Consider the following 112,343-nt stretch of genomic DNA (forward strand, 5'->3'; position numbering starts at 1 on the left):
CTTGTTTTATATTCGAAGTTATTCATCAATTTATCGTGATAGACAGTGGTAGCGCAGAAATAATTCTTCGATTTGAAAAGGGAATTCGTCGTAAACTGGTTGATAAATTTCAGGTTCAGGCCTTATTCGTGTCAATAGCTAGTCTTAATAAAGTAATGAAAAAAATCATGCAGTATTTTTTGAAAATATGTGATTGTATAGGTAATTCAATTTATTCAATCGAATCCTTGGAATTGATCGAATCGTACCTGAGATAAGTGCTTTGCAGTTTGAGATTCTTCGCCAGTTATTATAAAATGATTCAGATTGTCTAGTGCTAATAAAGTTATAAATATTTAAGTACTCTGTTTCTCTTCGAGTTACGAGATATTGAGAAACAAAGTCTGCATAATTCCAAAAGAAAAAAATTATATTTACTTTATTAGTATGTAAGTATTAGTGACGTATTCATATTTTTTCTAGAGTTTTATTTATGTTTTTGGTTGATTGGTCAAAAAAGCAGGTTTCAGCTTGCTGCTTTTGACTACCTACTGCTGCACATAATTCAAATTCATACAATAAAATAACTTCAGACAAACGTAATGACAAATGTATATAAACTACAGAATACAAGAATATAATAAAGCCCACAAATTACAATTTATGGCATGGAAAAAAAACCCCCTAAAAAGTGAATATTTCCGGCCCAGGGTCACATTAAAATCGCCACCGAAAATATTTATTGACATCACTTGAGCGACACAAAACATACAAATAGGATCAGGTCAACTTACAATGTGGCCACAATCGTGCTCGCACTGACAATGGAATTAATAAAGGTTTAGGGGAAGGAACGATACAGGCAAAACTCGCCCTTAGTCCTAACCGACCGTAGGTTACAAATCGGATTTAAGGGAATTAAGGGAGTTTGTGTATTATCTGACGTGTGATCTTCAGTGCGTTGTTATGCTGCCAACTGCGGATGTTCCGTTTTATTACGAATTGTTGTGAAGGACCCTTTTATGGAATCATTAGTTCGGTACTTGACAATACGGTTTTTACGTCTGCAATCATTTTTCATTATATTATAATTTAACTGGTATAACACTAACTCAGTCAAAACTGTAGAAGACCACCAACATAAACCAGATCAGTTTTCCGCGTCCTCTATTGTCCCTTTTGTAAATCAGTACAAAGGTATTGAAGGACTTAAAAATAGTCAGGTTGAAAAAATTCATCCCGCGTGTAAGGCAGGTTCACGTTACCCATCTTCTTTTATTACCAGTAATGTCTTACGTTACTCGCGCTTTTGTAAATTTGATTAAAGGAATTTTTCACTCTACGTACGCGCAAAACAAACCCGTTTTGATTCAAAGGGTGATTCACCTCGCAAAAAATTTATTTGGATAATCAAACCTAATTTCCGGTTCATTTGACTTTTTCAAAACGCGCGCGCCCAATGATGTAGCACTAATAACTGACTGGTTGTGCCGTGTTTAAACCTATAAAATTTTAAATTAGCATTTCAGGATTTAATGATTTGAATAAAGTAAATATACGACAGTTTAGTATTCATAGTGCCCTTTACAGTGTTTAATTAAGATAAATTGCGAACAACCTTATACAAATCATAGGGGCGATCAAAGAGGCTGTAACAGTTGAAAATGAATGCATATTAAGTCAGTTACATATTTTACTAAAAAAGTATTCAAAAATCATACGTTGTTCACGTGAAAAATTTTGAACAGAGCCACTTTAACTTAACATTCATGTCACATTGGACTTTCTGTTATTTTAGTATAATTAACTTAATTTTTCAATAAAACTACAAAACTGGCTGTTTTTTTAGTACAGAAAAGTAGCTTCCAGACAAGACTTGCAATCAGTTAAAGCCGATAATATCGATTACAAAGGAGTAATATAGGCCTAGACCCTAAACTTAGCGCAAGGATGATCAAGGTAAATTAATAGTCAAGCAATTAAGATTTATGTTCTTAGTCGTATCGTAATCATAAACTTATAATTTCTGTTCACAACAAGCAACCTAGACTACTTTGTTTACTGTAACTAAGTTCGGTTATTTTTTTCACTAATCAGACGTTAATCTGACAGTTATCATGTCACTGCTCTAATTGTACAAAATATAGTGTCACGTGACAATTGTCAAATTTAAGTCTGCCTGGTCTAACGAGGAATAACTACCGCCCTCTGCACAAGAAAGCCAAGAAGGTGCATGCCAAAAATTCCAATATGGCCGAAATAGTGGTTGACAGTTTGCATTTGTTTGTATTGTGGAAATTGAGTTTTTCCATTTAATTTTTAAGGTTTAAACTCAAGACTTGGGATTACTTGCCAAAGTAATTTTTGTTTGCTATTATATATTGTTGTTTATATGTTTATTGTTCTAGTGAAAGTGTAGTTTGTGTTCATTTTATTGTGTTATCACTATTGTTATTGTTCCTTCATTGTTCTATAATTTGTTGTTGGTTTTTTAACTTAAATTCTATTGCCTCTACAATATGCCGTCCACTTGTTGTTTGCCAAATTGTAAAAGCAATTTGGTGAAAGGCCTAAAAGTGTCAGTCTTTTACTTTCCAAAAGACCCTGCTCGAACCCAACAGTGGTTGAAAGCTTTGAACTGGAATGTTTACTCCAACACAATACTCAGTGGTAAGTACAGTATGCTTTCTCATTCAGTAAACTTATTGCCTCTTACATACGTATGTGAGTTACATTTTGAGGCCGCCTGCATTTTGAGTGCAACAAAGGTTTACTCTGAAGAAACAGGACAGCTTTTAGAAGTTCCATTGGCACATTTACATTTTAAAAGAAAGGTCTTGGTAATAGTATAAAACCCATTTACCAGTTTTGTTTACCTAGCTTCAAGGATTTCCAAATTTTCTTTGATTGAGCAGTTTTCACATTAGTTTGTTGTACTTTCCAAGACAAAGGGTTCTAACCAATCTTGCTTTGGCTGGACTTTATTGGGTATAAAAAGCCATATCTATACATATCTGGATCAGGAATGAAGCGTTCTTTGATTGTTCACTCACAACTTCTAATCAACTACACGAAAAAAAAACATATTTTCTACTGCATGGTTTGTGTACAAAACGAAAACCGCTAACGCCGCCATTAAAAATGACATTCTAGGCTTTCTTGTATAGAGGGCGGTGGGAATAACCGAACAACTTGCTGACGCAGTTTGATTGACTCATTATTACTGAACGGCGCTTGGTTCACACGTTTCAGTGTTCAGAATATTCTCAAATGCTGAATCAGTTGGTCCCCACATCATAGAAATCAAACTGAAACAAATCACGATGGTGTTCTCACACTTTAGTTTGTATTCATAATCGTAATGATCAACCAACATGGACACAAGTAGAACTAGTTTTGAAATTATGGATATACTGATCATTTTTAATAAAAATATGTACCTTTAGTATCACTGAATCAGTCAAATTGTGTCAGCAAAACAGGTGAGAATCCGTCAGTGTTGTTTAATTTGGCTGAATGTGTGATAACTTCTGTGTTGTTATGAACAAAAATTAATGATTTATGTTTTTAGCAGAAGAAGCTAGTTTTGATTCTTGAACTATGAGCTAAAGAAGGGTTGTGGTTGGTCATAATATTGTGTTGCCAATTTTCCAATAATACAAGTATTACCAAATGTGTAAAAATTTTAATTAGATGGTACTTTACATGTATGAATAATGTGAAACATTCTGAGCTTGCATTAAAGGATAAACATTCCAACAAGAAATTGCTGTGTAAACATAGGAACACCAAGACGTCGAGCTGAAAGAACACTTAATCTCATAATTTTCTCAGGGATCGGGACAAAAACCGATCGAAAGAAACTGAATGGACCGTTACCGGCAATTAAATTGGTCGAACACAATTTCTTAATGAACTTATACATATGAAAATTCGCATCTGTGTCCATACATGAATGCAGATTCCGCATTATGCCAAGTTAGCAGCGACAATTAAACGCTTTATTAAAGAGTTTTACACTATCGACTATGTTTTATAACATCCCCGGTTGAGACAAAAAAGGTATCAAGCGCGCAACGAGCTAAACGCCTGTTTTGCTTAAGTCAAAGCCAGTTCGTTAGTTGTATTAAATGTATTAATAATTCATATGACCGGATATTAAAATTTTTATGTCTGGAGATGGATGAAACTGGTAAAAAGCGCGTTCAACCTATCTCATTACTGTGAATAAAAACGACTTGCCACGCTTGCCGCCCGTAAATAGGTTTTAGAATGGCATCGATCCACTTGAAAAACTCATGTCGCTTTTTCTGAGTGAAATACGATAAGCAGATGCCCATTCCTAAAAAAAAACTGACAGGGACTAATCAACAATGTAATTCCAAAGATATTGATGGCTGCTCGCAAACCCAGTTCTACCATCCTACAGTCTATAGGCTTTAAGAGTTTAATAATAATTACCAAGCACGTGTCGGTCAATGTGATATTAAAACCTCACCGAGGATAATTGAATTCTCCTGGTAATGTATTCTGAACGTTACCGTCGCTATCTTCATACGTTTTTGTCATATCACATCATTTGAAATAGTTTTCAATGTGTGTGTGGTAGCAGAGCACCACCTGCGCAACCGTCTTATCAGAATGCAACTTTCAACCTAATGGTCATGCGGGCACGTGTCTCAACCCTATTTTTATTTATTACAGTTTTATGCGGTTTACCGGTAATTGTCAAGTCAGAGTTTTTGTTTTTATTTGTGTATATAGCTTTTAAACGTTATTAATGATTTTTATTCAAAAACTCAAATTCAAAAATCACATGACAAATGACTATAGTGAGTACCAAAGCAAATTAATCAACCGCGAGAAGACCCTTTAAAGCTACTTACATGATTTATTTAAAACTCATTAACTTATTTTTTGACAAAAATTGAATCAATAGACCTTTTGCACCAAATTTATTTTTTGTTGCAACTTTTCATAACACTAGCGTTTAGAAACGTGCCGATAGCAAATAAAAAAATATTATTTAGTATTAAAACAGGACTAAAAGTTATCTTCTAGGTAAAAATTACGTCACGAGGCACGTCCCGTCGGCTAAAAATCCTATATAGCAAAGTTGCGACCGGTCCGATTTAAATACTATTAATTCACTAGCAATTTTTTGCATGAATCGTGTAAAAAGGTTAACTCAATAATTCATTAGCAGTAAAATCGTTCAAAACTGCTGATGTTGGTTTTTATCAATTCAAGACGAGACAAAGATCTCCGTTTTTAAAAATGTATATTTTCTAAGTAAATCATAAATTAAGTCGCCTTACTGATTCCAGATATTTAAGGGTGTCCGAGTATTTTTGAATACAAATCTCAAAAATTGTCAGAGGCTTCTACAAGTGTCCTAAACCGTAGAAAAATTGTTTATTCTAGCCAGAGCCTTTTAACACTATCAAAAATTATCTAAAAAATTATCACAGGTCTTTCCAACAGTTCTAAACCAAAAAAAATTGTTTAAAATGGGCTTAGAAGCCTCTAAGCACTATTGAAAATGTCCTAAAAATTTTTAAAGGACTCTAAAAGTGTCCCAAATCTTAGAAAATCGTTTATAATGGCCAAAAGAAACGCCCGTCTAAATACGAACGAAAACCTTCTTTTACACCCATGAAGATCTTAAAAAGCTCGGTGAAAAAACTATGAGCAACTTACTATATGAAACATTTTCTTTATTTAATGGCACTTAGTGGGACTTGTACGCTGACACCATTTAGTATTGACCAACCTATTTTTCAACAATAATTGAGAAACAAGCAAATTCCATTTATATTCGTTAAATCCTGCAACGTGCTACATACAACAAGAAATACTATAAATGTAGCAATTTATTACATTTTCAAGATTCAAAATTTGATTCACAATCATATAATCTTTCTATCAGATTTTTTAATGATGCAAAATAATAACTTCTTCGATATGAAGTAAAAAGAAATCAGGTGAGACCCCCCATTACTTCTTTCGCATTTTTTAAGAAACATTGTTCAGTGCATATTTTTTAATGTCTTTTTAATGACATTTGAAGCAGTTATTCATTTAATCACACGTTATTTCAATGAGGACTTTTTTCAAGGCCGATCAACCTTAAAAAAATCATTACATTAAATTATACGTTGAAAGTTTTCCATCTTAGTCGACTGTTGATATCTCAGCCGAGACTGCAACTACAGGGTGGGCTGTTTTGGTAACATGTACTGGATTCTCGGTAATTCTACATTAATTTACTGACTATTAATAATAAATTTAAGTTACATCTATGGTGTTTCTTGAAATAAAAATTGCTGGCACTTAACCAGCACAAATTACAGAGGAGCTGTTCAATAGTCGTGACTTATGGTGCAAGCTAACTACCGATTCAAAGGCATAATAAGAAAAAAATCGCTTGTAAATGATCAGTTGGTGTAAATTGGAATCGGCTGCTAAACGCTCGGTATGATCAGGATATAATTCATAACTTAATTAGATATAGAGATTAATCATTTGATATATGATGGTAATAGTGACCACTTGTAAATTCGGTCATGTAGAAGAGATGTAAAACCATTCTTATCAGTTAAAAATAAAACATGTAACACACGTGTGGGTTTTGAATGTGATATGAAATTATAGTGCGGAATCAAATAGGTACGCAGTAATACATTACCTGACGGGGGCAGATGTTCTATTCTAACCGGAGGGGCAGCTGAAGACTGTCATGTGCCTTCTCTACGGTGTAAATGCACGGCGTGTGCCGTTTTTCTTTTTACTATTTTTGCCATTTACTACTTCTTTCTAGGACTAGTTTTGCAAATTTATTTTTTTTCGCATTTCGAATGCGAATGTGCCAAGGCTAACTTGCTAAACGAGAAAGGTGCATCTCGACCGGTGGCTCATTCGTTTGTTCACAATCTGCAATGTGATAATTTTTAGTGTGTCAGTTTTTAACGATGAAATAGTATCTATTATTTCGCCTGTTAACAAATAACAGTACTAGAAAGAAAGAAGTAGTAAAAAAACCAACCAAAACCCGTTATCTGCGATCAGCATTCATATGGGGCAACACGTTAGACGATGTCGAAACAATACGAATCGAAAGTATAAATAAAGAAAAAAAACCACATGTGTGAAGCTCGCACATGAAAAGGGCCCCGGACCACCTTTAAGAACAGTTCCAAGCTGTGAAATATTATCACTTTATTATTCCCGCGATCTAATCGGTGTCAAATCAAAGACGTCTCGATAGGGCGCTGAGGGCTCCAAAGGGGTTTTGGAAGGGCCGAGACCTCTCGCCGTGTTTTTTAACGGTAGCAACTTATCGTGATTTTTTTATCCCCGTTTCTAATTTGTATATTAACAAGAATGGACCAGAAAGAACAATCAAAACCAAATACACACACCCGTATCGATAGAAATGTAGGCAAAAATAGGATAGGAAAGATAAGGGAAATCTGCTGCAATTAGTCGAAGCGCAAGAAACGCAATAATCCGAGCTTATCTTTCGAGTCTGTCTTAAACGGCTCTTAACCAGCAATGGCGGACGCCTTATCTCTAGCTGTTAATACTGCCAATTGATGAAGTTAATTATCGGATAAACTGGCCTGGTGTTAGGTAGCTTTTTGTTTGGTTAGGTGACTATTAGCTTTAATGGGGATTGTCGTTTTTCTCCATCAGGAACGATATTTTGTAACGTTCCGGGTAAACATGCAGTTAAAAAAATCCACGCCTAATTGCAATTTGTACACAAATGAAGTGGCAATTACATGGAAAAAGTAAGGAGATATGCCCGAGTGTGATTCAACTATAGTACGCATTTCCGGGTTACGAGTTTTTTTGTCATATACTCAAGTAGTTTTGCTTACAGTATCTTTCAATTGTAGGTGCATTTAGTACAACACTTATTAACAAAGCTAAAAAAGCGCCTGTTTTGAAATTCAGTTAAGTTGCACCATTGATTTTGCACGACGGCTATAAATATTCATCATACGTTGTACGGTACAAAGAGTGAAATGTGAAACGATTTCTAAAATTGGAGATAAGGACTTTTTTTATTTATACGGGCGCTAATTAATGTATTTTCCAATCGTTATCGATTTAGAGGGGTGACGGACGATTTTCAGTTTATTAACCTACTAAAAGCTGTTAGAATCTCTGGTAAAATCCTATTGAAGAGGCCTCGATGAATTTCCAGGATTTGTTCAACTAACATGCACTTATAAACCCAGAAAAACAGGCCTCTTATTTGTCAGTCAATTTGGAAGTTAAAGCGTGACTAGATTTTCAAAATTTTGTTTTATAAACTAGGCTTAAGTTTAAAAGATTCCCTTTTTCCCCACTTCTTCATTGTGTCCAAGATTGTCAGTTAACAGCTTGAGCTTGACATTTTTCGTAGTTCGTTTATGTTTATGTCAAATATGGCCGACTTGTTGAATATTTTGTGTGATGCACTGAATTTAGATTTGTATTTTTTAGTGGGTTTTGGAGACTACTACCAAAAATTACTGTTTGTTAGTCCAGAAAAGCCGTTTTCCATGTTTGACGAGACTTGGAATCAGATAACATTTGAATGTAAAGAGCGGGTGATAAAGGCCAAACGGCCAAGTTACCCCCAGAACTCAGAGCAAAATTAATCAAGGTAAATTAATTAAATTAATAGTCAAACAATAAATAAGAAAATGTTATGGTGTTGAATTTTTAAACAACTGAAAAATAACCAGCTAAAGATTGAAAATATTGTGGTTGGCCATAATGCCAAATTTGAGTTTAATAGGTAAGCAATATATTTCCCTTAAATTAAAAAAATAGCATCACAGCTAATTGGTGGTTTTTATGTTTTTGTATGCCCCATAAAACGACTTGTGTAAAATATTTCAAATAAATAGTGCATTCACATACAAATTCACCATTAAGGTGTCCAGTTTACGATCTTTAAAGTTTGCCAGTAAATTTCAACATAATATGGCACTTATGGCAGGTTGATATAGGAAAAAATAGTAGGAAATTTGAAGCCTCTTGCTAGGAGATTGCGTAAAAGGTTCTAAGTGACTGACTTTACCATTATTAACCTTACATTCTTGCGGGTTTTACGATCTTTTCGAAAATGCGGAATGCACACTTAGAGCAGAGGTCGATTGCAGAATTAGTCACACAACACAAAATTCCAGTTTATGGTACTAAATCAAACACGGATTCGTATATTTCCTTGATCAGTAAACGAAAAGGGGAACGACAAAGATGCGCCCAATCAACAAACATGAGAATCAAACCAGATGCGAATGCGAGGGAGCATCAACTTCAACCTTTGATTGCTTTATTTTGTTCGTTGCCTTTTCCTCAAGTTTTAAGTTCACAAAATATCCTTTGATCCCACTCTCTTTCTCTGTTTGCACACTTCTTGTGTACATACCTATCTTGAAGTAGAACTGTATTTTATTAAAGGAGTTTTAGAAATAATTTGGTAAAAAAAAATTAAATGTGTATGTGTGTGTTATAGTCAGAAGGCAGTCAATAGGGTGTTTTTGTTTTTTTTTTTTGTTGGGTGCTTGACAGAGTAAAAGGGCTGTCTGGTCTCCCGTGTAGGATCGGGTATCCCTTTATTATATCTCTTTGATAACCGCACGTTCATCATTTAATACCCACCTTTTCATTCAGTTTCTTTATTGCGGTTTAGATGTCTCATTTTAGATAATAATCAGGGAGTATTTTTGCTCTAATAATAATAATTGCAATCAGCAATCCTAACATTCTAAAATTCTGGTCATTAATAGCTATTTATGATACGAGTGTTAAAAGTGCATTTTTAAGGCACGCTGTGAATGAGGGTTGAATTTTTAATGTTTTTGTAGAAAAAATCAGTTAAATTGCTTGTGTGGCAAAAATTATTATTTAAAATCAGTAAAAAGTAGAATCAAAAATCAAAACAAATCGATTGTCACTTTTTTTCAGTAACATAATGGATAAACAAAAACTACTCCGACTGATTTAACCTCTTTTAATTAGCTTTTACTCGGTTTCAATCATGCAACAATCAACTGGACGGACGCTACTTAATTATTATGGGTCGGTTAAGAAAAACAGAAAAAGAAATTAATTCACTTCGGTTAATTACTGGCCTACTTATAACGAGAAATGACCGATTTATCTAAACGGGACGACAGCCTGTGCTTCTAAGCCCAGATTGCTGAACTTAACCTGATCGTGATAAGTCTTTGAAAATTAATCCTCAATCACCGTCTTGTTGAAGGACGCAATAAGGAGTTTGATATCTTTACGACAATGAGTAATGTTGCCATATTTGTTTAAAGATTCATGTATAAGAAAAGCGATTAAAAATACATAGCCTTCCCACTTTTCCCTCGATTCAGTGAGGAGTTATACACGTAAACTTCAAGCAGTAAATTAATTGTTTGACATTCAATGCCTAGTGATTTTTAAACGCGATCCGAAGAACATTTAATTAGATCGAACGTTGGCATATTGATATAATGAATGTTCTCATTAACATCGAACACCGGTTATTAATTTCCGAGCAAATAAAAACTGTAAACACCATCAGAAGGTTTGTGTGTGTAGTCTCTAGAAATTATTTATTATTAATTAGTTCATTATTTTCTGTAAATCGTCGTAATTGTAGTTGCATCGAAAAAGTTGCAGTATGCGGTAACTTGTTGCCTTAGAGAAAGAGAGTAATTTGCAGATGTCTGTAAACCTGATCTAATTATTTGAGATTTATGTATGTATGTGTGAAAACCGGGTTTAAGCTAGGCTTTAGTAGCATCTAATATTTATTAACCAACTCTTTTATTGTTGGTCATTTTATAGAATTTGCTGATGCTGATCCAGGTGGCAGATGATGCACTCGCCGTGGGTTATTTACCTGCTGCACACTTCTTTGACGGTCGCGAGCGAAGGAGAAGCACGAGCTCAAGGAATAGCCACGGGTTTGATGTCACGATACACATATACCTGCATGAATGCTAATAGGATATGTGTAAGTATACATATGCCTTTATTATCTTCTACGTGCTTTCTCCCATCACCAGACCTAAAGTGAAATTATAAAATCAAAAAAGGCATCAAGGTCGAACAGCCTGCTGAAGGCAACTTAAATTCCGGCAGCAAAATTTTTTAAATGCTTTTTAATGCGTATTAATTATGAAAGGAATACTCTGACCGATACTTTGTATTATAAGCAATAAGATTAACATTCCAATTATTATCCTTGCATACTGACATACTGTGAATACTTTAGAATGTGAATCCATGTATTAAACTTACTGAATTGGCACCAGAAACAGCCCCTCTCAGTAATAAAGAGCCCCTTGGGTGTGTAACAAACCACTTAGCGGCTGTGACTTGCATTTTTGCCAATTGTGGGAAATTTAAATATTTTGTCCATTAATGTTCGTCATTAGTTTGGGCTTATTTAAAAGTCATCATTCATATACGTAGTCATAGAGCACGCCTCAATTTTTTTCTGTAATTTCTCTCTCTTCTCTTTATGCTCTGACATAATAAACCGCACCGATAAGATAATAATTCCAGTCTAGTAAAGAGATCACATGCATGCTTAGAGAGAGGATCTTTGTGTATTAGTGGACGAAGCGAGGCGCACTGATAAGCGAAAGGGCTCCATCAGATAGGACCGCGCCCTCAAAGTAGTGTTGGGCTGGATCATCGGCACTAATTAACTGATACTCGCCGGATGCTTTGTCGATGGCAAACAGCGTGGGTTAATTCTAAAATGCTGTCCAACTTGGGGGGAGCACCAAGTGCTTGCTATTTTCCGTTTCGGAATTTCATTATTATGTCAATATGGCCGTTCCATGCGTATTAGTGACTAACTGTCAAAATTTGTGTAAATCTCACCACTGTTCGTAGTTTGTGATTGATCAAGAAAAGCAGCTTCCTTGCGTAAATGTAAACTTGTCAAAAATGCTTTTGGTTAAAAAAAGAAACTTAATACTACATATTGAAGGTAACTTAGGATAACGTTGTCATTATTAGTACCTTCTTCTTCTGGTGCCGTCTCCGTTTCGAAGGTTGGCAATCATCAGGACGATTCTTATTTTTGAGACCGCAGAGTTACGTCTTCTCCCCACAGATCTCTTTCCTTCGATTTTTCCTTGCATAATAAGTTGCAATATTCGATACTTTTCCCCCCTCATGACATGTCCCATATATTGCAATTTTCTGGCCTTAATTGTCGTAATAACTTCTCTCTCCTTATTCATACGTCTCATCACTTCCACGTTGGTTATTCTGTCTACCCATGAAATCCTCAGTATTCTTCGGTATACCCACATCTCAAACGATTCCAGTCTCCTCATTTCGGTTACCTCCAGGCTTCCATCCCATAATACAGTACGGACAGCACATAGCATCTCATTAGTCGTATTTTCAGTTCCAGGTTTAGATCCCGACAGCAGAAAAGCCTTTTCATTTTTATAAATGTGCTTCTGGCCTGTTCGATTTCGATCGAAGTATTTCTTGTGAGCTGTCGTTTTCATTAATGGTCGTGTCTAGGTATTTGTATTCTCTTACTCTCTCAATAGGTTGATTGTTTACGTATATCCTACGAATGTCCTGAGTTGTTTTTGTCATCAACATATATTTTGTTTTGTTTATGTTCAGTGATAGTCCATATTCTTCGCTTACCGTGACCATTCTATTAATTAGCGTCTGCAGATCTTCGTATGTTCCAGCCAGAATAACTGTATCGTCAGCATACCTCAGATTATTTATTGTCATGCCGTTGATCTTAATGCCTATGTTCTGATCATCAAGTGCCCTATTTATTATGTCCTCCGAGTACAGATTAAAGAGGATTGGTGATAGTATACACCTCTCTGTATTTCTATTTCTTCTGATGTCATGTCTTCTATTCGTACTACTGCTTTTTGGCCATAGTATAAGTTTGATATTATCCTTATGTCTCTGAGGTCTATTCTTCTCTTTATTAATGTTTCTATGAGCAAGTCATGCCTCACTTTATCGAAAGCTTTATTGTAGTCTATAAAGCATGTATATATGTCTTGATTTATATCTAGGCATCTTTGTGACAGGACATTGAGTGAAACTAGCGCTTCCCTTGTTCCTAGGCCTTTACGGAATCAAAATTGTGTATCGCCGATGTCTATGTCTATTTTCCTGAATACTCTACCATGGACTACCTTCAGCAGGACTTTCAATATGTGAGCCATCAAGCTAATGGTACGGTAGTCAGAGCACTGTTTGGCATTTTTCTTTTTTGGAAGAGTTATAAAAGTTGATAGAAACCAGTCATTTGGTATTATTCCTGTTCTATATATGGTATTGATTAATTCTACCAAAATATGAATCCGGTCTTCCTCTATCAGCTTAAGAATCTCCACTGGCAGCTTTTCCGTTCTTCAGCATCTCCAGTGCATATGTCTCTTCATCCTTAATTATGTCCGGGCCTAAATCCCCTTCTATAATATCAAGATTGGTTTGTCGTCTTTCATCTTCGAATAGTTGTGTAATGTAGTCTTTCCATATTTCTAGTTTTTGTACTGTTTCTAAACAACTGTGCGTAAATAGGGTCATTACGTAACGGAAACCTATGCGTTAGTTATTAGCTATTTACACTGAGGTCGTAGGTAAAATATTAATACTATTATGTGCAACATGTATCAAGAAAAATTGAGATAAAATTTAAATCATTATGCAGATCCCATTTAGTGATTTGCCATACAATGCCTGATTAAATTTATTTAGGTGTAATAGTATTCCGCATCCACACATAAGCGTAGCATCAGGGGGGTTAGTTCAATTTATTAGTATTTTTAGTTCCGTTGGTTATGTCAATGGCGCAGAAATAAATCATCGTGTCTCCAGTCAGACTGATTCAAGATATCTTCAATTCCGTTATGTTGTAATAAATGCACTATCAATTCATTTACGGTTTTTTTTTATTAGAGCAATAAACCCACCGGATGGGGCACGAAAACGGTTTTAAATGTTAAGTTGAGTATTGCTGCCGCCACTGGACGGCCCCGCGCGTATTAAAAAAAATCCTTGACCATCGTCGGACGCCCGTTCTTAAGGATGGTCAAGTGCCGGGACCGAAAGAGCCATATTAATAATGTATCAAGATTGTTATCGACGATTTCGCTTACGATCTGCACGCGAAATTACTTATTCGCCGCAATACCGCCAAAGATTCCTCGACCTCTGGCCTCATTGCTCGATGTCCGGAAGATAAGTCCGGCCATTATTAAATTACCCATAAAGTGCGTGCAAGGTTCTCGATGATGGAGAGTTAACGCTGACACGTCACAGATAGATAGATGGATGAATAGTGAATGAATGAATTATTCTGCAAAAACGTGCACTCCGCAACAACAGAGTAACAAACTGTTCACCATAATGTTGTGCAAGCAAGCTCTATGGAGCAAAGGTGATGAAAATTTTTCATTTTTGGGATAAACAATATCAAAATTTTAATAGAAACCCAATTGGTGTATATACCAGAACACATGACTTTTTTAGAGCACAAAAAAGGACTTGGAAAAATTTAAATCTATTTAAAAATTGTATAACTCTGTATCTAGAGGCAAACTAAAAAGTCATCAATCAGAAATTATGCTCTAGCGGCATAACGTTATGTAAATTTAAACCTGACTGTCAACACGTTCCCGAATGTTTAAAAGTGACTTGACGCTAATGAAAACGTTTGTCTAAGTACTTCCTCAGTCGGTGTAAAGAGCACGCGATTTAAATTTTATTAAGACGGTACCCAAGGTAGAACGGTACCAAAGTCGGGCGCCACTATAGTACCCGACTTTATGATCGTTCCTATGGTTACGTATTTTACAACGGCTCGTGAACTTTAATTGGAGCTAATACACTATAGAAACACATCCAGGAATGTTTTTTTCGAGCTTTCACCTGGCGCCTTCCTATTATCATACCATTATATTCGCTATTCAACAAGTCAAGAGTTATGATTTTCATCTTGGAGCTGGTCATTGACTAATTATAAGCCGTAATTACCTCGCTTCGTAAACGTAACGATTTTCAACCGCACTAACTCGGTTCTTTTCAAGTTTAGTTACCAGAAGGGCGGTTTCACGCCCCAAATTTATTGACACACAAAAAAGAACGTACGCCTTCAAAATTAATGACAAATAAATCATCCTTTAGTCACAACGTTGCCAAATCAGAACGGTCTAATGCGCGTAATTCTTTTCGAGTGGAGCCCCTCTTATTATGTCACAATGTAACAGACACCCTCCGTATGTCTAAAGTAAAAAAATACCAGTGTCATTTACATAAAACACAAACAGGACAGGCCTCAACCTTTTCACTTTTGATCATCATTCAAAGAGCAGAAAACTCAGTTTAATTCAAAGCTCTGCACTAACAGGGAAGGAAAATATTACTTCCGGTACTTGCTAACATCGAGAAAAGAGAATACTTGACTTGAATCACAAAATCACAACGCCACCCCTGTACTACCCCCTTATTAGCGTTTTTTATATATCTATTAGGAAGCCAGGGAGGAACAATTGAACTTCGAGAGGAGCGTGTGAACGTCGCGTATACCGAGTGGCCCGTGAAAAATGATATATTTATAACGGGCGACAATTAAAATATGGAAATGGCCACTCGATGCCACCATAATCGCCAACGGAGATCTCAGGCAGTGATTGTAAAGTTGATTGGGGCTCATTCAGAGATATGTAACTTTTATTGTTTAGGGGGTGGCGCGGGGGTCGTACCGTGTGACTTTTTAAACTTTTGAAACGATCATCCATTAAACGGTTGTCATGTTGTTTAATAACCAGAAGTAACTTAATTGCTAGACTTTTTGATATTATGCTGCAAATGATTCTGCTTATGTAGTTTTTTTTATATATTCTGCCATTTGTACTCTCTAACACATAGACTACAGATGTCACCAGATGTTGCACAAAACTATCATTTCTGGCATCCAGTTGACTCTACTGGAATGAAGATTTTGTTCTTTGGTTATATGAGCCGTAATACGGTGAAACCGGTCAGAAGATTAGGATTGATAAACCAAAAACAAAACCTCACCATTTTTTTTTATTCTGCTTATGTTTAAACACTTTTCCCATAATTTGAATTTTCTCTTCAAATTAGTTGATAATACAGTTTCAGATAATTCAGAACACATTTTTCACTAGATACCATTATTGCGGAAAAGGGTACATTTGATGAACACCAGAGTCTAAAGCAGGATGACCCATTAATATACTTAAAAATTATTAAAATTTGTATTTGTCCGCATGACTTTATTTCTGAGCTACAGAGTGTTGAAATTTCAGAAACAAAAATGCTAAAGTAAACGTCATGCAAAAAAAGAGCAAACATATTTCATTTCCCAGTATTACAATCTTATAGGCTATAAAGTTAGGTTCAAAATACTCTAGTTAACTAATTGGCATTATCAAAAACAGGAAACTATAAAGATTTACTTTATATATACCTATAGACTTTTAAATCAATTGATATAACATAATGAGAACTGTAATCGTACAAACTTGACTAAAAAATACGACATTCCTGAGTACATTTTTCTGTTTAGATATGTTGCAAAAATACTCGTTAAAAAGAAAACCGACGAAAAAAGTTAACGAGGTGTTATCGACTAAATCTGCAGTGGAAAAATAATAAAATTTACATTTTGCTGTTAACAGGTTAATAACTTTTTAGCGTGTACTTACATCAGCGCTGCTGTAGGTAATCTGATGGAATGTGTGGGTGTAAATGACAATCTAATTAGTAGCATTTTCGTGCGTTGAAAACACAATTAGCATAAAAAATAGAGCTGTCAAAGGAGTATCGTCAAAAAAATTAGTAGAGAAATAAAAGCACTACAGGTGGTGGATTTGCATAATGGTCCAGACCTGGCAAAACCGCTTCGGTTCTATTCAGTGGCCGATTTTTACGATCCCGTAAATGTCATGACATACAGGATAGTGATAAAAGTTTGTCACCAGACCATCAAAACAGTTTGAGAATGACGGTAGGAAGAAAAAGCGGTTTTGAATTGTTATATTCAACTTGTCAGTCGTTAAATTAGGTGCTAAAACTTTATGAGCTTTTCGAGTCGTGTTTTTTGTTCTCATAACCGAGTCCTTTTATTCTATTGGAAATCTGTAACAAAGACATTAGAGAGTGTGAGAGAATTATTATAGGACTTTTATAATTTATGTCACTGCTAGGGAATAATGCAAATCACGTGTGATATCTCTTTTCCTCAATTTAATAAACCAGTGTAATAAACTATCCTTCATTATTAACAACATATTCCGAGTGTGGCAAGGTCGCTATTAATAATTCACCACGTCGTGAAGACGATAATCAAAACCGAGTAGCAATTTTTAACACTGACACATCCACCTATAGACGCATTACACGCGTAAAAAATGGTAAGTAATTGCCGAGAATTATCGGTATTACGCCTAAGAATGTCCAGTAGTTTATCTTGTTTTATTTACACTGATGTTGAATCAAATTTATACCTTTTGGCTCTCATCATTTCCACACCCCTACATGGGACTAAATGCCGAAGAAAAAACGTTAAATTGTCGTTGGTAAACACCTGGAGGCCTATTGCTGAAAATCTGAGTTGCTTGGAGAGAATGATAATAATTTATAAAATAATGTATACCTTTGAAAAAAATAATTTGAATCTATTTTCATACTAACACATAAAACAAAATTTCATCGGAAATCAATCATTAGGAAATGCTTGCCAAAAATATTGAATTCTGCATACAATTCAAGACACAAACAATTACTATAAATTCAAGAATATAAACCCTCTTACATAATGTCCCCGTCATAATCACGAAGCCAAATCTGTTGACTATAATGTTTCAATGAATCTTACGATTTTTCATCGCGACCTTAAGTACCAAACACAAGTGAGCGTGTTAATATTAAATGAATAACCATGCATCGCCATTACTTTTCCGGATAAGCAGTAATGCCTCAAAATTCCGCTTGTGGCGTTTTCTTTGACCAGCACCGATCGTTGTAATTCAAGACTTTACAAATAAATGATGTTAATTATAGACAAATTCCAGCTTTAGAGCCAAATCTGTATTTTTATAGCCCCTCCACCCTGAAAACTAAATCCATTAGGCCGAAACAATACGGTGGTTGTCTATAACCACCCGCAGGGTTTAGTGTTCGGGGGATGAACTTTGAATGACCACTCGTGCGAAAGATATTCTTTATTACATTATTGTTTGCCTCTAAATTTGGTTTCATATTATCTGATGGATTAGCGGGGGGCTGGGAAGGTAAATTGTCCATTTTAAAGGAAGGGGATTTTAAAGCCACAATTTAAATACAAAAAGTTGATGATTTCCATATAAGTAAACTTGTTTCGGTATTGAGATAAACACAGAGACCAAACGATTCGCGTTTAACTAAATCAGGTGATTTGCTCACCAACATAATATACATTTGGACCTAGATATACGCGACCTGACAATTCCGTAGGCCGCAAGAATGCAGTCAGATTATATCAAAATATATTTATTTACTGGATAAGTCGTAATTACAATACGGTTGTACTACCACAATTACTAAGGTGGCCGATCAGATAATTATATCTTGGACGATTTTCTCTCGTAACTCTTCGCTGAATTAACATAAGTAAAATCGAATCGCTTTTGTGTCCATAAGGTGGAATTATTAATGGAACAACATGCCCGGAAGATTTTTACGACTAAGGTCAATGTACATTTTATTTAAATAAAAGTCAATAGATAAATTATTTCTGTTAAATCTGGCCAATTTTGTATGTTAGGTACTAATACTCCGCTCAAAACAAGCCAAACATGATAGCTTCAACATACACAAAAAGATCAAAGAACTCGCCGGCACCAATAAACAAAAGCAACTCAATATATTATATAACAACAACGGAAAAATAGTCACAGAAACAGTACAAAAACTAGAAATATGGAAAGACTACATTACACAACTATTCGAAGATGAAAGACGACAAACCAATCTTGATAATATAGAAGGGGATTTAGGCCCGGACATAATTAAGGATGAAGTGACATATGCACTGGAGATGCTGAAGAACGGAAAAGCTGCAGGTCCGGACCAACTGCCAGTGGAGATTCTTAAGCTGATAGAGGAAGACCGGATTCATATTTTGGTAGAATCAATCAATACCATATATAGAACAGGAATAATACCAAATGACTGGTTGCTATCAACTTTTATAACTCTTCCAAAAAAGAAAAATGCCAAGCAGTGCTCTGACTACCGTACCATTAGCTTGATGGCTCACATATTGAAAGTCCTGCTGAAGGTAGTCCATGGTAGAGTATTCAGGAAAATAGACATAGACATCGGCGATACACAATTTGGATTCCGTAAAGGCCTAGGAACAAGGGAAGCGCTAGTTTCACTCAATGTCCTGTCACAAAGATGCCTAGATATAAATCAAGACATATATACATGCTTTATAGACTACAATAAAGCTTTCGATAAAGTGAGGCATGACTTGCTCATAGAAACATTAATAAAGAGAAGAATAGACCTCAGAGACATAAGAATAATATCAAACATACTATAGTCAAAAAGCAGTAGTACGAATAGAAGACATGACATCAGAAGAAATAGAAATACAGAGAGGTGTTCGTCAATGGTGTATACTATCACCAATCCTCTTTAATCTGTACTCGGAGGACATAATAAATAGGGCACTTGATGATCAGAACATAGGCATTAAGATCAACGGCATGACAATAAATAATCTGAGGTATGCTGACGATACAGTTATTCTGGCTGGAACATACGAAGATCTGCAGACGCTAATTAATAGAATGATCACGGTAAGCAAAGAATATGGACTATCACTGAACATAAACAAAACAAAATATATGTTGATGACAAAAACAACTCAGGACATTCGTAGGATTTACGTAAACAATCAACCTATTGAGAGAGTAAGAGAATACAAATACCTAGGCACGACCATTAATGAAAACAACGACAGCTCACAAGAAATACGAATCAGAATAGAACAGGCCAGAAGCACATTTATAAAAATTAAAAGGCTTTTCTGCTGTCGGGATCTAAACCTGGAACTGAAAATACGACTAATGAGATGTGCTGTCCGTACTGTATTATGGGATGGAAGCCTGGACGCTGAAGGTAACCGAAATGAGGAAACTGGAAGCGTTTGAGATGTGGGTATACCGAAGAATACTGAGGATTTCATGGGTAGACAGAATAACCAACGTGGAAGTGATGAGACGTATGAATAAGGAGAGAGAAGTTATTACGACAATTAAGGCCAGAAAATTGCAATATATGGGACATGTCATGAGGGGGGAAAAGTATCGAATATTGCAACTTATTATGCAAGGAAAAACCGAAGGAAAGAGATCTGTGGGGAGAAGACGTAATTCATGGCTGAAGAACCTTAGATAATGGTTTGGTTGCAATAACAACGAACTATTTAGAGCTGCGGTCTCAAAAATAAGAAACGCCCTGATGATTGCCAACCTTCGAAACGGAGACGGCACCTGAAGATGAAGAACTTTTTTAAAATCGAAAGTGTAAAATGTTCAATTTCCATGTGCTGAGAGGGGCATGTTAATGGCCCGATAATAATTCGGTCGAATAATTCTCGACCTAATGGCTTTTACTTTACAACAATGTATACATAATTAAATTAAATTGAAGGAAAAAAGGTCTCTAAGAACTGCGGATTGAAATCGAATCTATAAAATTGCAATAACAATTATCATTAACCTTGTGAGCAGAAAAATGGCATAGTATTCGCCAGAAAAATTTGTTTCTTATGATAATATCAGTGCTCGAAACCAAGGTGGCACTTGAACCACCACCGGCCGAGGCAGGATACTGAAAAAATGCTTTAAGTAACTCAATCATGTATTCTCACAGGAAATATGTTGTCCGTGATGTATATAATAAATGCGTTCTTCTGCCTACTGCAGATGTAGTTTAAAAGTACTTTACAGATTTGTTTCTTTTGTGGTTTCACTTAATTCAATTAGCTTCGAGGGTGTTTTTTTTAATAAATGAATTAACACAGTTTGTGCGGTAGTCACGAGAACGGCCTCTCAATAAATAAATTCAAATAATTTTGAGATATATCTAGAACTGCCTTGGATATACGCAAATCGGGAGCAGGTGCTGCAGAGATGTATTTTTAACTTATCTCTTGGAAAAAAGTAGGATAGTAAATCATTCTATGTTAATTTAATGCCTTGAGATTTTGCTTGTACATTTCAACATAGTAGCCGATAACTTTTTACTTTTTTTCAATACATAATTTATTAAACCGATTATCATTTAATGAAAATTGTGAGTTTTTGATACAATTAATAACTATTAGTTATACAGATGATTAACTGCTGAAGTAACAGCTAATTACAGTGGTTTACTTTTTATCTTGATTAGGTGGAAAAATCTAGTGTTTAAGATTATAAGTAAAAGTGATTTTTTTACTTGATATCTATGCTGAACTTTTACTACACCAGCTCTAACCCTCACCCTCGTATTTTTTTTTTAAATTAACGTTTTCTCTATAAAGACTCGATTTGTATACCGTAGCCACTGAAACACGACAAAACATCGAGCATACGGTACATTTTAAACGCGATCAAACAACTATTAATCGCCCATTCACAATCGATACCAGTTCGAATTCAAATAAAGAGTTACGATTGTTGCACAATGGGACGCAAAAAGGGGGTGATCGGTTCGCACGGATGTAGCACGCGACCCCCCGCTTAATACTGATTCCATTTATCATTTGAGCAGCATATGTCGAAATGTTCGAATTAAATTATTTCAGTTTAGGGCTTGAGAGGCAATTCCGACGAAATGAATCTCATTTACTTTGACCAGGTGTGCCCTCTGGTGTTTTGCGACCAAACGTAAACAACATGTGTGACATCTCAACTAGCACCTATCCAATTAAAAGAAACTTATTTTAAGAGTTACAAGAGCCATTCAGGTACGTCTGTAATGAGGTAGTTCAATTCGATACATTCGCAACGGGACATCATTTTTCAAGACAACTAAATTAGCTGCTATTATTTTACAATTTACGCTTTTCAATTAGCGCTACTTATATTTCTTGAAAGTACTTAATTGGCTGGAGTTCTGACAATCAAACGACAAAAAAAAAGGAATTTCAGACAAAAAAACCAACAGAAAAATAAATTAAAAGTTATTTAAATGTGTTGATCGGTCTCCTCTATGGTCGAAGGGCACGACAATTTGCTGATGACCCTTAAGTGCGACCATTTATTTAAATTAGGACCATGAAGGGGGTGCATATATTTCAGTCAGGCGATAAAGCACGCTTGCTCATCCGGAAGCTATGCTGAACAATAATAACAGCTTATATGTTTGTAGTTAAAAGAGCAAATTTAGTAAATTTAGTTAGTAAAAGCACAAAAAAGGGTTGGAACGCCCTAACGAAACCTAAGTCGAAAATCAAACAGACATAATGTCCCTAATTAGCGTAAATCGAAGTTGAACGATTTCCCATCGCGGATATGTATGTTGACTTTGAGGGGCCCAAAGTGCCCGAACACAATAGTGTAATTTAACCCCTTGTTATGCGTAGGTTATACCCTTTATTACAAGATTTTAAAGGGTTTTAAAAGGGTTTAGTATCGTGTATAACGGAAAAGTAGAAACAATGTTGTCTATATGTTGGCTAAAACGACCCCATATGGTCGAAAAGCAACACCCCGAAGACTAATCAGCGACACAATCTTTAAACCCGAGATTTTAATGTGTTAAAAAGTGAATCAATTTTTTTAATGATCATTGAGTTGTTAATAATGACCTGCATCTTCAGAGTCGTTTCAATAGGGTTTCGGTTGGTATTTAGATGTTAATCTTTCGGCTTGTAACAAAGATATGGGCTATTATTGTATACAACTGATTTTAGTTAATACACTTAATTAAGTTAGATTTTGCCAAAGCAAAGTATTAAAAATTGTGATAAAAGTTAAACTACTTTACGCTTGCCACTAATAACGACATAACGAGGTATTTATGTGTTCAATAAGCTATTAAAACTATCTCTCGATCAAGTATCAGATCTGATGTGTCGATAACAGGTAAACTGAATCATCCAAACCGCTGAAAATTATCGACTTGATAAACATGATCCAATTTGCACGAGATCATAACTACTTAAACGTCATGTCCGTGGATCATAAAATTCCATCTGGTTGGCGAGATTCGTAATTTATCGTCTGCGCGTTTTAATTCCATATCTCACAGCGTGTTAAAAAAAGATCACAAATTTGCTTCCTTCCAAGGTGAAAATTGTTAACTAGATTCATGTGAGTGTGAATTATGCCTTCAACTTGATCACGCATCTTGCTGTAGTTTAAACGTATCTGAAGCACGTAAAGCTCCTTTTTGTTCACTCTATGAAACGTTGACACTTAAAAATGTTAGTATACTTTTAATAAGCTGGCTTGTCGGGATTTAATTCACCCATCCGTGGATTTGATGACCCATCAGCAACTCACCTAACCATTTAATTCTATACAATCATTCGGTATTTGATACACGTTACCGGCTTAATCATTCGCACCTTTACTTGGCGAGAAAAGCTTTTTAATCAGCTATACACGAACTCGATTTTCCTATTATTTTTTTTTTATCAACCGTATAAGTCCGTTTTAATAACTAACGATCAGCAGAGTAAATTATCAGTGTGAATTTAGCAATTTTGGTTTTTGTACTAAAAAACTGACAAAACTACTGGGGCTAATAAAACGTTATATTCGTCGGCATTATCAAGCAATCAGTGGCTTAATACGCTAAATTGAATGACTCACTAAAACGGGAGGGGTTCTAAAAAAATCACCCTAAATGCATGTGAGGATCATAATTTAGAGAAATGAATAAATGAATTGAACTAGTAACCATTTGAGAGGATTTACAATAATAAGTGATGCTAAATTTTGAATCTAACCTATTTAATATTTCGAATAAGACAGGAAAGGAATTACATATACAGGGTGGTCCAGTTTTAAATGTCAATAATTGAGCAATCCATAGCCAATTAAAAAATAAGTTGTCAGGCATTATGTCATTTTTCTGAAAAATGTATTCTAAGGAAAATACAGTCCTTCAAATTTCTGTTTAAAAAATCAGTTTTTTGTCATAACTGTCAAACCGTTGGAGCAATTTTGATCAAATTTGGAACACTCATTATGAAAATTGACTGAGAAAAGATAAAAATTGATTTCAGAAGCTTAAAAATTGTGTTTGTAACCCATTTTCATGCAAATTGAGAGACTTTAATATTGAAAATTGATTTGTACTTGTAGACATAAAAACTACTTTTTCTAGAATTTTTGACTACAAATTCACACATGTAAACCTTAAAAATTGACTTGAACACCAAAAAGTGACTATGAACTAATGAAAAGTAACATCAGAAGCTTAAAATTTGCATTTGAAGTAAGTTTTCATAATTTTAAGACAAATTTCAATATTTTAGTTTTGAAAATAGTCTTAGATAGAAGACATTGACATTAGATTCATGGAAATTGTCTTGAAAACTAACTTTTCTTGCTTTTAACTTTGCTTTTAATTTTCTCAGAATTCTGGACTATTTTTAGTGTTTCAAAACTGCTTTCAGCTTGGAAAATCGAGTTTCAAGACTATCTTTACCAAGTTATTGACACAGCAAACTTAAAAACAATTTTCACATTCTTCATAGACTTAAAATGGCATTCCAATCTTTGTCACTATTAAATCGACACTTCTTTGTTACTATTAAAAGCCAGTTTGTACACTGTCCATAGTCTTGAAAATGTTATTTCAAGCTTCTTCACTATTAAATTGACTTCTACACTGATCATATTTCACCTAATAAATTGTAGCATCTCTAAGAAATTCAGACTGTTTTTAGTGCTTTTTAAGTGTTTCGAGTGTATAAACGACTCATCCTCAGGGACTAAAATTCACGGATCTGTCACATGTCCGTTAGCTGTCACTCTAAAAGGGGGGATAGCGTAACCCAAGTTGCAAAAATTCACTATTTAAGGTAATAGTTTTTTAAAAACTCAAAGTTGGCATGATGGAGTACAATCTAATGGTTTTGGTTTTTAATTCTATACGGGGGAAAAACCTTAATCAAAGACACGATGAGAAATGAAGAATTGGTCAGAAGGGTAATCAAGTCTATGAAGTTATACCAACTAAAAAATCGAGTTCAGTTTCTTTCTCTGTCCCCCCTTTAAACTGATATCAAAAGCTGTACAAAACTTTGAGCAAGTTTGCCTATTTTTTTCATTCTTCAGTAGTGAAGGTCGTATTTGAATTACCCTGCATATACTCGAATATTATCAATAATGATTATCGGACTAGTATTTAAGAAATATCTCAGAATGAAATGCACGTGTTTCTACAGGGAATTCAGATAAAACATCCAACTGGCTTTAGACGTAAAGCTTAACGAGATTTTATTAGTTCCATTTATTCCACCCCTCGTCTATCAATTAAGATCAATTAAGAAGTAGAGGGATCCAAATTCTACGACTGCGTGTGTGACTTTCTCAATAGGTAGACATTTCGTCATATTATCACAGCTGCGTTTTGAAATCGTAATATACCAGTCTGTGGCTGTAAAATTTGTAGGATCATGAACTGATAAAATCAGAACCCTCAAAATTCGGCCGTTATAACTTAGTCTGAAAACCCAATAGTGGCCAAAATAACAAAAAGTATCGACTGGACGCCCGCTGACTTTCACAATGTTCGTCACCAGACTTGGTGATCAGAATGTGAGGTACCTATACTGAGATTAGAGTAACGGGGACGTTCTGATCAAAAACGCAACTTGAAAATGTTGTACAATAGATATTCAAAGGCGATTATGCGAGGGGTGATATGAACCTCTTATTCTGCCTGATTGAGTTCAAATAAGCACTTGTGTGTTTAGAATTTGCAATGCATGTGAATGGTGCTTGTTTGGCTACACAATGTATAATTTTAATCTTCGTTGGTCTTTATGGCCAGAATAGTGTTGAACAGAGTCAACGGTATTATTGGAGACATAATAATGGGCGTAATAGTGCAGGCAGACATACTTTTACCTGAAGGTTAGTTGAGTGGAAATTAGATTAATTAGTCGTGGTTAAGCACTTAACACGGCAGCCATTTAATGACGAGCGATATAGAATCCATTAATCCGTAGATAATCCCGCTAGGATGGTATAGTAATTTCAATCAGTAAAAACTTGCTCAAACCTTCAGAAAAAATATATCCGTTTCCGTTTGGTCGTGTAACCAAGGAGTCAAGACAGACACTACTTACTTAAGACCTTAATTAGTGATTACGCTATTCAAGGATGATCGCTTTTTGCTCACAACTAATTGTATTTCGTTGCTTTTCGGTTCTCCCTATATGCAGAACCAAATTGCTCGATTGGTAATTTTACAGACGAAGGTGATTTGTTTTCACTGGAATGGTGTCCTCCCCACTTGAGGAATGATTTGTAATCACTGCGTTTATTAAGGTACTTAAAATGCAATAAGCTAGACAAGCAACACCTTGGCAACTCAATATTGTTCGCGGCATCTGTCTCTCAATCCTGTTAATATATTGCCTGCTTAAGCAGGATCGTAAAGACAAACAAATGTCCAGGGTCCATAAATCGGACGGTCAATAAATGTAAATCTAACTGAAATCTTCAATAATATCTATTTTTTAATAACGCTTGGTTGACGAACAAATAGTTTTCTTATTATTATTGATCAAAGTCTTAATTAAAATAAATTTGATTGAATTACAAAAATCATTTTATCTGTGTGAGTTCCGTTCAGCTGTACATCAATTAATGCCGTACTGTAATGGTTAAATGAAAAATCGATTTAAAATAGTTTTCCTTTTTCCTTTTTTTCCAATAATTAACAACGAATGGTCGCGGCCGTTAGTTAGACCGGTGCTTGTGGATAAGCACACGCGCTCGGTACCGGATTAAAAAAATTATCACCTGTACCCCCATCGTCAGCACACGCCAGTAATAAGCTCTACTATTATCGTTAAATATTTATCGTCTATTTTTGCAAACAGAAAAATTATTGCACTTTTAGCAAACTTCATAATATCACTTTTTTAAAGTTGTTATATTAAAAAAAAGTACGACGTCATTTATATTCAGTAATAAAGATAAAAACAACGCAGGAATGTGCGAAGAAACATGGCTACTGAAATAAATTCTAATATCTTCATCAGCAAACCAGCGGCTAGTTGGAGTTGTAATGACACGAAACCTATTGAATATAAACCTTTGGCGGTTACTCAGATATGGTTGTTCAGATAACACAAGTTTATGTAAATCTTTATCTAGGAACGGAAAAAAGTGGCCTTATATGACGCGGTTGAAATTTATTTATTTATTTCCGGGACATGCCCATGACCGAGGCTAAATACAATTACAACGAACTAAACTATAAGAATGAATGTTGTTTCTAAAGAAAGGAGGACCAAACTCTTTTAAAGAAAAGTGATCCAAGTGAAAGCAATGTACCGTAACCTAACTACATCAATTTAGTCTAATATTTGAACATTGATCTGTATATTCCTGATCTGTCTCCTAAACTGTACCAAAGTTCCGCAAGAATAATCCAGCTCAGGTTTGCCAGAGATAAAACTCTAGACTCTAGACAGAAAACAATTTGCGCTGTAGTTCGTTCTGTGGAAGGGAACATGGAGTAAATCCTTTAGTCGAGTGGTTTTGGATGGTACATATAATGAGATATCTGAGAGTAGGTCAGGACAAAGTAGGGTTAAATCATGCTCATTTTTCCTGTTTGACAATGTATCAATCCTCAGAACTGACTGAAGACGAGTGAAATCTATGTAGTGGTAGCCACAATTGGTGGGGAAGTTAATGGTGACAGACCTAAATAGTTATTTTCCTAACAAGTGCGGAAAGCGATACGTACGCGTAGCGGAGTTCGGCCAGGCGAGTGTGGAAAAGATGCTTTCCACAAGTGTTAGGAACAAAATGATATATCTCAAAATCAAACAATAATTATTTATTAATAAAAATAGTTAGCTTGTAATAGCTGGCTAAATCTACATTTTTTCTATCTTCGTAGTACTCTTCAACACTAGGAGCAGTTCCTCCTTCAAGCTCTTTACCTGGTTTTCATTACACCAATTTGAAAATTATACAGGGTGGTCCAGTTTTTAGTCAATAATTCACCAATCCATTGCCAATTAAAAAATAAGTTGACATGCATTATGTCATTTTCCTGAAAAATGCTTTCTAAGTAAAATACATTCCTTCAAATTGCTGTTTAAAAAATCGTTTTTTTGGTCATAACTGTCAAACCGTTGGAGCAATTTTGATCAAATTTGGAACAAGCACTTATGAAATTAGTACTCATTATGAATGACGTTTGCCAAAATTCTCCAGTAGCGTAGATACAGGAACTTCGTTTACGAGATAATTCAGTTATTACGTTCAAAGACCGAAAACGAAAAATTCACTTAAGTAGCTTAAAAAATTTCATTGTAGCCAGTTTTCATAGTTTCCAGACAAACTGAAAGACTTTAGTTTTAAAAATTGACTTAGAAAAAATAAAAATTGATTTCAGAAGCTTAAAAATTGTGTTTGTAACCAGTTTTCATGCAAATCGAGAGACTTTAATATTGAAAATTGATTTGTAGACATAAAAAAACTACTTTTTCTAGAATTTTTGACTACCAATTCATACATTTAAACCTTAAAAATTGACTTAAACAACAAAAACTGACTAGGAACTAATGAAAAGTAACATCAGAATCTTAAAATTTGCATTTGAAGTAAATTTTCATAATTTTGAGACAAATTTCAATATTTTTGTCTTGAAAATAGTCTTAGATAGAGGACATTGATATTAGATGGCATTCCAAGCTTTGTCACTATTAAATCGACTTCTAGACACCTCAGTGCTAAAAATTCGAGCTAAAAATTATTTCTTAAAAATCTATATTGTGTTACAACCTATCTATTAACTATTTCCAAAAGTTTCTTCAAGTCAAAAAGTAAATAAAAGTAAAAAATTTTGGTACCAAATGCTACGATATTAGTCTTGAGAACTAATTTTTAGAAATGAAATAGTCCAAAATTGTATTTACTTCTAGACTTGTTCCGGTCCAGAAAATTGAGTTGTACACCAATTAAAGTCCTGAAAATAGACCTTTGGACTCTTTTTAGTCCTAGTAAAGTCAGTTTTAGCTTAAGTCAACTTTTAGATTATCCTCAAAAGTAAAAAATGAGTTTCATGCACAATACAATCTTTGTCTTGATTTCCGAACTGTGTTTACTTCTTGAAATCCAGTTTCACACTCGACCAGGATGGCAGTCTGAGAAAACGAATTATAAGACTATTCCTAGTAGTAAATAGCAAGTTTTTAGACTATTCAGTACAAATTTGGACTCTCACAAGTCTTGAATGTTTAAGTTTTACACTATAAAACGATTTTTGAAATTGAAATTTGGAGGACTGTATGTTCCTTAGGAAACGTTTCTCAGAAAAATGACATAATGCAAATCAACTTATTTTTTGATTGGCTATCGAATGATAAATTATTGACACTTAAAACTGGACCACCCTGTACATATTCCTTGTTGTAACGTCCTGTTGATTTTGACAGTAATAAATCCAAACTTTTAGCGATTTAAGTTCTTCATCTGATGAGTCCAATGACTGCATTTTGCAATATATTTTGGGAGCAAGTAATTCTCAAACTGATATACTTCACGTTTTGTAATTGATATATTTACTTTGATTGACATAACATAAAATCACGTGACAGAACCAGTGTGGTTGTGTGGTACACGTTTCGAAGAATGAATGTTCAATAGAATTCTTTTAAAATTTGCCAGCATGAATGAGTTTCACGGACAAGTTAATTAACTATGATAAATTCTTGAATCTATAACTTGAATTAAAAAATGAGTGCGGAAAAAAGTTTTTTCCACACTCATTTTTCCAAAAGGAAAAGACAAACTTTCTGCACTCATATGCGTGCGAAAAAGTATGAAATTCTGCACGCGAGTAGAAAAATTGTCTAGTTTGACGTAGTACAGAAGAATGTAATGGAAATAATTGAAACGTTTTGCCACAGCTATTGCCTTTCATGGTGACCATTTAAAGGACGCAGTAAATTTATATCGGTTTCACGGAGATAGCACTCTAAATGGGAAATAGTCTTGCTACCGGCAGAATTTTTGTCGAAATGCTGCAGGTTTTCGTTTCGGAAATCTTAAGGTGCGTTCCTGATTTTTACAAGAAGTTTCTAGGAAACCCAGTGCAGTTATATTTAAAGTTGATAAAAAGACATCAAAATGGTTATTTTCGTATAAGAAGGAAATTTAAAAAAAAAGTTTGGTTAGCAGCATAGCATTTACTTTTTTAAATATATATTATCTAAATTTAGGCAGCTTAAAATTTATAGTGTTTCTTCATAAGAGGGTTGCATTATCTTGCAAAACAAAACAAGCAAAAGCAAAGGTAAAAAAATTTGCATCAAAAATCTTGTTTTGCAATACAAGATTAGAATTGGTGAAAAATTACTTTAAATTTCAGGATGTTTAGTAAAAATATTAACACAACATAATTCTTATTGCTTTGTTTTCTCTTTAGAAAATAAATTAGTAGAAGATTTGAATAGGATCTTGGAACGTAGCGGTAGGTGTTCACCGCGAGTTAAACTCTTTATTTGAACCACTGCGGCTTTTAAGATGATTATCCGTATCAAAACCACTCCGATGCCGATTCAAATAGCAAATTTACGACTTATATAATGTGAGTTGGTATTTTTGCTCGAATGTGCCTCTCATTTACATGATTTTCATATAAATTGTGCGGCGAAGCAGCTACGGATGTATAACACTACGATTGTCTGATACCGCGCATTTATCGCCCGATTTTTGCCTTTCGGAATCCTCTAGACGCTGAAAATATGCTAAATTCCGATGGTCTCGAATAGTTGCGGTGTTCATCATAATTTACGTACTTACCAGGTCTTGTGCTGAAAACGTTGATAAATGTACTCCTAACTAACATATTGATGCAAATGATCAGAAACATTTTCTTCTAATGAGTGGAACAAAATTAGTCCATCCATTCCCATAATCGAAGTTAGCGAAGAGGGTCACGTGACCCGTACAAATCGACACGTGTCCCATGCCACTAGGCCATTCATGTCGTGACGTAAACCCCTTAAAACCTTTTATCAAACCGGTAAACATCGCGGGTTGGGCCCAAGTCACTGGCGGTTTTAGGTTTGTGGCCTTCAAACTGGAACAACCACTTTTAAAAATACAGTTTTAGTATCGTTCATTAAAGAAGATTTTTCGGCACGTGACTGTTTAATGTTGACCCTTTCATTATTATGCTAATTTAGTCTTTTATTAACGAAAGGGTTGGGCCACTATAAATTGACTAAATGACCATAACGTTAATTTTTTAGCTCTCTGTTAATTGAGCAAGAAAGAGTGTCTTTATTGTTTTGGGTCTGGTAGAAGAATGAATTATTAAGGGATGAGGGCTGACTAGAAATTTGCTTTACCATTTACTATACACTCTGTGCCATCTAAATTACTATTTGTTATGCCCAAACCCAGTGGTAGAATGAAGGGCATCGTCATCATTATTGACCAGAAGGCCACACGTTCGGTGTCAATGGGCTGTCAAATTACAAGATGGATACGTTTTAGATAGGCCGAATAGTAAATGAAACCTCATTCATTCCGCCCTTTACAGGATAATAAAATAGAAAAATGGAAATGACGTTGACAATGTTTAGAGGGTTTGATATGTACCCTTAACGAGCCTTTCATAGTTTGTTGGGAACTAAGCAGGAAAAAATTCATTTAATAAAGTTTTACTAGTAAGGACTTTAAATACCAATATGAAGGGTCAGCAGAAAGGGGTATTAATACAAACATTAATCCGGAATTTGAAAGGAATGTCACGTTCCTAATTTAATTTTAAACTTTGTATTAACTACAGTGAAACTGAATTCATATACATATCAGATACGAGTATTACCAGCTGCAAAAGGCGCGTTAAATAAAAACCAATCAAATGTGATTAAGTTTCCCATAGAACATCAAAATGCTTGCATAACAGCCTCCTATTGTGCACATCTAACGTACAAAAACCACCCTTCGACAAATACAAAAATCCACCCCCGAATATCAGTCAAAATACCGAAAGGGCATAAATGGGAGAATAATTGACTGATTATAGTTTTCTTTACTACGTGTATTATAGACCGCCACTACATTCTGATCATATAGAAAAGGGCGATTTGGTGCCCTATGTGACTAAACTAGTACCACTTCTAGTGCAGTTTATACTATGAACACCCACAACGCAATCAGTAAATCCTAAAAGTGATTTGAATGAGATAGAAAAGTTAAGGGCAGAATGGGAAATCTAATACGACAGTACAATAGCGGGGTGTGACTGGCAAAAAGGATTACAGCAGCTGAATGTTATATGCACATTTTACTGTATAGGTAAAATGAGGGAGGTGGTGTGTGTATGGACTAGAAAATTTTTAAATACCACTGTCAAAATGACGGCAACAAAAGCCAATGCCAACAAAAACGTAAAGAAGATACTTTCTTTTTAGGAATTTTGATGTCCTCCTGAGTGAATCTATCCTGTTTGGCCTGATGGACTCTCCCTAACGCCTGTGGTGTATACAATGTTTTATGTTTCACCTAATTCAGTATTATTTACTGTTTCTGGCAGTGAAAAAATAAGGTATACCTTTACCGGTATGTTTATTTTACCTGAATGATGTGACTTTGATAGTCCTGTCAGACAGTCAAAATGGCAAAAGCTAGACGAAATTTTAGAAAATATAAAAGAAAATACAGCAAAAGCCAACGAAAGTTTATTACCTAAAAAATCAAGAGCATCCTAGGATAGGGGATTTGAAGTTCTTATGGCATGGAAGTATAACAATGCCATTGTTAATATTAATGTCCGTCAGGGCAATATTTTATAAAAGTTTTGATATTTTAGACTCAATTTTAGATTATTGTCAAACTTGTAAAAATGCTGATCCTACTTTGAGACGTACTGAACATTCTTTTGAACTTCTTACATCTCTATTGGTGGTGCTCATATCCTTGAACGAACGGAAGGGTTGAAGGTACTTTAACCCTCCGAGTCTCTAATAATAAAGAGACAAAGCCTTGTCTAATCGTTTCACTTTTGTTTTAACCTAGAGCCGTAAACAATAAGTAACACTACTCCATTGTAGTTGCCAGAATGTTTTAAGAGGCTCCTTTAAGGTTCGTGGGAACTTTTGTATACAACTCTGTATCGGTTCTTTTATCTTGACCATTTTACGGTCCCTATCAAGTGGTTTATTGTATCGTTATTCGTTCAGCAACCTGTTATTCTGCCATTGTCACATTACTGCAATACATTTTTAACAAATCTACATGGAGGTTATAGGAAAAGTGGGTTTATTTCCTAGGCACACGTAATTATATCGAAAAAAGCTCAACACCAATAAACAAAGCGGTACCGGAAACCATACGGGTAGAGAAAATTTACGCTCAATTTCCCGTAAATCATAAATATTCATCGGCATAGAAGCAGTTAACCCCAAACAGAAAACAACGCCGTGCCATATTGTACAATTTAATTTTACAATTATCTGTTACCGACACTATCTCCGTATGTATATGCTTTTTTAATTGATGTCGGTAATTACTGGTTACTAGACCGCCCTGCATAACTTTTAATGAGCTCGGATGCGTCATCGTTTTTATCGAACAGTTTTATCTCAAGTAGATGCGCTTTAGATCGTCACTAGATTGTCGCGAACCCTTCTTTTTTTTCGGACAGTTGTTGCTGACTTTTTATGCTAATTCGGGGGTGTGGTATATGGTGTCATCTGTTTGCCATGTTTACACCCTTGGATTTAGTGTCTATCAGTAGAAAATATAAGCAAAAAATAATTACTAAGAGTAAAGGATAGTAAAGGTTTATGATCTGTTCTGTTTGTGATTGACTAATCACTGTGCTAAAATTTACGCAAATACTGCACATGTGATGACTAGTAAAACATTTAAGTCAATTTACAACATATGACACACACTGTTTCCTACTGCACCCCTCTACCCCCTTCACTCTATTTTTCTCTTGAGTGTACCAAACTACCACCCCCTCAGAGTGTCGATGGGGTGCGACTGTCATCTTCAAACACCGCGTCAGCTGCAGAAATGTTAAACGCGCGTTCCATCGCACTTTGTCTGCACGATAAGCATTAGCGTACGCTATACGATAAGGTGCGGTCACATTCTAAACGTTGTGCAGGACAGATACACAATATGTTCGCTGTTTCAGGGCTGACACACACGAAAATGCATCGGTCGTGGCGAATTTCATTGCAGGAAACCCGCTTTTGTGCAGGAAAGTTAATTATTATCCATCCAGTTTTATCATATGGCAGCGAGTTTTGGGTGGATTGTTTCCTTTGTTTGATAATGATACGGTACTTGACGTATGGCGTGTGCTACGGAAATTGTTCCACGTATGTCGGCGTCTGTTTGTGTTACGGAATTATTAGATTGATGCGATAAAGTTAATTTTCTGGATGGGACTGAAAGGGCATTGTTCAAATTGCATATTGCGTACTCATAGTTGAAGCTAAATGAACTTCAATTTATACAGGGTTAGCCACCCAAACCGTTCATTAAAAGTTTATTATGATAGAAAATGAATAGAAATTTGTTTTAGAAAAAAAAAATTCACTATTCACTCCGGTCTAACCGGAAGTTGATGATAATTTGTGTATTTTAACTGGAAGACCCTGTATATTATTGTATTTTTGAATAGTCCTATCGATTTCAAATATTTTTCATCTATCATAATCTATATCTATCTACAACAGTTTTCGAGATATTGACGTCTGAAAAATGACACAAGTGTCATAACTCCTAACCTGAATGAGATAGATCAAAACGGCTTGCATGTTCTTAATCTAACTTTTTGAGATCTATCATTTGGTAATATTTTTAATTTTGATAGGTGTCAAAAATTTTATATCAGTAAAAAAATTGACACCTGTCAAATTTTTCAGTATGACACTCCAAAGACTAAAAATGTAATTTTTTAAACGTCAATATTTCGAAAACCTTTGCACATAGCTTTAGGTTATGATACATCAAAAATATTTGAAATCGTTAGGATTATTCAAAAATACATTGACATTTGTTGACATCTTCTTCCGGTTAAACCGAAAGTGACAGAAAGATGAAAATATTTTCCTCTCTCAAATCTCTTACTTCCAAAATTTCAAATTTCTATAAATATTTGTTCCTGATAAACTTTTAAAACTTTTGTTTGGCTAACCCTGTATAAAACCAAAAAATTCTCACGCTTTTCAGGTGTAAACCTTCGTGTCTGTTAGAAATTAATTTTCGAAGATGACCTGCCCTTTTTCGGCGTTCCCATCGTAAAAAGGGCATTCGCGTACCGTTTAGATTCCTTGGGCCTTCGGCCCGGCACGTGACTATTCTGATCTGTTTTTAAAATTAATGTGAATCCAAGTGTCTATAGAGCTTCCCATGCGTGTTATGAGGTAGCAATCTGCTAATGAAGTGCCGTTTAACCATTAGTTGGGTCATAAATCAGAACACCAGCTATAGAATAAGATGAGGTTGCTGGAAAGTCAAAATTGACAATTAAAAAGACGACGTACATTTTTCAAAGCAATAAATTACTCTTTAAAATAAGCAGTACTATTTTTTCACTGTGTCCACTTAAAAACTCAGCGGGCATTCCTTACAAGTCATATTCACTTATAAACTTCGTTTTCATAATTGCTTATACCCTTATTTATACGTATTAGAGGCGGCTTTTAGCCAACGTGTTATAAATTTAAACACTCGAAATTAATATAAATCATTTCAAAAATGTTGTTAGCGAATATAGTTGAAGATGGAAAAAAAATCCACAAAGCCCAAGTTCATTACCAGTGTACAAATCACATTATTTACGATGCATTCAGGATGAGTAAAATCGAAAAAAGCTGCTAAACTAGCGGAATTACAAGATATTTTAACATATTCTGAAGTTTTATACAGAAAAAAACCTTAAATTGCATGCAAAGTTCAAAAACCACCACCTAACGTGGATAAACAGCTCAAAGAACCGCATAAACCTTTTGTGTGTCATTCATGGTATTTTAGCTTTGAAATAAGCTCAGTTTTATGCAAATTAATCAACAGTGAACCGTTTATTGCAAAAGTACATAACTTAAATATCCAGGTATTTGAAAATTACGGTATACCTACTAACAATTGGGGTGTAACTTTAATAGCATTAACTTAATCAAACTAGCTAGCCAATGAACGTTTTTGAATGTTTAGGCTGATCTTAGGATAGAAGAAACTACAGTTATAGTCGAGTTTCTTTACAATAAGAGATAAATGAGAACTTATTACATTATTTACTACTCATTCAAATTTATAAATTATAGGAACTCTAATGGTCTATTACAGCAACGTATTTTTTAGAGTTTTAACTGCAGATAAAGTTAAACTGAACTTATGCAACTTAACTAAATTTAAAGACGTTTTGACTTAGTTAATGCTATTCATTCAAAACAGTTGACTGGACTTTATGAATTCTGAAAATAGTTTTTCCTAAATCAGCCTAAATATGCAATACACTGCAAAACGTTCTGGTGAAACACATATAAGACCCATACTTATCCCTTCACCAAGGTATCAGGGACATTTCACAACCACTCATAACAAAAACCAACATTTATTTCGACGAAAATACAGACTCAGTCAAAATTATCACTAGATTGAACTCCATACAACTTGCACATATTCTCAATGGGTTGTTTTGGTTCCAAATGATAAGCCGACCCTCTGCCTGTTTCGTTTCGTTCTTCCATGCACTCGATCATACTTCTGTCCTCCTCGTTCAAATCCGCTTTGCTGAGATCGTGAAACGCGTACTCACTACCGTCAGTATCCTCATCGAAAAATTCTGGCGGAATATCCAAAATAGACAGTTTATCCCTGCTCCATTTGGCCAGGTTTGAAGCGCTGCTGACTGTCCCTAATGATTGAGTGCTTGTTCGCATGGGAATGGTGATCAACGAAGGAAAACGTTTCGGGATTTTGTTTTGGAAACTTCCCGACTTGTAGATGACTTTCAATGAGGTGGTGCTAGGGAACTTGGAGTTATTGTACAAAATGCTGTGGGAACTCTTTGTGAGATCGATGATGGGAACGTTATCACTTTGAGGATAAGTCCTCACGTAAATCACTGAATTGTCTGAAGGCACTCGTTGAGGTCTGCTCAAATCCATTCTACTAGATTCGTATTCCAGATACTCGTGAAAACACTTGGTTGATTTTCGCGCTCTCTGTCGAGTTTTTTTCATTCTCTTGTTGCACTGATGAGTGTTTGGGTCCTTTTCGTACCGTCTTTTTACTCCCTGTCTGTCTCTTTTTGACTTCTTTTTACACCACTGAAAATTGATTTAAATGTAGAGAACTAAACTTATTCGTGCATTTTGGCTTACCTACCACTTTATTCATCATTAAAATAGTCTTTGGTGGTAGTCTGACAAACGATTTTTAAATTTGATATAACTGTGTGACACATCAATTTTCACTTTTTACCATATCTGTCAGTTGGTCGACGTTTATCAACAATGATCACCATAGAAACGTTGTCTGTTGATTGTTAATAGTACTAGTATTATAGTCATATAGGCAACCAATTATACAGTAAAAAAAGTAAACTTTAATAGTTTATTTCCATTATTTAATAGATAATACAAAAACAAAAACATTTAATATTTCATTACCTAAAGTAGCTGAAATCTTAAAAATTAATATTTATCATTAATTGGTGTTCCGTATTTTTATTATTATACCTTATTATGGATGACAACCGCAACGCTTCAAGGCAAACAGATTTAGATTCTGGATTAGTAATAAAGAGGTTACGAGGAGCCAGGCTGGAGTATTATAGAAATCACTTGGAGTATTCCAGGCTGGCCAAGTTAAGGAAAACGAACCAACTTAATGCATATACCGGGTGGAAATCAACTCTGTACCTATATTTCTTTAAGACTTTAAGCTGATTTGCACACAAGTTCCCATTAGCAGTAGCACTATAAAGTATATCAAATTAACAGTCTTTTAAAAACAAAACAGTAACAAATTTGTACAAACTTTAAAATATTGGAAATACACGTATTACAATAAATTGTAGGAAGACTTGGTCTCACAAAAGATAAAGTCTGTCAACGATAAGGTTTTATAATGATAGGTTAGTTATGTATGCACAAGTGTGATGACCTACTTTTTTATTTGTTATAATTTGACTTTGTAGTAATGGTTATAGAGACTAGGGAAGTTTTCTCGTCACGTCACTGCCATCTTAACTTTGACAGACTTTAGACAAAAAGTTTTGATTTCGTTTGTATAGTTTTTGTTCACACTAAAAAAAAAACTAAACAAACAATTTGCCTCAAACATATAAAGAACGTAGTTGAAACCTATACAATTATTATTATTACTATTATTATTAAATTTATTGTGCTCGTAACAGCGTACAACGTGTTTCCAAATTATCCCTAGATAATGATTAAGTTAGTAGAAAAGCTTGGCTCCTTAACTCTACAAGGGCGTTTTAGATTAAACGCTATAAATCTTCATTTTTTTTAGGTGAAACCTGAGTAGAAAACTGACTCTGACCTTTTGGGTCAAGCAAAACTCCTAGAGAATCGAATATTAAAATTTATTTATTTTCAGATTGTCTGTTTTGCTATTTTAGCGGGCAACTACTTTCAGTTAGGAAATTGATCAAAAAGGTTCAGATTGAGTGTGAAAAACGTAGAAGTAGAAGGTTACACGTTGACTTTTCACAACCTTTTTAAAAAAGCTCCATGTTTTATGTGGATGGAAGGTCGTTTTTCCTTCTTCTGGTTTAGGAAAACTGACCTCATCTTCACAAACTTTAATCTGATAATACATAATTGACTGTTTTTGTTCTAGTTTAAGTAATTAACAAATATTCAAAAGATTAACAATTATATATCTATTTTTAATTCTATATAATACAAAACGACTCGTTGAAATACAAAGTTTTTACAGTTCCTATACAACTACTTTATACACTATTAAAACAGTTTTAATTCGAATATACAAAATAAACAACGTTCTATGTGATTATTACATAAATACCTTGTATTTCTTGATCATTTACTTTATAGTCTCTTCCACTTTTCCAAATTTTTTGATCTTTTCGCTATTTTTAACTAAAAGCGGCTTAAGGCCGCATTTAGGGGGAGGGCATAAACATCAAACAATGATATTATATCAAGCAGTCCTAAAGAAAACCGGGATTAGTTTTCATTTCTAATATTCCTTTAGAGGTTGGAGTGAAGATCAACTAAATTTGAACCTAATCGATCCAGTCAAACTAGTATCACATTGTCCTAAACAAACACTTTTATTATTACTATTAATTTGTTTGATTTTTTTACTTAAGAACACATTTTATTATCAAGTAATGATTAAGTGCCTTGTACGTTGGCGTTTAATTTGATTAATTAAATTTGTAGGCGGAAAGTACTGAAGTTTGTACTGACAGGCATTTTAATAATAAGACCCCTTTAGTAAAAACTTCAGCTCTAACTTTAGCTCACAACCTTAATGCAGGATTAAATCCTCTACAGTTAACTACGCTTCTATTCTCGTTACTTTTTATGGAAAAAATGAGGTCAGTTGTTGCACAAAGACCATTAGATTCCTTCACTCCCATTATGAAAAAGTCTTCTAAAAGCTGTCACGTGACTGTGATACGGCAGCAAGTGGTGCAGCCAATTTCAGGTATCCTCCGACTCGGGCGGTTCCCGTTCTTCCGTATCGAGCTTAAGGCACTCTTCAAAAAAGTTCTGCATCGAACGGTAAACGTGATCCAGCACGCCGGATAATTCGTGACCCTCATCAGGATAACTCTATTCGTGATCGTTCAGGTTAAAATTGTGGTTAGCCTTTCTGGAAAAATGGTTAATACTCACTTGATATCTAAACAAGACGCCGCTATGAGCTAGAGCTCTCGAAAGCAAGACACTGTGTTGATAGGGCGCGGTCAAGTCAGCCATGCCGTGCAAAAGGAAAAAAGATCTTTTGGGGATGTTTTTAGCCCTTTGAGTAGCATCGGCCTCCACGTAGCCTTTGTAGTTCTCTGTAGGCAGCCCCAAGATTTTTTCCGTAAAAGCCGAGTCTGTTTTGTAACAACGATAACATTTTTCAAGTTTCTGGAAGAAGTAACTTACTGTAATATAACCAGTCAGTTATAGGATTAACCGCTATGCCACATTTGAAAATTTTTTGCTGGTTTCCCAGTCCCAGCACCATCGTGGTGACGTAACCCCCATACCCCCACCCCCATATACCTATCCGCGTCTTGTCCAAATACTTGTGATATTTGTGGTCCTTATTTAAGAGATACTCCAAAACTGAAAGTTGATCTTCTACCTATATAAAATCATTCTAATTACTCTAGTCACTAAGTAAAACATAAACTATCACCTCTACCCCTCCAAGCTGATGATATAAAGCTCTATTTGTCTGCCCTCTAGAACCTCTTACATCTAATTTAACATAAACTACATCACAATGACTCGACATAAACGTCGCCCAATCTACCAGAAACTCTTCAGTAACTGCTTTACTACCCGGCCTACCATTTCTAAAACCGAATTCAAGTCATTGAGCTATGCTAATTTACTGACTCAATAACCAAACACTCACACTTCAACAACTACTGGATATGCTGCGTCCCTTAACTCCTCCCTCCATGATGGAGGCAGCAGTAATTGGACTTGGGCTAAACTCCCTTGTGGCAAAGGAACCTACAATATGTAAAAACTTTAACACAAACTTAAGAAAACTAAAGGACAAACCTCAAAAGATCTTCGTTTTGGCATGGCCAAACCGGTTAGAAGCATTCCCTGGGTCACTCTAGTATCATACAAAATTTTTAAAAGTCTGTGACTGGTCGAGTTGTGTATACCAGCCAAGGGCAAGCCAGGCCCTTCGCATTGAAGCACGTAGAAGGGCGCGTGATAGGCTCCGTTTTGAGGACTGACCTAAAATTTAATTTTTCTAATTTTGACATATAAAGTGGCACTTTTCGAAACTGACAACAGTGACGTAACGTTCTAATCGTAACTAGTGATGAAATGGCCATTTCTTAACTAGTTAGTAAATAAATAGGACAATTTATTAGCTTTTCTGTGAAAGTAAAAAATAAGTACAATCTAATATCAAAAGGAACATAACAATTTAAAAAATCAATTATTGTAATTATTAATTACACAATTTGTACAGTTCGACAAGTTGATGTCCGAATTTGTCTTGCTGTTGCTTGAATTTGTTGTTACAGGCTGGCTTGTTTCACCAAGAATGCTAGCAAAAATGCTTTTTTTTGTTTTCAATCGAGTTTTCAACATATCCCTCGGCAACAGAGTTCGATTTCCATCCCCCATGTTGTTTTATTTTCAACAAATTGGCTCCAGAGTCTGTAAGAAAGGTAGCAGACGACCTTCGAAAGCAATGTCCAGTGAATAATTCTGGATTTTTTAAGCCAAGTAATTCAGCAATTTTCTTTGGTAACTGGCCAATACTATTAATTGGTTGTATACTGCATTTACCATGTAGGTAGTTAATAAAAAATCTGTTGTGCTTCAAATTTTTTGGTCGCATATTTATGTATCTTCCGTTATGACAAATTCACGTAATGTTTTGGTTTTTGTGATTGGAATGTTAACTCGAAAATGCGAGTGTTCATCTATTACATCTTCATTGTGTAATAGTTTAGGCCTACCTTAGCTAACAGCCACTTGGAATCATCTGCTTCTTTTATAAACTCCGACATGTTTTCTCTAGTAAACACATTAGATTTCTTCGCCTTATACCCATCGCTGCATCTTTTTAAATACGCAATCAAACTGTAATAACCTTTAATGTCTATGCCTTTCTTCAGAGACAGCTCCGCTCTCAACATTGAATAAAGTGACCATAATGTTGAAGATTTAAGATACCTCTTTTCCTCGAAGTAAGCAAGCATAACTTTTTCATTTATGTGTTTTACCTTTTTTGATTTAAGCCATATTTCAAATTTTTCGTAAGCTGTATCGTACAGCGGTTTAGATTTTTCGGGAATGAGAGTCAGCACAGCTTTTCTTGCAGCCTCTTCGATATCACTCGGTAATTCTGAATCTAAGTTGTTCATTTTTCAGTTAAATTATCGCACCATTAAATATCTGTCGCAAAATTTCTCGCAATGTTTACAGCATAAACAATATTTGACGTGGCAAAATTTTGATATATTAACAATACACGCACAACCATGGATATTTCATTTGGAACCACTGGTAAGGGATTGGGAGGTAGGAATGGTTGGATGTGAAACTATAATTTACTTAGTTTGTACCACTTTTAACTATTTACCATCCAAAATTAGAAAAAATCATGTATAAAACACGTTTCGAAAATGTCTAATTGTGTAACTCATTCAAATTTCATTCCTTACACAAAATCGCACTTTTCGTAACTGGTTATATAAATAGCTATTATTTTGATACTGCTTTTACTAGACTTAATCGCTGTTACTAATCAAATTTAAAAACTACTCTCGTGCCTTTCTTTATCATCGGCTGGAAATTCTTCGAGTTTCTGGATTGAATAGGCCGAGGCGTTACAATATAGTTACTTGCCGATCGGTGGGAAAAGTTTAAATTAGTTTTTCGATCCCAGTATTCAGCTTTTCTAATCGGATATCCCAGAAAAATTGGCCGTTTAGATGAGTTTTCAAGAAACGAAGCCTAGAAGTCGGTTAATATCACCAGTATAAAGGAGCAGTTACTTAACATGCATTAAGTACAGTTTTTCCATTTCAAAAAACTTAATCTACTTGATCAGTTACAGGTAATAAAGTTTATACGAGAGTGAACTTTACGCCACAATTTATGACTCCAAATTTTATGGCCGAGTCTAAAGCAATAAATTTCAGTTTACACACCCTGTCGGTTTGAAAATAGATTTTCTAGATTGTTGCAATGATTTTGCATTTTCTCGTGTTTTAATTTAGCTGGATGCTTCTTAATTACTTACCACGGCATTAAAATGTGTACAATTTCCATACAAATATCGACTGCTCCATAATACGTCGCCCAAGTCGCAAGTAATACAAAACGCACCCAAGCGACGTGAATCTTCAAGAGTTGTAGGGTCTTTGGATACGAATAGGTGTTTTTGACCTGGTTTGTGTGGTTCAGTGGCCAAATACCATCTGGAATTATTGAAAACTGGAGTTGTTAACTGGCATACATTTTATAATTTCTTAAAGATTGCTTTTATAAGTAATATCTGATAAGATTTGATTTATTACTTCAACAATATTACTGATAAGTTAACTCCCTGACCCAACTAAATATTACTTCGATATTTACGGATTACTATAATAACCGAACGAGCTTTTAGTAAGGCGTATTAATAAGCGATTAACCTTCCATCATCTTCCATACTACTTACATTAGATGACTGGTCGTATCCCATGCCAAGATTTTACTGACTTCGTGCGGCCCATGACTGAGCACAGCGATATGTTGCTGAGTCACCGTTATATGTTTAATATGAGTGTAGGTTTCCCGGCTCCCCTCCTGGACGTGGGCTAACATTAAAAAGCTATCTCCGTCAGGCGAAAAAATTGGGTGTTCTTGCACTTCTAGCCATGCCCTTTCCAGTGCCCTTTCAGTGTGACTCTAAAATAATAATAAAAAGTTTCTACATCTGCAAATAGAGAGGTTTTTTTTTACGACAGCCATAACTCAAAACGTTAATCGCTCAGTTTAATGAGTAGGAGAAATGAAAATTCCAAACAAATAGATTGTAAAGCTAATACTTAATTGCTTCGCATGCTTACGAGCATTTGGCCTAACTCTAGCATGTTTTCCTTAGATAGGTGTGATAACCATATGTTTAGTAGTTATTGGACACGCAACTTTTATAACTTCTTCGTTAATAATGGATTGGTTTGTTCATTCAAAATTCATAATTTGAGAGTATACGACACCCATGTTTTATAAATAAGTGTGTGTCATATCCTAAAAAATTATGTTAACCTGTTTTACTTCATTAAGCTAGTTTTGCTATCCTAATACATGTAAAATAAAATTTTCAATTCAGATCGGATGAAAGCAGAAATTAAGGTCGTAAAAGCTCCCTTCACTGGAATTAGTTTTATACCATTAACTCGATGCTTCAGTATTCCTAGCATCAGCTGAACTTCTTAATCCCTGACCCAGATATTATGTAAATTTAGGAGTGCCATAAAAAGGTGTTATAAAATAGCTGTGAGAAACCAAAACTTCTAAAATCCTAGCAAATTACTTAAAAACGGTAACTCATTAGAACCCTCTTGTAGGAAAAGCAAATTTGCGCTGTAAAATTGTTTGCCAAAGTTTCGGTGTGTGCTTTAAGCTCGGTTGGCAAGCTTAACCGAAATAAATAGTACGTGTAATGAAAATTCAAGGAATTGAACGTATTTCTGACTAAAACGTTTCCTGCTGCAGATGTATGGGTCTTTTGAATAGCAGATGGTGCGTTAGGTATTGATTTTCAATTTTTGACTTATGCTCGTCATTGGTTATAGTGCTTTTGGGAATTGTTAACAAATTTATGCAAATACGACTTCGGGGTGCAATTGTTGGACACTAACCTCGATACAAGTCCAATTTGGAGCGAGGCATGCGGACACTATGCTTAAGTTTTGGGCTCGATTAATCCAAACCGCCGAAACTTGACTGTTTTTCTGTCCTATCCAGCCGGCGGATGTTAAATAGTATTCTCTGCAAAAAAATCGAATGTGATTTTAAATGGCTTTGACCCAGAATATCACATCAATTAACTTTGTTTGCACTGTTAATCAAACATTAGGGACCGTAATTAGATGTGTCCATCCACCTGTCATTTCTAGTTTGGGGCGTTTAATTTACAAAGGTCAATGACGCAGATACGGTTTGCAAATTTTTGTACATCTAGTAGATTTTGTGATTTAATAGAAATAAACAACTTACTGTCCATTTAAAGCTCTGGGAGGTATTATTTCGTGGTACTCTAAACTGGTGAGATTGGACATGTCCAGGACCCAAAGATTCACTTGGGGAATCGGGGTTCCAGGCTGGAAAACACACACACACTAAAAACCAATATCCAGAAATTTAAAACAACAAACTTACCGTTGGGTATCTAACACTTTTTGAACCTGGAAAAGACATGGGCCTGGAAGAAGCTTTGCCAGCTGTCAAAACGGTTCCAGTTTGAAACCAGGGAAAATTCAGGATGCCCACTTCAGAGTCGTTAAAAGTGGCGTATAACAAATGGGTGCCATCGTGCGATGCCCAAAGTGCTTCTTGACTTTGAAGAATATCTTCTGTTGATTAACAATCCGTTTCAGTACTCATACAATTTTTGGAAAAAAAGTTACGCCACTGAAAAAGTCACTTAATTATCCTTAACGACTGTGGCAATCAGTAATGTAAATTTAACTTTAATCCAGATTTAGTATGATTGATGTTTAACTTAACTTATACATATAAAATCACTTTTGTACTAGTACGGAGTATTAACAAACTTTTCTCATAATTAAAATGCAACAGGACTAGCAGATTTGAGAATAAAAATCGCGAACAGGACACCGGAAACAGGAAACGTGTTGCATCAGCTTAAACGGAAGGCATCGCTCCGGAAAATTGGGTCTGCATAACTGTCGTCTATTTCTACCTGTTGAGAAATTGCGGGAGAGGCTCAAGAGATTTTCGATATCACCTTGAGGCGGTTTTGCGTTTTTCGGAATAAGGGAAATAACTTAGTACGGCGGAAAAGGGCCCTCGAGAAACAGTTTGATCTTTGGGTAGTTCAATAGAGGAAGATTTGATCCTTTGTGAACAACATCATCACTAAAATTCGTCAGATTAAGGCCGATCCACCGGAGACCACCATGCAATCAACCACATGTCTGCACTGAAGGATAGGACTTAAGACGTCCACAAAATTTCAGGGACATAACACTCAACACGTTAAAACTTCTATAATTACATCTTGGATGTAAAACTTACAGCTGTATGTTAAAACTAGTTAAGATTTAAAGTTTGATCTTTACCTTGGTAGAGCCAGTCAGGAATTCCATTATAGATCACGTCGGGTTGTCCCGTAAACGTAAGCCTAGTATCAGTCTCATCTTCGGGGGAGCTTTTGTGGTAGATGTCGTTGTTAAAAATTATCAGCAAAGAGGTGGTATCGCCCAACCAGCTGACGTATTGTAATCGTTCCGGCTGGGCTTTTGGGGAAGATTCTAATCGAACTGGTATATGATGACTAGAAAAAAGTAGTTAAATAATTAAAGACAATTAATCTTTCACCAGTTTAATTCAAATTAACGAAAATGAAAACTAATTGGAAACGTTGGATCGTTATTTATCCTGCAAGGCAATTAGAGGTCTTTCTACGGCAATCACTATCTTTGGGTGAAATTAATGATGGCATATTTGAAGTCGCGTGCCCGAAACAAGAAATCGCATACAGTTAACCCACTTATTTAATTCTAGTACGATTTTGTTGATTAGAATTGAGTAGATTTTCAACGCGATACCTTGCCACTGACATGTTTTATTCAACGTGTAATATAAATGCGGATAAGTGTGTCCAGAACGTGCCAGTTTTTTAATGAATGACCAAACGGAATTTCTTAGCGCTTGTCAAAATGTTTCCTCCCTTGTTAATTAGTATGGAACATACAGTATTTAAAGAACTTTGTGTCCTGGATACTGAAACAAGTCCCTTGAAAGAAAACGCCCTCCCTATAGTCGTAAAGTCCAATTTCTCTAGTTGCGCTCCCAGGGATTTGCAATCCAATATTGAAGAAGGGGGCGACATTACGAAACACTCACAGCTATTTTTAGCGTTCATATTCAACTTCGTATTAAAAAATGTCCAGATTTATGTCCCTTCATCCGGGATTAAATTTTTCACGAATTTGGTCGCTCATGAAAGTGTAATAAATGTCCGGGGAACAAGAAATATCAAGAGTAGTGTAATAATTCTATACGGTATAAAATAAGTAAATGATAAAAGCTGACGGGGCATTGTTACCGGTTTCACGTTCCGCGAATAATTCAGACATGCTTTTAGAATTTCGAATATTCGAAACAATATCTGGTGTCTCTCTGTACGTGTATTCTTTCTCTTATTCTCTATCACATATGAAGTTAAAAATAGCACACCATGTACGTAACAATAAACTAAAAAATAAACTAATAAAACTTACTCTTTGTTTACATCGTAGATAGTATAATGCGCTGTGTAGGATTGTCTAAAAACCTGAAACAAATTTAAAAGAAAATTACCCATTTTGTCTGTGGAAGAATTACTAAAATGGCTTTCTAAAATAGATAACCTCTTCACCTTTTAGCATATTCTCGGGGTAAACATGGGGAAATACAAGTAGGAACCAGCATGAGATGCTATTATAGACGGTTGGGAATTGGGTAAAGGGCAACCGAATTAAATACGCCATTTATGGATTTTCACGCTGCTACTCGAATAAAGTGCCCTTTACCACGCACCCCACCCTGGATAATCTCGCATTATCTTGGAAAGTTTATGGACTATAATTTCGCACACGATAAGATTACATTCGTCAACATTTTTGTTTTTACTGCTAACTACTTACCGATTTAACATTGTGTTGAAAAAGCACGTATTTTAAATCTTTTGAACACTGGTATCCTCTAACGTTTAACTGTCTCTGGAACAATCACTAATTTTATTATTCCTGCATTTGCAGTGTAACGTTTATGGACTTACCAAAGTATGATTAGTAACTAAGACAGAGACGGTAAAATTCTTATTCGTATCTAAAATAGACAAACTACCATCGTCAGCTTGGAAAACGAAATGGCTGGAGGATAACCATGATGAGGAAAGGCGTTTAGGATTTAATTCACCCTGCAAGTGAAACTAGCGTTAAGTCACAGCACTGCGGTTACCTAGGAATTACCTGTAAATACTGCTCTAGCTTCATTCTTTCGCCTTGCCAATAAAGAAGTTCGTCTACGTATCCTACTAAAAAAATGGCGGCTACTATGCCAGATATCACCAGGCCGATCACTAGGAGAGAGAATATTATCGACCACCAATTGTGACCCTCATCTCCGTGTAATGCTAGCTCCTAATTGAAACACATAAATCATTACCATAACACCAAAAATACATTTACTTTAATATAGGCACTAATTTACTTACCACTTTAAAACAAAAAGTCAAGTTCAGTGATATAGAGAGTTTTTAAAAAGTCCGCGGATATTTTAGTTAAGCTTTAATCGATACTCTGATGAATAAATCGCACCTTGTCTTAGGAAACAAGTGGGGGCGTTTCCACCCTGTTTTCGTGTCTACCAGAATTATTCTAATACTTTCAGCTAGGACATATGAATTATTAAACTGGGTTAAAATAACCATGATGTAACCAATTTAAAATGGAAGAAGATTATATGTTAGAATACTGGAAAGAGGGGAATATTAGCTAGTAGTACTACCGGAAGGTTATTACAAAAGGTCTGACGGATATCATCAGAATCTAATCCTGCTGCCCTAGTAAATCTTACTTTGGGTATTTCACAATGTCCTTGATGAATAGTCCCACATTGGGTACAACTAATCCTGCTCTGTCTCCCTTGGGATACCACACTAATTCTTGGTGTTTTGAGTAGATGATGATCCGCGTATTCCATGTCACTTTCAGGTGAAAGTCCTGCTGGCTGTTTTACTGACATTTTCCCACTTACACTTTAGTATTACTCAACAAGTTGTATTTAGTTTGAATTAATCTTCAGTCCGTTTTGTTTAAAACTGTCGTTAATTTTGTAGCCGGTTGCACAATAGATAGAGGAGATATTTGAATTCTAGCCGAAACTAATTTGTGAACGAAATTTCTAATTCTCTAGTCATTAGCGTTGTAAGACCAGATGACGAGGCGTCAATACGAACACTGGATTAACAACAAGCTGAACTGAGTTGGAAGCTATCAAATTAGTTAAATTTTAGATGTTCACGTCTCATTAGCGGGTAAATTGCGATTATCCTACAATATTGAGCTACTTAACTTAAACACTGAACTGTGCAAAAATCACCAAATTAATATACTAAGAACGTAGAATACTGAGGGGGCAGTTACGTGTAGAAAAATTTCTTTCACTTTGCAGAAAATCTTGCGCTACGCCAATGATTTCAGCATCGTTTTCAGTAGGTACGAAAAACAAAATTAACCAAGGTAAATAAACTTTAGGTCGGCAGTAAAACTCGGAAAAACGGGCGGCCTAAAAATAAACAAAACTGGTTAAAGCAGTGCACGTTGTACTGCAAGGTTAATGGAAACATGTGCGTTTGAAAAAGTGCCAACAAAATGTTTATTACAATGGATAAAATTTATTTAATTTCTTACTGATTTGGGTATTAGCACAATTCACCACCCAATAAGTCAAGTTAAATCGCATGGAGAATTTCTACATTTGTCAACTCGAATGTGAGGCAATTTTAGGTGTAATTTAGTTGCTTTTGGGTCCACAAACCTACCACAAAAGGACCCAACAAAGACTAATGAACGTCCTGAACAACCACACACATACAATTGCTTGAAAAAGATGTATTGTGTCTTAAAACAGCATTAATATTAGTTCATCTGAGATTCACTGGAATGATGGTCAACCAGGTTCCAAAGAAGGCTTCTTTAACGTATAAAGCTGGTAAGTTTGTATAAATGATAAACTACCCTGATCCATCCACCGAATTTCGGAATTTAACTGGCTGTTAAAAAATAGTCGCTATTTCATATTTCGTTACTTAAAGTTTTGTTATTTTTTACATCAAACAACATGATAAAACCCATTCAACCTAATAGGAAAACATTTTCTTACCATAGGAAAACCTTTTCGGGAGGGTTAAACGCGACACGTGAGTGTCATTCTAAGCGGTATTGGCAATGGGTAATTTTGCTTTGAACGGGGAGAAGAATATTAATAGCAGCGTAACTATCCATAATGGTAATCAGAATAGCGCGTTAATCAATGAATTGCAACGAGCCAGAGAAAATGCAGCTAGTCACGTTTTGCTGTTTTAAGCCGAGAAAATTATAATTAACTCGAGTAATAATGTTCATTTTAGCCGTATTGTCCCGGGAACTTATTAAAACTTCTTTGTTGGTACGACTGCAAAAAATTCGGGGAGAAAAATTGAAAAGAAACACAATAATCGCCCGTCCCTATAATATAATAACATAATTGAGACTTAAGCTGCTTTTCACGAAAGCTGTGGCGTGTAGAGAGAGGAAATGTAGCGAATTAATTTCAGCAGAGTTATTTCCGCTTTTCGCCCTTTCATGTGTATGGTAACCAATTATTTTTCCAACATGCCAACGGATTTTCTATAATTTGATTATTCAATATCCACTATCTCATTGAACTTGACCGTACAAGTTGTAGCAGTATTTTTGTGGTGTAAATTATCTCAAATCTACTTACTACACCTAACCAAACTTTGTTCTCGAACTAAATGTGTCTTAAGACATTGCTGAGTGCTCTAAGTTAATTAATTTGGTGGTGAGCTAAACTGTGAGTTGAAGTGCATATATCCATTTACGTAAAGATGAGCAAGGTTATTGTTAAACTTTTTTAGCTTTTAAGGTAAAAGTAGTTTGGATATATGCAAGCCAATTTTCTGTGCACTTCTACGCTACAAAATATCGGGCTATCTATATTTACTAACTATCCCCATTCTGGGAGCTTCCACTTTCTTTAAAGTAATTATGGTTAAAAATGGCACGTTAGTAGTTTACAGTACTCAAAAAACTTAAATGATGCCATTTTTTGGAGCAGCAACTTTCAAAGTGACTCATAATTGCACTTTGTAAATTACCTTAAATAAAAATTATGACATAATCTAATTATATATACCAAAATATCAGTCAGTACTCATTCCTGAACATACCACTAGTCCATTCCGGATGCATTTTTCCAAAAAAAATTCAACATCTAAATTTAACTATTTTGTGACCTCTAACAGAAGTTTTGATGAGAAACTACAAGAGTGACAGTTTTTCTGTTAGTAAAAGAAGAAAAGAAAGTGAAGAAAGACATCTGTCTGAGGTCAGTTAAAATGGAAAAAAACTACTACCAAAATTACTGCAAGTTAAAAAATCGATAAATGTGGTGTTGTGGTGATTTTTCCTGGTTTAGGAGTACTGACCTCTTCGTCACCTACCTCGGCCTTCTTGGCCTTGGGGTCGGCAACCTGCAACGTCTCATCAGGAGGTAGTCTCCACGAGTTGCTAGAATAAACATTATCATCCCAAATGAAAAAATTTTTTGAGGGTGATTTTGACTTACCCTCCCGACCTGTCGGCAGACAAATTGGCGTGCATCCCGTAGCCACCGGCGTCGGTAACGCCGCCCTACGTCGCCGCCACGTTGCTTGCCGAACCCCCGCCACTGTCCTGATTTATCGAGCCGACGAGACCCGAACACTGTCGAGGCTCGCAGCGGGCCACAGAATATTCCAGAATCCAGCTGGACACTTGATGGAACGTTCTAGAAAAAAAAAAGAGTTAGTTAGGAGATTCAGCAAAATGTTTTGAAAAACTCGTTTATTGCTTACATACTTTAGTAAAGGTCAAAGAATGGATTTAACACCCCTCAGGATATATTAAGACATGGAGAGACTAAAATTAGCAAAGACCTTTTCATTCAGACGTAGGCGATTTTCTTGTAAATTCTATTTTCAGTTTCCTAAGCGGAACTTTATAAACAGTTTGAACTAATCTTTAAATAATGGGGGAAGTGGAGCAAAACTTAATTAGATTCGTTCTAGATGAGAATTACTAAGGGCCTAAAGGATACTGTATAAACAGATCGTAAAACGATAAAGAAGAGACGCAACATCCCTCTAATACCTCCAGTATCTGTTCCAATATTAGTGGATTTAAGTGGGCGATAAATATCTCGAAAAGATTATCTATCTTTTTTCTGGCTGAATTGGATAAAGTTATATCGAAATGGAAGAAACTCCCAGACTCGGAATTCACTTGTTTCAGTCACTTGAATTTGTCTTGAATACATGAAGATAATACAACTAAAGCTCACAATAATAATTGAAACATAAAACAAATTTTCATATTATACAAAAGTGAAAGCTAATAATGCGCCAAAAAGTCAGTTGCCAACACAGCTGTGGTGCTCCCTCGTTTCAGCTAATATTCCGTGGCAAACAACATATTTGCCAGGGGCAGGAGCTTATTATTTGAGATGAAATCCTGGAAAAATCCCTTATAGGAAAACTACAAGCGTAAAGTAGGATATACTGCTTCAAAAGGCTTATCCTAAACTTATCCGAACAAATGAAAACAACGCCACCTCAAATAGGAGTTTACGACTTTAAGCTCTATTGTTGTTAACTGAATAATTTGGTAAATTGCGAATTAATTAAAAATGTGTCAAGATTTGCAGTCAAGGTTGTCTAGAATTCGAAAACGCAAATGGTGTCAAGATCGGCAAAACGTTTTGCGGTCAGCAAATAAATTACGAGCTACAATTTAGTGTCACATGCTAAACGGCACATAAACACTGCAAGGCAATACATTATCCCAGCAGTTTAAACTTAACGTATTACCACGTTTAATCTACATCAACTTGGAAATTAGTTTTAATAAGTTTCAAACAATAAAATTCCCTATACTAACAATCTTAAAGTCAGAAGTGAAAATATGGAAAAGTTTATGTGTTTTTTTGCATTACATTCTAAAATATCCTTGTTAATTTTCTACGTCTTAATACCAACTGTAAGCATATGTAATAAACGCATGATTTATGTATTACCGTAAATCAACTTTAGAAATCTTTGTATCCGTAGTTACTCAGTGGCTGAACAGAAAACACGCAAATTTATTTCTTCTTTCATTTCCGTGGCTTTTTGCTTTTTCAGCAAAACATGGAAATATTCTCGTTCCGGAGTTCTTAAAATCAGAAATTTTCCACTTAAGTGTGTGTCTCGCCTACGTGCTCAGAGAATCGTGAAAGGAATGGAATTCCGTCTGATACAATAAGTTTTCATCACATTTATTGAATATTCGTTTTTTTTTTTTATATTGATCTGCATTACTATATTTAGTTAGTTTTTCATAATTTGAAAGGATACGACTAGCATTTTTCTATGAATCCGCAAGTAAAAGGTTGACCAATCAATCAAATATAGAAAAACAAGAGAACGAAGCTGGTCTAAAGGGTTTTCATCAATCATGAACAACAACAACCCTGCTCAAGGTATTAATTGCGTATATGTTTTGAATTCCATACATTTATACATACAATTTATAGCAAACTCGAGAAAGAGTTGCCTTGCACAATAATGCATACAGTGACCCAGTTTTGGGAGGTAACGTTTTCTTGACACAATTCAGAGAGATCCAAATTTGTTATGTTATCCAATAAATTGAATTTGATAAAAAAATTGTCTCTCTGTATTGATATGAAAACCAATTTCAATTATTAAACAAAAAAATAGTACAATCAAAATGCAAATTTGCGACAAAATCAGATTGCATGTTAAACACCTAAAAACTACACTTTCAGAGCGATAATCAATGGACATTAATCAAGTTGAGTGGCACTAACACTTTTGCTTATAATAATAATTAAGTAATAAAGTTAAATGGAATTCCAAGATTTGCGCGTCTTGTATTACCCCTTGGTAAATTTATTTTTTGCGTTTTAATGGTTAGTAGAAAAGGGACCCAGGAAGTAGTACCATTTTTGTTTTGGTCATGTGACTTGAAGAATTCAATTTTGAAGTATTTTTCTGCTGTATTTGAGTTGTGTCTCTTAATGTAATTTGGCTAGAATGCACATTTAGGAATTGAAAGAGAAACGCTGAAGCTTAGTCGGTCAGAGATCCGATCGGATAAAGTTTTCCGGTTGATGTGCGATGGCTTTACTGACAGTTCATTTCATTTCGTCCATCGATCTTCAGGCATTCAACACGGTAATTTCGTGAGTGGAGCATTTCTTAATTTGACTCTTATCTTCGATGGAAAATCTTTTTATTATAAGCAGTTTACAACTTAATATAAATGCAATTGTTTTTGTTACAGAATAACTGAAAGGACCCACTTATATGTCAAGAAGAAAACTTAAGGTTAGTTAATTGTCCAAAATTTTGTAATTTTTGCTTAAAATATCAGGATTCCAAAAAATTTGCTGTTTGCTAAGTTTGATTGGTCTGATCTTGAAGCAAAACAAAATATTGAAATATTATGATCAAAACTGATGTGCCTCATTACCGATGACGCCAGTAACAATCCATAAAAAGTGGGTTGGTGCATTTCCAAAGCTGGAATCGTTCCGTTCCGGTCATAATTGCCCTAATAAGCGACCTGGAAACGGTCCCGGTGCCCCGTTGTCCTAATAACTGCACGAAACAAGGCAGAGACCTCGAAAATTATTCCTTATTTTCCCTTAAACTGTCTGTTTATTGTACTGGCTGTTCCACTAACGTTAAGACCGCTTAAAAGTTTTCTCAGCCGGCGCAAATAACTTTCGAAACTTTCAGTTTGCAAAACTATCTCCGGAAATAAGTATATTTTATTACAAGCCCATCTTTTGTCCGGCTAGACGTAAATCCTAAAGGACTTTGATAACACGACAAATACAATAACAATTCTTTAAGATTTTTTTACTCTAAAAATGGCAGTTTGGACATTGTTTTATCTGCAGATTTAGTGGAAAATTGAGTGTTGAACTACTTTGCACACTTGTGAAACAACTTTCACTTCTCATTCTTCTGGAAAGAAGAATTGTTCATAACATTCTTAAATAAATTAACTTTTAACCGAAACGGTTTGGTCGTTCGTGTCATGTAGAGTCTGTAGCAAATTGAGCTCAGACAGTTTCGAAGTAATGCGAACAAAATTAGTGGGAGCTGTCCGTGAATAACTAAATTACAGCCGAGTGTGAAGCGTAATTGTGTCCCGAGTCGTTTAACACACTCCACGAACAATGACTGCATTCTACTAGTATTCGATCTGGTTTTACTGGTGTTATTAACAAAATCGTAAAATCTTCGCAGATAAGAGAACAATAAAAGGCAGCATCTTTTCCGATGACTATGAAAATCGGTGATATTCCCGGAAGCATCCACTTTGGATCTCAATTAATGGTTAGTCAATATCGGAGAGTAGTTCTCAGAAATTTTTACGGGCATTGCCATATTGTGCTTAACAATTCCAGACAAAAATTTTGGTGCTGTAGGGAAGTCACTGATAATAGTTAAAAGTTACTTCACCATTTGTCAAGAATAATTTTTTTCGTAATTAACCTTTTGTGTTAGTGTGACGTAAGTTGCGAAATCGGGAACGCACCCTTTCGGGGTCTAGGATGATTTATGTACTCGTACCGTGGAAGTTTTATACCTCTTCTCGATATTATAATATATCCGGATTGTGTGTTTCCACGTAAACGATGAAAAATTATTAGAGCATAATAGATCTCTATTTTTAAGCATATATTTGGGGCTCCTATACACGGACAGATGCCAAATAAGAGAGTGGGGGGCCTCCATAAGTCAGGTTTTTTGGCAGCTTGCTCCCTTTTGCAAGGTCCGCAAGGTTTCACAGTCATAATGGCGGCGACCGTAAACCTTCGAATAACAATGGTTTTTCTTCTGCTCAATAATTCATCGTGAATCCCTGTCTATCTCTGGAGGTTTGGTTGTTGCCATTTTTCTTCTTCAAATTCAGTTATGTCAGCAATTTTCAGCTTCTAAGTAGCATTGATCCTTTTAAGTTCGGAAAACGACCTATAAAACTAATTTTCATTAACGAAATTTACGTCTACCAATTTGGCCCCGACCATTAATCTGAAAGAAAAATTGCCGCTTTCCGCAGTGTTTGGCCCTTTTGCCAATCGGGTTTTAAAAGAAAAAAGTTTTTTCCAATCCGCTCTCAGCAGTAAATTTATGGAAGAAATGCGCCAGACGAAGCCGACTGCAGGTTTTTTAACCAGAAATGCTTGAATAATAACAACAAAAAAATAGAATACCAGGATTCAAAAGTCTTGCGACTTTATAAAAGTGGATCAATACCCGGATTTGGAAAGTAAATTTTTGGCATCGATACTTTTGTCAAAGCTAAATTATCACCGGTCTAAAGGGGGAAAACAAAGTCGTTTGAGAACAAAATGACGAAACCGAAAGTATCGTTTATTTCGGTCAAATATGGAGATTTTTATAACCCAGCTTTCATCAGTGTTACAAAAGTTGCAAAAAAATTCTGAGAACCATATATTTTTTCAAACCTACACTAACGCTCTATAATAAAATGCTATAAATTTGATTTCTTAGACAATAACTCAATATGTATTTACATTAATAAGTCTAGTAGGTGATATTTGTGTGTTATCCAAAAATATAAACTGAATGCTATTTTTGACTGTCCTAGAAGATGTCACCGCGTCTGAATTCGATTTATTTTGGTTGATGGCGGCTAAAATTGCATGTATTTGCTTTTAGATTTAATTTTATAAAATCAACCACAACTGTATACAGGGTGTTTGGTTCACTGAATTAGAGTTTCATGTCTTTTATTGTTACATTGCACACACTTGTTTGTTACAATAGGTACTGTACAATAATTGAGAATTATGATTCTAAAAAATGCATTTTTTCTTCTGTCACAAAAGCTAACTCTACATGTGCAACATTTGAGTAAATCTCAACCCAGTGGGAAGAATCACAAACTACGAACAGTGGTGCGATTTACTGTCGACAGAATTTGGTAAATTAGACATAGAAGAAAGAATTCGAGTATCGTGTGTCAAACTAAATAACAAAATACAATTCTTCCTTGCACACCATGTTTGCTTAAACATTTAACTAAAGCGTTTTTAAAAGAAACAATGCGACAAAATGCAGTTGTAACGTGTTTTCGTACGTACACAAAGGAAAATAGTTTCGAAACTGCACAATTTGTTTCATTAACATGAAAAAGGATTTTATCAAGATAGACGTTTCAAAACTGCACCCATAATATGTCGTATTTAACCCATTTTTTGGACAATACTAGGCCTGGCAAAGTCGTCAAAGGGGCTGCCAAGAAAATAGAAATCCTTATCTGACTCTCGAGATTTATTAGCAGAGATTGGTTAAAAAGTCACGACAATGAAAAGGGACTTTAATGGGGCGTGTTACAGTACTGTAGTAATAAAGTATTCAAATGAAAGTCCATAAATCCGGTGGATTTTATACGAAACTTGTTTTGGGGGAAAATCTCTGTAATCTATGTTGAATCGATTCCCTAATGGAATGTACATAATAAAACTACCGTGTGTGTTGTTGGATAGTGCCGGAAAAGTAGTTTTAATTGCCGGTAATTTAGATTTCATGCCAGGATTCGGAAGCTTTTATAAACCGGAGTTTTACTAGGCTGATGTCAATTAAACGTAAATTGAGTTGTAAAAAAGCTAATAAACGTGTTTAATCCGGTTACCAGCTACTAAATGAAAAATCACATAAACACACTGTTAAAGAGAAACTTTTTTATCTCACCTTCTTCGTCTCTTCAGGAAATCAAATCAAATTACACGCCAAAACCTTCCAGCTACAAAAATTCATCTGCACTAGTCCAGATGGTATTCCTCGGGCACGTCACATAATCCCAAAATTGCACCAATTTTCTGTCAGCTTTTGGTCACAAACGCGTCCTCAACTTTCAAAACTCTATCCAGAGTATCACATCATCCATTGATGACGTATCGGCGAAGGCGTCACGACGCATGCCGCTTGAATAACGACGGAATACTGCATCAGCAGGAATCTCCGGGACGCCAGCAGATATCCTGCTACAGTGGCGCCTCCTTCAGGAATCCTGAGTCCGGCAATCCTTCGGGATAGTTTAGGGAGTCGGCATCGTGCTGCCCCGTTTTTCGAGAAATTGTATTCAATAAGGTCAATTAGACGCTTTCGCTCCTTTTTGGTATTCAAGGTGAGGCAGAGCGCCAGAGGGGGTCCATTGAGTTAGGTCCCGGACGTCGATAGTCGTAATTGAGTTTTGACTGTCTTTTCGTGTGGTTTTTGTAATATTATAGTGTTTTATAAGTCAGTCTATTTTTATTGGTCAAAAATTAAAAGTCTTATTTTTTTATCCTGTCGGTTAATGTTTACCTGTTTTTATCTTCGTTCTGAAGTAGGAAAACAAAAAGGTTAATTCATCATTTCAAAGCAATCGGCACGCGATCAGTGCCGTCACGACAAAACGGCCACTTTCCACACCTAAAATACTGGGCGAGTCGATTGAGTTATTTATAAGCCAATCTTTTGTCCCCGAAGGATTATTGTGATTTTTTTCATTCATGTCATTGAGTTGGTTATGTATGCTTGTTATAACTAATGCTTTATGTTATTTCCACTTTACTCAAATTTTTTTTGTACACAAAACAAAACACTCTTTAATTGTAGACTATATTTACTAAAACAAACTGAATAACTGTCAGTTATTTTTGTCAACCAAGTTACTATAAGCACTATTTACATTTTCAATGATTCACCAAGTTGACAATGCAGGCCCTTCAATTCCAAATGCTCTGGCAAAGAACTTATCTATGGTATGATACAAGTGTTGATAAACGTTCGTAAGGGAATGGGCTTCGTCTGGGTAGCTCTGAAACAAAAATTTAATTTACAAAATTTTCCCAAAGTACAAAATTTACACTTACCTGTTGCCAAAAAGATATATCCGCTTGTTCTAAAGCCTTAATCAGAAGCATGGCGTTTTGATAATGCACATTATCATCGGCATTGCCATGAATAATAAAGTACAATTTTCCTCTTAAAGCTTCCACGTTCCTTGTGATGTCTGTATTATTGTAACCCACCTCGTTGTCGTCTTCAGTTGGCAACCCCATATACCTTTCCGTATAAATGGTATCTACAAAATATTATTGTTATTTTACTTAATTATTTGTCTTCATATGGTTTATTACCGTAATAAATAAAACTCGTAACTGGAGCTACGGCCAAAGCAAACTTGAAGACATTTTCTGTATCTTTGACTAAAGCCCAAGTGGAGGCGAATCCTCCGTAACTCCAACCCCATATTCCTGTACGGTTTCGGTCAATAAAAGCGTAGTTGTCCTGTAGATATCTGAAAATTAACCAAAAATCAAGTTAAGATATGTTGAATGAATATTCTCAAGGGTATTTACTTAGTGACGTAAATTTGATCTTCAATTTCGATAGTACCAAGACTTCGGTATATTTGGAACATTTTGTTTTGTCCATCTTTGCCGCTGCCCCTGCCATCGATGTAGATGTAGATGTAGGTTCGGTTAGTTACGAAATAGTTCACAACGCCACTAGAATAAGCATCACTTATCTGGTTTGAGTCTGGACCTCCATATCTGCCAAAAATGAGTCATTTACTATATGCTGAAATTTTGTAAAATCAACTTACACATAAACAACCGCAGGGTAAACTGAGTTTTCATCAAAATCTGGTGGTAACATTAAACGCACTCTGGCATAAAAATCATCAGTCAAGTTCACTCGAAGATCCATAGATGAGTGCCTCAATTTTGTTGACAGTCTCTCTCTAACTGCGGAATTCTCAGTCCAAACGTACACATCATCATCCTATATTAGGGAAAACTGTAAAAATCTTAAAACTTAACAATGATAAAACACTTACGTCACTCAAACTTTGAATCACTGCGTAATAAGGGTTCGGCCCGGAACAGATTTTAATAAAATAGGTAAGCGGTGAATTGAAAGACCCAGAAGCGTACTTGCAGGGTTCTCCATCGACCTCAAAATCGCAGGTTAGACATTTGTCCTCCAATGTTTCGGTGTTAACCGCAAACACGTGTCGTTGTGAAGGAGTATCGTTTAGTGTTCCTAAGTAGTAACTGTCACAAAAAATATTTAGGTACAGAAATACTACAGTAAAATAATAGTCAAAATTACATACACTACATTATTATCCTCATCCCATCCATAGATAGAGGAAACTACGCGATTTCCAGATGTGAGTTGTTTGGGAGTATTAGTAGCTACATCTGTTAGCACCAGGTGTTCAAAATAGTCGTCTTCGTAGGCCTGCGGTAGAATTTCCAGTCTTGCGGTTCCATTTTCGTTGTATTCGGGTATGGCAGGCGATAACCAACCGTTTGATTGGGAGTACGACACTTCCTTATCATCAGTAGTAAAAAGATAAATTAGTTATACTGTTTACAGAAAATGTAATTATTCCCACTAATTAATTCGTTCTGAATAATATTTTGTAAAATGTGTAAACTCACCTCTGCACAGTCCCCATCCAAATTACATCGAATGATGACTGATTCATTTTGAACTCTATTAGTAGAAATCAAAGCTATTTCGGAGTCCGATATCCATGTGACGTCATAAAGCACATAGTCATTGTTATCCTCGCTATCGTTAATTGAGTCAATTAAATTAATTTTTGTGGTGTTTCCTGTTTCGATGCTGTATATGTAGGTTTCCACAACAGGATTCGTTTTTCCAACCTTGAATCGTTAATATGCATATTTGATTGTTCACAAAATACACTAAACCTATACTTTGGGATATTTAATTTCCCTAACTGTGGGATATTGATCCTCCATCTCTCCAGGACTGCCGTAGATGAAATAAAAGAAATCGTCCACGTTGGTGTCGTTGAATTTGGCGTAGACTAAATTAGTGCCATCAGGAGAGAACCATAAAGCAGAACCACTGCCCAAAACCTCCTCTAATTTCGCAAAGTATTTAGATAACCCAAATAACTTAGAAAGAAAATATACCTTCGTAAACCCAGTCAGGAACTCCATTGTAAATTACTCCGTCCTCTCCGTCTGTAGTAACTTGAACGGGAGACTCGTCCTGTACACTGGACATATAGTAAATGTTGTTGAGGTAAACGTAGGCCAAACCATGACCTTCTGGATCAAAAGTTGCTAATTGAACAGCCTCTTTGTTATTAATATCATATGAGTCACTAAAAATGTATATGGAGAGCATTAAAGTAAAACTGGGAGTAATAAATTACACATACTCAGTAGTCCTGTCGTATACCGCATAACTGGCTGTGGTAGAGTGTCTAAATACCTTAAATTGTTAATCAGAATAAAAACAAAACTTTATCATCCTGTAGTACTTACTGATGAAACATTATAACGAATCAGAACGTAAGTTTCATCCGGAGATATAGATATGGAAGCTCCCGAATAATCAGTCTACAATAAACATATTATGTTCAAAACCTAAACCAGTTTCAGGCCCTTACCAAAAATGACGAGTTTAAGTAAAAGTCGTACTCTTGACTGGTAACATTAAATCTGTAATAGTTTCCATCTGTCTTAGCGTAGACGAAAGAATTGTCTGCAAAAATCACGTTAAGTAATAAAATATTTAGTTTGCAAAGTACTTACCTGAAAGCCAACTGCCGTTAAAGCTGGACGCACTAAAATACCCAGAGAAATATTCTTCCAATGTAAAAGCAGTTTTGGATTCATCGTCTCTTGTAGAAAAGTTTCTGGTGTTTTTTCTTAGAGATTTAGACGACGTTAAGGTAATACTTAATGCGAAAACTATCAAAACCTGAATATTTAAGAAATATTTTTTTAATAATAATGGTGCTATTTTATCTATAACAATCACAATAAATATGTTTAATTAACGATAACGTCATCACAGATAATCTTCTCAGCATCAAAATGAGTGAAGGATTTAGTTTGATGAAGTATCGGATTACCACTTGATGTACAAATTCAAGCTTTTGTTGAAAGGAAACAGATAAATTTTAGTAACTAAAAGAAGAGTAAATAAGGACAAAATGATTTAATTAATTATTTGACAAAAAATATAGTTAGTTTTTTACCACGCATTTTGAACCATTTCAATAAATTAGTTAATAGGATATTTATTATTAACTAATCCAATTTTGATACTTACAATGTTGTGAAATATTCCTAAACCCATCTTTTGTTCCTGGCCACACTAGCACTGCATAAAAAAGTCGCACAAACCTACTTTATTAGATTTGTGTATTACGACATGTTTCAGAACTAAATACAACTGTCTTTATTTTCGTTAATTAATAGAATCGGGCACAACACTTCTTAATAGAATGGCTTAATTGATAATAACGCGAAATCGTCGAGTTGAAATATAAATCCAGCTTAAACGTTATCTTTATGATTAAAGTTCGGCAATGAATTATTATACTGTATAGGGTTTAGTATGGTATGGATTAAGGCCACCAGATTTGGTTTTTAAGTACACTTGTCGTGATAATCAATAAATTTTTTACCTATATTACCTATAGGTAAAGATTGCAGATTAACACTCCAATTACATAGACCAAAGTATTAATTAATCTCCTTTTGGAATGGTGCGATAAATATCACAAAGTAAAGGAATTTGTTACAAATTTAATCAGTTTTACAATTTTGATTTAAAATGTTGCTATTTGGGTTGGTTTACCGTGTGCGGAACTCTTAATAATGTACCTATAAGAAATACGATTACTTTAGACACCGGAACCGTTTAAATTTAGTACACGGTCAATGCAAAAAATGACTGTCGCTATTGCAATGTACGTTTAACCCATTTTTGGTGTCACCAATTAAAAGATAAAAAGACAATCGTATGCAAATCTCACATGTAAATTTTTCGATAAACACATTTGTAATGCCGGTTGTATGGTAATTTTTTGTAAATAGTAAGCTTGATGAGAATTATGAAAATAACACTAAACCATTATTTATTTATCTTTGACGAAAGTTTCAAATACAGTAGGTCAAATACAAGTTAAAAAAAAACAACACTCAAAAGGGTTTAAATAAATTAAAACTGTGTAGCTTCAATAAAACTACGAAAAACCATAGATCAATGGACTAGTCACATTACGGTATAAAAATAGAAGAGATCAAATGGACAGACTGACAAAGTCAAACAAGCAATAAGAAATACTAACTGCAAACATCCTCGTGAGTCCTCATGTGGCTCACATAATCGTTGACGCGATCAAACGAACTATCGCACATTTTACACTGTATTACTTCACCCAAACTGTGATCGGAAGACAAGTGGTCCTTCAAACTTGATAATGATTGAAAGGTTTGATCGCATTGTCCGCATTTTAATGCATACAATTTGTTGTGCGTTTTGATATGTGACGTAAGACAATTGGACGTGGTGAACGACCGATCACAATCTGGACATGCATAGGGACGTTCACCAGTGTGCTGTCGTCGATGAGCTAAGAGAGCGCTGGATCCATTGAAACCTTCAAATCGATTATAAAGAATAATAGTTGTGTTTATGCTACTATACAAATCATACCTTTGCGGCAAATATCGCACATGTGACTTTTCTCTCCAGTATGCGTGCGCATATGTTTGGTAAGCTCACTCGACTGACAGAAAGCCTTTTGACAGGCGCAGCATACGTACGGACGCTCACCTGTGTGAATGCGGATATGTGCAGTCAAATTGGAACTTGTTGCAAACGCTTTCGGACAAAAATTGCACTTGTGGGGTCTTTCACCTTAGTTGCCAAATACATTTGTGTTAATCATGGAATTGTTAAGAAACAAGTTTTTTTTTACCAGTATGTGTCCTCAGGTGTTTTTCCAAGTCTTGAGCTTGTCTACAACCCTTACTACATACAGGACATTTAAATGGTCTCTCATTGCTGTGTATCCTTAGGTGCATTTTATAGTTTCCCCCATGTGAAAAACCTTTACCACACACCTCACATTTGTATGGTAAATCATTGTGTACTATCAAAAAAAGCAACCATCAATAACCCATAAAATCTACAATGCAACTACATACATGCTGTGTGAATTTTTATGTGCCTGTTTAACTTGATATTAGTGCGAAATACTTTCCCACATGTTGGACATGCTTTGCCACTACTACCCAAATGTTCTTTATTATTTAGACTTTCTTTTGGAATATTTTCACTGCACTCATCTTTGGCTTCTTCTGGCAATTGTGGAGTAACATTAACCTCCAACTGAATAATTTCTGGTTGAGGTAGTTGCCCTTGAGGGTTCATTTGTTCACTGTGTATATTGTATTGAGGATTGTATATCTGCAAGTACTCGGTAAAAAACTTGGTCTATAATTAAACCAATTAAAATGTCTCACCATATGACTTTGGATGTTATATGAGGGTACATGCAAATCTCCATCAGAATTGTTGGTTAAATTTGAAAATGCAACCTGAGTTAATTGCTCAGTGTTGGGGGACATTGTCAAGAAATGATTGTAGGTTCCTTGAGATTTTAAGTTTTCTATCAAGCTGCCATTATTCTCCTGAACAAAGACCCTTTGAGCTATTGTTTGTACGTCCATCTACATAACAAATGCCATGCTGTTTAAGTTGTTACCTATTAGAGCTACAAACCTGCATACTTGTTGAGGTAATCCATTTTCACCTAAATTAAGAGAAGGTTGAAGTTCATCAGTAACTTTCAGCTGTTTGTGAGGTGATATTGCTTTGTATTGTCTTAACTTAAGATCAGACTTTTCACATTGCTTTTTTAATTGGAAGGCTATATGAAGCTTTGAAGCACATCTTGCACAAATTTGGCCTGGCAGACCATCATTTGGCCACACCTATAAACAACCAAATATACAGATAGAATCTATTTAAAACATGCTGGGGATTGTTGTATTTTTTAGCAAAAACCCTATGATACTAAACTGACCTGAACAGAGGCTATAGACATCATTTTTTTGAACATACTGACTTTGAATAGGGACATCATGGACCCTTCACCTAAACAAATCCTGCACACTTTTTCAAAGTTTAACTCGTCCATATTTGTTATTGCTATCAAAGCAATATTGGAAGTTTACTTAAAGTCCATTGTATTGTTTCAGTTTTGTGTTGCTGTTTATTTTTGTTTGTTTATTTTGTTTATAGGAAATCTGCAACACTTAACCTCAAAAAAGTATTGGTTGTTCTGGCCAGCGTTGCCAAGATGTCTCTGTCTTTTTTTTTTTTTTTTTTTTTTAACTTTCTTTATGGCTTTCACCACTAGGGTATTCAGCCAGGCCAAGTTAGGTTAGGTCGAGTCTCTGTCTTTCAGTTCACTAAGAATATAAAAGACAAAGAAGGGACTATGTGTGGAAATAGTAGATGCTATTTTAATGTCAAAAGTCAAAAGTGTGTTGTATTACCAACCTAAACTGCCTAATGATAATTTTTTTATTGAATATGCAGTAAAAAAAAAAACGACCACAATTTAATTTACTGTTACAATTTTTTGAAGACAGCAGTTTTTCTTCTGTACGATTTACAAATAATTTACTGTGGTTCTTGCTAATCAGTATTCAGTAGGGATTAGTGATACGGTTGGTACTTCTGCCTTTGTTTGTTTGTGATTACATTATCGATTTTGAGGTTAATTTAAAATGTCAAAGAATCAAAATCCCAAGTGATCAACTAAAAAAAATGTCCCATAAAGGACGATGCAGTCTTAACTCGGACGGCAGCATTTGTTTGAGTGATATTTTAGCCTCCTTCAACTCGAGCATAAAAGAAGAACACACTTGGGCTTTATGTTACCAATTGGCTAAGTACTTTTTGGAGGCACTATCATCAAAGAAACATCACATTCACAACATCACGGATGTAAAACATGTTTTTCTCAAAAGTGACGGTTCTGTACATGAAAACACTAGTTTGGCTAGGCAGGATCCTAGAGATTTATTACGGTAGGAGATCAAGAAACAAAGGTTTAGTTTGTAGCCAGATTATAGTCATTTATAAATATTATGTATTGTGGGGTACTTTGACACTCCTAAATGGTATAAAACTTTCAACTTTGGCTACCTCCCACAAAAACCCATTAAATTTTCAAGGTTGTAACCTTAATACAAACCTTGGTAAATGAAATAAGTATCACTTAGAGTACTGCCTTTACCATAGGGGCTTAATTAACATTTTTTAAAAATCTTCTTTCAAGAGATAACTTAAATTACCATTTTATTGAAGGTGTGAAAAAGATGTTGTGGCTGGCATTGGTATAATTATATATTCCACTCTTGATCCTGAATCTTTAGAGGGTGAAGAAAGAATTATAAGCAATGAACTGGAACAACTGATCACAGATATGATTGATGATTTAAACAGCACCACACAAACTCACCATGAAACAGATGATGAAGGTAGTTTCTTAATCTATTTGTAATAGAAACATATAATCAAGTTGAATTTAGGGATTGAGAGAGATTCAGAAGATAACTATGAAGCTGGCTCTTCAAAGTGTAGTATTGGTAGTAAAAGTTTGTCTCTGGAGGAGGTTATAAGACGATGTGAATCTCATTTAGGTACTTTTTAATTACTGTAATAAAAATTAAATATAATGCCTGTGGTATTAGGAACATTAACCAAAGCTCAGGTGGAAGCCCACTATAAAGCTGTAGTGAGAGCATTAGTGGCAGAAGCCATAGAGTTATCAACTTTTTTGGAAAAAGTTGCTCAAGGGACAATTTGTTTGCCATCCAGTTCCACCAGTTTAAATTTGGATGAGTTGAAATTCACTGACTGGGCCAAATTTTGGGTCCAAGTTATGGGGGAATTACGCACAGGTATTCAAACTTTGGTTGGCCTAAGGAATAGGTGGTATTAAGCCACATTTGATATGCTTCCTGTTAGTGAACATTGTAATGCTAATCCGAGACACATTTAAGCCTTTGCCGTAGGCGTCAAGTTGAAAAAAGTGAACTACAGCAAGGCACCTATTGAGTATGAGTTGACGCCCTATGAAATTTTAATGAAAGACATTCGAAACTGCAAGTATAGTTTAAGAAAAATTATGGTTGACGGCAACATACCCAATAGAGTCTCTAAAGACGCACACGCAATCATTTTGGACTTTATTAGGTTTGGTTTACTAACCAGAGTTTAAGATAAAGCGGTACCAAATATTATTTTTTACTCAGGTCTAGACCACCATTACGGAAAGTGTCCGATCGGAAACTACCACCTCAACCTAGAAATTTGACACCGCGAGAGCAACTGTTGCTTTCGATTAAGAAGGGCAGGAAGTTGAAACCAGTTCCTCTTCCTAGGTAATTATTACAAGTCTCTTGATTTTGTCATTCCTTGTATTTTTTTCAGAACCTCCCACCGTTATAATGTAGATAGACAGGCTCCTGTACCCGCCACTAGGCGGTTAATAAAGGTGGATTTCTCGCAGTTTGAAGACGATGACGATGATGAACCTTCTGTCGCGGAAACGCCCGATTCCAATGAGCCTGGTATGTTTTGCTGCATTTTTAAAAAGGTTTTCTTCCCTTATAAATAAATAATTTCAGGATTATGGTCTTTGGAATATCAAAATATGTGCGATAACACTTTGGAGGCGTACGATCTGGCAACACAGAACTGTATACTAGGTGCCAGAAGAAACACATTAGGTAAATGATATGTTTTTTGCTTTAATATTTTAATATCTTTGTAATCTCTAATTTACTGTGACATCAAAATTATTTCAGGTGTGACTGAAATCCCGGCCGGATGTTATTCAGTGCCGCAATCGCGACCCGGTTCACGACAATCTTGCAACAGCACCGAATCGGAAACGTTACCAATGGAACCGGAAGTAGCCAAAGCACTACAGGAGGAACTTACTAGTACTGATGGATGGCAAGACTCCATTTCTCTAGATGATAGGTGAGTATTGTTAATTTCTACAGCTTCCTTTATCCCTTTATGAACTGGTCAAAGAAATTGAAGATACTTTTATTAGATTTTATCTACTCCTAGCATGGTAATCATTCATTACATAGCTCATTTTGAGTTACGTAATGACCGATTTTACCGCATTAGTGCGATAATAATCGATTTTATCGCACTAGTGCGATAAAACAACTTTAAATGAAAATTTCTGCTGTAATTGTTAATTGAATTTAAACATAACTTTGATAAAACCATGAACAGACCTATCTTAAATAATAACTATATTTTACTTTTTATAAATATTAAAAGTGAAATGAATTCCTGAATTAGAAAGTTCTTGGATCGAATTTAATTTAACACTTTTTCTTGAAAGGGACTCTTTATGTTCTTGGTCTCGCACCAGGTGACAAAACGTTGATACATTTTTTCATATTTCTCCTTTGTCTTGGCAGGCAACAAGCCAGATACCACGTTTGCGGCAGCTTCTTCAATATCTGACGGAAGTTCTTCAGATATGTTCATAACGAAATGCACTTTTAAAAATTTGTGACTGACACTGTTAAATTGTCGCTTAAGTGATATGTGGAAACAAATAGCCACCATAGCAACAACACCAAAACAGTACAGCGTAGATGACAAAATTTAAGGGTAACAAATAACTACCCGTAGCAAGCATATACGAGACGTTCCTAAATAGTTCACATTGCACAAAATATGAATTTTTTTCTTACTTTACGCTGCTTCTGATGGTCGTAGATAAAATGTTGTACATCACCCGTGGGGTATGGCAAATTAACGTACTCGTGTGATCACCACAACTCGGTCTACGACCTCGTCGTGGCAACACTCCCACTCGTGACTATAAAAATGCTCATACCCCACTAGTAATGTAAATAACTATTATACAACTTTATTTTACTGACATAAAACAATGGAAAGACATAAGCACACTCGAATAATAATTACCGTCTATCTTCCTTAACTTGAGTATCTTAAATTGTCATTAGATGACATAATGTTTATGATAATATAGTTTTATGGAAATGTAAAAAACAATCAGTTGTTGCCTTATCGAGTACAGAGGCTGAATATGTATCTTTATCGGCATGTGTGACTGAATGTATTTTTATTTTCGCTCTTCTGTGTGATATTTTGAACAAGAATGTTTATCCTGTTGAGATTTTTGAGGATAATCAATCTTGTATCAAGATGGCAAGTACTTTAGAGACCAAACGGTCCAAACACATTCGTCATCATTTTTTAAGAGATTGTGTTGAAAAAGGACAAATAATTTTAAAGTATGTTTGTACAGCAGAGCAAGTAGCTGATGTATTCACAAAAGCTCTACCGCTACCAAAATTTAAATATTTTATTGAAAAACTAAATGTTGTAGATATTTTGAACTTATAAGTTATTTAAGAAATTGTTATAGAAGTAAGTTCTTGTATTGATATTCATTTTACTATTATATTGATGTGAATGTATTGTAAAATTGGAAGGGAATGTTAAAATAATCAATTTTACAGAACATACTACATAAACATTATCTCATTTAATGACAATTTAAGATACTCAGGTTAAGGAAGATAGACGGTAATTATTATTCGAGTGTGCTTATGTCTTTCCATAGTTTTATGTCAGTAAAATAAAGTTGTATAAAATCTAATAAAAGTAGGTATCCTCAATCTCTTTGACCAGTTCATAAAGGGATAAAGGAAGTCATTCTGACATAAATAACACTCAAACTGTCACACTCAAAATATTGCAGACTGTCATTGACCCTGGCGGAAATAGTACATATCCGAACTGTGCTCACGAAAGCGGAAGTTGAGGCTTTGCCTACAGAAGGTCGAGTTCGCCATGATGTGGAAAGTCGAAAAGTGTGTTTTCTCTGTCTTAAAACCAGGTAAATACCAGTTACTGTTTTACCTTTAGGAAGTAGATAATTCAGTATCTTTTTTTTACGACAATTTAGATTTGGAATTTTTGGTCCTTGGGGTCAACGGTGTACTCTTTGTAAACGAACTGTGTGTACCAAGTGTTTCACAAAAATGAACATTCCAATGGAACATTTCAGCAGTGTCCCCGTAGTTCTTTTAAGTCCCAGTATAATGTGTACGCCAGAAGAAGAACCAAAGTAAACTGTGTTTAAGCTGAAAAATTGCATAGTTTTTATTTTGAGTTTTTTTTTGCAGGGAATCGCTGACGCGATCGTTCATAAATAGAATGAACAGTGCCGGATCGTCGGGGGTTCTTTCTAAAGAAGTCAGCCCTGACGTGCACAAATCACCATCGGCGCTGATGTCGAGCACAATCAGCGATCCGGGTGCAGCCCCCTCTAAATTCCGCACAAGTGCTGCTACTGTCATGCGGACCAATCGGGTAGTTGACAGGCTCAAGGTAAGTGACATTAGTCTAGTTTACACCGCTAACTTGGTACGCGTACTAACGTTTTACTCCGAACCAAATTCAATCAAAGTTCCAGCCTTTTCGGTTTGGTACTCTTGGAAATGTGTACCGAACCAAATAATAATAATAAATAATAATCGACAGAAAACCTACACTATAGGCTGTGTTTGATGATGTTTTAATGCTTATTTGTTTAATATTTATTACAACTTTGACAACTGTCATTGACTTTTACCTTGTTTAGTCTAGTCGTTCGGTCGATCGACACTTTGCGGTATAAACCAACAATCAAGAAGCAATCATATGATCCTATCTCCCTTTTAGTTCCCGTGTACCGAACCAAGCTACCTAACGGTGTAAACTAGACCATTGTGTGACATGTAAGATTTGATCAGTTGACTGTATAGGGTTCTCAAATGGTGGTATGTTACGACTGTAAACTGATGGTTCTGCAAATTATCAAATCGGCGCGGGCTAATCGGTCAGCGATCCGAAACAAAGCGCTACAAAGTATGACTCTTAATCTTTCCCCCGTATTTTAATAAATGTGATATTTATTCTTTGATGTGCGTTTCAGGGCCAAATTTAGTTTTCCTTTTAGACTTTTACGTTATAATAACGTGTGTTCGTCTTTTTCGCTTCGATAATCGCAGCTACTTAAATTTGGTCCCGAAATATGCAACTATTAGATTTTAGTCAGTTAGCTACTGAATGTTCTCTAAAACGGTAACGAAACTAAATAGATTAATTTTAAAATATTTAACCTGGCAAACTTTGCGGTTTTGCTACGTTTACTTTGTTATGCAGTTTTATAGTTTACTCTGTTATTTATTGATATTCAATAATTAGCAGTGCCAACGGACAAAACCACACTCACCCCAATTTATTTGTATTTGATTTTTACATTGTTGCATTTTTTGTCTGTGATTATTACCTATAGTTTTATGTGCAGTTTTATTTATTTTTTTATATATCACACAGACCAAAAAGTTAGATTAGGCAATTTAAACCAAAGATACAGACTCTCAAAATAAATAATTAAGAGTTGGAATTTGATTTTAATTGCTATTTTATTATGCAAAGCTGAAGAATGGTAACATTGTTGATGGTGCTGAGCTGATAATCAGAAAGACAGAAAGAAATAGGCTAGGAATGATCTCGTTTATTTTTTCATCCTATGGAGCAGAGTGGATGTGACGTCTCGATGACCTAATTTTGATTATAGATTAGCCAAATTAAGTTATCAGGAAGTCACATTCGGTCTGCTTGTCTACCCACAAACAGAAGAAAGAAAAATGTTTAAATAGCATCTTTGCACTAAACACACCAATTTAACATTAAATAAGACTGCTTTAAAGGCACTTTTAATCAAAATTTTATGGTCTAATATAATTGTTCAGAACTCTGGTAACTCAACATCTTCTTCTTTATGAACACACTTAAAATTGACCCATCCTCAGTGTTAAGTAATTAGTTCAAATACAACATATTATAGTTATAGGTAAATTTGTGTCAAAGCACGTCTTGCTGTTGTGTTCCCAAAAACCAAAGAGTATGATTATCACTCAACTATTCTTTATCGATATAACAATTGCGAATTTACTAGAGCACATTTTGCCTGATATTAGCTAGATAATTAAGACTTCCATTAGTACAACTTGTATTATTCTAGCCCAATTAAGTTAAAGCTAGTCATGTTTTTGTCTTGCCTTGTAAATTGATTTAAAGACCTGAAAGGCAAACAGAGTAAAGAGGTCAAAATTGAGATTTCTGCTAATTAGTTTAAAAACTTACTTACTCTAGTCTTCTCTGGTCTCAAGTAGGTACCTACTTCCAAATATCTCTTGCCTTAAGTTTTCTGTGGTATAATTAATGTAGATAACTCAAAAAAGTTAAACCCCCAAACTATTATGGTAAGTTCACATGTGCAGTATTTGCGTAAATCATTTACGCCAATGCTCTTCATGCACACTTACATGAGAGTTCTATACCTATACCATAATAGGGCACTTTAATTCCTAGTCAAAAATTTTATTTTGATAAATGTAATTTTATTGTATTATAGTCACCTATCAAGTTTAAAAATGTTATTATTAACCATTAATAGCCAATGCAACAACCCATTTTTGAGCTTCTAAAGTTAAATTTCAACTCCACTTGGCTTAAAAATATGTTGGTGCAAAGGCTCTAAGTAAAATAAAGAGTATGCTGTGTTAAAGAGGTTGTTTTATTGATCCCCAAAAAGAAAACAGGTAAGCTGTAGGAAACTTTATTTGAAATTAAATGAGTAATTTTATATTATATAAAAGGGGCTAATATGTTCCAAATAAAAATGAAATCTAAAATGAACCTTGAAAAACCTTAATAAACATTTTAACTAATCATTTAGAAAAATATTGTAGAACAATTATTATAGCTATAAATTAAATAAAAACAAAATTTGATTAAATACAATAAACTAAAATTTCTCTTCATCCAGACCATGCTTGAAGAACATCATTACAGGGACTGACTGACCGTCAATGTCACGGTATTCCATTAAACCGACCACACCTTCAATCTCCATAGATTCTCCAGTGAAAAATTGGAGATCTTTGAACCTTGAAAGAACATCTTTCATTACTTTGTTGATGTTGTTCTTGAAAACATCTACTTGGTCAGGACAGTCTTGTTCTAGTTTAGGAATTAACCTAAAAATAAATAATTCATTAAGAATAACTTCTTTAAACTAATTAGTAAAAAATATATTAAAATAAAAAATGTCCTAAACTTAACTCAATTTATTACAAATATTAAATGCAACAAATTAATAACAGTTTAGGTATACTCTTGCATGTTTTTGCTCTAAACAGTGTATCTAGAAACACTGTCCAGTATTAGACCATGCAAAGAAATATGAGGGTTACACAATGGTATTTTAAGGATATAAAAAGTGGAAGTTAGCCTTTACTCAGTAAAGGAACCATAATAAACCTAAATCAGGCACTATTAAAGCCTGGTTTATAAAAGAAAATTTAAATTTAGATTTAAATTTAGTAGTAAATTTAAATTTAGCTGTAACTCTAAAAAAATATGGCGTTCATAAAAGAAATATTTTAAGTCTTAAATCACTGACTGCTAAACGCCAAAGTTGTCATTTGCGCTCATTTGACATAGGTCAACTGTCAAAAATATTAAGTGACATTCGGGATTCCCACATACCCAGTGTTGTGATTTTGGAATACACTAACACAAAAGTTGAAATTGGAAAAACCAAATATTACTAGGCTTCAGTTTAACCGTTTAACCGTAACCTTTAGCTGCCAGGAAAAACCATAACCAAATATTCAAATTCAAAACAGAAATCAGCTGATTGTGTCATTGGGGACGCTTGTGCAGTAGCAAGATGATTTAACTTTAGCGTTAACTTTAAGAGAATTTAGAATTTTAAGTAAATCCAAGGTCAGGAGATACAGCTAAATTTAAGGTTAAAGTTAAATTTCATTTATGAACGTCTTGATTTAAAACCACTAGTCCTATTCTTAAAGTTAATACTAAATTTAACGCTAAATTTAAATTTTCTTTTATAAACCAGGCTTAAGTAGAAAAATGATATTAACCAAAGAACAACTTTGTTATGACTTGCAAGAGAATAACATTGCTTTGAGACTCCTCTTAATGTGTCTAAACATCCAGTTGACCCTACTTTTTGTGTTAACATAACACATGATTTTGGTAACTTTGCTACACACACCAACCCCAAACTAAAAAACGGTACTCACTTCTTCATGTAATCCTTCAAGTATAAAGTGTAAGATTTCTTGTCTGGGAAAGCATATGTTTCCTGCAGCCTGTGGTTTAAAACAATATCAACACCGCTTTCAACCCCATCTTCGGTACCTTCATCTGCTTCTTCAGCAGAGGGATTAGCACCATCCAGTTGAATATCACCACTTTTACGGGTTATGTGTTTTCCATAGACTTCATACAGGACTTCATCAATCAATTTGATTTTGTAGGTATCTGAGAACATCTCGTCTCCTAGAAATAAACATTAGCATGTTAAAAATAGTTAGGTGACTTGGCGAATGCACAATATGTTGCATTTTGTGGGGAGATAAATACTGAGAATGAAATGTAAATATGTCAAAGTTCGATCTGAGTTGGAGAAAGACTAGCCCTAAATAAAGTAATATAGTGGTATTTGTTTGCAAAAAGATTATGTGAATCAGATAGACGTATTAGTAAAAAACAATACTTACCGGTGAATTTATCTTTGTAAATCCTCATATTGGAAGATGGCTTGGATTTCTTTGCGGTGCTGAAAGAAAAACCTTCCGACGTTTTTAACAGTCGAACCAAAAAGGACTTCGTAATGAAACGTCAAAACCGAAGTTGACTTTGACGAGGGGGATGACACTGATGACAACGCTGTCTGACGGGAGAAAAAACGGGTAGTGCGTTCCGTTTTTAGAACTCGTGTTTGAGGCTGACCAAAATACGAGCGAAATGCGTGTGCTTTTTAGCTTGCACTGTTTAGAATACAAATTTAGCAAATGTGGACTTATGGTTATTTTAGACGTTTTATGGTTAATTTTTATAAACTTGTCTCTCTCTGTGGTGCATTGATGCGTCGGTGCAATCCGCCATAAAACATTTAATTTTGAATTTAACATTAATTTGCACCGTAGTACTTTAAGCTAAATTAAAGTTAAGTTTAGTATAACAGTTACAATAACCTTTTTAAAGCATTTATTATTTTTAGTCAATTTTATAAGATATTGTAGGAATGTGTAGGTAAATTCATATTTTATACTTTTTTACTTTACTTACCGTATATTTTTCATAACTTCTATAGTTTTTTTTTTCTAAAACCCCTAGCAAATTTTGAAAGCGTACTTCAATTAAAGCGCATTACTCATCAGGGCTCATCACACATAACGTAAAACTTCGCTTCAATACATATAAATTGGGAAGCTTAGTCTAAAATATCTAAAATTGTAGTTTATTTACGAAAAAATGTCTTTTAGTAATATACAAAACTTTGAAAAAGCGTTAATAAATTCAAATTAACGACAAATCAACCATTTGACATAATGTATGTAGTCTAGCGTTATTGTTAGAAACTTAAAGACTGAGGCGTTTATAGAAATATAAAAATCTTTTTATCGTTTCTAATTTGTCAAGATTAATTTGAATACTTACTTGAAAAAGCTATGTGGCTCCAGCCAGCTAATTGGTTGAAATTACTGTCTACGTCATATCTAACGGGCGTTTTACATGTTACTGTAAAATTTTTGTTTAATTTTTGTTATGTTAGTATTTCTAAAAATAATAAAATACGTATTTCATATTTTATGCGTTCTATTCAAATTATTCAATTAAAAAAAATATGGGAGATGACCCTAAAGGCAATAAAATTATAATTTACAATTAACCAGGAAAACGAGATGTTTTAAATTTTTAATTAACCCATACAGTGCATTCTGTATATCAAACGATATTTTTTCGGTTCTTTTATCAGTAAACATTTAGATTAGACTGCGTATTGGGTTAATCTAGGCAAAGCAAAAAAAAGAGAATTTTATCAAAAACACACTCGATGGTTGAACGAGAGTTTGATAAAATTAAAATCGCGGATAGCCGTAATTAAAAGGGCGTTTCATAAAAAAAATCTAAATTGGAGATAAAAGCTCCGAAAAAAATGAGCGGCAAAATAACGAAATTGAGCCACATTGGAGTAATGAAGACCGTATACACGCGGGCTCCATAACCCTTTTCCTAACAATTATTTTTGATATAAAAGCTGGTCTAGGCGGTATAAACATACCTCTACCAACCGAACGAACTGATTGGTCGGCGACGAGTCAGACGGTCGCTGATTGGCGGCGGCCGCCCGGAATTTCATAATCGTTACATGGCAGGGCGGAACTCCGCATGAAATTTAGAGGGGAATACATGGGCGGAGTTTCGTGTGGAAATGCAGGGGTAAAGAATTTTTGTCCTTTGCCGGCAGTTAGTCCCATATCGGTTTGCATTCGATGAACGCTGTGATTTTGCTACGTTTAATTTATATAACTCGCTCAGTTGATTAGAGAGAAACTTTTGAAAATGATTGACTGGGAATTTTGATTTTGACGCTTCTGGGTGGACGGAATAAAGTGATTCACCCAGTAAAATCGAGTGAGAGTGACGCGCGTCGGATGTTTTGAAACAGGGTGAAATCGCGCGATGCGACGGAAAACCGTGTGACTGCTCTAAAACAGTTTCATTTATTTCGGTGTACTTTGGTGATTATTTAGTGCCGAGAGAACGATCGTTTGACATGTGTATATGTATATAATGAGTTGTTCTGAAGTTATGTACCAGGCTTATTATCCGTACTTGTACCAGAGGGCGGGGGCGGCGCCCCCCGTTTCTGCCCATCCGGTGCCTAGGACTGGACCGTTTAGTTCACCATTTGGAGCTGCCCATCAATATGATAGAGTAAGTTTAATTATTTAACTACCAAAAATTCAATAAAAACGTTATTCCGACCAATCAAAATCATAGTTCTGTGATTGTCAATTTGACCATAATTCATATACCTACTTAGAACTAAAGAGAGGTATTGTTATAATATTATCATAGTCATTTATATAGAATTTCTTTAGAAAAATAATTATTTTAGACTTAAATTACTTACCTCACTGCATTATACAGTCTTTTTGACATACTGGACACAAAGTTACATTACTAGACACAAAACCATTTACTGTGCTTAAAACACATATTTACTACATTAATTTTAAATATTTTTTCAATTTTACATTTGCAAAAAACTGCAAAAACATCATTAATAAGCTCAAAAATGCAATTTGTATAAGAGACATCAACAGTCAATTAGACCAATAACAACTATCATTTCAACAGTTTTAAATGGTATTAGGTTTTTTTATTGGGCTCTCTAATTATATTATAAATTCTAACAGAACTACATTGTATCTTTTCAAAAATAGAATACAATAAGGTTTTCAGAAAGATATCTACTTACTAACAAGCCTCTACTATAATCATAACAACTAAGTGATTCAATAATAAAAATTGGTTTATATGGCAAATAGTTGTGTGCCATGGAAAAATACTGAATAAGCCATTTGATGGAAAGTAAAAGCTCAATTTGTACCATTTTTTGCTTTTGCAAAAATCTTGATAAATAGCTAATAAAATACCGTAAGAGGAGAAAGGGAATTTTTCAGTGAGCTGTATTTTACTTAATTAGGTAATACTAAATGACAGACAAAATCAGAACATTTTAAATGTTCAAAAATTATTTGGCAGCACTCTTCAAATAAATGATTAAGACAGTAACATAAACAATTATTTTAGGAAGAACTCTCTGTATATACGGATCTGTTCTAGCTTGGTTTTGCTAGTGAATACTATACAATTCAAATTACCTTGACCTCCATTAGGACTAATCTAAATACGGCAAGTACTGAAGTTTTATAACGTACTGATAGAACTAGGTTTGTTTTTTCTGGTTTTAAATACTTACTTTAGACTTGCTCTAGGAAGGTTTGTCCATTTCGAGACGTTTCGCGTTACTTTTAACCCGCGCAAAAAATTAAAACCTATACGAACGATTTGTATGCCGGTCTTTACGATTTTTTTCAATCCGATTTCCCGATGTGAACGAAATACCTAAATGAACGAGACGCGATCCACAAAAACCTCTTTAGCTATACGGAGATGACGGAAAAACGCTACAGAACGTGACGACTCTTACAGATTTACAGCATACTTACTAGTGCGAATCAAGCGCCTAGCAAAGAAATGGAAAAAGTAGTATTAACGACCGAAAGAAAAACTTTCAGGCTTTCAGATTTCAGGAAAACTTTGCTTTAGGATGTAGAGAGAGAGAAAAATTGCAAAAAAGGGGACAGGAGTCTGTCAAGCGTGACAAATGCCCTTGGGTGGCCAACTGTACGTTTAAAACCGTTGCTAGTGGGGAATTTTAATAGAAAACTCAGTAATAAACAAGGTGTTTATAACTATTTTAATTAAAAAATGTCTACGTGGCTCTAAAAGTGAAATTTTATGCAAAAGCCTCGCCTTTCCGTTAGTTTAATCAATAACGAGCTCCCTACCCATGACTATACTGATGAATATGCTGCATGCTTTTATGCAATCTATAGAATAAACGGTAGAGTAGAATTTAAACCCTTTAAATTTCCTTTAAAAATCCGGAAATGTATAGCTTGATTTTTAATGGAACACCCTGTAGGCAATCTTTATTTTCAACAGAAAAAAGGCTATCGACCACTTGGTCTTTCTGCCTAAATAATTATTATTTTTGTGTTTTGTTATATTTAGTGAGGTTTGTTCTAACTGTAGCTGCAGCAGTGCAAAACCGTTTACAATAATCATAAAGGGTTGTGAAGTACACAAAATCCAGATTTTTAAATGTAACATAGTTATTATTTTTAGAGACTTATTAAAAGTTGCAATGATAGAAAAATTTTATAAAAAGCAAAATTATGCAAAGAAACTCCACGTCACAGGAATTTGTTTGATATTTGGCAACGCTGTTTCTGATCAATTTGTGAGTGCAAAAGTGAATATTACTAAAATAATAAAAAAGAAAGAAACACATCAGTTATTTTCTTTAATGATTGTGTTTTTTTTTTCTTTTTCTTTTTTTTACATTTCAAGGCAACACTGGTTGCAATCCAAAGTAAATATACATAAAACAAAGTTTGTGATTGTCAATTTGACCGTAATTCATATACTTAGAACTAAGGAGAGGTATTGTTACATTATCTAAACATTTTTATAGTCATTTATATATAATTTCTTCAGAAAAAGTAATTATTTTACACATAGGTATACTTAGATCACTTACCTCACTGCATTATACAGCCTTTTTGCCACCCTGGAAACAAAATTCCATTATTAGACTCACAAAACCATTTACTGTGCTTAAAACGCACATTGATTTAATTTTGTCGAGTTTACAATAGTCATTTGCAAAAGAACTGCATAATTATCATTAATAAGCTCAAAAATGCAATTTGCCTAAGAGACATCAACAGTCAATTAGAGCAGAAACTGCTTTCATTTCATTAGTTATTTTAGTAGGTATTTTACATTAATAATTATTGAACACTCTGTATATATGTTTTAACAATTTTAACAATTTGGCAACGATGATTTCCCTGCTGCTGTTATTATTATAACTTCGAATCAGAGTTACAAGACATCTGTGATAATTAACTAAAACCTCCTAAAAACCAGTTAATTTACATTGAAAATGTAGTTGCTAAAATATTTTTTGCTAAAATCAAAATCAAAGAAACTTGAGGGAGTAATCAAAGTTCACTAAATCACACTGTACGATGTTGACAAAGGTAAAATAGACTTTCTGCGATTTTCAAAACTGTGTGTTTTTCCTGCAACTTTCAAGATTCCACATGAAATGTTAAATAATTCAAAAACCAATGCAGATACGACCCAGGTTGTCCAGAGAACCTTGGACATATAGGAGATTAACTTGGAAAATTGTTTTTATGTATTTATCTAATTGAAAAAATTGAAAAGTGAGTTGCAGAACACTCTCCTCGGATATAGATCTATCTATGGAAAAGTTTATTATGTAAACTGATGTTGGGATTTTGAACTTGAACAAAAACCCGGTTTTGATCAGTATTTAGGAACAGACAATGTTGAATACACATAATTTTGTCAATTATTTCAATCCGGGATTAAACGAAAACGCGCTTATCGGTGTAACCTAAATGAGGGTACAATCGCGGGGTACTTTGCGCCAAATAGCCGGATCATTAAAAACCGGCGGATTCGTTTAAAATTAAATGGTGAAACGTGGAAAAGAAAAACGAAAAACGCAAACTCGAAATCTTCGGAGGCGAACCGGAATGCATTAGCGCTCGGCGGCACAAAGGAGCGGCACTCTTCAGTGCATGGTGGTAAAAAATTACCGAACGATTAAAAATATTTCCTAGTCGGGGTCTACGGTTTCGATTCTTGTCAAACACACTTCGGCTTTTACCTTTTAAAAAAGAGGAGCTGTGGCGATCCAGAAACGAACCTGTTTATTGACAGTTTCATAGTTTACTGACAACTTAAAAATGCGTATAGAGTGCGCTGCGTGTACGAGATCAGATTTGAAAAATTCCACACGCTAGGAATGTAATCCATCAAACGTCAGCTTGCGATCAATAACGGAATTCACCTTTTACTCGTATTTCCTGATCGAGAACGAGCCATCGCCAATGATGGCGAAAACCTTGCCAAGCCAATTATCACGTCATGTCTCCAGTAATTATGGTGATAATGTCCTATTGATTCGCGATTTCATCAACTTCAGGAATTATTACCCATTTTCAATTCGTTATATGAATAATATAACATTCAGTATAAGTATGGGTGCACGTCATTAACATGAAAATTTGCTGCGTTGCCACGTTTTTCACACGTGAATAGTGTCTTCTATTAAGATGTCCAGGAAAACAACTATTTTTAAATGTTTTTAAGAGTGTTCCATAAAAAAAAACGTATTCGTTTAATATATACCGGATGAGCAAATAAGTAATCTAATTAAAGAATGTGTTAAAATGATTGAGCCGGCTAATTGATCAGAAATTTAAAAAAAAAATTATAAAAGAAGAAGGAAATAATGTATTGAAATGGTTGAGCTGGATAAGTGCCTAAAATTTTCAAAAGAACAGCAGAAGAATGTGTTAAAATGATTGAGCTGGCTAAGTAACTCAAATTTTCATGAAAAGAGTATAAAAATGAGTTGAAAAAAGTTATTGAGCACGCTAATTGCACAAAATTTTCAAGAGAAGAGTGAAAAAACGCATTGAAGTGATTGAGCTGGTTAAGTGCCTAAAATTTTCAAGAGAAGAGTAGAAAAATGAGCTAAAATGATTGAGCCGGCTAGTTGCTCAGAAATTTCAAAAAAGACAAACTGGTAAAAGAAGAGAGAAAGTATGTATTAAAATGGTTGAGCTGGCTAAGTTATTAACATTTTCAAGAGAAGAGTAAAAAATTTGTTGAAATGATTGAGCCGGCTAATTGCTCAGAAACAGACATTCTCTGTATTTTTATAGTTTTTTTTTGTGATGCATTTACTTTTGTCGAAAATTATTTCAGTAGTTTAATAGTTTTTTGAAAATTCGGCAACATTAGAAAATGTCATCTGTGATTATATATATTTTACAACTACTTTTTGGACTAACCACTGATGTTTCTTTTCTTTCTGTCTGTCCATCTAATTCAGTCTAACCTTCCGAAACCTTCGACGTGAGAAAAAATCATCGGTGAAAGAGTCTCGATTTTATCTGTTTAAATTATTGTACCAGAAACAATGTCGCGACACGTGTTTTTCCCATCTAATGGTCTCTCTTTCGAATTGTTGATGCACGATTATGGTTTTCGAAACTCGAGAAAGTTGGGATTTAATTTATATCGGTGCGTAAGAACCACAATTTCTGGGAATTTGAATCGTACCACCTTGAAGTTACCTCTTAACTTTCAATCTGGTTAAAGTTTCATTAGTTTCAATTTAATCAACTCAACCGAAACCAGTATGGTTACGTGTTTAATGGTTTTTCTAATATGAAACTAGTATAACATGCGAAATGTTATATCAACTGCATAAGTTGGTTTCGGACCTACCGGTCTTGCAAAATCAACTACCATGACGTTACATGATGTATTTGTAACGGCTAGTCACTATATTTTGTATTTTGTTCTACCTTTACATTGATTCTGATGTAATTGTACTGTAACAACGCCAGATAATAATAATTATATAATTAAAAAAGTCTAGTTTTCTAGTGTTACTAGAATTTTAAATTAATAGACGACACTATTACACTTTATCCTAATATTTTGAGATTATGCATTAATTAACCAGAATAGCAGTTAACTTGACAACGGCCTAGTTGTCTGTTATAGTAGGTCAACGTTAGCAACCAAACACAAGAAGCCTGGTTGTTGGACCTAGTATAATCACTGACAGACCAGAATCTTAGGACCTTAATTAAACGTTATTAACAGATTTAATAGACAATAAACCTCGAATCGTTGACACTGATCTTTTGAAGCAAAAACATTAACACGTTCTAAATCGCACAGACCAAAGAATGACAATTTCTCGTCGTCTAGTTTATCGTAAGTTATTACGCTAATCATGTGGTTGTACTCGTTTTTCTTATTCTTCGTTGCGTATAGTCTGAATGGTGTATATACGTACAGGTTGGAAAATAGGCGCATTACCTACTGGACGGCCTATTTATTGTCCGCGGTAATGGAGATTTATATGGCCGAGTGCCGCAGTTTCTTATAGAAAACTTCCATCAAGAAAAAAACTGTGATTTCTTACCTTGCAGTTTGAATGATTTCTTTCACGCAGCAATGTTTTTGAATATTAATTTTTATGATTGTAGATTCGAATTAATGTTTTTAAATAGATATAACATGTCGAACAAGTAAAGAATAGAAAGAACAAGAAGAAAAACACGAACGGAACTTTTTCTCGGTTAACTGTACGAAATCCTAGACATGGCAAAGCAGGAATATCGCAATTACGACCTGCTGGCTGACTTTATTATTTACAGACCGAATGACTGTTAATGACGATGGAAAAAAGGGTTTTACAGTTAATATGCCAACGTATTTATCGTAACTATACATTATTAATTAACTTGTCCATTTCCATTATGATATGTGATAATTTATCTCGTTCCAATTAATTAAGACGAATCTGTAAAAGTGCGCGTTTGCTGAATTAGCGCCGCACAAACATTGCCGCCTTCAATGTCTAATCGATTTCTCGTTTCACAAAAGATTATGCAGATAAGATTCAAATTCAGTTCGGACTTGTTCCGCGTGTAAATTAGATTGGCATTCGCGGAATTCCAATTAAAAACATATAAATTACAATAAGATAAATGAAGCTAATTATTTTAAACGTTGCAATAATAATTAAAGAAACATTTATAATATTTTGTTGAAAGCATGAAATATACATGTAAACGAAGTAGAGTTGGGAATAAAATGATAAGTTTAATAACAACTGACTTTTCAATAATTGAATTATGAATTACTGGGTGTCCCCCACGACAAAAGAATGCAAGATTTATAATAAAATAATGTTAATGAGACAAACTATTTTAGTAAGTATTTAAACCTTGGATTGTGCAGTATTTGCGTGAATTACAGCTTTTTTGACCAACCACATACCCCTGGTTTGTAGGCCAAATGTCGAAGTTCTTCAAAAGTAATGAAAGGGTCAGGTCATATTGGGACTATTTGACATTGTAATGAAAACGAACACCGATTAGAAACATTAGAAGGTTAGAAGGAAGAAAATAATAAAAAAACTTATCCAAAGGAAAACTTATATTTTGGTGAATCAGGACATAAAATTCTAGAAGCGTTTTCAGGAGTCCGTTAATCTAAACCATTTCAAGAGAGAGAGGGACTGACGAATACGCATATGTACCATCAGGATGACTGTGCTAGTTTTGCGTAATCGCAGATTAAATTAACCGAAACTGAAGACCTTAAAACCGACAACAGGTCGGAATTCAAAGATAACGCATATTATTCGGTTTTGATGAGCCGTCCGCTGAAATGGCACTGGCCCACGTCGGTCTTGTCAAAGCATTCTTGCTGGCCGGTGCCTGTCCGCTTCCCGGACTTCTAATTTCGACAACTGCCCGGTTTTTGTTCCCAGTCTATTCATCAAGACACAGATGGGCCAGTCCAATGCTGAAAAACAACCGATTGTCCGGCATAAACCATTATTTGCTGCCGGACGGTCATCGCAGGAATTTCTGACCGCGTCGGTGTCGCTTTCCCACATTTGTTTGCCGGCAGGTAAGTCCCCTGGATGATTCCGTGAGAATCAATCCGCCAAAGTCCCGATTTTGTCAGTTCCAATTCGAAGAGACTCGCGATTAATTAAAACAGCATCATCGTCAAAGTGTCCCAAGAGAAGAATATACCATCAGAGACAAAGACTCGGACAAGGACAGAGCAACGCATAGAAGAGAGGAAGAACGGGTCTTACCAGGAAAAGCGACCGTACTTTGTGTTGTCCAGTCGCGGTTGATACAGTTCCGCGAAACCATGTACAAAAGAAGTATGTGTGCTGTATTCAATATTAAGTATTAAATAAATTAAGCAGGTGTAACTGCCTTGTGGCAGCGGCCATTGGCGGACGTAGAACGCCTGCAGAATGGCTTTGATTTCAAGGGAACTGGTTTAGGTTGGACAATCGGATTTTAATGTGTTGGTCATGGGTATTTATTAACCGGGAGAAAATTCTTAATGGAAATACCTTAGACGCGTCTTTCAACTTAAATGATCATTATGCTACTTGCATATCCGAAATAACCACAAATGGTATCAAAGAATTGCAAACCTGACATATCTTAGTAATGCACTTAGAAAATAGTCACGTGTTGCCCAAATACTGACAGTTTGGAGGTCCAGTTTTTTATATTAAACAAGAATACTGAATCAAATTTGTTAGGTATACAGGATGTCAAGAGAAAGAGTTGCTTTTAGTTTGAGTATGATCTAAACTCTAAACCAAAATCCATGTAAATAAGAACCATAATTGTCTCTACCATCTATCTTAATTGTAACTCGAAATTCCATTGAGATATCAATTTATTTCATGCCTTTAGAGGATTTCTCATCATTAATTTATAATTTACTAATTCCAATAAAATTCGAACATACAATGGTTTCAAAATCAACTTGTATATTCAAAAAACATTGATATGTCTCGGTTCATTCTGCTATACAATTTTATCGTTTGTCAAGTAATTGGCACAGTTTAATAACTTTCTTCTCGAATTTGGTATACCCTGTACACTACGATTAAAATAATCAAGTAAACCACCTTATAATTCATAAGTAAACTGTTCATTTACCATAATCCTTATTGTGTTTACTTTATCGCTGCTGGTTTAAAAGTTTATTAAGCCTGTATTAGAAACCATTTACATTATACAGAGCAAGCCAAATTTTTCATTTTTAAGTTACTATAATTTTTGCAATAAACTTAATATTTCAGGTAACCAAAATTTTTCGACGACTCTTAAATTAAGTGTGTCAAGGAAAATAACAGACATCTTTAAAATAATTATTGGTCCTTGTTTACATATCTTTCGTACATCGCATTAACGTTAAGTAAACAAATTATTACATAATTACAAGGCGTTATCGGATTTATGAGTATAATACGTCACAATCTATCAAACTTTAACGCTTATCGGGATTAATCAGCTTTAGAAGATAGTTTCTAGCGATTAGTTTTCCAAATCAAACTTTAAATTACTTATATCTAAACCAGAAAATGCCAACCACATTCCAATGGATTAGTATGATTGTTTTTGAAGTGTTCTGCTCAGATAATGCTATGACACCTTTCTACGTCACCACGATGATCCATTCTACCAAATTAGATTAGCAATAATTTGAAAACTTGTTATTAAAAACAAAAGTATTTAGAACTAACCAGAGCTGTAACATTTATCAGACCATACAATATGGATGGTTAACAGACAAATTTTTTTTTTCTGAGAATGACCTTTTGTATCCGGCACATTCTTTATTTATCTAAAAACCATATTTTTGGTATTCCCTTAGTGTAAATGTGCCGGTTAACGCGAAATAAACCTGCTCGACTTTTTTGGTGTGTGTTTATGGCCAAAATTTGTAAACATAGCTTTTCGAAAAACAAAACAATGGACGTTTTTTGTTGTGGCACATTGGGTTGCCAAAACTGGTTTTTAGATTTCAATTTTTGGATGATAGAGTATCATAATGCAATTTCGTTATTCGGTCTGTAGAGACAGTGGTAGTGATTAGTGTTTCATGTGTTTCAAGACAAAATGGACATATTTGAAATGAATTACGCCGATTTGTTGAACATTGATGAGGTGGGTTGATATTTTTGTTCAAACAATTAAAATCAATAAAATTGCCTGTGAAAAGTCTATTTACTAAACGATAAACATTTAATTTCATATTAATGAAGTTTTATAGAATGTTGATACACGTGTTCCTTCAATTAGCAAAATCTACTTTTAATAATTGGAAGTAATTATTGCTCAATTAATGACGTAAGTTACAATTCTATCTTCTATAAAACGCCAAGTAAGACATTTTTTTGTTAATGTTAAGAGTCATCCTGAACGTTGTCACATCTTCGTTTTCCTGTTTCTTTATAAACTTTCACCCTGTATATTGAAATTGTTCACTAATTAGAATAGGGTGTAAAGGTTACGACAAACTGAATCAAATAACTAATAATATACAGGGTGTCCCAGTTAAATTAGTGCACTTTTTGGAATTTGAACGCATATACAACGTAAAGTAGAATTTGTCATATTTATTTTACCTTTAGAAAGTTGTTAAAAAAAGAAATTAAATTGATTGCATTTCTTGATAAGGGACAAACCTAATTATTTGCTTCGTTCCAGTTCTTTTAATTGTTTGTCACATTAAAATTATATGAATTTTGTTACTTCCAGATAAATTTATTCTTAGGATAGTTTCTATAGAATAATGACAGAATTATCCGATAAGAAGAAGTCTGATTCTACAGTTTTCATAGAAATTATCTTTGGGGTAAAATTATTCTGAAGTGAAAGTACTGGCCCTATTGTAGCAAATATATATGCAGGATGAAGCATTTTTAGTTCGTTGTTGGGATCTTGTAAAAAACATTAAGCATCCACGAGTTTTGTCACCAAATTTTTTAGGCATATAGATTCAGTCTTCTATAGTCCAAAGAAAAAAGAAAATTTGCGGTAAAATTACAATTTTCTTCAAAAAAATCACTTTCGTTCTTGGTTAGTCTAGGTCAGTTATTAATGCATTTTTATTTCCTAAATTTGCAATAAACAAGAGAGAGAGAGAAAGAGAGTAGATCATTTGGCAACATCACACCGACAACATCATACATTTTAAGGATTTTTATCGCAATTTTCGGAAGAAAAGCCGTAATATAAGTGTTAAAAAAAATTACGTACAATTTCTGGATGCTTAATCTTTTTTAAGACCCTATAATTTTTCTCAAAGTAATAATATCATTATAATAATTAAACTCCAAATAGAACTTATATACCTGTACAGGATGTCCAAAGTAGATAATTTTGTAGATACAGAGTGCCAAAATTCTATTTTGTTTTACTTTTTAAAAATTATTTTGTGCATTATTGTTTACAAATTTTGCTAAGGGGCAAATTACTATACTCTTCAATAATACGAGTATATTGACTTGTCTGTACCGTTGGTTGTGGATCACGCCCATTTGGGGCCCAAAGCCGATCCTTCTTCGGATGACTATTTAGACCAGTGAAGAACATTCCTGGTACAAAAGCGCCTTGTTAACATGTTAACAAGTCTTCTGTGGGCAGTATGCCGCCAACTTCACGGTATGACTCGAACTGACCGAGGCGAACGACTACGATTCATCAAAATCGTTGACGTCTTAATAGGTCCTATTTGACATTATATCTTGGCTTATTTTTTCCGTTGAATGGCCTGGACCTTTTAAACGAATTAAACGGGTATTACATGACCAAATGCAGTGTCAAGATAAAATAAATTAATATTAATCTCGGCCCGTTCCGTCTTTTATCATACAGCTTTCCGACAAAGCACCATATTTATGTGCACTCGAGGAACCGACAGCCAAGGCTTCTTTTTAATTTGTTAAAATACCTGTTGCACTTGCTGCAACATTATTTATGCCCCTTAAGGTCTTTTGATAACTCCACGCTAAATGGGATCTTGAGTATGGTAGGGTACCGATTTTTCGCGCGTGAATTATCGCGCGATAATTTCACGGACACTTGAATAATGGCCGCATTTTTGCTACAGTTTCTCGCTACTTATAACTTGTCAGCTGGGATCGGGTAATTCCAGGTTCTCTCATGTACAATTTACTTCCCGCAGGGTTTTGTGTTACCCAAAAATTAATGTTTCACAAAAATCCCATCCATTTGGTAATATTCAAAGAAGCCTTTACGAGCTTCTGCAAGGTGATGTTTACGTCACGAGCTTCGTGGGGGCTGACAATAAAATAAAATTAATTATCTCTCATTTCATATTAGTATAGTATCAAAACTGTAACTACAGACTACAGACGTGTAGTCAGTATGGTGCAAATGTATGGAATATCTCCATTTAAACTGTTAGTTTTTTTTGTCGATGGTTATTTCTGACTGCGTTTCTTTTGATGAGAATTTCATGTATACATCCCAAAAATAAGACATGATCTTAAGATTTTCAAATGCATACCTCTATTTTTTATTACATTTTAGAATTCTGTATTGAATTTTAGGTAGGCTTTAAGTATCATCTCTCATACCTATCCACAATGGTTATCGAGATATTTACCATTAAACATAATAAGAGCACTGAAATATAAACATTTTATTTACCTGCAAATGTCGTAAACTATTATAAAACTACTATTTCAAAATAACAACCATTTGTGGTTCCAGGCAGGAATTTTCTCTTGCCAGTGCCCAAGCAAAACCAACTTTCAAAATTCTGTAAAAATCCAAAGAACAAGTAACAAGTTTTGACATTTGGTACAAACATTACTTATTTTAACTTAATTAACTGTAACCCAAATTCGATGCTCACCATTGGGATCTCAGTTATTATTGAAGTAACAAAAATTTTTAAATTAGTTTTAAAGAATTATATGGCTAATTCAAATCTTTTTTGAAAAATATTTTATTATTTTTTGTTTTCAAGATATTTCGAAAAAACTGAACAGTGATGATTTCTTACATGGCCATTATTTTGCAAACTGTTATTATTTATACAGGGTGATTCCAAAGTTGGGACTTTCCTTTCACCTGCGAATAGGGCTTCAAAAAATAGGTTTTTTTTTTCGTTTGAAGCTTTTTTGAAATATCAACAATAACGAAGATACAGGGTATACTATCGACATTTTATAGCATTTTTTATCATCTTTTCAACGATATATAGAAAATTTAGATTGGAGAACAAATTACAGCGTCACAAGGCTTCAAACCTGGCAACATCGCTGCAAACTCACAAAAAGTGACACAATTTTTGAATTAAAATATCTGAAAAACTGTAAAAGTTAAAAAATTCTCTCAAACACCATTTTGAAGCATTTTGCATTTTTTTCCATTTGAGTGCAAATTACAGCGTCACAAGGGTTTAATCCCGGCAACAACTCTTTCAACTTACAAGAAGTGACACAATTTTCGAATTGAAATTTCTCAAAAACTGAAAAATTTAGAAAATTCGCTCAACCGACATTTTGTAACATTTTTCATCCTCTTTCTAATGATATATAAAAAATCTAGATTGGAGTGCAAATTACAGCTTCACAAGGCTTCAAACCTGGCAACAACGCTGCAAACTCACATAAAGTGACACAATTTTCGAATTGAAATTTCTCAAAAACTGAAAAAGTTAGAAAATTCGCTCAACCGACATTTTGTAACATTTTTCATCCTCTTTCTAATGATATATAAAAAATCTAGATTGGAGTGCAAATTACAGCTTCACAAGGCTTCAAACTTAGCAACAACGCTGCAAACTCACAAAAAGTGACAACATTTTCGAATTGAAATTTCTCAAAAACTGAAAAAGTTAGAAAATTCGCTCAACCGACCTTTTGTAACATTTTTCATCCTCTTTCTAATGATATATAAAAAATCTAGATTGGAGTGCAAATTACAGCTTCACAAGGCTTCAAACCTGACAACAACGCTGCAAACTCACGAAAAGTGACAACATTTTCGAGTTGAAATTTCTCAAAAACTAAAAAAGTTATAAAATTAAAAAAAAAAAATTATTAATGTGTGTTGATAGGAAATAACCTGTCAGTTAGTTGAAATTAAGTTAAAGTTATTTTTTATTTTCGTTTTTTCAGTAAAAATTTTACACCCTGTATCTTCGTTATTGTTCACATTTCGAAAAAATTTTATTTAACGTTGAACCTTATTTTTTGAAGCCCTATTCGCAGGTGAAAGGAAAGCCCCAACTTTGGAATCACCCTGTATATATGTTATTATATATTTATGTTTATAATAAATGAAGTTTTTTCTTAAAATGACCACCTCAATAGTGAATCTGAAGTTCAAATACAAGACACTGATTGTTGACATTTTCCTGGCAAAGACAGCACTCTAACAGGTCTGTCAAAATATTCATATATGCTTTAAGGTACAATTTCGTCAATCTGTTAAAAACAGCTGCCATAGTGATGAAAACACAAAAAACGTTAGAAACCAACTGTCAACAAGTTATTGTTCAATTCTACCTCAACAGTTTTGAGTTTTACAGTTAAATAAAATTTGACAGCGGAGTCACATTAAAAATTTGTCCTTCTTGGATTGTTCTGCATCTGTTCACTGTGTATATTAAGAAAATAAATAGAGGATATTTTAAAAAAATCAATGATTCTTTTCAGTTTAACGTTCAACGACTGCAGGACGCTCACACCCTGTCTTCGCAGGCGGCGGCGGCCAGCAGTGCGGTGTCGAGCGCCACGACGGCGGCGTCGGTAGGCGCCGGGGGCGTACTCGGGGACGCGCACCCTCTCGCCGCCCACCACCCGCACCACCCCCTTTACCTGCAGGGCTCGGCTCATTCCAGTGGCGGCTCGGTCAGTTCGACTGGGGGCGGCTCCCCCACTAGTCCCTTGAGACCTGGCAAGGAAGAAGAGTGCAGTTTGCACGGGAGAAGTAGTACTGAAGGTTAGTTTTGTTTTTTGTGTTTTATGTATTTAAAAAAGTGTCTGGTTTCTGATTATATTCAAAGTTTTGCTACTCTTGCTACTCTGTAAATTAAATTTAAAAAAATCTCTGTGAAACATGTCATCTGCTTCTTAGGAAATATTTTTTTTTTTCGCTACCTACATTCCTTCTGAAGCGTCTGATTACCTACAGAAGCTAGATAATTAATTTTTATCGTCCAGTCCAACCAGATAGGATCTTATTGTCAAATATTTATAGCTGACAGTTTAGAAGATTCAAAAGTAACCGACACGTAGCTTTAGTCTTCACTATAAATAAGTTTAAAGATTCGAGATTTATAGATAGGAGATTTGTTATATTTTATTAGGACGATTTTAATGGTTTAGATTGTGGTTTGATTACCAGGAATTTCAAAGATTTTTCTTCGATTCTAGATCGCCAAGCTGGAGTTGAAGACGATGATGATTCTCAAGATGCCGGAAGTTCGCGGGCGCAATACGTTTCGGCCAATTGCGTCGTCTTCACCCACTATCAAGGGGACGCAGCGTCCGTAGTGGACGAACACTTTAATAGGGCTTTAGACAAAACATCCAGTCATACGAAAGGTACGCAATTTTGTACAGAACGTATTTAAGCGTCGAAGAACAAGATTTAGTGTCTCCAAAAGAACACGACAATAATACAAATGAGCTCTATATGGCGCCGAAAATTTCGCATGCACAAACCCGTACTGATATATGATCGGCTATTATTCACAGCCCGGTTTAAATGAAAACGTGGTCACAGGGGACATATTATAACATTATCCCGAATAAATCACGACTTATTTATGTCAGTTCACGGCCACTAATTACCCACATAAATATATCAGATTTGAAAAAATACGGTTGCCCTACGTGGAGATTCCTATCGGGTACCACCACCAATTTCGTGGGATCCCAGTTGCCGCTGCGATATTGTTGTTGACATTTTTTTAGCTTCAAAATAATTAATATTATGGTAAACCCTGAAATGTTTAGCAGTATTTGCGTAAATCACTGATAGTAGTTTGTGATTGGTAAAAAAAGCAGCTTTCAGCTTGCTGCTACCAATCACAAACTATTCACTGTTTTGAGATTTACGTGCAGGCATTTAAGTCCTAAAGTCTGTATCAAATTCAACTTTCCGTTTACACTAGTTGGGCAATCACGTGACTGATTTGACATATTGCTGAATTACACAATTTACCGCCAAAATTTAGATATTTTCTAAGTAAACAAAAAGCTGCAAAGTTACCGTTGACAGACTCTTTTGTGAAATAAAAGTGTGACATTTTTAAATTGACTATAGGAATTGAAGGTGAAGAAAATTGCAATCTATTGATAAAATAATGTCAAAAAATTAATTTTTCTTTCTTTGGTATTATTTGATTTTTCTTATCGTTGAAATTATGTTCAGAATGTTGCGAATTAGATTAGATTATGAGTGGTCATTTTAGCTTGAGGTAGCAAAATACTGTTTTGAAATTTGTACCAGGGTTACCAATTTTTACATCTACAGAAACCGAGAAATGAAATAATTTTAATAGACTCTCCACTGTAGTAGTTTCAGAGATATTAAAACACAATGACACAAGTAACAAAATATGCAAAGTTGTCTCTTGAACAAATCTTAAGAAATAACATTTTAACAAATATTCGAAACAGTTTCTGTCAACTCCAATAACTTACACTTAAGAACATTGTTTTATGACAATAAGGATTTGTGTGCTCACAACTTTTTTAAAATTAAAAAACATGACTAAATGAAAGCAAAGTAGTCAAAATTCGTTTTGTAATATTTGTTAATTTTAAGTAAGACCCTTTTTGTAATTCTAAAATATCAAAATAAATTGACTTTTTAATGAAAAAATATAATTAAATAACACCAAACTTTTCAACATCCAAAATCAAATTGGGAAATTTCCTCAGTTTCAAAATAGTACGTTAACATGGAAGACATGTATGTGAACCTGGAGGGCTACTGTAAATAAAGTTTTATGGATACAATTCCTATTTTTTTTAAACTAAAAACAGACTTGTGTCAGAAATCTGAAAATTCTTAGGATTCACATTTCAGTAGCAATATAAATGTGACCTGGATGGCTTTATACGAGTTATCGTATAAATAAAGACATTAGGTCTAAGTATATGCATATTTATATGAAGAAAAATGTATCGGCGAGAGTCGTCGAAGCCGTAAACTGTAAAAAAAATTAATACCGATAAATTACTTTAAGCCGCATTTAGTAATGATTAATGGCACCATTGCAAGAGAACGATTGCGCCTCAAGGATACGAGAGGGAACAACACAATGGAGGCAACGATATACGCATATTTACTAGTTCATTTATTTAAATAAGTACCTTTTCCAGCTAACAAGGAGCCATTCGTCAAGGGCACCAGGTATTTATCACCAGAACTGAGCTGGTGCTGTGGGAATCAGCAGCTCCAGCGGCAACCTCAAAGGATAATCGACAATATAAAAGTGAAGTTAACATTCAGAAATAAAAAATAATCAGATAACGTTTTATATAAATCACGAGTCGAGGCAACATTCTGAGCACTGTCGTTCGTCTCTGTTCCACTCGTTATGGGCCACTTTATGCTTCTCGTTTTCGTCTGAGGCAAACTGGTTTCTGTCGTTTGGTCACCTTTGGCTCGATCGAGGAATAATGTTAAGACGATAAGATTCCTTTTATCGATGCCTTACCGCTTCGCAGGAATTTGCGCATCAACGACACAGTCATCGGTCGCTTGGCTACCTTAATTGGACCAAATTTGTTGCGTTTTCGGCCCTTTTTATGCTCCTACCCATCGTCCGTAATTCATCACCTCCGATATACGGTACATACAATAATTCAAATTAAATCATGTAACCAACCATCTTGAATTTCACCCATCAGGAATTTCAATTCTCATTAAAATATTTACGTCACTAAAATGGTAATGCGCACAAAATGCAAACAAATTATTTTCATTTTAAATAAATTGCAACTTTGATGACAGCCTCGTGTCTAGTTGCACGATGAATAAATTCATGCTCGTTTTTCAAGCTAAAACATTATAATATTTGTAACAAAAAGCAATAAACATATATTTTGATACCATTTCATTTGTATTCACTGATATGGTACATGCAGACAGGCCATAATTGGTTGTTAAATCCTCTTAGAAGCTAATATTGCTATAATTAATAACATATGATTGTAGATAGTAGAAGTTAATGTATAATTGATTGCTTTGGATTGTCAGACTCTTCAGTGAGTTGAATAATATAATAAGTATTGATATGAAACCAGTCAAAAAGGTGTAGAAAGTGGTAAACTGTACAGAAATATGTCATACAATGTCTGTCATACAATAGAAAGTAGAATCTATCTTTCATTAATACAGGGTGGTCCAGTTTTAAATGTCAATAATTCACCATTGCATGGCCCATTAAAAAATAAGTTGACATGCATTATGTCATTTTCCTGAAAAATGCTTTCTAAGAAGAATACAGCCTTTGCCAAAATTCTCCAGTAGCATAGATACAGGAAGATGGATTGATTCTTTACGTCACTGGATATTTTTCAAAAATTTTAATTTTTTTACTTTACTTCTCCAATTTGACAAAATAAATACCTCTTATAAAATTCTGATTTGAAGCTTCGTTTACGAGATAATTGAGTTATTACGTTCAAAGACCCAAAATCAACCCAACTTAACTTAAAAATGGTCTTGAAAACAGTGAAAATTTACTTAAGAAGCTTAACACATGTCTTTTTAGCCAGTTTTCATAGTTTCCAGACAAATTGAAAGACTTTAGTTTTGAAAATTGACTTAGAAACCAGTAAGTTTACTTTGAAGGTGAAAATTGACTTAAAAGGCTTAAAAATTATCTTTTGACCAGTTTTCACAAATTGAAAGATTTTAGCCTTGGAAATTGACTTGGAAACTGTGAAAATTGATTTGAAATGCTAAAAACTGTCTTTGTAGTCAGTCGTTATAATTTTCAGATAAGTTGAATAACTTTAGTAGTGAAAATTAGGTTGTAGTCATGAAAAACTACTTTATCTATAAATTTTTATTACAAATTCACACATTTCAACCTTGAAAATGGACTTGGACACCAAAAAGTAACTCTAAAGCAATGAAAAGTGACATCAAAAGCTTCAAATTTCCATTTGAAGTAAGTTTTCATACTCTGAAAATACATTTCAATATTTTAATCTTGAAAATAGTCTTAAATACAGGATATTGACATTACATTCATAAAAATTGACTTGAAGACTAACTTTTCAGGTTTGTTTACTTTGCTTTTCATTTTCTTAGAACTCTGGACTATTTTTAGGGCCTTAAAACTGCTTTCAGCTAGGAAAATCGAAGACTATCCCCTATATCGACGCTTTTAAACAATTTTGAAGGTCTGTGTCTTCCTTAGGAAGCGTTTTTCAGGAAAATGACATAATGCATGTAAACTTATTTTTTGATGGGCTATCCATTGGTGGATTATTGACATTTAAAACTGGACCACCCTGTATAATAACTTAGTCTGAGCAAAATAGATATAAAAAGTAGGTATAACTCTTTAGAGCTATTTAAAAATGTCAGCAAACTCTAAAGTCATTTTTAGCCTCCTATTTAACTTAAATATTCAGGATTTATTTAAAAATTACAAAATTTCAACTGTGGTGTCATTAGGATATATAAAAATTATTTTGAACTTATTAGTTTTAAATAGATCAGACTTCTATTGAAAACCATACATTTTCAACTTTATTGTCGTTTGTAGAAGCTAGAAGCCTCTAAAATAATCTATTTAGCTTTAATACCTATTAAAACTTACTATAAACACAAGTAAAAAGCTTAAAGTTAAGAGAATTTTTTTTTGGCTAGTATCCCCTTATAGGGGGAAGTTCAACGATAACAAAACAAAAGTCTTATACAAATCACATACTAATGAGCAAGCTAGAAACGTGCCTAATTATTCAAGTAATAATACGCACATTATTTTGCCATCTTAAACAGATAATTATATTTATTTAGCTTTTGTTACTATTTTTAAGATGTCACGTTTTTAAGCATCTACTCGACATTTTCCGATAAGCGGTGGCATTCCAAAATGATTATTGTAATTTGCAAAGGCTGTCGTCTGATTTACTTTGAAACTTGGGTGTTTGTAAACAACAATTAAATCATTGACCCGATCGACGTAGCTTATCGCACATTCCACGAAATTGGTTATAAGTTTTATTGCCATATAGTTGGCAGTCGATTTTGATCAATCAAGCAAACACATAACTTAAATAGACATCGCTATTTCGCTACAATAGCAATGTTGTAAACACGATATAACATTCCATAACCTACATCAGATAGACGTCGTGGTGTGTACGGGCTATCTATTATGATTGCCATTTATGGGGCTGAAGAAATCTTAATGCATAGATGCCAAATAGAGAAAACGTCGCAGAAAAACTAGCGAATTGGCATGACTTACGACACATTTTACGCCGAATTAATAAAACGATTCCACACGGTATGGCAACCATTTACATAAAAAAGAAAATTACCGACAATTAGTAACTGTGCGGTAATTATCTTCAGCATTTGAAGAGCGTCAGGCTTGCAAAATCACTGACGACTGGATTCTGCAAGAATCATCACGTTTTACATGAGTTATAATAGGAACGCAAAATGTTCTATAAAAGTAAATAAGACATACACACAAGCACCATTAAAATGGAATATGACTATAACAGATTAACCATATCAGGACCGAAAACGTCAATCGCAATCTCTTTGTTATTATTACTACTTAGTAGCACATACATGTTTATCGGTATAAAAGCCAGTTGCATAATGGGCATTAATACACAATAGGTGCCTTTCTAATTAGTCATTTTTCATTACAGGAATTTAAAAGATAACATTACTTTTCTCGCATTGTTTAACTCGCTGTTCCTATCTGTTTATGGTTCTGAATAAGGTGCTTTCAAATCCTTTACAACTTGACCTGAATGAACCAAATGGAGTTTATAATTTAACTAGTCTCAAATTCTCAATTTTTTATTCTAGATAGTTCACCAATGTCATCCCGAAATTTCCCACCCTCCTTCTGGAACAGTCAACACTACAGCGGAGCAGGAGGGGGGCACCACGGCACCTCCGCTGCTGATCTCTACTCAGAACACTACCATCCTGGAGACGCCTGGTACCAGTACAGCCAGCACCATAGGGCGGTCCACGACTACCATCATCACAATATGGCGGCCCAATATGGCGGACTGTTACTACCTGGTTCCAGGTTGCATATGAGCTCACACGCTCCTTGCAAAGCCATGGACTGGCAGCATCCCTCCATCGAATCACCTTACTCATCGTATCCAACAATGTCAGGTAATTATTTTTTTAATTCTGTCCCCAATACCAACCATGTTCTTAAACTTTTCAACCTCGATACTCTTCTTCTGCCCATTCCTCTAGCTCTATATACCTTGTCTTGGAGGACCTTCTGTAAAAGGACATATTATCGGCTCTCATTACAGGTGTCAGATATTGTAGCTTTCGAGTCTTAACTGTATTATTGGTTATTCTCTCTTGAAATTTTCGGTACAGCCTGCACAATTCAAATGCCACAAGTTTTTTGGAGGAGGCCTCCGCAAGCGTCAACGATTTGATTCCATAAAAACGGATAGTAAATTGCATTTGACAAGATGATAGAATAGTAAAGACTACTAATACTTTTTTTACTTTTCTTTGTTAAATCATTAACAAACTTGTTAGTGTATGCAAGTTTTTGGGGTCATGGTCACGTCTTTACCGGCAAAAAGTTACACTTTAGTCGTGCAATTCCAGCTCCATCGAGATGGTATTAATGATCATATAGATCCATCATCAAAATGTCTTGAATGCTCCCCGACCGTCAATTCTTTCGATTCTTTCAATGAATCAAACTTAGAGAAACAAAAATGATGGGAATGTCTCGAGTTGAAATCGCGCCTCTATTATGTCGTCAAAAAATCAAAACCATCCAGCAGAGACCGGACCTAAATAGTATGAGGACAAAAAACGTCTACGGTCCTATTAGTATTCGGCTTTCATTTTCAGTAAAGCTTTTCTGAGAAGTGCCTCTTTCCTGCTGCCACGAACAGTGCTGCCATGTTCATTTAGCGGCGTTGCAGGGAATGGCAATTAGAGACATCGCAAGACATAAAGGGGGAACCAGAAGTGGGCAGGAGGATACTCGCCATTGGCCGGCCATGGTCAAACGAGTTATTGATCTCTTGATACAACGCTCGCACTCTGTACAATATATAAGTTTCCTCTCTTTCTTTCCTTCTTACCTAGAGAGAGGATACTGGTCTGTTTGGCTTGCAATAGCAGGAATTCAGTGCATGCATAGTTGTAATGCATTTTCTGTAAAGCGTAATGGGATATTTATGTTGGTTAGTGCCACTTTTAAACATTTATCCAAACTAAATAAACAATTCACTCATATAGTTAAGAAAAAAACAGTTTTAACCAATCTTTTGCATTTTGGAATAATTGGAATGTAGAAAATATCAAAACGATATATTTTTTTGGTTTAGACGAAATGCAGAATAAACCAAGTTGAAATGAATGTTCCAGGAGCGTTCCAATGCACATATTTATACGAAAGGAGCTGAAATTAGGTGAAATAAGTAAAAAAAGCACTTAACAATTTTTCATTTTTCAAAAAAATTGCAACAATGGTGGGGTATTTGGGGTCTTTTTTAGTACTTTTTGAAATTTAATATCTTAGTCTTAGAAGTCAGTTTTGGCTCATTTTGTAGTATTTCTTATCCTGTCTCTAATGTCGTTTTAGTGAATTCCAGGAGGGTTCCAATGCACAGCAAAAGGCATATGTATACCAAAAGACCTTAAATTAGGTAAAATAAGTACAAAAAAAACACTTTAAAATTTTTTGATGATCAACAGATGTGGGCATATTTTTGGAAAGCTTAAAATCTGCATTTTGACGTTACTTGTCAAATAAGAAAGTAATTTTACATTCAATAGTCAAAACTGCCAAAATCAATTCTAGAAAAAGGTAAATGTTCCAAGCAGTCTATTTGGTTTAAATTGTCATTAAATACAATTTTTTGGAAAGACTTTGGAAGGATTTTCAGGACAAATTTGAAAAAAGGGGATTTAAAACACTGGAAAATTTTAAACAGTCAAATCAATATGGTACTCACTACCACTGCTGACGTGAAAGCCAGCAGTAAAACCCATCAAGTATTTCTGCATGATATATATCTCAGACAACTGCGATAGAGGTATCTAATTCTTTAGTTAAATGATATAGCTACTGGAATGCAAGAGTAACAGACTTATATCATGTGCTGCAATCAAAATATGTATAATGTAATGCTCGTAACATTATCTGTATCTTCAATTAGATTGAAGAGTACATTTAATGGTTTCACTTACGGTTCAGGTTAGTGCTGAAAAATTACGTAGAAGAATGAGCTTGTAAGAGATTTGCAAATTTTTTTAATGAATGGGTGAATAACCGAACTTCCGGAAGGCACTGCCTCTTGTTTTCGGCCATTATCGATGTAAGCCGAAAATAAGGGATAGGAATTCCTTTGACACCCCCTTTTCAACATGGAAGTCTTTTTAAGACTCGCGTTTTCCGATGTGGTCGTCCGATAAACAAATCGCAAAGGGCTGTAATTACTCGTTCGTAACGTGTTAGCGTGACTACTTATCAAATCATAAAAAAACGTACCCGCGTACCCTGTTAATAACTCTAACTTATTTTAATTACTCCCCCGGTATAATACGAAGTCGAGTTTTTTTCTTGAAAATTACACCGATCATGTAAATGAATGACCATTACCGTTTTTGTTGCAGGATTGGAAGCTCAAGTCCAGGACTCGTCGAAAGATCTGTATTGGTTCTGAACCGAGACTAAAGACGCATCGCGAGGACTGTGTATAGTTAATTTTAAGTGCTACAAGTGATTCTAAGTGTAAAGTGAAAGAGTACAAACTTTTATCTAATATATTTAGAAAAAGGTGAAACGGCGCGCTTGAAAAATTGAACTCTAAACGTTTATTCTGAATAAATGTTCCTTATTTTTGTCAGATACGATCATTGTAAAAAAAATGACGCTAAGTCTGATTGTAAGTATTAAAGTTATAAATGGCTATTATTCCCGACTTTTATTTACTCTTCTTAAAGCTTCAAGGTAAAATGAATACCCGAAAAATATAGGAAAAACCACAGTTAACTTAGTTTAGTTTATAATTGCAAATCAGAAAATAGTTTTTTATTTCTACAAATTATAGCAAATTTCCTATAAAGAGTCGGTCAACCTCCAAAGGTTGAATCTTGTTTACAGTAAAGTGTAAGAAGGTTTAAAGCATAAAAGTAGATTGAAAATTTATGTAATAAATTGGATTGTTCAACCATGTTTGTTGAAAAATATGACTATAAATGACAAATGATGATAATAACTGTTTGAAAGACAAGTCAAGACAATCTGCCTTTTTTACCACTCCTCAATTAGTACCACCTAACCCCAGTATTAACACCAGTGACAATTTCAAATAAAAAAAAAGAAACAAAATTATCTGGTGGTATAACGAGTGACAATTTTTCAGTGCAGCGTTAATAAAGCCAGTATCGTCAACCTAAAACAAAATCGGACGAGGATCTCGAAAACACTGTTAATGACGTGAAATTTTTCCACGCCCAGTCCCTAATGGATTCGATTTTTCCACATGACAGTCGTTCGTAGTCCAAATCAGTAACAATTAGTAAATGTATCAGGAAAAAGGACATTATCGGTGAGTGGAAAAAGTAGCCGTTTAATAAGACTATTAAAATTCAGCAGGTGCCTGAGTTTGTTTTATCTTTATTAGGCCGCTCGAATTGCCGCCTTGTTTAATGTCCTGTCAATTATTCGGACCTAATGTGCATTGTGAACGAGGCTTTATCGAAAAATTCCTACAAATCGATATGTTGGCTCGTTATTGGTACAGGTGTACGGGAGCAGCCGCGTCGGAACCCGACCTGTATGGGTATACGACGACAGTATTAAAATCTGCAAAAAAATCGATCATCACAAAAAGGAAAAGCGCGACTACTTCCACTTTTCTTCATTTAAAACTATTATAATTAGAATGTTTGCGTTTATATGGAGTGGTCATGTGTTGGGAAAAAAATTACCAGTTTACTTGCCACATTCCTGTATTTTGCTATTGCCATCACGAAATCCGGTGATGATAATTGAACAGACATACGGGCATACGCTCACTTACTCTTGCCAAACTGATCAACATTTGATTTAATTGGAACTTCGTCTAATTTTGGTTAATGTTGTTAAAATGATTCACAACATGTTTTAATAACAGATTTGATTAAACCGCACATTTTTAATTCATTTATCGCATTAGCACTTAAATAGTTGGCAGGAGTCAATAATAGAGATTTTACACAATTTACTTTAATCTGTAACATATAGTACGTTTATTCTGGTATATTATAAAACTCTCTCAAAAATAGATTCCATCAAACAATCCATAGCCTATAGGATAGTTACTGCCTTGCCAGTACTAACTAGGACGAAACTATTAATATAAATATCTTTATGGAACTAAGAATTCAAGCAGAACAGTTGCATTGTCAGAATTGCTGAAAATAGTGAAATAGTCTTTTTGCTGAAAAATGGTGCGTTTGAGCAGAAAAAAGGAGTGTTATTTGATCCATCATTGCGGTTAAAATGTAATTTGGTTTACTCTTTTGACGAGATTAAAAACCAAGCTAAACCATAGCAATGGAAAAAAAAAACGATATAACAGTGCTTAATCAAGAATTATGGCAAAAACTCCCTAACTACCATTTAAGATCATTGCATTGTATCTGTTGTAGGCATAAAGCAATTTTTCAACATTTGCCTAGGCGTTTAACTAAATGTTATGGCAAATATCAAAACATTTCTGAATTTTTCAATATTTTGCTATTTGTCTAGGCATTTACCATTCGCCTATGCATGCTACCGTCATCTTATAAATACCTAATTTACATTGAGTTATAGAAACTGTTTAACTGGACAAGTAACGACTTCAGATTCAACTGAATATCATTTGCCGAAACATTTACTATTTGTCCAGCTCTAAATAGATCATTTAAATGTTCAATGTAGAGCTGGGCAAATGCATCGGTAGTAAATCTCGGGTTGTTAGTTGCCTAGCGAAATAACATCTGCCAGGGGGCCTATTCTTGAACGCAGGGAGTAGAATTGCCAAGTAAGGGGTTGATAGAATGTGACAGAAGAAGCTGACAATAGCGGGTTCCTGTCACATTCTACATGTCTTTCTCTTGATAATTCCCTTCCCTCGTTTCAAGAATACGCACCCTGGCATTTAGTAAATACCTAGCCAAATGACTATTCATGCCTACGACATATTCACTATAAGCTGATACGGTATCACAATTCTGAAATCACATCAATTGTAATGATCGATGATATACAGAATATAAATGAAGGAAAATATAAAGATGTTGCATGATTTTTTAATACAAACCGATATATTATAATTTCAGAACAACGTATTGTTTATAATTAGCTACAACTTCTTCATTTTATTTATTGCTTCTTTCTCAGATTATTTTTTTTTAAACATTGAAAGTGTTTTAACATCAGGAACTAAGCCAACTGACCAAGCCTTATAGAAGTGCAAATGGCATCAAAATCAGGTCTTTCGTAAATACTAAAATTAGCTTGACTAGCAGAATATAAAATTGGTTACAAAGAAGAAACTTTTAACATCTTAGAAACATTTGATAGAAAACTGATTATTTTTTACAAATTGTACTATTCGTTTTAACTTGTTAATTAGAGGTGAAAAATGTCACCTTTCATAATTACTGAGTTTCTTAAAAAATGAAATAAAATTTTAAAATTGAGTCACTCTGCATATGAATTGAAATATCGGGGAGAACCGAAAAGTAAAATGTTTCAACCCGTCACGCCCAGGCAAATTATTGCACACTGACTATGTGCAGAACCGAGATCTTCCATTAATTTATTATTAATTAACAATAACAGCCTTAATTAATGGCTTCAATCCTTAAACGGCATCGGCGTAAAAACTGTAATAAGTTTAATTGCAGAAGAACAAGTGTCGATAGTCGTCGTGCCGGGTGCCGATGCCGGGATATCCTGTAGAATTTTACGGTGGTATGAATCTGAAAATGGCGAACGACTAGAGGAATTAATGTAGTTTTTGCTTATTTCATACTTTATACTTCTATTATTAAGCAAAAATCGATACTAGATTAGGTTAGTTAGATTTTTGTCATCAAGCATGTGGTTAACACTTGTTAAGTTATACCAGAAGCTGTTATTAATCAAACCTACCGCTTTTGCCTTTGATGTCTGGTGGTGGTACCTTGCTTAGACAGGAGGATGATGGATGGTTTTCTCGATTAAACACAATTTTAAACCAACTAAACTTTCATCTGTTATTAAGTAAAGTGCATTGAGGTTGGATTATGTAATTTCGCAGTAACTACAGTAAATCGGAAGCAAAACACCCTGGTACCGGAAAGTTGGGTCTCTAATTAGCACGTGACACCATCTGCAAGATTGTCTAAGGGCCTAATATATTATTAAGTCCATTTGTCGGAACCGCCCTTATGATACTTTGAGTGTTATAACGATGTCATTAAAAACACTAAAACTTAGTTATGATCCTTGACTAATAGACTCTGAAGATAGTTTTTAAAAATTTCGAACTGGATACCCATTAACTAACTTTATTAACCGATAGAGGCAAATTACCCGAGCGTTTTAGAATGATGTAGTGCAGAGGAAACAAGGAGAAGTTCGGAAATAAAGCGGGGGTGCACCTCAAACTGTTTGGATCTCGGCAAGATATTGGCTTCATCAAAGAGCTGCCCGATTAATTAAATTAACTAAGTGTTTCCGCGACAGTGCAGGAGTGATGATAATCAATACTCACCGCGGCTCTCTCCCTCTGCGTCTGTATTGTTAGTCCGACAAAGGAAAATGGTGGCTTTTGAGACAGTGGCGTCCGCATTTCATTCCCTGCCGAAATTAAATAAAAAGCAGTATCAAAATAGGACATAGTTAAATGTTTGATCAAGCAAATAATCAAATGTATATGCCACATTCTCATATACAAGGTGTCACAGTTTTGACGGAAATGTTTATGTGTGTGTGTTTTTTATGTCATTTGATAGAAAATTTAATAAGGATTCCAAAAATGTGCTTAAAACTGTCATTTTCCCATTCCAAGTGGGTTTTACAAGTGATTTTTTACTTGACTGTCCTTTCAAACTGTGTTTCTGTCAATTTAAACTTTGACACTGCTTTTCTCTCTGACTGTACCTGAGTTTTCTGTGTTTTTTATGTCATTTGATAGGAAATTTAATGAGGATTCCAAAAATGTGCTTAGAACTGTCATTTTCCCATTCCAAGTGGGTTTGACAAGTGATTTTGTCACTGAGTGTCCTTTCAAACTGTCTTTCTGTCAATTTAAACTTTGACACTGCTTTTCTCTCTGACTGTACTTGAGTTTTCTGTGTTTTTTATGTCATCAGATAGGAAATTTAATGAGGATTCCAAAAATGCGCTTAGAACTGTCATTTTCCCATTCCAAGTGGGTTTGACAAGTGATTTTGTCACTGAGTGTCCTTTCAAACTGTCTTTCTGTCAATTTAAACTTTGACACTGCTTTTCTCTCTGAGTGTACCTGAGTTTTCTGTGTTTTTTATGTCATTAGATAGGAAATTTAATGAGGATTCCAAAAATGTGCTTAAAACTGTCATTTTCCCATTCCAAGTGGGTTTTACAAGCAATTTTGTCACTGAGTGTCCTTTCAAACTGTCTTTCTGTCAATTTAAACTTTGACAGCACTTTTCTGTCTGACTGTACGTGCTTTTTTGTGTTTTTTATGTCATTTGATAGGAAATTTAATGAGGATTCCAAAAATGTGCTTAAACATAAACATTTATCACAATATCAGGTTGTACTTACTTCATAAAATACAAGAGTGGTTTAGTGGAATTATTTGCTTCAATACATATTCTTCTATCGCATTTAACCTAACCTATCTTTCCAGATATTTTAGTCATTCGAAAAACCAAATTTTAATTATTATATCAGTGTTTCTAACGAGTTCATGAACAAGAAATAATGCTTTGTAGAGCTAGGTTACTTGTCTCAAACCAGACAAACTCAGTCAGAATAGAGAAAACTAGAATTAACTAAACTGCTCGCCAATTGAAAAGGACCATCCGATTTTTTTGGTTAAGTAACAGAGAGTTTTATAAAAAGGTTACTTTTTTATGGTTCTAACTCATAGAGTTGAGTACCAGTTGTCACCAGATTTGCACAACAGCTATGGCTTTTGTCATGTTTTAAAAAAACAAGTTTGGAGGTTTTTGATTATTGCATCCACTTTTTGAAAAAATCGATATTTTATGAAAAATGTTCCTAAATTGGGTTATTACCCCAGCAGTTTTCGATGAATAACTTGTATACGACTGAATTGAAATGAAACATAATAGTTTCAAATTCTCGTACAAGATGTTAAATAGTCAGAACACTTAGTACTACTATTTTGTATACTCTAAGAATTTGAGATCGAGCAACATATATTTTCGTTCGGTGATATGTAAGTCAAGATGCTTCATTTAACATTTTCATATCTGAAAATTATAAAAAATGATCTTCTGCAACTCCTTACTAAAACACTGATTAAAAGATTTTTGGAACTATCACACATAAGCTGTCGAAGGTGAACCAAGATTACCACTTTGTAGCTTGAAAATGTATAAAGATGACTTTTAAATCACAGTTTTTTAAGGATACTTAAAACCTTTGTTTCGCAGTCCTTGTATATAGTATTCTTAATAGTTTTTCAGGTGTTTTTTTTAGTGTTAATAAAAACTTTCTGGAACTCATTACTTCTTAGCGTCATTGAGCAATACGACAATTAAAAGGTGACAGAAATTTAGACCAACTTTATACCTAAATTCAAAATGTGGTACTTAACGGAATAGATAGATCCAAAAGAGACCGACAAGGCTTATTAAAAATAACGCACATTCTAAACATGCATACCGGGATGATTTTATCTTTCTTTCGCTCTTATGACAATAATATTTCACGTTTGAAGAACGGCACCCCATTACTATGTCGACAAAGACGTATAAATCACCAAGTCCAATCAGACGATAAGACTGGTTTTATGAAGTAAAATGAGGGGCCATATGTGAATTATGGTGTTTGAGTTAATAAAGTTGAAACTTTCTTAGTAAAGCAGTTTGAAAAATCGCTCAATAAATTGTTTCTCTACTAGTGCTTAGAAATGTATAATAAGACCTAAACATTTCGGATCTAAAATATTTGTGATAATCATCCTAGCACGTGTACATACCAAGCATTTTTCTTGATAAGACCCTTTGTATAAATAGGCAGCTGTGGTATCACTATTTGAAGCAACTGCCTTTTTGTCTCGTTAATATAACTCTTATAAACACTGTTAAATTGAACTTCCGGTTATTGGCCACCAGGTAAAAGAAAATCGAGATTTTTTTCGCCAGACCGATATATCTTCTCTCTGTGTAAAATGTGGCTCGTACCGCCCCAAATGACTATTAGTTTCTTTTACGAGACACTTTTATGGGGGACGATCTATTCCAAAATTTTAATATTAAACCTCAAAGCGTCGACTTTACGACCATTTCAAATTCTCTTGTCCAAACATTTTGAGGTTTTTATAGGTGGAGGGTGGCCCAAAAGTTCATTAGTCCGTTTAGGAGCCCCGAAAAACAAAACCTATTGTAGAGTCTAAAAATATAAGCAAAGTCGTACCCCAAAATCGTTAATATGTTTTGTATCGTCTAGTGGATCTAGGAATAACACAACCGTTACCACTACACGACTCGAAGAAGTAATTTATATCTTTGGCGTTGACGTTTCTTCCCCGATTGTGTTTTGTTTTCGGGAAAAACGAGAAAGTGCCACGCATTAGGAGAACGACTTCTAAATAGTCAATAAAATTAGTTTAACCCGGCTAAACAACGTCATAACTTTTCTTGCGGTTTAGTCCGCCCCCTTTTTGAATTGTTTTTCTTACAACTGGAAAAGAATTTCTAGGGTAGTAAATTGGGAAGGAAAAACATCTAGTTTAACATTTGGATACGTTTAATAATAGAATTTTGGAAATAATCAAATACTTTTGAAAAGTGTAGTTTTTAAGGTTACTTTCAGAGCTATAAATGAATGAAAAAAAAAAATCACAAAATGTACACTGCTTAAAATCTTTAGAGGAAATCACCTATGTTAATATTTCATTTCACGAAGGTTCCAAAAGTTGATAAAAAGACCTGATTTGATCAGTCTTTTTCATTCATTCAGTATTAGAAGCAATGTTATAAGTTATAACCATTTTCGCATGTTTCTTCGGACGCAAGACATTTTCCTTCCACTTCGAAGGTTTTCAAATTATGTAACAAATAATCTACACCCGATTTAGACAGAGTGAAAGATAAACAACTGCTTGGCTTAATTCGACACTTTTCGGATAAATCGATATTTCTTGAGATAATTGCGAAACGCTCAAAATTGTCTCGAGATATTGGCCTAAACAACACTATCTTATGTAAGTAAGGCCTTGCGAACCCATGTCTATATGGACTTCTTACCTTTAAAATACCTGAGAAATCGACCTATGCAGTATCGGACACTTATTAAAATATACCCTGCATAGTGTCAAAAGTTCAAAATTTCAACTTATTACTATGCGATTTTTTTAAATCCAAATATCTTGTAAATTGCGGCTCAAATCAAAACTTACCAGGTATACTTTTTTAGGTAAAATACGTTAGAAATTAAGATTTTTTGTGTTTCAAAAAAGTTACGGCGTGTTAGATATGGGTAAGGTACCACAGGTGGAGCCCTCTAAATCTTACAATAAAAATGAAATCAGATTTCAATTACTCACCCTTCAAGATCTCCCATATACCCAAATTTTGTAGCAATAAGTTAATCATAAAAAATAATATTTCCGGAAAACTGAAACTAAATTCTACTTTTACCCTCGTACCTCCAACAATATTCACTTTTGGACTAAGGTAAGTTGGATTAGATATTTAAACCTCAAGAAAATTGTGGTAGCCTTTTTTTCCCTACTTTGTAGCACCCTGTATAGTCATATTGCATTAAAGTCAAAGTTTTTCACGTCAGCTAAGAGCAATAACAGTCAAATAAAAAAAAAGTTTCTTTTAGCATAAATACTTTTCGTAGAGCTAAAGAATATTTGTCAAGTGGATTTATGAGAAAATCGCGTTTTTTCAACTTTTAAATGAGTATTGTTATTTTAAATTCTAAATCTATTTCCTTCATAAACACTTTTCTCTAGGTCTTCAACAAATTGCGATTATCATAGTTTTCTAATCGATTTAAATTTAAATAAACATTATAAAAGGCACACTTGCTTGTATCTGATTAGTGCGAAAAAGCTTTTGTAGCTATTTTTGATTCGTTGTTTGATACTCAGCAACTAATTTGTACGTTCATTAAACTTGAGTTTTCCGTTTATTTGGAATCTGCAGATCGTTTTACCAAAAACGTGAATAAACTGCCCATAAATATCCCATAAAAGTGTATTAATTGCCGCCCCAAACAAGTCGGGCTGTTTACAAGACAAAACCGTTGAAAAGTAAATCGATATTCTTTTTGTTTGGCTTTCGGATGTCGCGCCCGGTTTTAAAAATAACCGAAAAAACAAAGGCGCTCCCTTAACTGCCTAAAAATATCACAAAAGCGTGTAAAAAGTAAATTGATCGCAATACCGTCATCAATTAGAGTGATTTAACACCTTGACTGATATCCTTTTGCTGGCTGGGTTATTTATTAGTCGGGGAAATATAAATGGGTTTCACAAAGTGCGGAAAACATTATTTCCGAATACACAAAACACTGTGAAGCATTTTAAGTAGACAGATAATAGTTGGACTTTTTATCGGAAAACTCCATATATAGACGGGTTGCCTTGAAAAGTACCTTGCCGAGCCGTTTAGAAACATTCCCCAGATTGTTGACTAGCTTTCGGTATTTCAAATTTTGCATAGATAAGATAGCGTGCTTAATTGTGGCATTTTGCATATGTTCTTTCCTACAAGGTGCTTTTGGAAACAATAATCATAATAATAATAGACACAGCTGACGATATTGGCATAACTAAATTTAAGCTGACGCGAATGCAACTCATTGTTTACCACCTACTTGAGAGCTTGACATTTTCGTTGACATTCTCTATTAAAACTGACTTGCCAAGTCCCGATCTATATTAAACTATTGGATGTCCCTTATTCCGTCAGCACAAATAGGTGCATTCGATAAATCTTCTTTAAACGTACAGACATCGGAATGCATTATACCAAACACGTTATTTTTGGACACACACCACTATCCGATCATAGGTCATTTTGTTCTTATAACTAACCTACTTGTACACTAAGTTTAGCCAAACCACATACTTAACTTTATAATGCTTCAAGTTTATTAAAAAAAATATCCAAGCACTTGAATGTTCTTACCGTAGGGATCATTAAAAGTTCCAAAATAACCCTAAGGGATATTAATCTTTCGCTCTACTTTAACCTGAGACGGCTTAAACTCTTAAATGAAGATCAGCGTGTTTATATACCTTGTAATTTATTAAACTCTCTCCAAAAAGAGTATGAAAAAGTTTACTAAATTTGTTACTGAAACCACTTTTAAGTAGTGCCTTTTATACCCAGTTCTAGACAGACCATAAAATTATAAGCATGGCGCAATTGTCATGTTTTGGATGCCTTCATTGAGTCTCCGCAAAGGAAATATCCATGGCATTAGTTGAATAAATCAGTCACAGTCCTAAGTAATAAGGTATGCAAGTCGATCGGATTTGTGCTCAAGTACGACAATAGAAAATTAACACATTTTTCATGGAATCGCAGAGCGCAAAATGTAATGAAATCGTAATAATTATTTGTAAGAATGCTGAAATTACCCATTATCAGTTTAGTGGTATTTAAATTACTGGCAATGCACTTAAGCAGATTACCGACTTGAGAAAGGAAGGTAACGCGCCAGTAGAAACGCACTGTATCTTGAGTATTAAGTTTTTTGGAAAAATTAAATGTTTGTACTTATTTCAAGTGTGTTTTAACATAATAAGCATTATTTGAAAAGAAAAAGCTGATCTCAAAAACGTCTCTTTAACCCTTCACATTTTCGAGATATTAAAAATCAAAATATACTTAAAAACACCCTCACCCAGGTTTTATTTTCAGAATGTATGCCATACAGAGTGACGTTTCATTTTCGAATAATTAGAAATCCACCCTCATTATAGGTTTTTTTCCCGGGTAACCAATTATGCGTGTCAATGTATCCCCTGAGTGCATATTAAAGGGATGCAAATCTGCTGTCCAGAAAAGACCCACATGTGCATCAGCCTACTAAATCATCGAAACGGAAGCAGCCCGCCTGTCTGTTCGCGCAGCTGTCTCTATATTTCTAGACATCTTCCGAAGAAAATGTGACTTTACACACGACCTGGTTCACACGTACATTTGTTTTGTTTTTCCTGTCGTTAGTGAAAACACACCCAACAATTCGATTGAGCAGCAGAATTTTTGTGTGCGAATAATTATTTAGCAATAACACTAAAACGATTTGCAGTTATTTAATTGAAAAAAAAAAGACTAATCATTTAAAACGTGTGGCCTGCGCAATTCGATATAAATTCCTCAAAGACGTAGGATTCCACGAGAATTTCACGTATTTGTCAGTGACAATTCGGAATTTATTTAAATATGAAGAGGAGGCGTTATGTTTGTCAGCTACCTTAATGCAGCCAGTTGTTAAAAGAAATACCAAAAATTACTGGAATGATAGGCCAGAAGGTAAGCAGACACCGCATTCTGCATACTTTACTTATGTTATACAACCATTCCGATTTGAATGTTTAAGTCCTAAAACGGTTAACAAAATGGTGTTAATGTTTGAAGATTAATAACTGAAAAAGGAAACATTTATGTTTAGGAAAATTGAAGAAGGTGAGTCACTAAAAAATTTTTATGAGAAACATCAGAAAAGGACGAAAGGAGAATGATAGGAAGAAAAAGCTTTGATCGATACGGTATGCGCGCCCGAGACGGCGTGAAATAAGCACTCTAGAACCGAATTATCTGGTACAGAGACTTTGAAATAGAGCCGTTTATTAACTTTTACCCTCAATTTAGGAAAGTTCAAACCCTTTAATTACGCGTCGCCTAATTTATATAAGGCCAGAAAACAACTTTTGCTCGCTTGTCAACATACTTCCGTGATTTATCAACCGGTATTAAGCTGTGACATTGAGGGGGGTCTTTGAAATTGAAACCGTTTCAAAAGGTGGTCCAAGAAAACCACCAAAAATCATATAAGAACGAATTTCGAATTGGAATTAACGGCCCAAAGATTGGGAATAACGACTCTTTAAAATCGCCTTTTTATTATTCAATAAAAACGTCACCACTTACACCGGTGCGCATTATAAACTTGTTCCGAACCACCAAGGACATTAGATCAGATCCTGTGCGGAGTGTAAAAGGGTTCGAAGATGGTCCGCCGATAACTCGCCGATAGGTATAAGAAGAACCCAAAGACAATACCGAAACCAAAGAAATCCTCAGCTCCCACTTCTTGATAATTTATTTTGTGTCATGCGAGCGGTATCGAGGTAAACGTATCTTTTATCGCTATTTATTATTCCGATTTTCAGATTATTTGGCGGCTATGTCGATGTTTTTTTCTTATGTTAATGCATGGACATGGCAAATTTAGCACTGTGAAGAAGTTGGTCTCTTTTAGTTTATAATATCTGTTCAAAGACACTTAGAACTATTATGTTCCCACAGACAGTGAACATCAAACTAAATTACAATGACTTCACTTCACACGAAAGATCGATTGATATTGGAAAAAGTATAAACAGGAAAGTTTTAAAAATTTGGCAGAATACTGATGTGGGCATGCCCAATCTAACTAAAATATTTTCAAGATGGTTGCACTTTCGTTTATACCGGAAGTCTATCACAACTTTCTTATTTTAAATAGAACTCCCTATATATTATTAGATATTTGGATTCCTCACAAAATTCTGACCAGCTTTTGTGTACCATGCCCTATGCCTATCTCTAGCCGTTTTCGAAATATTTGATGTTTTTCCAAAAAAGT

The 112,343-nt window shown here is 34.7% G+C and overlaps 7 protein-coding genes across 13 annotated transcripts; 2 read left to right on the plus strand and 5 right to left on the minus strand.

Moving 5' to 3' along the window:
* Nucleotides 1–36,818: 36,818 nt before the first annotated feature.
* Nucleotides 36,819–37,764, minus strand: LOC145734162 (uncharacterized). 2 transcript variants are annotated; one of them, XM_081987336.1, is made up of 2 exons: nucleotides 37,611–37,764; nucleotides 36,819–37,552 (listed from the first exon to the last, which is right to left on the minus strand). In XM_081987336.1, exons 1-2 carry the CDS (start codon nucleotides 37,623–37,625, stop codon nucleotides 36,857–36,859), a joined length of 711 nt encoding a protein of 236 aa, XP_081843462.1. In that variant the 5' UTR covers nucleotides 37,626–37,764; the 3' UTR covers nucleotides 36,819–36,856. The 2 variants fall into 2 exon arrangements, with proteins under 2 accessions (XP_081843462.1, XP_081843463.1); XM_081987337.1 differs by having other exon boundaries at nucleotides 37,607–37,743.
* A 60-nt stretch (nucleotides 37,765–37,824) lies between these two features.
* On the minus strand, nucleotides 37,825–58,514 carry LOC145734156 (A-type potassium channel modulatory protein DPP6). Of its 4 annotated transcripts, none has more exons than XM_081987327.1 (19): nucleotides 57,750–58,514; nucleotides 51,545–51,745; nucleotides 51,420–51,486; nucleotides 48,163–48,333; nucleotides 47,970–48,110; nucleotides 47,836–47,910; nucleotides 47,431–47,483; nucleotides 46,267–46,481; nucleotides 45,344–45,537; nucleotides 45,182–45,285; nucleotides 44,824–44,953; nucleotides 43,638–43,867; nucleotides 43,218–43,395; nucleotides 41,006–41,191; nucleotides 40,854–40,954; nucleotides 40,632–40,791; nucleotides 40,376–40,577; nucleotides 40,118–40,323; nucleotides 37,825–40,054 (listed from the first exon to the last, which is right to left on the minus strand). In XM_081987327.1, the coding sequence occupies exons 2-19, from the start codon at nucleotides 51,577–51,579 to the stop codon at nucleotides 39,923–39,925; spliced, it is 2,580 nt and encodes an 859-aa protein (XP_081843453.1). In that variant the 5' UTR covers nucleotides 51,580–51,745; nucleotides 57,750–58,514; the 3' UTR covers nucleotides 37,825–39,922. The 4 variants fall into 4 exon arrangements, with proteins under 4 accessions (XP_081843453.1, XP_081843452.1, XP_081843451.1 ...); XM_081987326.1 differs by having other exon boundaries at nucleotides 51,405–51,486; XM_081987325.1 differs by lacking the exons at nucleotides 51,420–51,486; nucleotides 51,545–51,745; nucleotides 57,750–58,514 and adding an exon at nucleotides 48,770–49,904.
* A 133-nt stretch (nucleotides 58,515–58,647) lies between these two features.
* LOC145734157 (venom dipeptidyl peptidase 4) lies at nucleotides 58,648–62,332 on the minus strand. The gene is made up of 15 exons (XM_081987329.1): nucleotides 62,151–62,332; nucleotides 61,628–61,796; nucleotides 61,483–61,577; nucleotides 61,358–61,432; nucleotides 61,252–61,304; nucleotides 61,001–61,194; nucleotides 60,779–60,948; nucleotides 60,497–60,724; nucleotides 60,166–60,386; nucleotides 59,887–60,103; nucleotides 59,653–59,831; nucleotides 59,405–59,599; nucleotides 59,183–59,343; nucleotides 58,916–59,127; nucleotides 58,648–58,860 (listed from the first exon to the last, which is right to left on the minus strand). The coding sequence occupies exons 1-15, from the start codon at nucleotides 62,175–62,177 to the stop codon at nucleotides 58,744–58,746; spliced, it is 2,313 nt and encodes a 770-aa protein (XP_081843455.1). The 5' UTR covers nucleotides 62,178–62,332; the 3' UTR covers nucleotides 58,648–58,743.
* Nucleotides 62,333–62,939: 607 nt separating this feature from the next.
* On the minus strand, nucleotides 62,940–65,189 carry LOC145734159 (uncharacterized). Its single transcript, XM_081987333.1, has 7 exons — nucleotides 64,918–65,189; nucleotides 64,622–64,825; nucleotides 64,355–64,561; nucleotides 64,037–64,298; nucleotides 63,808–63,981; nucleotides 63,543–63,746; nucleotides 62,940–63,486 (listed from the first exon to the last, which is right to left on the minus strand). Exons 1-7 carry the CDS (start codon nucleotides 65,029–65,031, stop codon nucleotides 63,170–63,172), a joined length of 1,482 nt encoding a protein of 493 aa, XP_081843459.1. The 5' UTR covers nucleotides 65,032–65,189; the 3' UTR covers nucleotides 62,940–63,169.
* A 267-nt stretch (nucleotides 65,190–65,456) lies between these two features.
* Nucleotides 65,457–71,124, plus strand: spir (spire type actin nucleation factor). Of its 2 annotated transcripts, none has more exons than XM_081987331.1 (13): nucleotides 65,457–65,929; nucleotides 66,210–66,382; nucleotides 66,434–66,544; nucleotides 66,596–66,805; nucleotides 66,908–67,100; nucleotides 67,160–67,288; nucleotides 67,338–67,477; nucleotides 67,535–67,636; nucleotides 67,715–67,892; nucleotides 69,667–69,804; nucleotides 69,874–70,035; nucleotides 70,094–70,298; nucleotides 70,715–71,124. In XM_081987331.1, exons 1-13 carry the CDS (start codon nucleotides 65,667–65,669, stop codon nucleotides 70,847–70,849), a joined length of 2,139 nt encoding a protein of 712 aa, XP_081843457.1. In that variant the 5' UTR covers nucleotides 65,457–65,666; the 3' UTR covers nucleotides 70,850–71,124. The 2 variants fall into 2 exon arrangements, with proteins under 2 accessions (XP_081843457.1, XP_081843458.1); XM_081987332.1 differs by having other exon boundaries at nucleotides 65,458–65,929; nucleotides 66,920–67,100.
* A 1,436-nt stretch (nucleotides 71,125–72,560) lies between these two features.
* Tctp (translationally controlled tumor protein) lies at nucleotides 72,561–74,709 on the minus strand. Its single transcript, XM_081987338.1, has 3 exons — nucleotides 74,549–74,709; nucleotides 74,069–74,327; nucleotides 72,561–72,997 (listed from the first exon to the last, which is right to left on the minus strand). The coding sequence occupies exons 1-3, from the start codon at nucleotides 74,574–74,576 to the stop codon at nucleotides 72,766–72,768; spliced, it is 519 nt and encodes a 172-aa protein (XP_081843464.1). The 5' UTR covers nucleotides 74,577–74,709; the 3' UTR covers nucleotides 72,561–72,765.
* Nucleotides 74,710–76,294: 1,585 nt separating this feature from the next.
* Nucleotides 76,295–100,250, plus strand: vg (transcription factor vestigial). 2 transcript variants are annotated; one of them, XM_081987334.1, is made up of 5 exons: nucleotides 76,295–76,772; nucleotides 90,778–91,063; nucleotides 91,498–91,668; nucleotides 97,145–97,465; nucleotides 99,950–100,250. In XM_081987334.1, the coding sequence occupies exons 1-5, from the start codon at nucleotides 76,620–76,622 to the stop codon at nucleotides 99,997–99,999; spliced, it is 981 nt and encodes a 326-aa protein (XP_081843460.1). In that variant the 5' UTR covers nucleotides 76,295–76,619; the 3' UTR covers nucleotides 100,000–100,250. The 2 variants fall into 2 exon arrangements, with proteins under 2 accessions (XP_081843460.1, XP_081843461.1); XM_081987335.1 differs by lacking the exon at nucleotides 76,295–76,772 and adding an exon at nucleotides 85,983–86,248.
* The last annotated feature ends 12,093 nt before the right edge of the window (nucleotides 100,251–112,343 follow it).

The sequence above is a fragment of the Ips typographus genome, linkage group LG9 (assembly GCF_016097725.1).
Source record: "Ips typographus isolate SLU linkage group LG9, UJ_Ityp_2.0, whole genome shotgun sequence".
Taxonomy (NCBI): domain Eukaryota; kingdom Metazoa; phylum Arthropoda; class Insecta; order Coleoptera; family Curculionidae; genus Ips; species Ips typographus.

Coding starts and splice junctions, on each gene's coding strand:
- Tctp (XM_081987338.1), bottom strand. CDS start 74,576: ATGAGGATTTACAAAGATAAATTCACCG. Junction 74,328..74,548: donor TTACAAAGATAAATTCACCG/GTAAGTATTGTT, acceptor GTTTATTTCTAG/GAGACGAGATGTTCTCAGAT. Junction 72,998..74,068: donor TTGAAGGATTACATGAAGAA/GTGAGTACCGTT, acceptor ATTTATTTTTAG/GTTAATTCCTAAACTAGAAC.
- LOC145734159 (XM_081987333.1), bottom strand. CDS start 65,031: ATGGACGAGTTAAACTTTGAAAAAGTGTGCAGGATTTGTTTAGGTGAA. Junction 64,826..64,917: donor TGTCTATAGCCTCTGTTCAG/GTCAGTTTAGTA, acceptor GGTTGTTTATAG/GTGTGGCCAAATGATGGTCT. Junction 63,982..64,036: donor CATAAAAATTCACACAGCAT/GTATGTAGTTGC, acceptor TTTTTTTGATAG/TACACAATGATTTACCATAC.
- vg (XM_081987334.1), top strand. CDS start 76,620: ATGTATATAATGAGTTGTTCTGAAGTTATGTACCAGGCTTATTATCCG. Junction 91,064..91,497: donor CGGGAGAAGTAGTACTGAAG/GTTAGTTTTGTT, acceptor CTTCGATTCTAG/ATCGCCAAGCTGGAGTTGAA. Junction 91,669..97,144: donor AACATCCAGTCATACGAAAG/GTACGCAATTTT, acceptor TTTTTATTCTAG/ATAGTTCACCAATGTCATCC.
- spir (XM_081987331.1), top strand. CDS start 65,667: ATGTCCCATAAAGGACGATGCAGTCTTAACTCGGACGGCAGCATTTGT. Junction 67,101..67,159: donor ATCATTTTGGACTTTATTAG/GTTTGGTTTACT, acceptor TTTTTTACTCAG/GTCTAGACCACCATTACGGA. Junction 67,289..67,337: donor AAACCAGTTCCTCTTCCTAG/GTAATTATTACA, acceptor TATTTTTTTCAG/AACCTCCCACCGTTATAATG.
- LOC145734156 (XM_081987325.1), bottom strand. CDS start 48,937: ATGTCAGTAAAACAGCCAGCAGGACTTTCACCTGAAAGTGACATGGAA. Junction 47,911..47,969: donor TAGTTACTAATCATACTTTG/GTAAGTCCATAA, acceptor TGATTGTTCCAG/AGACAGTTAAACGTTAGAGG. Junction 44,954..45,181: donor CCCAGAGCTTTAAATGGACA/GTAAGTTGTTTA, acceptor ATTTTTTTGCAG/AGAATACTATTTAACATCCG.
- LOC145734157 (XM_081987329.1), bottom strand. CDS start 62,177: ATGGGTTTAGGAATATTTCACAACATT. Junction 61,195..61,251: donor GTATACGACAGGACTACTGA/GTATGTGTAATT, acceptor ATACATTTTTAG/TGACTCATATGATATTAATA. Junction 59,832..59,886: donor TGATTCAAAGTTTGAGTGAC/GTAAGTGTTTTA, acceptor TCCCTAATATAG/GATGATGATGTGTACGTTTG.